This window comes from Eubalaena glacialis, chromosome 2 (genome assembly GCF_028564815.1).
Source record: "Eubalaena glacialis isolate mEubGla1 chromosome 2, mEubGla1.1.hap2.+ XY, whole genome shotgun sequence".
NCBI classification, from domain to species: Eukaryota; Metazoa; Chordata; class Mammalia; order Artiodactyla; family Balaenidae; genus Eubalaena; species Eubalaena glacialis.
Genome location: NC_083717.1, coordinates 145,927,643 through 146,071,821, shown reverse-complemented (window position 1 = coordinate 146,071,821; position 144,179 = coordinate 145,927,643). Strand labels below are relative to the sequence as shown.

General features: G+C 40.2%; 1 protein-coding gene across 12 annotated transcripts; it reads left to right on the top strand.

Moving 5' to 3' along the window:
* Positions 1-25,528: 25,528 nt before the first annotated feature.
* On the top strand, positions 25,529-128,202 carry NIN (ninein). Of its 12 annotated transcripts, XM_061180832.1 has the most exons (33): positions 25,529-25,727; positions 26,250-26,303; positions 34,782-34,985; positions 45,338-45,419; positions 55,108-55,197; positions 57,448-57,617; positions 77,849-77,888; positions 79,536-79,726; positions 83,551-83,697; positions 84,186-84,353; positions 84,845-84,981; positions 85,302-85,442; positions 85,697-85,871; positions 88,440-88,550; positions 88,926-89,015; positions 92,332-92,470; positions 94,333-94,454; positions 95,575-96,080; positions 97,003-99,147; positions 100,441-100,566; positions 100,675-100,744; positions 102,798-103,013; positions 105,789-105,902; positions 108,823-108,945; positions 111,339-111,452; positions 112,255-112,401; positions 113,666-113,845; positions 115,157-115,306; positions 116,256-116,303; positions 117,786-117,887; positions 121,915-122,115; positions 125,609-125,722; positions 127,816-128,202. In XM_061180832.1, the coding sequence occupies exons 3-33, from the start codon at positions 34,803-34,805 to the stop codon at positions 128,023-128,025; spliced, it is 6,552 nt and encodes a 2,183-aa protein (XP_061036815.1). In that variant the 5' UTR covers positions 25,529-25,727; positions 26,250-26,303; positions 34,782-34,802; the 3' UTR covers positions 128,026-128,202. The 12 variants fall into 12 exon arrangements, with proteins under 12 accessions (XP_061036815.1, XP_061036820.1, XP_061036821.1 ...); XM_061180827.1 differs by lacking the exon at positions 55,108-55,197 and having other exon boundaries at positions 25,702-25,727; XM_061180828.1 differs by lacking the exon at positions 108,823-108,945 and having other exon boundaries at positions 25,702-25,727.
* The last annotated feature ends 15,977 nt before the right edge of the window (positions 128,203-144,179 follow it).

Genomic DNA, 144,179 nt, shown 5'->3' with positions numbered 1-144,179 from the left:
TACCACTGCAATGAAAAGAATAAAATACCCAGGAATAAACCTACCTAAGGAGACAAAGGACCTGTATGCAGAGAACTATGACACTGATGAAAGGAATAAACCTACCTAAGGAGGCAAAGGACCTGTATGCAGAAAACTATGACACATACTGACCTGTATGCAGAAAACTATGACATTAAAGATGATACAAACAGATGGAGATATATACTATGTTCTTGGATTGGAAGAATCAACATTGTGAAAATGACTATACTACCCAAAGCAATCTACAGATTCAATGCAATCCCTATCAAACTACCAAAGGCATTTTTCACAGAACTAGAACAAAAAATTGCACAATTTGTATGGAAACACAAAAGACCCCGAATAGCCAAAGCAATCTTGAGAAAGAAAAATGGAGCTGGAGGAATCAGGCTCCCAGACTTCAGACTATACTACAAAGTTACAGTAATCAAGACAGTATGGTACTGGCACAAAAACAGAAATATAGATCAATGGAACAGGATAGAAAGCCCAGAGGTAAACCCACACACATATGGTCACCTTATTTTTGATAAAGGAAGCAAGAATATACAATGGAGAAAAGACAGCCTCTTCAATAAGTGGTGCTGGGAAAACCGGACAGCTACGTGTAAAAGAATGAAATTAGAACACTTCCTAACACCATACGCAAAAAGAAACTCAAAATAGATTAAAGACCTAAATGTAAGGCCAGACACTATAAAACTCTTAGAGGAAAACATAGGCAGAACACTCTATGACATAAATCAAAGCAAGATCCTTTTTGACCCACCTCCTAGACAAATGGAAATAAAAACAAAAATAAACCAATGGGACCAAATGAAACTTCAAAGCTTTTGCACAGCAAAGGAAACCATAAACAAGATGAAAAGACAACCTTCAGAATGGGAGAAAATATTTGCAAACAAAGAAACTGACAAAGGATTAATCTCCAAAATATACAAGCAGCTCATGCGGCTTAATATCAATAAAACAAACAACCCAGTCCAAAAACGGGCAGAAGGCCTTAATAGACATTTCTCCAAAGATATAGATTGCCAACAAACACATGAAAAGATGCTCAACATCACTAATCATTAGAGAAATGCAAATCAAAACTACAATGATGTATCACCTCACACTGGTCAGAATGGCCATCATCAAAAAATCTACAGACAATAAATGCAGGAGAGGGTGTGGAGAAAAGGGAACCCTCTTGCACTGTTGGTGGAAATGGAGAACTATGGGGAACAGTATGGAGGTTCCTTAAAAAACTAAAAATAGAACTACCATATGACCCAGCAATCCCACTACTGGGCATATACCCTGAGAAAACCATAATTCAAAAAGATAATATGTACCACAATGTTCATTGCAGCACTATTTACAATAGCCAGGACATGGAAGCAACCTAAGTGTCCATTGACAGATGAATGGATAAAGAAGATGTGGCAGATATATACAATGGAATATCATTCAGCCATTAAAAGGAACGAAATTGAGTTATTTGTAGTGAGGTGGATGTACCTAGAGTCTGTCATACAGAGTGAAGTAAGTCAGAAAGAGAAAAAGAAATACCGTATGCTAACACATATACATGGAATCTTAAAAAAAAAAATGGTTCTGATGAACCTAGGGGCAGGACACGAATAAAGACACAGACATAGAGAATGGACTTGAAGACCCAGGGAGGGGGAAGGGTAAGCTGGGACGAAGTAAGAGAGAGGCATTGACATACATACACTACCAAATGTAAAATAGATAGCTAGTAGGAAGCAGCTGCATAGCACAGGGAGATCAGCTCGGTGCTTTGCGACCACCTAGAGGGGTGGGATAATGAGTGTGGGAGGGAGACGCAGAGGGAGGGAATATGGGGATATACAAATGCATATAGCTGATTCACTTTGGTATACAACAGAAACTAACACAACACTGTGAAGCAATTATACTCCAACAAAGATGTTAAGAAGAAAATAAAAAAGAGAAGTGAGGTGGGGCTGGAAGACAGAGTTGCAGGAGCTGTGTTGGCAAGATGGGCAGAAGTTTCACAATGCTAAGGATCAGATCAGATTTGGGTTCTAGATAGATCTGTGCTCCTGGAAGAAGGATTGAGGAGGCCAGGCTCTGTTCGCAGTGAGGTGGCTGTTGTATTAATCTGAAGGAGAAAGAATGTCGAGGCTGGTGGAGAGGGCGGCCAAGCTGAGCTCTACTGAGGAGGTGACGCCAGGTCCACGATGGAGTGTGGAGGGGGGAGCCGAGATGCTGGGCACCCAGCTTAGGTCACTGGGTGGAGGCGGGCTCTTCTTGAGTATGCGGCACACACGGCAGGAAGAACAGGCTTGGAAGGAGAGGAGTCAGGTCTGGTGCCTGTGGGGTTCCATGTGGACACAGTTGGGTCAGTGGCAGGAGGAATGGAAAAGAGGAGGCTAGAGCCAGACATCATTTTAAAGCAGGTGTTCATCAACCAGGGTGGAACTCAGGGGTCTGTAACCTTTTATGGGAAAAACATTACACCTTTATTTTCACTTTTCTCTTACTAAAATTTATCATATTCTTCAATTATTAATGTGAGAAAATTGCTCTGGTAACATTAGCATAATCTATGGCTTTGTCCCCAATAGAAATCACAGATTTTTGCATCACATTTCAGTTATTACAGATTTCTCCGAGTACCATTAAATCTATGACTACTTTAAAATGATGGTAATTAGACCTGACACTGGAATGAGTAGTTAATACTATATTAGTGTTATTACATGTATTATTATATCAAAACTTTTCATAATTTTGGAAACTGTATTTCGAAAAAATGTCCTTTGCATTAAAATATTTTTTTCAGTTTATTTTCCATTATAGGTTATTATAAGATGTTGAATATAATTACCTGTGCTATACAGTAAATCCTTGTTGCTTATCTATTTCATGCATAGTAGTTTGTATCTGTTAATTCCATACTCCTAATTTATCCCTCCTCTCTCCCTTTCCCCTTTGGTAATGATAAGTTTGTTTTCAATGTCTGTGCGTCTGTTTTGGTTTTGTATATAGATTCATTGGTATTGTTTTTTAGATTCCACATTTAAGTGATATCATATAATATGTGTCTTTGTCTGACTTCACTAAGTATAATATTCTCTAGGTCCATGCATGTTGCTGCAAATGGCAAAATTTCACCCTTCTAAGGGTGGAATAATATTCCACTGTGTATATATACCATATTTTCTTAAGTCAGTTGTCTATTGATGGGCACTTGAGTTGTTTCTGTGTCTTGGCTATTGTAAATAGTGCTGCTATGAACATCGGGATGCAGGTATCTTTTTGAATTAGAGTTTTCATCTTTTCCGGATATGTACCCAGGAGTGGGATTGCTGGATCATATGGTAGTTCTATTTTTAGCTTCTTAAGGAACCTCCATACTATTTTCCATAGTGGTTGCACCAGTTTACATTCCACCAACAGTGCAGGAGGGTTCCCTTTTCTCCACACCCTCTCCAGCATTTATTGTTTGTAGATTTTTTGATGATAGCCATTCTGACCAGTGTGAGGTGATGCCTCATTGTAGTTTTGATTTGCATTCCTCTAATAATTAGTGATGTTGAGTATCTTTACATGTGCCTCTTAGCCATCTGTGTGTCTTCTTTGGAAAAATGTCTATTTAGGTCTTCTGCCCATTTTTTGATTGGGTTGTTTGTGTTTTCAATATTGAGTTGTATGAGCTGTTTGTATATTTTGGATATTAACCCCTTGTCAGTCACATCATTTGTAAGTATTTCTCATAGGTTGTCTTTTCATTTTGTTTCTGGTTTCCTTTGCTGTGCAAAAGCAGTTAAGTGTGAATAGGTCCCATTTGTCTATTTTTGCTTTTATTTCTTCTGATAAAAGAAAAGTAAGAGAGACTGATCTAAGAAAATATTGCTGTGATTATGTCAGGGAATGTTTTGCCCATGTTCTCGTCTAAGAGTTTTATGGTGTCGTGTCTTATATTTAGGTCTTTAAACCATTTTGAGTTTATTTTTGTATATGGTGTGAGGGAGTGTTCTAATTCCATTGAGTTACATGTAGTTGTCTAGCTTCCCCAAAACCACTTACTGAAGAAACTATCTTTTCTCCATTGTATATTCTTGCCTCCTTTGCCATAGATTAATTGATGGTAGATATATGGGTTTATTTCTGGGTTCTCTGTTCTGTTCCACTAATCTATATGTCTGTTTTTGTGCCAATACCACACTGTTTTGATTACTGTAACTTTGTATTATAGTCTGAAGTCTGGAAGGGTTATGCCTCCAGCTTTGTTTTTTTCTACACTTTGCATTTTGGTTATGCATTAAAAAACATTACTCTGAGGAGCAATCCAAAGTCTTTACCATATTGCCAAGAGGTTTAATGATGAAAAAATTTTAGGAACACCTGACTTAAAGCTAAAATAAATAATGCTTGTTAATGATCAGAGAGGAGGAGTGAGGGGGAAGGAGGAAAACAAGGAGACTCCAAGAATACCTGGCTGAGTGACTGGGTGATTGACGGTGACACCTCCCACCACAAAGAACAAGGAGGGAGGAGACGTTTGGAGAGGATGATGATGAAAGTTTTCATTTGTGAAGATGCTGGGTATGAGAAGCCCATAGTACAAGCAGTTGGAGCTGTCAGGTGGAGAGTGGGAAATATGGCTACAGAGTTCAGGAGTAACCATGGGAACAGAAATCTCATTTCAGAGTCAATGGCATAGACTCATTACAAAATAAGCAAGCATATCCCTCTCAACTACTATGATTGAATAGCCAAAAGAAGAGAAAGAACTCAACATGAAAAAAAAAAAAAGAATAAACAAGCATATCCAAGCAGAATATGTGTGAGACGGTATCTAAGGGAACTGAGGAGGGAGAGGGGGTGGCAGAAGAGAGCAAGATCAAGTGGTCAGAATGGAGGGAGGAGAACTGACTTGGGGGGCCAGGGCAGAAAGGATGCAGGAGAGAGTGGTGTCAACATTGTCAGATACAGCAAGAGGCCAAATTGGACTCAGACTATTCAGAGGCCACAGAGTCAGGCAGTGGTGACTCTACGGGACAGTTCCCCAAAGCTGCAAGGAACCAGATCTCAGAGAATTGAGGAATGAGGATGTAGGAGCCATATATATGGGCTTCTCTTTCAAGACATTTAGTTGGAGGGGGGGAATAGGGGGAGGAGTTGGGAAGCCTCTGAGAAAGAGGTAGGCAGGGAGTGGTGTGGCCAGAATCAAGGGATGACATTTTTGAGCATGTCTGTGGTCTGACAGGGAAGACCCAGTGGAGAGGAAGAGCTTGGCCATCCAAGGGTGGGGAGGTCAGTGGAGAGACAGAATCCCGAGGGGGGTGGGTGGGGTGGGGGAGGAGACCAGGGGCCACGAGGGCACAGGTGGATGGAAGGAGTAGGGCCATCTGTTCCTCTTCCATGAGAGGAGATACTGACTATAACAGAACGTACAGCTGAGTCTGGATGAGATGAGAAGAAACAAAGGCATTCCCTCATTCCTGTTTCCTCCAGACAGAAGTGGATCCACAGCTCGTGGACCTGAAATGTGTGCAGTTTGTGGGGAGGGCCTGCTTACGAAAAAGAACACAAAATTCACCAAATCAAAAGTAGGGACAAAGTAAACATTTATTTAGAATGAGAAAAGAAATCACACAAATTATACATTTTTTAAAAATAGACAAATACCACAAACCCTATAAAATTCAGAAAACAATATGGTTTATAGTTATCAACTGGCACACTTCTGCAATACTTTTTTCCCCTATATACTTGGCTATAAACTCTGATCATCTCTATGACAATACTTGTGTAATATTTCCTAAGGAGAGAGTAGAAGGATAATTCAATATTTCTTCTAATGTGGTTGGTTGAATTTGTTTTTTAATATTGACTGGTGGGATACGTAAAGCTTGCATCTTCACACACAGACTTACCTGCTGTTTGTAGTACTGCTATAGGATTCTGCTCTGCAAATTCAGGAATTATAATTCTATCTAACCGAATTCCCATTAAAAAAGAAAAAAAAAAAAAACACCTGCATAATGTATGTTTTAGCTGACTCAGGCTACTATAACAAAATACCATAGACCTAGTGGCTTAAAGAATAGACGTTTATTTCTCACAGTTCTGGAGGCTGGGAATTCTGAGATCAGGGTACTAGCATAGTTGAGTTCTGGTGAGAGGCCTCTCCCTGGTTTGCAGATGACTGCCTACTTGCTGTGTCCTGACATGGCTGAGAGAAAGAAAGCAAGCTCCCTGGTATCTTCTTATAAGGTCACTAATTCCATCATGAGGACCCCATCCTCATGACCTCATCTAGATCTAACGACCTCCCAGTGGCCCCATCTCCAAATATGATCACATTGTGGGTTAGGGCTTCAGCATATGAATTGAGGGGGGACAAGTATTCAGTTCATAACAGTGCATTACTAATTAATTAATGCCGCATTATCTAGTATGTTCCTGACAGGGAAAAACTTCTGTTTTGACTATGTCCTGAGAACCAAATCCTCTACTTATTTTATATATAAGAGGATTACAAGAACGTTCCACAGACTAACTTCTGGCTTTGTACATTTCAAACCCTGTTTCCCCCTCTATCCCCACACCCCTGCTGCCAGCCTCTAATGGGACACATTCCTATCACCATGTCCTGCTCTGCATGGATGGCACAGCGGGTGGTGGGAATCCTGGGAGCTTCTTCTACACCAGGATGACCAGCAATAACTGAGATCAATATGGAAGCGACCAAACCACATAGGTGTTCCCCACTAAACCCAAACTAATGTCTTCAACTTCCTCGACACTGGATCCCCAAATGCCGACAGCTGCTTCCAGGCTACCTGACACAAGGGGAACATATGGAAACAGACAGCATCTTAACCAATTGCTATTAAAATATCTTACTTTTGCAAACTTGACAAAAGCACCACATGAACACAGTGCTAGGGCCTCTCTCAGGGCTCAGGAAGTGACGGGCTTTCCCTTCATGGTGAACCTATTTCTGCCTCTAGTGCACGGGCTGTGAATGTGAGGGTAGGGGCAGTGGTGAGACAACTATATAAAATAAAATCATTGACAATTATTAGTGCTCACCAGGGGAAATGCTATGTGTGTATTAAGTCCTTTAATCCTCATAACAACCCTATGATGTTCGCACTATGAAATTCTTCATTTTACGGGCTGGGAAACTGAGTCACAGAGAGGTTAGGTAACTTGCTCAGGGTCACACATGTAGTGAGTGCCAGACCTCGGATTTGAACCCAGGCAGTCTGGCTCATGCTTGCACCTCGTGCACAGAGCAGCCTCTCTGCAGCACACCTCCCAGCCTGCACAACCACTCCAGGACTCTGCAGTCCCACCTGTCACTTTCTGACATAGTATAATTTTACTGATTTGCTTATTTTCTGTCCCTTGCTACTAAAGTATAGACTCTATGAGGACAGAGTTGTTTATTTTGTTCACTGCTGCATCCCCAGGCCCTAAAACACTGTTTGGCACACAGTAGCTCTGTAGTAAATATTTTGTGATCATCTTAAACTCTTTAATACTCCTCTAAACTCTTTAATCACTCTAAGAGGTGATTTGTAAAACGCAAAAGAAAACAAAAATAAGAGGAAACACAAACAAATGGGGAAATTTTGGCTCACATGAAATCCATGGGGAGAAAATGAACTTTACATATTTTGAATAAGAAGTTGGCGCCGTTCTAAGTGTCTGTAATTCATGTTATCCAGTCCTACATGTCTCAGATCAGGTAGATTATACAGGGAACCACCTAGGAATGATCAAAGAACTCCAGATGGTCTTGTGCACTCAGTTGAGGTTTGAAATCAAAATTTGTGTTACCACCTGACTGCAAAATTATGCATTATGTGATCTTCTCTTGTAATGCTCAAGGGCCAAAGAAAACAGATGGATGGGTGGATGCAAGATTGAGGATTTGTTGATTGGCTGTGCCAGCACGTCAGAGGAGTAGGGGGGTTGTGTCTGATGAGGAGAGTACCCTTAAAGTGTCCTTAAATCCAAGAGGGCTGGGGGCTGTTATACAGGCAGATTGAAGGCCGATGCCTTGGTAAGACTGAAGATGGGTGGGATGAAGGTGGAGGGGAAGGAAGGGTATAGGGTTGAGGTCAGAGTGGAATTTCAAAGTTCAAGATTTCAGAGGTGAAGCAGTTCTAGGTGATGACAAGGTCTTGTAACAGGATAGGAGATATTGATGGCAACTGAGTAGAGCTCTCAGATGAGTCATAGGACATGAGAAAATTTGATATTATGTGGGTTAGGCACTGATGCATACATTTATCATCTTGGGTGATGATTTGGAAACTGCAAAGCCAGCTTTAAATATCACATGATGTTTAAGTATCACCTTCTCCAATAGTCACCTTTTGCTTGAAAATACTTTACTTATAATAACTCTAAAATAACAATCCTCCCCAAATGAACAAACCAGGATTTTAGCATCATTTCAATTCAGTAGGTTCATAATGTTGGGGGCTGTGAGTTTTGCTTGCTGAAGGTTTGATTCTTTTTTTTCCTTAATATTTATTTATTTATTTATTTATTTATTTATTTATTTGGCTGCGCTGGGTCTTAGTTGCAGCACGCAGAATCTCCTTTGCGGCATGAGGGCTCTTTGGCTGCAGCGGGCGGGATCTAGTTCCTTGACCTGGGATGGAACCCGGGCCCCCTGCATTGGGAGGGCACCATCAGGGAAGTCCCTGAAGGTTTGATTCTGTTCAAAGAATAATTTGCAGATAAACACACACCAAAGGAGTGCCACTTTATAGCTCCAGATTAAAGTCCGTTTTGAGATGATACTGAAGAATCCATATTTTATTTGGTGCTACACACATCATAAAAGATGTTGAGTCTCCAGAAATCCACATTCTAAGGCTACAAGACACTCAGTAAACACATAAATATCATGTTAAACAATGGTAGGATGGATAAAAGCACTTAGATCTCCCAGACACCCAATCCATGAAGTGCTCCAATTACAAATATAACAGGCTGACCTTCAGAGAAACAAAATCTTTACTAAGTATTCTCTAATAGCTTTTAAAAAAGATAATAGAAGCTTGAAATTGGATGTAATGTCCAGTGAAGAGTAAGATTTCAGCTTCTTTCACTGTCATGTGCAGCTGGGGATAGGCAAAGAAACGTTCTGTTTTGTTTTGTTTTGTTTTTCAAAGTTTTTCATCCAGTACTAAGCCTGAAACATTAAAGAAGGATATCAGAAATCCCAGCTCAACCGTAGCCAGCAAGTAAATTGATTATATTCTGTTTTAAGGATATTCATAATAAAAGAATCAATCCACATGTTTAATTGAATTCACCTAAAATGGTAAGAAATCTTACTGAAGTTGTATGAAGTAGAGATTGTGCAAAAGGCATTCAACCTTGCAAACTTTCTAACCAGGGAGTAACTAAACAATTTCTCCTTTCCCCGCTTGGGAAGGTTGAGTGCCAGGCACCTGGGTAGTGTGGGAAAGTTCTAACTGAAGGAATCCATGCTCTAGATTTTACATGTGAAGTCATTTTTAGACATTTTGTAGAGCTACGGAAACAGTTTTGCCCTTTCCATTTTTCCCCTACCAAGTTTTCCATATCTTCAAGACAGATGGAGCGCATGTAACAAAACCAACCCGATGCAGAGGATGCAATCTGGGATATTAAAAATAAAATCTTTTCCAAATCTTCACAAGCTCCTTTAAAAACACTTCCAACCAAGTGTTAAAGCAGCTAACAGAGGTGTCTAAAAACGAAAAAAAGAAGAGGTTCTCCAAAGGGTTCTTTTTTCAAAACCAGTCAGCATTAATATTTACTTCTCAGAAAGAGCTCTTTACACAATCAGCAGATATGACCAAATTTAGTCATATGTGAATTGAAAATGATTATATCCCAGAGGGCTCTACATTGACAATCTTTAAATATAAAAATGTTGAATCAAATCCAGAAATAAGACAAATAGTCAAATGCAATTAATACACAAGATAATGTTAATATTATATTTTACTTTATTTATTTTTGGCTGTGTTGGGTCTTCGTTGCTATGCGCGGGCTTTCTCTATTTGCTGCGAGCAGGGGCTACTCTTCGTTGCGGTGCGCGGGCTTCTCATTGCAGTGGCTTCTCTTGTTGTGGAGCACGGGCTCTAGGTACGTGGGCTTCAGTAGTTGTGGCACGCAGCCTCAGTAGTTGTGGCTCATGGGCTCAGTAGTTGTGGCTCACGGGCTCTAGAGCACAGGCTCAGTAGTTGTGGCACATGGGCTTAGTTGCTCTGCGGCATCTGGGGTCTTCCTGGACTAGGGATCGAACCCGTGTCCCCTGCGTTGGCAGGCGAGTTCTTAACCACTGAGCCACCAGGGAAGTACCAATATTATATTTTAACAGACTCCAAATAAACATTCAGCACCATTGCATTATTCAAAGAAATCAGTAAAGAAAATATGGTTAGGTAGATTTTGACATTGTATTCTTACCATTACTAACTCTAAGCCCTTTATTATAGAAACATTGTAGCTTATATTTTACATTTTCGTAATATTTAAATTTTATATTTTCGTAATATTTAAAAATAGGAACCTATCAATTGTGGCTCCTGGATTTTTAATTTTCTATGTAAAACTAATTTATTCTGAGCCATATGTAATTTCAGATTTTCTAGCAAGAGATTATCCCCACAAAATTGTGTTGAAATGTTACTATCCCATTGCCATCATCCAAAGAATGCATCAATATTCAATTAAATGTAAATAAAATTAATCTTTCTTCTTTTTTCCACCGGGACATATAAGTAAATTGTTTGAAATGTATTACTGATGGAAATTAAATGTAAATTACGTCTTAATTTATGGAGCCTCAGTGCACTGGAAACTGATCTAGGTGCTGGGGATACAGCCATGAACGAGGCAAACAAGGCTAATAGGGGAGACTGGCAACAGCCCTATAAACAAGCAAAGGCACAAACAAGACCATTTTGGATAGTGATGAGTTTTGTGAAGGAGAGGGAATCTGCCAGTGGCATGGAGGGTGGCTGAGAGAGCATGAGGGCCAGGGGACAAGGCAGTCGGGAAATCAGAGAAGGCGATGTTTCGATCAAGACCAGAGCAGCCGAAGGAGCCAGCTGTGCAAAGAACAGGGGGGAAAGCATTGCAGGCAAAGCGAACAGCTAATGCAGGAAGGAGCTTGGTGTGTTTGTATATCAGAAATGCGGCCAGTGGGGGTGGACTGGGGCGCCAGGGGTGGTGGTGAGAGATGAGGTCCAGGTGTTAGGCAGGGCCAGATTATGGAGTCAAGATTTGGGGTTTATTCTGAGAGTGAAAAGAAGCCACAGTAATTGATCGCATTTTTTAAAAGATCACTCTGTCTCCTGTGAGGCAAATGGAAGGGCAGGGACCAGAATGGAGGCAGGGAGACCAGGTAGACTGCCAGGAGTCTGTGGGAGGCACAGCTAGATGGCCCTTAGCAGGGTGCTGGCAGTGGCCACAGTGGGGATGGTGAGAAGTGCTCAAATTTGCAATACACTTTAGAGATACAACCTAAGGGACTTTCTGGTAGTGAATTTGCAACTCCTCAAACTAAGTTCTCTCTCTTGAGCTACATTTCCAAAGCTTTTCTGATACAATTTTAGATCCCAGCCCCTTGTCCTCACCTCCCTACTCTTCTGCACATCTGTGCGCCCCTTTCAGACCTGAGAAAAATGCCCCCTCAAACCTCTTAAATCACAGTTGGTCCCAATGGCTTATCCAGCCACCCATTCCAGTGCGATGGGTACATCTCAGCTGCTGTTGTGCCTGCAGATCCCAGAAATGACTCTCCAGACAGCCTTTCCCAGGTCCTGTCACCTTACAATCCATACCTTCCAAAGGACTCCTAGAGAAATCCCCAAACAGTCATTTCACATTTTTATGTGACTCTCCACATACACAAGACTTCGGCACCCTCTGGGGATCTGTCCTAGAATGTTACAGCAGCCCCAATCACATTCAGCGGGTGGTTTTGCAGACAAGCTCAATGCTAGGGTCTGCATGCCTCAGTTACCTTGCAGGGGACAGAGCTACCAGCAGCGCCTTCTTACAGTTGAGGAAACCAGGATGTAGATGTGTTTTGCAAATTGCAAAACAACGCCCAGCTAGGATTTAAGTCAGGTGAGACTCAGCTAGGCTCTTTACCTCGTGCTTCTCTAAGAACTGCTTCTCCCAAAACAACACCCCTCCCCACCCACTCTTGGTGAAGCGTCATGGTTAGAACACTTTTAGGAGTGTTAGGAGCCAGATTGCTGGGACTAGAGCCCGAGTGTCGTTACTTTTTAGTTGCATGACCTTGGATAAGACACTTAACTTCTCTGTGCCTGTTTCCTCCTCTGTAAAGGAGAGAGAATGATAATACCTACCTCATAAGGTGAGGATTAAGTGAGTTACTATATATAAAGTGCTCAGAATGACATCTGGTTTAGAACAAGTGCTACAGAAATATGAATTATCATTGTCATCATTCTCCTGTCCCCCACTGACATGTCACCTTCACTTCATATTTGTGCCACAAAACTTCAGCTCCATGATTATCAAGCTATTACCAAAAGACTCCTAGGTAGGTGTCTAGGTAAGGGGGTTGTTAGGGGAGTGCATAGTGAGGTCATTATAAAAAAAAAACTTGACGGGCAAAGTGATGAGGCAAGTGTCAGGGAGGCTAAAGAGACACTTAATAAGTTGTGATTAATTTACTCTGAATAATGCATTGAAGTGAAGACATTTTTAAAGCATTATTCGGATTAAATGACTTCCCATTCTGAGGCTCATCTCACTAACCAGGAAGTGTGCGGAGCGGGCAGAGGGGAGCCTGCTCTTTCCAGTCTTGAATTACCTGGGGTTAAGGGCCTGCATCGCAAGCTCTTGCTTCCACTTCATTGTTTTTAGTCGCTACAATGTTTAGGATGTTTACCAGTCTAAGTAGACTGGGTTTATCTGTGGGAACAACAATAACAACACATTTCATCAGCTCAGTGATAAGGTTTATTTCTTGTTCATGCCACAAGTCTGTCACAGAAGGCCTACTTATTGTAGTCATTGAGGAACTAGGATGGCAGAGGCTCCATCTCAACATGCTTCCCTGATCATGGGGGCAGGGGAGAGGGAGCATGGCAAGCCACACACATGGCTCTTGAAAGCTTCTGCCCAGAAATGCCCCATCATGCTGCTCATATTAACTCCACAAGGAGTTAACTGAAAGTGAACAGAAAACCCATCTAAAAGTAGCTGGAACAATAAAAAGGAGAAGAATAGTGATGTTTCCTCCCATTAGCCTCATATTATTGAGAAAATGTTTCCCAGAACCCCCAGCTTACCTTGGGTCTCATTGGCCAGAATTAAATCATATGGCCGTGTCTTAGCCAGTCACTGGCAAAAAGAATTAGACCACTTCCTGGTGTGAGAAAAGGCCTATTTTCCCTTTGCCCAAACAACTCTGACTTCTATAAGAAATATGCCACTGAACATAAGAAATCAGGAAAATGTAACCTAGTTTCACCAACTAGGGTAAGCTCCTTTATTCAGAGTGTAAATAAAGAGGGCCCACAATGACCCCTCATGAAAAGCCTTCATTTGTGCTTATGTAATTATCCACAGTGGAATAACTATGGGCAAATAAAGCAAGCAAAACAGGCATTTAATAGGGAGGGATCATTTACCTAAGGGTCAGGGAAATAAGAAACTACTTTGGGTTGATATTACATCTGTCTCAAAAGAGTTGACCAAAAGAATTCCCCACTGCCTTCTTTGTGATCTCCCACCATAGCCTAAACATACCTTCTTCATCATTTCACTCACCACACGTTATTGCCTTTATCTGTGTACCTGTCTGTCTCCACCTGCAAGACTGTAAGCTCTTTGAAAGATATGGTCTGTTTCATCTATTTTTTTCCTGTGTGTGCTAAAAATAACAATGGGTTACATCAGTGGATTGCTCCCTGTGTACCAGAGCCCATTCTAAGTTCTAAATGAATTAATTCTTGTAATGTTCACAACTGTCTTGTGAGGTCTGTGCTGTTATTATCTATATTTTATAGATGAAGAAGAGACGGAGGTTAAAAAGGTTAAGTCACTTGACCAAATGTACACAACTATTAAGTGAGAGAGTTGAATTTCAGATGGAGGCAGCCTAGCTGGGTCATGCCTCACAGATGTGCTCCACAAATGGGTCAACCTAATATGCCTGAATATGCAATGTGAAGGTGAGAGAGAACAGGAGTGAAGAACAAGTGAAGTTATCTTTTATTGACATGTGGAATCTGAAATCAAGTACGATAGACCTAAATTCCCTAAGGGTAGAGATCATGAATGTTTCCCCTGCTCAGTATGGTATCTCTGACTCCTAGTAGGCCCGGCACACAGTAGGTCCTCAAGTATTCCTGGAAATGGGGGAGGGAAGAAGGGAGGGACTGAGCCAGAGAGGAAGAGAGGGAGGGAGGAAGAGAGACTGAATGAATAAACACAACTAATGTCCTCCTTCCTCTACATTTTCTACCTTCTCTTCCTCTTACTTCCATGGGTAACTTGGCTTCTGTTACCCTAACATCCTACCTAGGAGAGGAGGAAGTGTTGTTTCTAAGTATTGTGTTCTCAAAGAGAAGAGTTTAAGTGTAACATTGTTACAGAGTACTGAGGCCTCTCTGCTGCCCTAAAATTCATTTGGGTTTTGAAACAATGTATCTTGTATAGAGTAGGTTTTTCCTCAAACTGAAACATTTTTAAAGAATTTGGACTTGTGCTTTTTTTCTAATTGTGTGCTGCTTGAAATGTCAATGCAAGGCAGGGATGCCAGTTTCCACGTGGACACATTGATTTATTTTTAAAAAGTCAATGCAAGTCCATAAGCAAATGAACAGCAGTAATTAAGGGCCAGGAAATAGCCACTCTCCGTTGATGGAACTAGTACTCCAGCAGTCCCTCCACCAGCAATGTGTCACATCAGGTAATAGGCTGTGAATGCTAAATGCAGTGTTTTTCTTCTTTCAGCACCATTGTCATAGGACTCTGTTTTCATGGTCCATAGAATTTCACAGTCCATAGAAACAACCATACAAATGTAACATACCAGATCTAATCTTTAAATCATATATACTCCCCTCTCTAGTTTTAATCATCAAAGTAAAATCATACTGAAACTGAAGCATTGCACTTTTGTCACAAGTGAATTTTAAGTGTTCTTATTCCTAAAGGGTGTCCAAGTTTCTGTTGTTGATTTTCTTGTTTTGATTCTTACGTAGAGAGCTAATTTTTAAAAGTGTCTCTTTTGGTCTAACCTTGAACTGGAATTTCATGAGTCTCTGAATATCCCAAAATTTGTTTGTTCTTTATTCTCAGGTTACTTTCCGATTTCATTCAAATGTCTTTGAGTTATTAGGGATTTTTTCTGGTGTCTCCTTCAATTTTAACACATTCAAAAATGAGCTCATTGATTTCTTCCCCATCTGGCTTTTTCCTCTGTGTTCTGTCTCTTGGCTGATGGCACCGTCCTTCACCGTCTGATCCAACTCAACACTTTGGCCACTTTTGATCACTCTGATTTTCCCACCTACAGCTAGTTAGTTGACAAGTCCATTCGTCTAATCTCTAGATCCATCCTTTCCTTTTCATTCTCACACCCACTGCCCTAAGTCAGTCCCTCATCATTGTCATGTGGAATATTGACCCCCAAAGTGGTTTCCATTGTTTATCTCTTATCCCTCCAACCCATCCTTTATATTTCCATTCAATTCTTTTCTAAAAGAGAAGTGTATCATTTCTCCCCTGCTTGGAAATCTAAAATGGCTCACCCTTACCAATTTTTAAAAAGCCCAAACTCTTTAATGACATTGAAGGCTGTTCTTCAGTTACTCCCAGACTGCTTTGTCAGCTTCATCACCTTTCACTCCCCACCATTACCTTCATTATCCCTGCATGTGTATGTATTTTCCCCAGATTTACCATGACACTCCTCAATTCCATCTGCCTGGCAAAATCCAAATAACCCTTCAAGGCCTAGTTCAAATACGCCTCCTTTTATGGAAAGGTCCTTGATCACCAGGCAGAATTAATCTCTCCTTCCTGCTCTCATAGCATTTTGTTTATATCATTATGCCCTTTGTCTGAGGTCAGGTTCCCAGAAGAAGATCCTGAGAGGAGCATTTGTAAGGAAGGGTTTTTACTAAGGCAATGTTCCCAGAAGAGACTGGCAAGTGAATGAGGGAAGTAGGACAGGGAAGGAAAAGAGACAGAGCAAATGTAAGACAAGGCAAAGTCCTAGGAGTAGCTCAGCCTGATCTTGTAGGGAAAGCCTGGACATTAACTTAAGTCCTGCTCTGAGGCAAAGGGAGCTGGGCTTTTTTTATTCCCACATTGAGCAGTCACTGCTAGGAATTAAGCTCCCCAGCACTTGCTGCTCTCTAAATTTGTACATAGTACCCTAGGGTAGCCACTGAAGAAGAGCCATTGGTGCAGCCCAGTGGAAGCAAAAGCACATCAGCTGATGGAGGGGCACAGAAATGGTAACAGGGATCCCCGAACTTCTGGGAGGAGGCAGACAATGTCAGCTCTGCTCCTTAGTATAGGCTGACTTGGTTCCGTCTAAGCATCCCCAGCCCCTGGTTCCATCTAAGCATCCCCAGCCCCTGATCCCCAACCACTTGGGAGCAGAGACCCCTTCTTAGTCGTCCTTACGTCCCCACAGCATGGAGGGTATCACTTTGCACCTCGAAAGTGCTTAAATAACATTTGTTGGTTCAAATTGAATACTCCTTTCCTAGGTCTTGTGCAACATTTTGCTGCTACTAATCATACTGCTGAGATGGTTTTTTTCCCCTAGCTGGTTTTAGCTCAATAATAGAAGATATGGCTTCTGGGGTTTCAAAACCTAAGGTTCAACTTTTCACATTGCGCTTTTCTTCCTGGGGCAACAACTTGCTGAGCACATCTCTTCCTAAATTCCAAGACAGGCTGCTTGCTCTGCTCAGTCAAGGCTGCCAACTCAAGAAACATTTTTGAAAGATCACAGTCAGCCTCACTGCCAAGAGAAGAAGTTCTTGGCACAAAAAGGACCTGGTTCAATATGAGATGCCAGATGGTGATTTCAACTTCAGCTAAATTCCTGCTGAAAAAAAGTGTTTGAGCTGCAGATGAGAAAAGCTTCTATGACAAATTTCCAAGTGTTAGAAGCTTCAGAGGGAAATGGCAAGTGTTGATATACTCCCCTCCCAACCACATGCACACACACCATAGAACTACTACCTGCATCTGGTAGCTAAGATTCCTACAAAGATGCCTTTGCATTTTAAGAAGACTTTCAGCCCTGATATGATTTTTACTAATATTAAAGTATATTATCCAAATCCATTAAAATAAAATACTATTTGTTTTTGTGCAGTGTTTTTTCAAAGTATGTGTCCCTTTAGGATCTGCTGTGAGCTTTTTTGGTATCTGGAGGCAATTCTTTCCTCTCCACCAATAACTCCATTATTAAGCCAATTAATAAACAGTGTGTCTCCCCTCCCTAAATACTTTCATGTTACAAGGGATGTACGTGAAGTGTACATTGATGGTGCTCTGCCTGGATGCCCTTGGGACCCTTACTTACTGGTGCAGGAAATAGAAAGCCCAGCTCCTCTGACTCAAGTCAGGGCAAACTCTGAGGTGCAATTTATGCTCCAGAGCTCCACTCAAGATTAGGCTGAGGCTGGGACTTTGTCTGAAATTTTGCCCTCGGCCGGCTTCTTCTCTTCTGCTCTCCTTGTCTTGCTCTTCCTCCTCCCCCTCCTCCACCACCCTCCCCTACGGGTTTCTGCCGGAGCATTTCTTTAATAAAACTCATGCACACAAATCCTCATCTCAGGGTCTAGTTTTGCTGAACCAATCTAAAATTATGTACAATAGAAAAACTAAAGGCATTTTGTGCTAACAGAGAGAAGACAGTTTTTTCTGGAGCAAGGAATGTATGCATACCTCCTTTATCAATCAAGGTCTCAGAAGGAAATAGTGGATAAGCTCAAATTAGGTATTTGGAGAATAGTTAATAAAGGGACTACTTACAAAAGGGTAGGTCGGGTACAAAGAAACAAGGATAGTGCCTGCCTGGGAGCTGATAACAGGGAGTGCCATTACCAAGCCCAGGCCTGACTGGCAGAACTGATGACTGAGAGTTGTGTAGCAAAGGCTGTGCCACAGAAGCTGTGATCTTAAGGGATGCAGCCGGCCTACAGAGACCCTATAGGGGGCAGCTGGCTGAATAAATACCCCAACCTCATGCTCTTTCCACCTTCCAGTCTTTTGCCAGTGAACCTGTCAGCCGAACCTAACGGGATGCCAGGTGCAAAGGAGTCCCTTAACACAATACATTTTGGTGGCCTCTTAGGGAATTGAGCAGTAGAGAAGGGTAGAGGGGGCATCTGGAAGGACAAACAAGCCCACCTACCTATTTTCATACACACACACACACACACACACACACACACACGTTTGGCCTGTTCTTGACTTTGCTTTGTGACCAGATTCACATAAATAGGCACTCATTTTTCTCTCTGCTGATTTCCCCCCTTCCCCTCTTATCTTATTTGTACTTCAGGGGATCCAGAAATAGGCTGCATGATGTTGGGGAAGAGACCTCAATAATAAAAAATCAGACAAAATGCTTTTTTTGTTAAAGTCTGAGCATGGCATCTGGGCATCTCAGCATAGCCCCCAAACCTCATCTCCAAGATGGCTTTTTTTTTTTTGCAGATTGAAATATGACTCACAGAGCTCACTGCCATAAGATTTATCATCACTTTGACTTCAGTATTTTGGTGCAAAGAGGTCTAGATTATATCCTTAGAGAACCATGCCCATTCTGTCCAAATTGAAAACAAAATGCAAATCAAAGATTTATGTCGCTTTTGGTAATGAAGGATCTAATTGCTTTCTCATCAATCCAGATGCAAAGATGCCCTCATTATTCAGTTTACCCCCAAATGTCCTCATTATTGGAAACGATGCTCTCTTCTTGTTGGTTTCATTTTCTGTTTTGAAATGGTCATTTCCCCTGCATTCACCTTTGGCTTGGTTCCGAATATAAAGCACTGCAAAATGTGCAGAGTGGAAGACAAAACGTCACCCAGTTATTTCAAGGCTTTTGAAATTAATCATGGAAAACAACACAGCTCCTTAGGATGCCAGCAGGAGCTGATGTGGGTGGGACAGAGGATAGAGGTTGAGCAACACCCCTCCCACTCATCCCTAGAGGACAGGCACACACAGCAGTGACTGCCTTCTGGGCCTCCAGCCCTCTCTCTCTGGGTCCCCTGCAGGTGCAGATACAGCTGAGCAGAAAACACGTAGGCTGTGGGACAGGTATTAACAAATGGCCTGCAGGGTTGTCATGTCTAAGTATTAAAATAGGGTACACTGGGCTATTTTCTTCTGAAATTTTATTTTTTTAAATACTTTTGGGGGGTCCAAAGGTTTTAGAGGGTGGCTTTTAAGGTGGCTTTTAAGAATATTTAAAAACTCTGTGTTTCATTCCAAGAAGGCTGTTTGCATCACCCATGAACCTGCATGGGAGGCGAGTGCGGGTGTAGATGAGCCCAGCCCAGGGGACTGATATGTGATCTTGAGCAAAGCACCAAACTCTCCTGAACCCAGGCTCGTTGTCACAACAAGGAATTGGGTGGGATGAAGTAACAACCCTCTTCTTGTTCTAACATTACACTCCCTGAAACACGAGCCAGCAGCCATAGGCAGCTAGTCTGAGTGGAGATGAGCTGCAAAATACACACCCGATTTCAGACTCAGTACAACCACTCATGTAAATCATATCATTAATAATTTTTATATTGATTACATGTTGAAATGATAATATTTGGGGTATATTGAGTTAAATAAAATGTAAACATTCTACTTGTTTGCTTTTACTTTTACAAATGTGACTACTAGAAATTTTTGAATTGCACATGTAGCTCACTTTATATTTCTTTCAGACAGAACTGTTTATTTATTTATAGGACTATTTTAAAATATGTTTCTGGGTTCCTATTTTGCGTGTGCATCAAATTCTAGAAAACTTAAAGTAGTCTTGCTTGGGGAAAAAGTGTTACGTCATTTTCCACTCAAAAGCCTTTTTTTTTTTTTTAAAGGTAAAGATTTCATGTCATGTTGGCTAAGTGTTTAAGAGAGTGCGAGGTGAAGGAATACCAATGCTTCTTAAACTAGAACTTCATTTTCTTCTACTTTGAAGTAAGCTATAAGTGTCAGTCTTTAGGCACTTAAGTCTTTAGAACGGTAGAACATTTCCAGATTCCAGACACATGAAAAAAGATATTTCCAAAAGTGAAGACCAGCCTCCCTGTGCTGCCATGCACGCACGTGCCACATCTCTTCTCCATGTAAGGGCCAAGTATTTGGAAAGCACCTCAAAGCTCAGTCCGTGAGCTCCAAAAGGCTCATGTTCAATAACCACTTCCTGCTGTGCAATAACTGCTGGGTCAAATAAAGAACAGTGGACAGAGACAGGGCATCGGTTATACCTTCAGACGGATGATCTGGGCAGAAGTAGCAGCAGAGGGAAGCTGCAGAGGCAGTTATGAGCACAGTGGAAGCAGGGTAGGTTGTCTGCAGACAGTGAGGATACATATATCTGCATGGATCAAGTAGGGTCTTGAATGTCAGGAAGGAGATCTAGGACCTGATATGAAAGGCAATGGGCTCAATGACTTGATAAAAGCCATGTTTTCAGGAAATCACACCTCTCTTCTCTGTCATGCTATATATGTGTGTGGCTCCCAACTGGAGGACCAGACTGGAATCCAATGCCACCTCACAATGTCCCCTCACTCTCTCATGTGTGCATATTTTTGCTTCCCCAAAGGTCAGTAACACATTCCTCAAGGGCAAGGACCCAGGTTGATGTTTCTTTTGAACATCTCATGACTCCCAGGATAGTAATGGGCACAGAGTAGGTGTTTAATGCTTATGTTAAAAAAAAAAAAAAAGTGCTGAATCCCTGTTTCTTCTTCATTCATATATTTCACGAGGGAAGACGGAGAATCCTAATTCCTAAGAGAGGTCCTCCAGGGCAAAAGTGTAAATCTGTTTGCTTTCTGTCTCTTTCCCATCCCTGTTCTGTGTTTTTCTCATTTCCTGCTGGCATCTTCTTGGGTTCTTACCATAAACATTTTGTCACTGAAACTCCTAGTCTTTGACTTGCATGTCTGGAACCCAGATTTCCCCCTTCCTCCTTTCACCATTTCCTTAGGGCCTTGGGGAGAGTATGATGTCCTTTTCACCCAGACAGTCCTTGGGTTGGATTATTCCTGATAATCTGCTTTATCTACTTGGTCCTCCCTGATACAGCTCTACAGCTCACATGAACACCGTTCTGATTAGTTCAAATCACCAGAGAAATAAGAAAGACACTTATTAAAGAAGTATAGAAGGAGCTGGGAGTTACTACATAGTGATAGAAGAACTTTTTTGACTATTCTGTGATTAAGAAATAATGTATACCCAACTATGACTTTGAGGGAGAGTACACTGAGTTTGGTTAGAGCTCTAGCCTTTCTTTAACCAGAAAAAGATAACTCTGCAGATCCCAGGAAGTTCACGAAGCCTGAATTTCCCTCTCTCTGCTCGCCCCCCACCTTTTTAAAAAAATAAGTTTATTTATTTATTTATTTATTTATTTATTTTTGTCTGCGTTGGGTCTTCGTTGCTGTGCGTGGACTTTCTCTAGTTGCGGTGAGCGGGGGCTACTCTTCGTTGTGGTGCGCGGGCATCTCATTGCGGTGGCTTCTCTTGTTGGGGAGCACGGGCTCTAGGCGCATGGGCTTCAGTAGTCGTGGCTTGCGGGCTCAGTAGTTGTGGAACACAGGCTTAGTTGCTCTGCGGCATGTGGGATCTTCCCGGACCAGGGATCGAACCCGTGTGCCCTGCATTGGCAGGCGGATTCTTAACCACTGCGCTACCAGCGAAACAAAGAATAACTTTCTTGGGGCTTCCCTGGTGGCGCAGTGGTTGAGAATCTGCCTGCCAATGCAGGGGACTCGGGTTCGATCCCTGGTCTGGGAAGATCCCACATGCCGCGGAGCAACTAGGCCCGTGAGCCACAATTACTGAGCCTGCGCGTGTGGAGCCTGTGCTCCGCAACAAGAGAGGCCGTGATAGTGAGAGGCCCGCGCACCGCGATGAAGAGTGGCCCCCACTTGCCACAATTAGAGAAAGCCCCCTCGCACAGAAACGAAGACCCAACACAGCCATAAATATAAAGAAAGAAAGAAAGAAAAAACAGCAAACTTTAAAAAAAAAAAAAAGAATAACTTTCTTTTCCCTGGATTATTATTATTATTTTGTTGTTATTGTTAACTTTTTACAGCTTTTTACCAATCTAAGAAAGCCAGCCCAGTACTGAAAAATGTAGCAGAAAGCCATTCAAAAATTTCGGCTATAAACACCTTAAGGATACTGGGTCCCTGAACAAGGATTTTTTTTAAGTGAGAGCTGATATCAGAGGCAGATAAACTGCAACAGATAAGAAATGTGGCTTGTAAAGGGTATTTACATTTCTTTTCATTGTTTTCTTATATTGCATATAATGTAGTATTGGAGGTTGGCTACTATTTCTGCTGTTATCTTTATTTTTTGTTTAACAGAGAAAAGCTCAATTGATAGCTTCTAAGGTAAATTCCTGCTTTCTTCCAGTGGCTCAGTCTGGACTAAGACAAACCTTTCACCCTGTGCAACCTAAATTGCAGGCACATTGTGTCAAATTATCTGAGTTGGCAGGACTGTTCTTGCAAAGCTACACTGTGAAGTAGCCATGCTGCACACTTTCCCCTCTTTTGTAGGGAAGCTGGGAGTTATGTGTAATTTCCAGCATTAACTCCACCCCATTCACTCCCCTCATGAAAGAGTATCTTGTGTTTTTGAAATTACACAATCCCCACCAATTCTGATCTTTCTCTATAGGGAACATCTCCTGGCCCCCAAGAATCACTGCTTGAAACTAATGACAGTCTCCTCCTTAAGGATTCTTGCAGGTTAAAAAGGGATGCTTGGAGAGAGAACTTGTAGGATGAGGCTCCCATGGCAGAGACTAGCTGAAACAAGAAAAAAATCTATAACATATATAAATCTAAATATATATATTCTTTTTCATATTCTTTTCCATTATGGTTTATCACAGGATATTGAATATAGTTCCCTGTGCTATACAGTAGGATCTTGTTATTTATCCATCCTATATACACTAGTTTGCATCCGCTAATCCCAAACTCCCAACCCTTCCCTTCCCTACCCCCCTACCCCTTGGCAACCACACGTCTGTTCTCTATGTCTGTGAGCCTGTTTCCGTTTCATATATGTTCGTTTGTGTCGTATTTTAGATTCTACATATAAGTGATATCATATGGTATTTGTCTTTCTCTTTCTGACTTACTTCACTTAGTATGATAATCTCTAGGTCCATCCATGCTGCTGCAAATGGCATTATTTCATTCTGAAAAAAAAAACCTCTTCAGTCTTACCTTCTAAGACTGTTGGTTGTTTTAGTCCCCAATGAACATATTCTCTTATTTATAAGATGACACCTATGTAAGGATTCTGGTAACAGGTTAGCTATTCCCATAACAAAGAGTGTGTATGTGTGTTGTGTAATTATTACTAGACTGAACAACCACGCATAAAGTACATGAGTGTGTGTGTGCATGCTTACCCAAGATTGTTAAAAAGTGGGAGAGAGGAGCATGAATCTCTCCTTTTTCTTATTCTCCAGGTGCACTGTGCTGAAGGAATAGAATTTGGGTTCTAAAAGAAGACTGACCTGCTTGGTGCTTCCCTGGTGGCTCAGTGGTTGAGAATCCATTTGCCAATGCAGGGGACACGGGTTCGAGCCCTGATCTGGGAAGATCCCACATGCCGCGGAGCAACTAAGCCTGTGTGCCACAACTACTGAGCCTGTGCTCTAGAGCCCGTGAGCCACAACTACTGAGCCCACGTGCTGCAACTACTGAAGCCCGCGTGCCTAGAGCCCGTGCTCCACAAGAGAAGCCACCACAATGAGAAGCCTGCTTATCACAACAAAGAGTAGCCCCCGCTTGCCGCAATTAGAGAAAGCCCGTGCTTAGAGAAAGCCCGTGCGCAGCAACAACGAAGACCTGACACAGCCAAAATTAAATAAATGTATTAAAAAAATAAATAAAATAAAGTAAGACTGATCTGCTTAAAAAAAGAGCAAACACAACCCCCCAAAACTTTGAGTTAACTGTAGATTCACACTGTTATAAGAAATAATACAGAGAGATCCCTTACAGACCTTTTACCCAATTTTTCCCAATGATAACATTTTGCATAATTGTAGTACAATATCACAACCAGGAAACTGATGTCAATACAATCCTAGGGCTTTATTCAAATGACACCAGTTTTATGCTCACTCATTTTTGTGACTATATTTTGTTCTATGCAGTTGTGTCACAGATGTCATCTGCTTTTGAATCCCAGCTCTGCCAACTAGCTGTGTGGTCCTGAGGAAGCTCCTTAACTTCTCTAAGGCCCTCATTTGCAAAATGGATATAATAAAGTCTGCCTCCCAAAGGTGGTGTGAGGATTAGGTAAGATTATTCCTGTCAAGTTTCCAGCACACTGGATTCTCAATAAATGCTAGTTTCCTTCCTGTCTATCCCTTGTTCTTTCAGTAGCAAGGGAGCGTTTTCCAGTTTCCTGCTGAAATAACCAGACTTGTGTAGAAATGTGGAGATGGGGGAGTGAGAAGCGGAGACTCTGGGGGAGCCCGTGGAGTAGGGGTGGGGGGGAGGAGGCGGTAAACACCGAGCAATCATTGGCCTGAGCGGTACCGACTCCAAGGAGTATCCGTCCCGCGTGGCTAGTGACGGAGGGTTGGATGCACCCACAGAAGCCTGGATAGGGGTGGGAGCCTAAGAAGACGTGGTGGGCAGGTGCGGAAGCCAGTCTAGACCTGGTAGGAGGGACGCACTCGCTCCATGGGGTTCAGAGTCAAGTCTGGACCTCTTCAGCCTCCTGGACCCCCTCTTCTAATGACCGCCAATGGGCGCTCGAGGGCTGAGAAATCCAAGCCCGCCTGGGGGAAAAAGAGGCACCTGGATCCCCACCCTCAGTCCCACGGGCTGGAGGCGGGGACTTTTCCCCGACCCGGTGACGTTGCCGGCCGGGTGTCCTAGGCACAGAGGGGATTGTGCAGGTGCCTCTGGAAGGAAGGAGAGGCTATCCGGCAGGGGGTCGACCTCTGCTGACCTCCTCCATCTGCGCCCCGGCAAGCCCCGGAGCTTCCAAGTTCAAATCTCCGAGGCGACCGCCCCAGGGTCACAGCCAAGCCGGGACCGCACTCCTCCGTGCTCCGGCCACCAGAGGCGCAGTCCCCGTGGAAGGGGTGGAGTGAGGGGGGACTGACCCCGCGAGGGCCCGAGCGGCGCCCAGCGCTCCTCCCTCAGCGGCCCCAGCTGCGCGGGCCGCGGAGGAGGAGCCGCGCCCGGGCCGGCGTCGCCCTGGCTCCTCCTCCCCGCGCGGGCCTGGCCCTTCCTCCCCTGCGTCCAAAGCTTCGGGTGGCCGCGGCCGAGCCGGGAGTCGAGCGCGCTGGGCGCGGCCGTCCCGCTGCCACTGCCGCCGCCGCCTCCGAGCCCCGAGTGCGCCCGCGGCCATGGCCCCCGCGGCAGCGCCAGGCGCCTGAGCCCCGGGACGCGGTAAGCGCGGAGCCCGCTCCCGCGGACCCCCGCCCCGCGGCCTGGGGGTGCGCGGAGGCCTCTCGCTGCCCCCGCGCTGTGGGCGAGGCCCTGCGCGTCCTGGCGGCCCAGGCACCGGAACAGGCTGGGGCTTCCCCTGCCGGGCTGGGGCCGGACGGTGGTTGTCCCCGCGGGCCGGGAGCAGGGAGCGGCAGCGAGGAAGCGGGTGGCCTGGCGGCCAGCTCGGGCCGGGGCGCTCCAGGCTGACCAGGCGGGGAGGGGATGGTGTGCGAGGCGGAGGAGGGGTCGGTCCGGGAGAGCGGGCTGAGCGGGCGGGGGCGGGCCGGCGGGCGGGGAGGATGCGCGCCGCAGCCCCCAGGAGCCGCGCTTTTGTGAGCGCTGGCCCCTTACAAATGGAAATGACGCTCGCGCGGGTCCCCATTCGCGTCCGTTTGAAGGACGCCCGCCCTGAACCCCGGCGCCGACTGCGAAGTATTGTCCCGCTTCTGGAGCCCTAACAAAGCGTCCTCCCCCGCTTTGCAGAGCACTGGAGGCAGGCGGCCGGCTGTTCGGGCGCAACGGAGAGGCCGACAGAAGGTAAGCGAGGACGGCGAGGGCCGAGAGAGCTGCTGCCTGGGGACACAATGGGGTGTCTGGGGTTTCCGGGGGTGGCGATGGGCGGGCGGGTCGGGGGCGCATCTGCATCACGCGTTGCCGGGGACCTGGGCGGCGCGCCCGCGCTCCGGCCGCACCTCGCCTCCCGGCTTTGCAGCGCAGCCGGGTCTGGGCACCTCCGCCACCCGTGTTGTCCCCGCCCGCACTGCCAGCTGAAGGCGGCTACTGTGTGCTGGTCCAGGAGAGGACTTGAGTCCCGGGGCGGGGGTGGGGGGAGCAGAAAGGGTGGTGGTTCTGTTGCCTTGTGCCACCCAGGCACCCCTGTGACTGGGAAACTGAAGAGAAACCTGCCTGGGGAAACCCGAGGTGTTAGCCTGGGCTGTCTGAGTAGCGGAGAGCTGTTTGGACCCATTGTAGAAGGTGTCAGGGATCAAGGCACAGAGAAAGATTTTACCCAGTGCGACTACTAAGAAAGGAACAAAATGACGCTCGGCTGTTGCCTGAAACCCTTGACCGCCAGACCCACGGAATGGAAGTGTGGAGTGTCGCAGCAGAAGCTTCCAGGGTTCCAGGGGCTGGGCTTCTGCAGCTACCAAACCGGTCTCTGACAAAAGGACAAAGCTGATGGAAACAGTTTACTGCTGAAAGCTCTTTCTGTGAAGCTGAAAGAGATAGAGATAGGAAGAGGCGATTTCCCAGCCTCAGCCCTGACAAACTGGGGCTAAGTTGTTGCAAGTAAAATGGGAGCTGGAAAGATTGTCCTACCGTGCACCTTGTTTCTAGACAACTTAGCTCTTATGAGATCTTCTGCTTTCTTTACTTGACTGGGGCAGATCCCCTCCTGGTGTTGAGGAATTTCTGAGATGAGCTTGCCATAGAACTTAACTCCTGAATTTGTGAAATCAAAACGGATCGCATGGTTGTCTTTTGTGACTGAGGTGGTAGCATTTTTTAGGGTTAGAATCCTAATAAAGTCAACTGAGGCACATGGGCTAAGCTTCTGAGACCATGGAAGGTTCTCGATCCGGCTCCCTTAAATACATTAACATAAATTTATATCTGTTTACTTGTTTCCTGAGGATTGACAGTCTGCAAGGATATGTATTTTCTGTGTCAGCTTAATTCTGAGTCTTCCCTAGTGGCTAACGTATTGGTAGCTGACCTGAAATATTGGCAGGTCTTGCTGTGGAGTTGAAGAGGGATGTGGAAATTCCCAGACTGTGTGTAACAGTGACATGACAGGCTGGCTGATAAAACAGTTTGCTGTGTTCTCCTCAGCTGTTGTCAGTGTCCTTAGAGAGGTGAAGTGAACTGCTGGGGAGTTTCTTTGCAGATTTGTTTATTTTCACCTGGTCTCTGGTGATTCCTTAGAGGAAAGCATTCTGAACTGCAGTATAAAGTGTAGGGCTTACGGATGTTCCAGATGGGTTGGACATCAGCAAAGACATTGCCAAGGCAGGAAAAGGCTTTACAGGAGGCAACGGAAAGGCAGCCATCACAGGCACGGTCTTTGCAGTAAAATGTCAAGGATCAGTCATCTTAATAGACACTTACTCAGAATGGCATGGGTGTCTTTTTTCTTGTTCTTTTTTCATTTTAGATATGTGGTGACCCTTAATATCAAAAGATGTTAACTGTCCCAGAGGGGGAGAATAGGGCTCCAGTGAATTTTGAACAGCCAATCTTAATAGACAACGTTCTTATCATAAGTCAAATGTTGTTCAAATAAATTGTTTTAAGTGTCACTGCAAATGACTTTCTACACTAACATTTCACCAATCTTGGTGCTTCCATTTTATGTTGATAATGAAAATACATTTTATCAGTCTTACATTGATGAAGGGTTGGCACATTTAGCCAGATCATTTTAGAGGGATTCAAACAGCCTAAAGCTTTTTCAGAAGGTTTATTTTTATAGGTGCCAATTCATTTGTAAGCCAATAAATTATGTGGTTTGAATTCTGGCTATTGAACTTACATCTGTTGGGGAGGGTCTTGTGGAGAGATTTACTGAAGCTTGCAAAAAGATATTTTTATCCTATTCACAAATAAAATAGAATTTTTAAAAGATTATGGGAATATGCAAGTGAGCAACTTTATTTGAAATCAGGACACTTTATTGCAATTTATATCAGCAATTAACCATTTATTCAAGCTTTTAGATGCAAAAATGACAAACTATTTATGATCTAATCCTCCCTTAAAAAGCAAAGTTGGGAAAATACTGTTTATAGATATGAGAAGAGAAGTGCTTCATCTTTATACCCCAGGGAACGGTAGTCAGAGCTGCAGGCATTCTAAATTAATTTGAGTAAATATGGCTCAAGAAGTGAAAGTTGTTACAAGCTGTCTCTTTTAAGAAAGTAGCAAAAATGCAGCTCTGTTTTCTGCTTCCCTAATTTTACTTAGTAGCTGATTACAGGTTACTGAATCTACCATGTGCTAGCCTAATGATTTTATTCCTCCAGCCATCCTGAGTTAATGACTTGATTGGGTAATCCACCTAGCTATTAGGTTTAACAAAAGCTTGGGTTTGCTACATCATTCAGGATAGTAAAATACTAAAGCTTATTTATGTTTTAGAATAAATGCTAGTGGGATACCCTTAGTTAAATTAATTTTTTTTGTAGTTAGCAAAGGTTGTTATTTTCTTTCAAATTTAATATGATTTTTTTCCTGTGTGGTGGCATTTAAGCTTTTGCGTTATATTTTTACACTCTGATTTTATTCTTGCTGATACTCTTGTGCTTTTAGTATCCAGCTAGAAGTGAGGTGCTATCTGAGCAGAGAGGAGGCTATCTGACAGTAATCAGTTTGATAAGCAGCAGTTTTTGGCAGAAATATTCTATTATCAACACATAAATGGGGACAATTGCTTTTTCTATTAAGCTTTTGCTAAACTTGAACTTATTCTCGTCACTATTTCACTCTGTGCTGAAGTTAGTCCAAAATGGTAAGCCTGGAAATCTTTGCAGCAAATTAAAGTGTTTGCAAAAAAGAGAAGAAAAAGAAACATTTTATTTTGACCATTGGCATTATGAGGCTCTGACTTGCCAAACAGTGAAAGCTAAAGGCGTGAATGAAAAGCTTTGCCAAAGCAGAGTTTGTCCATGTTCATCTCTTTAGTTATAAAGTAAATTAGTCACTTGGTGGTCACTGCCTGGACTGTGGCCCCTCAACAGCTATGTCTGAACACAGATCCAAAAGCATCTATTATGATACCCGGGGAAAGCTGCTGAGCCAAGAGGGGCATCCAGACATTCCTTGTAGCTGTTCAGCTGCTAGACCATCTGGAGGGCAAATAAAAGGCCTGGGCTAGGGCTCTGGCATTGTGCTCATTTATTATTTGGTTTTTCCTTGCCAGACTTTGTCCCCTTTTCACTCCCTTTGGCCCAGAGCAGACGTCCCCTTTGGCTGGTCTGCCATTCTTGCAAGTTCCTTTCTATACCTTGGATGCTGGGAAGTTCACAAGTTCATGGATCCACTTCATGTGGGCCTTATGTTGGGGACTTCATCATCCCAGCAGCACCTCCACCTTGCTCTTTTCCGATCCCAGTTGGCACTGTGATTTCATCAGCCAGGGCTGCCAAAGGGAGCACAGTGACACCAGTCTCTGATGGACCTCCCTGTCAGGGTCTGCACATTCTGGCAGCCTTGTTTTGAGTTATTTGGGAGGAAAATACTCTGAATAGTTCTTATTATGGGCGGTTTTTGGGTGGTAATTGTTATGATTAATGGCTCTTTGCATCTGCCTCTTATTTAACCATCCCTTGTTAGAACTCCAAAATATTGCCCACACGGGCCCTTTTATTCCAAAGGAGTCGTGAAGGCTTCTGGTAATTTGATTGGGAAGGTAGATGGTGACGAGAGGCCCAGGTTTGTGGCAGGCTTTATAAAACTGGAATTGTCCTTGGCAATTTGAAAGACGATTTATCATTCAAAACCCAACTTCCTTCATCTCTAAGGAAGATTCCTGTCACTGGTGAGTGTCAGCTAGGCTCTGACTCTGGAAAGCATTGAATTGCACAGATTAGACATACTTAAGTATTTGTCGGGGGAAGTATTTTAACAATTGTCAGTTTCTGGACTATGCCCATTATTGAAGACACAGGACTCTTCATGATCATATTTATGTAAAAATGCATTTCTTCTTTGCCCTAAATCCCAAAGCTACTTTAGAAAAAAAGAGACTGCTTATTCTGTGTATCCTTAGTGTCTCATAGGCTATAATTAGTCAATAAATGAATCAAGGGATGTAGGGAGGAAGGAACCCCACCCCTCCTCCTTCCATTTTGGAGGAGTTTATGGCCACCAAGTGTTCCATGGTCATTTCTAGTTCTTGTTACTGTTCAGCTGGTTAACACATAAAAGTGGAGATAAGTGATTTGTCAATGATACCATTCCAGTGGTCCCGTTCACGTGTTCTGTGTGCATGTGTAGGACTGAGAGATAGTATAGAGTCAGACCAGAGTTCAAATCGCGGGTCCATGACCATTATTAGCGTTGTATCATTGGACAAGTAGCTGAACTTTGCCAAGCCCCAGTTTCTACATATTAAATGGGAATATGAGATCTACTTTAAAGAATTAGGAGGATTAAATGAAATCATTTATGCTAAGTACTCAGCATAGGCCAGACTTAGAGTAAATGCTCAGAAGTTTTAAAAAAAAGTGTCTTCTGAACTTCCAACTATATTTCAGCCTTTCTGCTTTTGTTTGACATTAAATTTATCAATAATCTGCCTTTGACGATTGAGGAAGCACTGAACATTACCTACTACTGTTACCATTTAGTAATATGATATTGCTTATATTTATAATATGTCCCTCGCCCATTCTTGCTTTCTGGGATATGGCATTCCACAGCTCCTGTTTTGCTTCTTGGAAGGCAGATCTATGACCTGTTGCTGTGTGTAAGTTACCCCTCTTCAGTTTACCCCCTCCTTTGCAAATCGCAGGTATTTTCTTGGTTGTTTTCTCAATTCCCCTCTTGTATCAACTTTCTCTGGGATTAGCTGCTCTTGCTTGCCATATTTAACCCTCAGAACAACCTTCCAGATAGGTATTATTATTCTCATTCTATAAACAAGGGGACTTGGGAAAGTATTTTAATACAGATTCTCCTCCAAAGTCATATCCCATAACAACAACAACAACAAAAATGCAGCTGAAAATTGAATCCACTGGCTTAATTACTAAATCATAGAATCAAACTTCAGATGGCTCTACGTGGTACAGTTTGGCAGTGGGTGCTCGCTTTCTACTTATGCTTGGATATGTCTAAGACTGAAAATGCCTTTGAAAAGGGGTTGGATGGGGAAAGTAGAGGTATGCTTGTGGAAGAAGTAGGTGTTTCAAAGTCTTCATATGCTTATTTCTGTAGCGATCATTCAGGGTAAGTTTCCTTGTAAGGAATCTCCATATCCTAAGTCAGTCCATGATGTTTACTGAGTCCCTGGAGTGAAGAACAGACTGTACTATGCATTTGGAGGAAGCTATAAAAGAAATTGAAATTGTGAACCTTGCCCTTAAAGAAATTTCTGCCAAGTGGGGAGAAAAATAATTCTTGCACATGAAATTACTGATGAACGTTTGGGGAATAATATCAGCCAGTAAAAATGCCTTCTGTGCTAGAAGAGTACTGACAACTTGTCACCATATGTAACATCTTTTGGGTGTTTCCATATGATCATTTGTTCTCCAGGGGTGGGGCTGTTTTCCCTGTTAAGTCAAAAGAATGTTTTACTAAGCACAGTTCTTGAGAAGCAGGGAGATGAAATAAAGAGATAAAAAAGGAAAATTGCTGTGAAATGAAAAAGGTTTGATTTAGTGAAAATCCAATGACCTCCCAAAGAGCAGGGCATGATAGCGTATCAGATTCAAAGCTGTGGATAAGATTGGGACTTCTCAGTACATTGTGAGACTTTTTTTTTTTTTTATATTGAAGTACAAATGAACTTATTTACAGAACAGAAATAGACTCACAGACGTAGAAAACAAACTTATGGTTACAGTTACCAATGGGCAGATAAATTAGGAGGATGGGATTAACAGATACACATTACCATTGTGAATTTTATGGTCCTCTTTCATTGGTTTAGATGGACAAATCCCCACCCCTTAAAAATAATTTTTAAAAGGGGAAGTGTTAGAATTCTTTCACTTTTGAGGTTTTTTTTTTTCGTTTTTTTTTAATGTAAAATCAAGCAGAAGCAGAATAGTCTTGCTTTTATGACGTTGGTCAGATTCCAGCCCAGGGGACTGTAGAACTCAGAGAGTGAGTCTGAGAGCTGTGGCAGCCCTGAAAATCCCAGAGCATCTTGGGGATTCTCAGCAGATCTTAGCTGATGATGAACTGGTTGGATGCTAAGTGAATCTCATTAGCTAAGCCTTGGCCCTGTCTAAATTCCTAACTTCTGAGGCTTTACTTAACACCTTGGCTTTTCATTTCTGATGCTTTGATGTTTATTTAGCACTCTCAGGTTATTTTGTAAACATTTACATGATGATTAGTTAACCCAACAGACCAACCCTGGGAAGGCAGCCAGAGCTAGCAGCACCGTAATAGAAGAACTGATAATTAGAAGAAGAGACCTTTGAGACCAGGAGCCTGGACCAGAACATTACCTCTTTGCTTTAATGAGTGGCCCAGCTGTTTGGATCTTCTGCCTTCACCTCGTTCTGCTGAAACCCTTGGGATAGTCGTTGGCTCTGTTTTAGCTTGTCATGTTTTGAACAGTTGTCTCTGAAAAGAAAGCAACCCAGCCTAGAGCAGCACTGTTGTGTTACAGAAGGCTCGCTTATTTTTAGGTCTGGCCACATTCAGCATCTTAACGTGTGTGGTTCCCGTGTTGTAATGATCTGCCCTATAACATCACCTCTAAGTCAGAGTTTTCTGACCCAGGACTTGGTTTAGTTAAAGGTGTGCTTTTAAAAGTAGAATGTTGGTTGCCAGGGACTAGGGGAGGGGAAATGGGAGTTGCTGGGCAGTGGGTATAGAGTTTCAGTCATGCAAGATGGAAAAGTTCTAGAGATCTGCTGTACAGCAGTGTGTGTGTAGTGAACAAATATGGTACTGCATACTTAAACTGTTGTTAATAGGCTGGATTCCCTGTTATGTGTTTTTTATCACAATAAAAAATTATATTGGCAAGATAGATACTTTTTTAAAAAGGTGCTGCTTTTTATAGTCAAGGGGCCGGCTCTGCGAGCCTTGTTTGAGATGGCTGAGGTCACCCTCTCAAGGGTATATGTTCTGTTTGGCTTCCATTGCATCATTGTGAAGGTGCCTTCACATGCGAAGGTTTCAGGCTTCCGTTGGAAAACCCAACACATTAAAAGTGAATTATTGTGCAAGCAAAAAAACAGATTTCATTCTTCAAGTATGAGGGAACTAGAATTTTATGATATATATTTTTAGCAAAAAAGATTCTGAGAGATATTGATGACTCTGTGTTTTCACAAATCCCATGAAATGTGGAAAAATGCAAAGTCTGGGGTTAGAGTGGATCAGAGAGATGGAAGACCTATGAACCAGGAGTACAGAGGGGAGACTGTCTAGGTAGTGGAAGGTCCTGAGATTCTGTGTGATTCACATGTGGTCTGTGGCTCCTTTGAACCTCATTGTCTGAAAGGCTGGAGTTGTGTTTTCCCCTTTCTCTAGGCAACTAAGCATTACCTAAAACTCCCTGGGGCTGAAGCGAGCTTCAGGGAATACTCTTCCTGTCACACCTCATGTAATTGCACCGGGGAAGTTAATTGAGTTGCTTTTTGAGGAACTCGTGTAAGAAGTGTTTGGTCTCATGTAAACAGGGAGTGGTTTTGTATCAGACGTATTCATCCAGTGCCTCTTTGCTGCAGCCCTCCAGTCTGACTACAATGGGGGGCAGTAGGCTGAAGGAAGAGAAAGGAAACAGCTTGGCAAGTTGCAACATCTGGCAGGTCCTCTGGAGCCCGCTGAGTTGCTGGAAGCTCTGGCCCTGGAGTCTATTGTGGCTAACAATCACTTCATTTGGAAGGACTGGATGTCAGAAGTGGCTTTTCACCTTCTCTAGGTCCTGAGAGGTCTCTTAAGACCGCTTTCAGTCTTGAGTTTGACAGACTGGCTGCCTGCCTGAGCGCCGGGCAGGAGAGCAGGGCACCTTTCTGTCCACGGGACTCCCTCGTTCTGGTAACATTACCCCACCAGGACCCGACCCTGTGGATGTGCGCCTGGTGTGAGTGCGTGTGGGAGCTCCCCTGGCCTGGACCGGGTTCTGGAGGGACCTGTGGTCTCGCTGGGAGGTGTACAGTGTTACCTCCCCTGCTGCCCCTCACAAGGTCCCGATGGACCAGCATGAGGGGCCCAGGACACACAGAGTGTTCTTCCCAAGGGGCTGGCAAGGGTAAGGGACGGCTAGTGGAGGGGCGGTGGCAGGACTCCAGTGCTGCCACCACCCAGCCTCCTCTCTGTCCCGCACAGGTGAGCGCTGTGGGCGATGGGATGGATGAGGCAGAGCAGGACCAGCATGAGGCCCGACTCAAGGAGCTGTTCGACAGTTTTGACACGACGGGCACCGGGTCCCTGGGACAGGAGGAACTCACCGACCTTTGCCACATGTTGAGCTTGGAGGAGGTGGCCCCCGTGCTGCAAGAGACGCTGCTTCAGGACAACCTCCTGGGCAGGGTAAGGCCTGGGAAGAGGCGGGGGTGGGGGTGGGGGGTGGGGGGTGGGGGGTGGGGTGAGGGGAAGTGGGTGTGGTTTCTGCCGGGGCGCTGGGGGTGGGGCAAACCGCACGTGTTGCAACTTGTTTCTAACATCCTGGAGGTGTGTGCTCTTAGCTGTTCACCTGATAAACAGAGAAAAGAAAAAGGAAAAAAAAAAAAAAAGTAATGGGTGTGACTTAGCGGCGCAGTTTGCTCCGGTGATGAGGGCCTGCTTTAATTTGTGCTCTGGAATGAAGGTGTACACTGAGCCTCTTAGATGAAAAGAGAAAAAGGTAACAAGAGGATGTTTTCCAGTGCTTTCCTTGTTCTTTGTGGATCATTTTATGGACTCCACACTCATCAAGAGAGGGGGCTGAGATTTCCATGGAAGTGAAGGAAAGGACAGTAAGAAAACTGCCATTGCCAGGAAGAGCAGCTTGCTGTTATGACTTTTGCTCCCCATAAAGCTATTTCTCGTGAGGATTGTTCCTAGGGTAAAGTATTAATTAAACCTTTCACCCAGGAAATAAGACAGGAGGGTAAGTGCAGTTTCACTGAAAACCCAGCACGACTTGCTTCCAACAGGGGTGTGTTTGTGTGCTGATACTAGCTTTTACATACGAAAACAAATAGTCATGTTCTCCCCGTAGATCAAGTCACAGACGAGTAAGAGGTGAGAAGGGGTCCTTTTTTCCCTCTTGCTGTTAGTGGGAAGGATGTCTTGACCTGATAGTGTCTTCAGTTCTCATAATTAAAATTGAGAGCATCATTTGTATGGCTTTGAGTTGAATCTTGCTGCTGGTTTTTTGCATGATGAGAAGGAAAAATGGGCAGTACTTTTTGAGCTCTGTTGCTGCCATTGCTGACACTTTGTAGACGTTCGTTTTTATCACGTGGTATAAATTGAGGAAGCAGCTGTGAAACTCAACTTTATTCCAGCGACCAAACTTCCTTTTCTTCATTTCATTTTCACTGTCTCTTAGCTGAAGCTTTGGACAGGTGACCTCAGATACAGTGCAGTGTATTGGCTCTCTGTGACGTGAGATGGACGGGAGTGGCGGTCATCCTGAAGTTAATGTACAGAGGATGATACATTAATACATTGGGGGCCTGGCACCGTGGAGGTGGCATTTAACAGGGCTCACACTTAAAGAAAGTGTGAGTTTTTGTAAAATTAGAACCATTTTTGGTAACTTTGGGGGGATTAGCTGCTTGTGAATACATGTGATCCCTAAAAAAATGCTAAAAATCTTGCTTTGAAAAGCAATAGAAATGGGAGCTTTGAGAATTAAACTACTTGCTCCTCATCATGTAAGGCACTCAAATGTTTTCTAGTTCTGCCTCAATCTCAGAGACTTCGGGGAGCCAACAGAGTAGCGTTTCTCACTGTCCTCCTTGGGGATCTCAGTCCTTTGGGTATCTGAGGAATAGTATCAAAGTGGGGATCTGTTTTCACACCTATTAAAGCCGGAGAAGACATAATACAACTTCAGGTTTCCTTGAGAGCCAGTGTAAATATGGAACCCTCTGCTGTAAACAGATTGCTCCCTGGCAGCAGATTGACAGCTTGCTCTCCAGATGCTGCGCATCTTTGCCCTCGTTTGGCAGACTAAAACAGGGGACCAGTTATCGATTGATTCGCTAATGACTTGACACTACCAGCCCGCCTTTACGTTTGCTCTTCGCCTGCGAATAATGAATACCTAAGTGGTGTATAGCCTGATATTTACTTAGTGAGCCAGTGATAAAAGTTAAATAGATGTATGCATATTGATTTCATGGGGAAGGTCCCTGGTGGTTGTCTTGAGAGCAGGGTTGGCATGAATTAATGCACTACTGTTAGATTTGCATTTTCTATGAAACTGAATTATTCTCCTCAGATGATCACATAAACTGGGCCATATGCTGTTAAGATACTCTATATGGTCTACAATTTTAAATTATAAGGAAAAAAAATTCCTTAGACTTCACTGGAGAATTCTAAGTTCTACCATCTTGATATAGTGAATAGGAATCCTGAGTTGTAAAATTATAAAATTGTAAGCTGTTTCTAATACCAGACGTCTTTCTTCTCTTTAGATGGTATTTATAGAAAAATATGTAAGAGTTAGCAGTTTGGTTTAATAAAAAAGGAGAAAGAAATAGCAGCATGACAAACCTAAATATATTCATCTATTCGTTAATTCAAAAAATATGTATTGTGTATGTCCGGTATGTCAGCATTCTAATGGTCTTACGGTATGAGTGCAACTTATGTTTATTGTAAACTAAAGTTTTCCATTAAATTGGCTTTTGGAACACATTAGTACCCATCAACCTCCTGGATGCTTGTGGTTTTAATTTTGTCTTTTATATCATAAGTATAATTTTTAAATAAAAGAAAACATCTAAGTTTTACCTCCTTTGGTATTAAGCTGAATGAATCTTTTTTGTTGAAAAAGAAACAAGGTAAAAAGCATTTTCCCCCTCAACTAAGAATATGAATATTATGTTTATTTTTTATCTTAAGATCCATCTTTCATAACTTCTTGTCCTTTTTTTTTTTTTTTTTTTTAAAGTCTAATGTTTCTTATGATGGTTGTCAAGGAAAGTAACTTAAATCGACTTGCCATTTTCATGCATTTTACTAATGGGCCATTTACCCTCAAATTAATCTGTCTGATCTTGCTTTATAACTTGAAACCATATTCCCCTGAGCATGGTGGTTACCCTATAAATGTTTGAAATGCCCAAAGATTGTGGATCACTGGTTTAAAGGAAAGAGGACATTGCTGGTAGTTGTTTCCTACTAGGTTATCAAAAGAGCTCCATTCATATCTTTGTCGTCAGTTAAGCACCTGTCAGGTGGGTCAGACCCCCAAGACAAGGGATTCCTTGAAGCACTGAGGAACTTATAGTCTGGTCAGGTAACATTCCTGGCAGGTGAATAGTACTGGGAGTAAATACTACACACATTTAAGAAAGGGAACCATGTTAGCTCACTTATTGAACCAAGTTTCCATCCAAGCAATTGATTCCAATTGTAGGTGCTTCCTGTTTATTGTGCCTTTTAAAGGAAGTGTTTCCACATGCCTCTCTATTTCCTTTATTAGAAATCAGAACCTAAAGATGATAATTCACCTTGGTTTCGTTGAAGCCTTTAGTTAGGTCCAGCTTTAGAAATACATTTTCCTTTCCTTATTGAATATACTAACTTTGAGACAAAGCTGCCCCCCCATCCCCTGAGCTTCCCTGCTCTACTCTTTAATATGAATCTAGATGCTGACATATCTCATGTTCTTGATGCTCTTTAGAATCAGAACAAGCCGCGTGGTAGCAGAACTTACCATTGGCTTCCAAAGAGTCCCGTAGGTGTGTGGACTTTGGTCATCAAAGGCACTTTGGAATTTTTTGTATTAAAATTTGATAACTGTACAAATATATAATTCCACTCAGCTTTTGCAGTTTTCATTTTCAAGTGCTTGTGTTCTTTTATAAACATCATGATTAATTGTATATGGCGATTTGCTGGTTTGTTTCCACTTCATTCAGCTTTTTAAGATTTCTTTCACTTATATACATTTTAACTGTTTGAAAAGTGAATCAGAAGTACAGCAGTACTTTCTGGTGGTGATTATTTGTACTTGTTCTCTATGTGCAAAATTACCCTTGATCATCAAACAGTGCCTATTTATAACCACCCCATGTTCATGCTCCTGTTTCATATTATTGATCTGGGCTTTTTGAATGAGTTGGAGGGAAAGGTGGGAACATGTCTCATTACATCTCTTAAATGTCTGAACCTTTGCCATCTATCTTACTGTTTAACCTGAAGCAGTGAGGGATATTTTCTAATTCCATTTTGGTCTTGTGACTCTGTGGAGTTGATTTGAACTCCTAAGGGTCTATAATTCACATTTATAGACAAAAAGACCTTCTGATTAAGAGGCTGCAAGACTTGCTTCTTTTCTTTATTAACACTTTCTTGTCAACCTCACTGCAAAATTAACTTCGGTGTTGTATACTGTGAACCTCGCAAGGTATTTAGCTTGACATAAAGCAAGGGCAAAGGTGAGGGCTGGCCTTCCAGCAGCCTGTTGGGAAGGCCTTCTACTCTCAACAAGAGGTATGAGCAAGTGCTAAATGGCTGTTCTTCTCTACCTACTTTATTTCAGTAATGACTGTCACTCTCACCAGAGAAAGTATGATCAGAAATGCTCATTAGATTTCTTCAGTATTCCATTTATACTTTTATGAGTAGCTTCTTGTTTGGATGGAGGGGACTTAAAGTTCTTCAGTGTCCAGCACAGATTTTAGACTTCAGTGTTCATCTGTATGACAGAGAAACCTAGAACCCAGAACTTGGAAAAAGTATGGTGTCTTGTCTGGGATCAGGCAACTCATTTGAAGCAGCATCAGGATGGGAACCCAGATTTCCCAGTCCCTGAGTTTGAATGCATGTCTCCACAGCCTCCTAAGACTCCACATATGCAAATATGAATCTCATTCTCCATTCCCTGCAATCCACCCCCATCCTCAGACTCCCTCCCCTACCACATGGATGCTGTATGCTATTGGAGCAGTCTTTGAATCAGACCTGGATTCAAGTACTGACTCCTGCCACTTTTTAGCCATGTATGTACATTATCTTAAATACTCTGAGCCTCAGTTTCTTCATCTCTATAATGGGAAAAATAATACCCTCCCTATAAGATTGGGATGAGGTTGACTTAGAGCATGTGTATCAAAGGCCCATCTAGGAGCCAGGAACACAGTTAACTACTGTGTCCTGTGTCTCCCTGTACACTGCCCCCCTCCATCTCTTACACACTGAGAGTGGTTTTTTGATAAATGGTGACTCCCCAGGAATGATTTTCTGAGAAAGCTCATTAGAGTAGGGAACGGATTTGCTAGCAAGTCTCTTGTGTGGCGGTGGTTTGCATCTGTTTCTATCTGTAGGCAGGGCTCCTTGGATCCATCTTGGAGTACGACGTCACACAGTCACTTTAGGTTTTACAAACCCACCTCTTAAAATGGCCTTTGCCTCTCTCCACGTTGTCTGCAGTAAATGACTACTAAGCTGCAATAACCCAAATGTTGTATTTAGAAGAAAACATTTGTAACTGTATCTTTCATTATGAAACCATGTCTCTTTGTTCTTCTGTGTCATTTCTCTTTGCATAATGCTGTCAATGTTATTTTCCTCTACATTGACCTTCTGGTGAGTCCATATTTCTATACCCATTTTAGCTAACACTTAATGTTTTGAATGTCCTTTCTTTGATTTCCCTGTGTATTAATAGCTGCAAACCTCCTAAGTGTGATGAGAGTTACGTGGGCCTTTGTCTGGTCTAATAAGCGCACTTTGTTGAACGCTGGCTTGAGCCCTCTCATCTCAGGTCTGTTTGAAGTGCTGCCTGCACACATGGGGAAACCGTATGCATCTGATCTCCATGATTGCACGAGATGATTTTATGCAATGTTAAGTTCCTCATTCTACTTCCTGTTACAGGGTTTTTTGTGTGTGGTTTGAAATAGAATTTGTTTCTTACGCTGCGCTTAAATTAGTTTTTCAGAAAGGCAAATTATGTTTCTCAAAAAGCTATGAAATTCCTATGAAATTTGGAGAGGAAAAGTGATGAGGTAAATTTCTATTAAGCGGTGGTGACACATGACAAAAAATATCAGACTTAACTAGTCTTCCTGTTAATTTAGTTTGTCATGTGTGTTTTTAGTCAGTCATGTAATTTTCCCATTGCTGCAAACTGCCCTTTGAGGCATACAAGGTATACGAATGCTTGTAAAATGAATGGCGGCAATTATTATTCAAATGAGGGGGTACCAACCAAGGTATGCATGGCTCTCGAAAGCTGGTTACCATGTGAGATTTAATCGCATTGTATACTTCTGAAGATTCCTAAATTTTAACAGAATACAATAGTAAAGCTCCGTTGGAGGAGAAAAAATGGTACTTAAAAATTACAGGGACTGAACTGAGTGAGCCCACTGATGTGCATTTCTTCACAATAGAGGGCGTTTATTCACGTTTTGGTTCTGGGTTGTGCCCTGAGGGGCTTTTCTGCCCCATCTGTATTCATGAGCATTGATGGAAAATAGTGGTCACCTGCCTCTATTAGAGAACTCTCTTGAAATGTGGAATTTACTGCTATTTAAAGCAGAGGGTCCGGGGTCTCTGCCCTCACAAGAAGGAAAATAAAGGTCAGTTTAAGACTTCAAGCTGCTCCAATTGTTTTTTGATCAGCTTGCCAGGTTTTTTGTTTTGGATTTTTAGATTCTTTTTGTGGGGGAAGAAGGGTGTCACCCAGATAAACATTGCTGGATTATGAAGAACCCCTGAGTTAATAATCACATTTAGTTTTTTGTAGATTTTTTTCCTTCTAAAATGTGGCTGATTTAATACATCCTAAGTCCATTTTGGAAACCTTTAAGCTCTGCCTGTGAATATCTTGGAGAAGTCAAATGTCACAAAACTGTCCCTCTTTTCCTCCCTGCTGGCCTACTAGGACATGCTCATTTATCAGAGGTCCCTACCAGCTTTTTTTGTCTCTCTCAAAGCATTTGCCAGGTTCTGCCTTGTGTTATAGTTACTAATCAACTTTCTTCTCTTCTTCCCCATTCCACCCTCCCACACTCTAGAATCTGGATAAACCTCTTGAGGGCAGAGGTTATATATTCTCTTGCTCTTGTGTCCTCTGAGGTCCCAGTGTCCTACTTTGTACCTGGTGACATTGTGTAAAGTTGAGGATTTGACCTGGAGCAGCAGAGGGGTTTCCCTGAGAGGTCAGACCAGGAGTGAAGAGGGCCTGGGGCAGGCAGGGTGGCTGGACTTCGAGGAGTCCATTCAGAAGGCCTCAGTTCTCCCGGTAACTCTATCACTTCAAGACAGGTGGCCTTGGGCAAGGCACATGCCTTCTCTGAGCCTCTCTCCCCTCAGTTCAAAGGAGGGATGCTTGCCCTGACCGTCTCTCATGGATGTTGTGAGATTCAACTGGCCAAATGTCCAGGAAAGAATGAGCCTACAGTAATGCGCCCAGAACTCGCATTAATATAATTTTCTAATAACTGGATCTCTTACCCCATTTAGTGGCAAACTTTAAAAAAATAAAAAAGGGGTTAACCATTGGGGATTGAGAAAATTTTATTAAAGTTTTACCCTACCAAATAGTATAATAAACATCATGAGGTTATTCTTGATCATTTAAAATCTTCTTGGTCTATCAGTTATTCTTCTGTATTATAAGAACAATACCCTCAGGATTTATTTAGCAGCATGTAGATCCTTGCCTCAATACTAAATAACCCCAGCCTATTAGGTTTTGAGTGCGTATGTGTTTTTAAAACTTTAAACTTTTTTTAAGTGTAAAAAATTATACTTTACTTTTGTTCGAGGGGGGATAGTTAATGTCTTCTCTCAATCCCAGTATGTCAGTAGCTGCTTCTTGTACTTACCTTGAAGTGTCCCTGTCTTTTAGTTGCTGTTTCTAATCTGTAGGGGGGTTGGGAAGCAGGAAAATGAAGCTGATAATAAATCATGTAGAGTGAGAAGAAATAGCTTCTGAGTCAGTTCCAGGCCATATTCTACAAGAAGAGCGAGTGGGCTTTATGACACCTTCCTCAGCTTTGGACACCACTTGTTCGCTTCCCGATTGTCTGCCATGCTCTAGATGACTGAGGCTGAGAGAGAAGCAACCTCTATGTCAGTGAGGTACATACTGTCTCAGAAGTGGGTGTGTTTGTATGAGGCCTAAGTGTCCCTTGAATCTGGTATAATAAAGTCTTAGAAGTGGGTTAGAATTAACTTCCAGGTTATAGACGTCTTTGTCATGTTTGGAGGGTGCGGGAAGTAAACTTGAGATACAGAAACCCCTGAGTGACCTGCACGGCTAATCCTCAGTGAGTTGAGCTATGTTAGGACTAAATTCCGAAGGGCTCTTTCCAATGACCTCTATCAAAACTGACACGTTGAGGAGACCCAGCAGAGACCCACAGAGTCAGATATAAAGGATGTGAAAGTCTCAAGGCAACCACATCCCTTTTGAAACAGGAGCCCTCCTTCTGTTCAACTCATTAACTGTGGCAGTGAGGGACTCTGGTTTCATTCGGGTCATGTCCACTGATACCCTAAGGGAGAGGAGAATCTCGGAGTTGGGGTCCCTAAACACAGCAGACCGGATCCATTTCTCTGATGCTGGCCAGCTGCACAGGTCCGGGGGGGAGGCAGGCTCCTGGGCCTCCTGCTGTCACCCCCGCCCTACCACTTGGCTGGTTGGGTCACTCTCATGGCCAGTTGCTTTGCTTGAGATATGGCCCCGTTTCTCTGTGAAAGTGGTGAGAACAGTCACCCCCATTACTAGTCCTGTTAGTAGTGTTAACTACCACTTGCTGACTACCTGGCAAGTCCCAGGAAGTTCTAGACACTTTACATAACTCTCATTTTATCTCCCTAAAGCCACTATGAGGGAGGCGGTAGTATAAATAACATAAAATACATGCAGTGCCCTTAGCAGTACCTGCCCGATTCCCTGTGACAGTTCCTGAGACTATGCGCTCCATGGCGGCTCTATCACCGGGGCCTAGGATAGGGCCTGCCCCATAGCAGTGGCCCAATAAATATCTGTTGAATGAATCATAAAGATGAGTTGTTAGCCATCCCATTTTTCAAGTGGAACAAACTAAGACTTGGAGAGGTTTGGTAATTGAGCCAATTCACAGTGGCTGAGCCAGAGTCAGGACCTAGACCCAGCTGCCCCAGCTTAGAGCTTTCACTCCTCACCCTTCTCCTGCCCACCCTAAGAGGAAAGCATGATTCTGGTAGGAAATAGTAGATGCCAGGGTGGGAGATGCCCCTGAGTGGGAGAGGCTTGGGTATGTGCTGTTTGTGGGCTGGCTGGTTGGGAAGATGGCCTTACCCCCGGTAACTGAAGCTGGATGCCACGGTGCCTGAAGCCCACCTCTGACTCTGGCAGAACCTAGTTCTCCTTCCTCCCCCAGGCTTTTCTGTGATTCGTCAGCTATGAAACCTAATTAGCACAGTTTATAATTCTGTAATCTTTTAGTCCTTCATTGATTGTACCACCCTGGCTCTTTAGCAGATGCCCTCCCTTCCTGAACAGACTTCCGCTCTGCCTCCATAAATATGCTGATTTTTAGTCTGTGTGATCTAAAGGAATATGATTTTAGAAAGCAGTTTCAAGTAATCAAAATGAATGTGGTAGAGAAATCACATATTCTTTGGGAGAGAGTGGTAAATTGCAAGCATATGCTATTTTATGACATATGAATCTCAGTGGATTCCTCTCCTTTGCACTGATTTGCATGAATAAGACATATGATTGGTTTCCTTCGTTGTTTAGATAACTAACAAGGTTTGCTGCTTTTCCACATTTAATTCAGAAGTGGTTTTTATCTGTCACTATATTTAATCTCCCAGGCAACGTTTTGTAATGATGTCTAAAGAGACCCATAGCAGCACAAGTTATAAATTTATCAACTTTGTAGTTACATACAGGGTTCTGTATAAATAGGCACCACGTTATTAAACTATAATTATGATGAGAAGAAATACCACCTCTCCCTTCTGTCGCATGGTGAGATCATGTAAATTTAAGTTATAGAAGAATGTACTTGACCATAAAGAAAACTATTTTATCCCTTTAACCAAAGTAATATCCCAATTCTGAGTGTTCACTTAAGTGAAACTCAGGTTCTTTCCTACTTCAGTCAAGGTAATTGTATGTTTAAGAATTCGGCAGAATGCTTCCCAAGGTTCTTTTATTCTTTGTGTTTGCTATTGATTTCTATTTGTTTATAGAATTACAGGGGCCTTGGGAGATAAATATATAACATATTCCTGCCTCAGGCAAGACTGTATTTCAAGTCATCTTCGAAAGGTAGTTTACTCTCTTCTAGAATATCTTAAGAGATGAAAGCATCTTTGGGACATTGTTACAGAGGATCATTTACTTGGAAAGTTTTTTCTAGTACCTAACCTAACATCTTTCTCTCCTGGTCTTGTTTAGAAAAATTAAAGGAGCTAAGAATTCAAAACCTATCTTTTTCTGAGTTTATAAAGAGGGTTTTGCTGTGTAGTTTTCCCCCTCAGGGTTGACTAAATATTGATATTAGTGTTGGTGACACTGGCGTGTAAAATGATCAGCCCATTTTCCCTTTAGTGCTTTAAAGAAATGAAGAAAAAAGGGAACAAAAACAGGTTATATGACTCACTTCAAGGCTGTCAGATGCTAACAAATGGTTCTGGAACCTTGTAGATGGGTTTGCTTCCTTAAGGCTGTGGAAACTATTTTGAATTTCTTTTGAATTGTTTATTTTTAGGTGCATTTTGACCAATTTAAAGAAGCATTAATACTTATCTTGTCCAGAACTCTATCAAATGAAGAACACTTTCAAGAACCAGGTAAGGACACTAACTTTTCCTCTCTTCCTTCTGCTTTAAAATTTGTCCAGGGAAGAATTTGGGGACCTTGAAGCATGTCTGTGAAAGCTTTGGGGCATCCGCTTCCCACAGATTGAGTGGTTATTTTTGGTCTTTTGACATGGTCATAAAAGCCTTGCAGCTGTTGCACACTAAGATGAGCCTTCTCTACCACAGCAGCGAATTGTGGAAGAAATCACTGGATTGTTCCTAGGAGATGTGTCAGATGCTGTGGCCAAAACTCATTCTAGGAATGAGCAGAGTGGGGCTGAATGGTACTTCCTCCCTCCTCATTTCCTGTGAACGAGGAACAGTATGAACTGGGGGGGAGTTTTGTCTGAAAGAAGAAGGTTGGCCAATGAAGAGATCATTTTATTCAGTCCCACTGAGTGGATAGCCCTCTGTTACAGACCTTATCACATTATATTATAATTGTTTTTCTATCTCCTCTCGAGTGATAGTTCCTTATGGTCCACGTTTGTTCATTGTTGTATTTTTAGTGCCTAATAGGATGTTTAGCACATAGTAAGTATCCAATGAATGTTATGAAATGAAAAACTTAATATTATACTTCACTGATTTTTTTAAAGGCACCATAGATTATAACACATCATTATTTTATATACCTCTAAAAAGAAAAATTATTCTCAATTATAATGGTAAAATGCCATTGTTTGTAAGACACATAATAATTTCAGAATATTCTAATCTAGGGGTGTGTGTGGGGAGGTTATGTCTTACAATCAACGAAATATGGTAAATATTTAAGGGGAAGTCTAAAACAGTGTTGAAATTTATATTATAATACAGTCTGGTTTTATAAAAAAAAAATCAGTGGTTATTAGGGGCTAGGATTAGAGGTTGACTATAAAGGGGCACAAGGGAATTTTGGGGGTGATGAAACTGTTTTATATCTTGATTGTGGTGGTGGCTACAGATTTTACCAGTGTTTGTAACCCATAGAGTTGCTCACTAAGAAAGAGAACACTAAAAATATAGTCCAGTTTTGAGACTGAGGAGAAATCATTGACATTTTGTCCCTATAAGGAGTCATTCAGTGTGACCTATTTAGAAGAAGCACAGGTGGGAACTCATGTCTTATCCTCACTGGTGATCTAGTTCTTCATCGTACCTTCTGAAATGCTCCAGATTTGTGTCATATGTATGCACTCTGCATTTAGCAGTGTTTTGGATTCCAGATTGAGTCTCCCCCTTTTTGCTAAGGTTATTGCCAACTCTGAGGCTTTCCAGAGCTCTCTGCAAGCCCCCAGTGAGCCTAGGAGGGAGGTTATTGCATTCTAGAGATTTTCCAGACAAAAAGTAGAATTTCTGTAGGTGACCACTGCTGGAACATAGACGTTTGTTCTTATGGGGTCTCACATTTTATTGGCAGTTTTACTTTTTTAAAGTTGTCATCTTGGGAATTCCCTGGCAGTCCAGTGATTAGGACTTGGCGCTTTCACTGCTGGGGCCCAGGTTCAATCCCTGGTCAGGGAACTAAGATCCCGCGGCCAAAAATAAATAAATAAATAAATAAAAATTTAAAATCAAGGTTGTCATCTTTTTTTTTTAAATTAATTTATTTAATTTATTTATTTTTGTCTGTGTTGGGTCTTCGTTGCTGTGTGCGGGCTTTCTCTAGTTGCAGCGAGCAGGGGCTACTCTTCGCTGCGGTGCGCAGGCTTCTCATTGCGGTGGCTTCTCTTGTTGCGGAACACGGGCTCTAGGCACACGGGCTTCAGTAGTTGTGGCACACGGGTTCAGTAGTTGTGGCTCGCGGGCTCTAGAGCACAGGCTCAGTAGTTGGGGCGCATGGGCTTAGTTGCTCCGTGGCATGTGGGATCTTCCCGGACCAGGGCTCGAACCCGTGTCCCCTGCATTGGCAGGCGGATTCTTAACCACTGCGCCACCACGGAAGCCCCAAGGTTGTCATCTTGATAACAGTAGTTATCTAGGGACCCTGACTAGAGCTATGGTGACATTACCACATCTGTTTTATTTCATATGAGCATAGGTAACATAAGCTTAAGTTCAGTGTTCTTCTGTATTCCCATAATGTGGGTTTGGGATGGGCAGTGCTGCCACTAGACCACGTGGTCCTTTTGCTGCTCTTTCTTCAAAACCTCTCCTGTCACCTGCCAGAAAAGTGTCATAATAAATGTACAGATTGATGTGACCACAAATGTGAAGGGTGCCCCATAGAGGGCTCTGAATAATGGGGAGGTAGACAATGGCTGGCTGAGCTTGGTAACAGCTCGGAAGTAAGGTTTATGAATTCAGCTCCAGGCGGTAGTTTCAGAGTGATGTATATGCCTCAATGATGTGCAGGCTGAGGCCATTATTTGGACAAATCTTCCAGGGGGACACGCAGAGGGGTTTTTATAGTTCACCGTGTGCTCCATCCTTTGGGTGGGCTGCAGCAAACCTTTGCTACAGAGCTGCCCCAAATCAGTGTAATGAAGCAGCAAAGTACTTAGAGCATTTCATCCAGCATGTGTGCAACTTCCTGATGTTTGGCCTGGCAGCATAAAATCTAGGATTGAGCCTGTGCCTTAAGAGTGTTTTATCTCATATGAGGCTGGGAGTCATTCCTTCTTTGTTCCTGAGAATCTCTGCTTTTTCTGTCTTTTGCTCATCGCTCCCTGGCCCTTCCAGTTGTTTTTGGGGATCATGCATTGCTTTCCACTCAAATGTTCTCCCACCCACTCGAATATGTGACTCCACCCCCATAGGCTGCCTGGCTTGGCTGGCGAGAGACAGACAAAGAAGGATAAGGACTCAAATGCTGTGTATCAAGAGGCCACTTGAGTTCGCCCCCTCCTTCCCCTTTATGAAAATAACTATCCCTTAAATCATAGACCATATGATTGTAGGGCTGGAGCAAATGCTGCCATTTTATCCATGAGCAAATTGAGGCTCAAAGAGGGATGTGACTTAATTGAAGTCTCACAGATTGTAGCAGGGAAGGATGCTGACGCTGTATCACCAAGGGATGGGACTCCAGGAGGCCTTGGCTTAAGGATGTTAACCCTCAGATGGATGAGCTGGGGGCAACAGTCCTCAGTCAGTGCAGCCTGGCCAGAAAGATTCTGACAAGCGGCCAGAGGCAGAAGGAAGGAGCAAATAAGAGCAAGTTTCACCTGATCATTAGTGACAGGGATGCCTGTGTCCTCAGCATTATTTGGCTGTTCAGTACTTAATTCATCTTCTACCGTAAGGGGCCAGGGCTGTTGTATTTTTGTCTTGCCTTTTCAAATCAGTGGACCTCTTGGCCTTTGAGAGAAGAGGTTACCCTTAAACTATGGAAAGTGACTGCAAAAATAGGAGGGCCATCGTGCACAGCCTTAGACATTGAGTGGGTCATGAATTGATATTTTATAACATCCAAGATTTTTGTAAGTTAAAAATATCAGATGTTGCACCTGACTATAATATAGAAAATCCAGCTTGATTAGGTAGAAAGACCCTTGAACCAGGAGTTACGAAATATTGGCCCTGCTCCTCTAATTGGGTGGCCTTATACGTCACAACCTCTGTGGTCTTCAGTTGCCTCATATGTGAAAGTAGTTGTACTGGAAAATACTTAAAATCCATTCAGCTCCAAGATTCAGTTGTGTTGTCTCCTAATATCTAAATAACATCTACATTTATGAGAAAGCTAGCTTTGTGTTTCTATAAAATTTCACCCAACATAAATTGACACTATAAGGGTCTGCTTCCTAAGGACAAATGCCCAGTATAGTTCATGCTTTCATATTCTTCTAATAAAAGGCAGTTATATATAAATAATACAAAAACCAAGCTATAATAGGATGTCAGAGGAGATGGAATTAAGTCATTATTTACGTAGTCTTGGGTTGTGCCATTTATAACGTCTCTGCGGTACAGTGTCTTTATTTTTAAAATTAGAGGGTACGAGCTAGATGATTTTCAGCATCTTTTTAACGCTGATGTGTATGATTCTAAGACTCTTAGGAGAGAGTTTTTTCCCTAAAACAACAACAGTAACAACAATAGTACACATTGAAAAGTACTGAAATTCAGATAAGGTCAGAAGAATGGGTTGGGGATGTAGAGAGTCCTTTGTAAATTCCAAACTGATTAACATCACCGATGGCATAACTCCCTCATGTCTATGTGTACAATTTAATTTTGAAATTATTTTCCTAGAATAAGAGAAGGACACCTTAATTTTTAGTTACTTATTCAGTTTGCTATGGCTTTGGATGATAGGATTTTTATAATGGAAATGTTGGCACAGGCTCTAAGCTACATGGCACCAACATGCTGTCTGGATCTGTTCTCCAGAGATTTGTCCTTGTTTGATGCATCTTACATTAGATTTGTGTTCTGTAGTAGATGTTAACATAATGCAGGAAGCTCTTTCTTTCCCTCATGTGGTTAATGTAAAATATCTCTCCTTTGTTTATTTGGTGAGGGAAAACTCAGGTTTGGAAAAACCAGATCATTAGAAAAAAAGGCACGGCAGATGATTGTTTTTTTCTTTTTTTTTTTTTTTTTTGGTAATAAACATTAGTAATTCCAGAAACTGCCCTATTTCTAGTTATTTTCCTTATATTTGGGGAAGCTATAAATATAATAAACAAATATCTCTCCACTCACTCAGCAAGGCAGGTCTCATGGCCAGACAGTGGGCTAGATCCTGGTTTGCAGTGATTGAAGATTTGTGTTTGCAGCTGTATTCAGAGTTGAACTGAACTCTGGCTGAGGACCCTGTTTTTAGGAGATATACACAGATGGCCCAACAGGCATGCTCTCGTGTCCTCTCTCTGGTTGAGTAAGGGCTTACTCCTCGGTTCCTTTGGTATGTATGAGACGCTAACAGTGAGCACCAGAAAATTTCTTCAAAAATTAAAAGTAAGGTAAAATCACTACCACTAACCACCACCACTATCAAAAGAGGGTGTGAGGACCCATTTCCTAAGGTCAGAGGGAATTGGAAACACTCACGCCCACTGGTGGTCATGTAAAATGATAAAACCATCCTAGAATTATGTAAAACAATAAGTACCGTAAAAATGCCTTTGGCCAATCAATGCCACTCTCAGATTTTATGCTATGGAAATAATTATGGATGTGCATGAGGATGTGTGTGTAAGGATAGTCATTTAAAATAGTAAAAAAAAAAACCACAAAAATAACTATATATATATATCTCAAGAATAAATATTTGACAGTGTATTTTGGTTAGGCAAATTATGATGTATCTGTGTAATCAAAGACTAAGCAACTGTTCAGCTGTCCTATAGAAGAATACTTATTGTTATGATTTTACAAGGAGTAAGAAGGCACTCTTTTAAAAATATGTGTATGTGCAAAAAAGATACTCCTGTTATTTAAAATTAAATAAATAGGGCTGGTGAGAATTTTGATAATGAAACAGTTTGCTTGGGAGTTGTGCTGATGTAAGTTTATTTCAATTCCAGTGTATGAGAAGGTTTCCAAACTGGGGACATGAAAATGGTAGTTTTCTACAGGGAGTCTTAGAGAATTGGTGTGTCCTCTCATGCCAGCCCATTGATGAAGGGAAAGGAGATGACAAGGAAGAGAAAATTAGGGCATGAATGAGATGCAGGCAGCTTCAGTTTCTGAGATGACAGACTGGATGTCGTCACTGTGTGTTCGCCAGTAATCTTACCCATGGCGACAAATGAGGTCAAGGAATCTACTGCGGGACTGGGGGCTGTGAGGCTCTCCCTGACTCTGCTCTGCTGGCTTTGAGCCACCGCTGACCCCCAGGAGTCTGGGTGGGAGGACACTATCCAGGGCAGGAGCTACCTGACAGAATAGTGCCCTTGCCCCATGGAACTCCTGTTGTTTTCCCTTCCTCCAGATGAGGAGACCAAGCCTCAGGATGTTAGGTACTTCTCACCTTGATAAGGACAGAGGGTCCAGGTCTGTTTGAATTCAGAGCCCACAGGCTCTTTCCCTGAAGCACTGCTGCCCTGGAAAGCATTCAGTCCAGCTGGGTAGGTAATTCTAACATGTAAAATGCTTTTAGAAAAATATGACCATGATCGTTATTAAATCGGGAGCTATCAACAGTGTGGGTTGCACTAAATTCATAGAAAAAAACGTTCCATGAAACTTGTGCCAAGCAGTTACTTGAAAGAAATGAGTTTTGAGTTGAGCCTTGAACGATGGGGAGGATTCAGTTAGGTGATAAGTGAATCTCTGCCTTTATCCCCCAAATGGCTCAAGATGCAGGCAGGCTTCTCCTGGGAAGAAGGTTGGGGGACAATCACATCATCATTATCAACTCGAAGAGTTTTTCTTATTGACAGACCTTCACCTGCTTTAGGGCTTAGATAGACCATCTGATCAGACCAGTCAGCCCTGGGGCTTGCCAGACCACACCCATCCACCATCCTCAGCACCCTTGCGGGGTGCTAACCTTCCCCTTGACGCTTCCTTCCAGGCAAGGCTAATCAGAGCCACCTTATTACCTTTGTGCCCAGAAGCCCCTGTGTTCCTGCAGGAAACATCACTCAGATTGGTAAGAATTGATGTGAAGACTGCTCCTAAAATTCTGTCATTGCATCCGGGGAGGACCTGAAAGCTCCAGTTGACATCTGCATCTCGTGTGAAGATTCTGGAAGAGAGGCGTGATTGGGGAGTGGGGTGCTAGTGGCTGGGAAGCAGCTGCCTTGGCAAGGGCTGTGTGCACACAAAGTGTTGGGGTGAGGAGCCTGCCTGCCGACGGTCCCTGCAGAGGCGGGGCACCCTGGAAGGCAGAAGGAATGGCCGACAGTGTCTGAAGGCTTTCCGGGTGTCTTTTTTTTATGTCGTTCATTCTCTCTTGGCTTCTCTTCTCCCCTCGCTTCCTTGGGACATCTCCCTCCCCATCCCTTCTTCTTTCCACTTCTCCAACTCACCTCCACCCTCCTCTCCTCTCCTTGGCCCCTCACTCCATTCTTCTCCTACCTGTTGGTCCCCAATCCATCAGTTTCTCCTGCTTCCCCTCCCCCATCCCCACATAGGCCTCCAGCTCTCTGCCTGTCTTCTGACCCTCACCCACTTCCCTTGCTATTGGTCTCAATCTCTCTTTCTGTCTCCTTCTCTGTTCGTCTCCCCTTTGATTCGTTTCTTCCCTTTTCTCTTATTTAGTATCAGGTGTGGGTTTGCACTCTGTGTAAGCCCTGTGCAACGGTGCGTTCAGAGTAGGCAAGGAGGTGGGAGGTGCAGTGGGGCTGGTGATGCTCATTTGCTGCGTGACTGCCTCTTCCAGGGAAGCTTCGTGGGGGGCTTGTCCTGAGGTTTACACCTGCTTCATTTTTGACTCCTTATTTTCAGAGGGGTTTCGGGAATCCCATGAGTTCAGCAGAAATGTAGTATAGAGGGCCTCAGATGATCCCCCTGTGCCCAGGTCCTTTGGAAGGGGGTGGGGTCTCTGGGAATGATTTCCCAGGTTAACGAAATGGGGCAGGAAGGGAAGTAGAAAGCAAGGGGGTCTACATGAGCAATTCCAAAACAAGAAGATCAGCACCATAAAGGCAGGGCTTTCTTCTTCATCCTGGAGGTATCCTCAGGTCAAACAGGGAAGTTTGAATCAAAAAGTGATAAAATATCCATCTTATCCCTCAACAAGTACAACAGAATGCTTTGCCCATGGCAGGTGTCTGATAAATATAAGTTAAATGAATCCACCTAATACTGGAGTGCATCTTTGAAACTCTCCTTTAACTTCCCATGTATGTGCTGAGGATGGCACCTCATCCCATGTCCCTAAGCCTTGTGTTTTTCAAGAAAAGCATTGATGGAATAAATAGTGTTTAGGTTTTTGGGTAACGATTTCAGCTTCCTCTTGGGTCCTCATTGCTTTGCCTTTGGTCATTGGAAGAACTGAGTGTTCCAAGTGGCCATCCACATCACACAGGTGGCTGGGGCAGTTCTGGGAGAGAGTGTGAACTGCCCTGCTCACTTAGAGGGGGGAAGGGAGGGAGAGGCGGAGGGACAGGTGGGTGGCTGGTTGTTTTCCCTGCCTGCAGCTGGCCTGTTCCGAGTGGTCATTCTCATTAACATTGAATTTCAATTTTTCTTTTATTGTAAGTGCAAGACCTTCTGGTCACAAGTCATACATGTGCACTGTGGTTCATCCTGATTCTGGAAAGTGAACGTTATCACACCTCTGGAGTTTCTCTTCTTGGTGCATCTCATTGTGAGCTCTCCAGGGGCTCCAGGAGTCTAAGACTCCTCTGGGCAGGCTGGGCTTGTCTGCTTTCCTTCAAAGCTCATTTGTATTTTTATGTAGTGATGCCAAATAGGGAAAATGGAAAATAGGAAAGAAGGGGAAATGGCTCAGAAGCTTGACAATCCAGGTAGAATCATAAATATACATTCAAGGAAATAAAATACTGAAAGTACAAGCAGTCCTTTATATTTTGGTTTTTTTTCCACTGGCATTTCATGTCCCTCCTTGGAGCTCATGATTGGTGCAGGTACTTACACTTATGTTAAAGGAAGCTGTATGTAAATAATTTCATTTCTTAATAAATTAAATAACCCTATATTATCTGGCATAGATAAAATTGTTCCAGGATAAACCCCTGAAATACATACATTACATCTGGATGTGCTCATAAAGTAAAGAAACTTTGCCCCAGGGCTGTGGTTTGGCAAGTCTTTGTTGGGCATGGTAAGGGAGGGGTAAGGCCTTCTTTAATTTGGGTGGGCAAGAGTGTCTTGAAATCTCCACTAAGGCCTCCTGTTTGGTGGACTGCTGCTGTGCACTTGTAAAGCCCTGCTTGAGATTCATAAGGAGAACGCTGGAGTTTTCAAAGGCTTAGCACAACAATGGCTGTTGACCGTGAATGTTCTCTCTGGATCTCCTTACTTTTAATGTCTTTCTTCCCCTTCTTATCTTGTAAATACAATGAGGCTGATGCTCTAAATAAAAGAAGGCTGTATGAGTGTGTTCAAGTCTAAAATCTAACTATTTGTAATTGGTGTGATTAGTGTAATTCTTTATTGTATGGAAGTTTTGTGAAATTTCTTACGAGGAAACTTTAATGCCCCATTTTTCCTTTGTGCTAATATCTTTATTCAAAAAGATTCTACATTTTAATAGATTTCTCTAGAAATTGACTTTGTGATGTATGTACATTCTGTGAAAGATATTAACTTCGAGTTTTAAGAATTAATTTAAAGTTCCTGGCAATGCAAAAATAAGTAAGTGTATAAATAAACAAAAACTCCACAGGATCCCTAATGTTTCACAGTCTATTATCTTTCATTGCTTAGAAAAAGAGCTATTTCAAATCTACCACTGCTCCCTACACAGCATGAAATATTTAGTAGCAAATAACTAGGGAACTATTTCATCCACAGGTGGATTTTGGATTAAATCACAGTGGGTTGTGTTTTTTTGTTTGTTTGTTTGTTTTAAGACTGTGGCTTTGCCCCACTGCTTTTTTTCCTCTGAAAAAGTGCAGCATGCGTTCAGAGTTCCTTTGCCACTTCCTTCCCCAGACCATGACTTATGTTCTCATACTGGGAAAATCCCACGTTCCATTTTCTGACGTTATACATTTTCGCTTTAATCTTTTCCAAACCCCCATCATCACTATAGGTGTATCTTGTTGTCTGCCACTAAAATTTAAGAATATGTAATAAATTAAGGATGGTTCTACATTGCCTTTTATCTGACTAGCATCTGTGGGTGTCAGCTGCCAACAAGTAGCTCGGGTGTCTGGGCCGCTCCTGAATGCTCACAAGCTGACACACTGTCTTCTGATAAAAGGTACCTTCAAATATGCATGCGACTTTCAATATAACTTTTGTGTGCTTGAACACTTCCTGTAAGAGAATCGCTTGACCTAATAAAATGACTTGGCTGGGACTTTGAAAAAGCTGGATATAAATATTGCTAGAAATTATAGAGCAAGCATAAATACTTCACTCTGAGCTTTGCTGAGCATTTTCAGGATGTTTCTGACCACAATTGTGAAACCTAAGCTTATCCCAGAGGAAGGGCATGGGAGGGGGGGAGGACAGAGTTAGTCACGCAGGATCACCAGTCCTCCCAGGGAGACTACAAAGTAATAGCTACCCCCTAACATGGTTTCAGTGGTGATAAAGGAAGGGTTTTGTTCTTTTAGTTCTTATCTAATCAATTACCCTTGTTTTGATGATCTGTGTACAGCCCTCATCTAAAAATCTACATGTCTGAGTTCAGACATACCTTGTTAAGACTGTCATGTTCAAACAGAACACATATTATGTTCTCCAGAGAGACAGTATGTCCATGTGGGTGATAAGAACTGAAATCAAAGCATTGCCAGTCTTATATTTTAATGGAATATTTTGTTCTCCTAATTCTGTTCAAGGTGCTAAAAAAAAGTGTCTCTAAGCTGACATTTCTAATGAGTGAAGTATTTTATTGCTCTAAAGCTATCATTGTAGAGAAAGGTTAGTATGTGGTGGTGGTGGTGGTGGTGGTGGTGATGATGGTGGTGATGGTGGTGGTGCTGATGGTGCTGGTGGTGATGATGGTGGTGGTGGTGCTGATGATGGTGGTGATGGTGGTGGTGATGGTGGTGGTGGTGGTGGTGGTGGTGGTGATGATGGTGGTGGTGGTGATGGTGGTGGTGGTGGTGGTGATGGTGGTGGTGGTGGTGGTGGTGGTGGTGGTGATGGTGGTGGTGGTGGTGATGGTGGTGATGTTGGTGGTGGTGATGGTGGTGTTGGTGGTGGTGATGGTGGTGATGGTGGTGGTGATGGTGGTGGTGGTGGTGATGGTGGTGGTGGTGGTGATGGTGGTGGTGGTGGTGGTGATGATGGTGTTGGTGTTGGTGGTGGTGATGATGGTGATGGTGGTGGTGGCGGTGATGGTGGTGGTGGTGGTGATGGTGGTGGTGGTGGTGGTGGTGGTGGTGCTGGTGCTGGTGGTGGTGATGGTGGTGGTGGTGGTGATGGTGGTGGTGGTGGTGGTGATGGTGTTGGTGGTGGTGGTGGTGATGGTGGTGATGTTGGTGGTGGTGATGGTGGTGGTGGTGGTGATGGTGGTGGTGGTGGTGGTGGTGATGGTGGTGGTGGTGGTGGTGATGGTGGTGGTGGTGATGGTGGTGGTGATGGTGGTGATGGTGGTGGTGGTGGTGGTGGTGGTGGTGATGGTGGTGGTGGTGATGGTGGTGGTGGTGGTGGTGGTGATGGTGGTGGTGGTGGTGATGGTGGTGGTGGTGATGGTGGTGGTGGTGGTGAAGGCTGAACCTGAGACATGTTCTACTGAATGCGGAAGTCCTTCAGGGTCAAGAGATGACTTTCCCCTTATGCACATTCCTTTTATTTTGTACAACACGAAGCTCATGAAGAGAAAAGAACATAATATATTATTTTCTTAATGCAGTTTTGCATTTGCTATTCTATTCCACAACTTTTAATTTTATAATGAGATCTTGATGACAAGTTTCATATGAGCAGTGAGCTCTCATTAATTGATTAGGATCCACTGTGTCAGTTTCTTTGTTCTGTCTTCCTGCTTGTCTGATGGATCAGAAAGTGGGATGGTTAACAAAGGACTCACTAAGGTACTAGAGGGGTGTGTTCCAGACTAATTGGTGTGAATGCTAACTTTACAGTGCTGATAAGGTGTTCTTTTTATCACCATTTTCCAACGTGTCTCTGGTAGTATGATCCCTCCCTCTCCTGTTCCCTCTGTCTGCAAAACAGAGCTTAATAAACAGAAGAACAAATATGACCGCTTGCTTTGTCCTGATCTTAATTCCCTACTTTTATACAAATCCCTCACTGCTGGCTCCTCATCTCTCCCACCATATGCTGAGATATACTGGGGGTGCTATAAATCATTTGGAATTAGAAGCTGTGCTCTGCATCTGACCTACTGGCTCATATACGCCCACGTCCACTGCAACTGGCAAACGGTGGTGGTTTATTTTGGGGCTGGTATAAGAGGCTGTGTCCGAAGGCTGTGTGTCAGATAGGGGCTGAGATTGTCATGTAATGTGGCCTCAACTCTTGTCTCCTTGCCCAGACTGCACTCTCGAAGCTCAGCCCAAATATGTTAGAGGTGGGAAGCGTTACGGACGAAGGTCCTTACCTGAGTTTCAAGGATCCGTGGAGGAATTTGCAGAGGTGACAGTGATTGAGCCACTCGATGAAGAAGCAAGGCCTTCACACATCCCAGCCAGCGACCGCAGTGAGGTAAGAAATTGGACAGGCACATCCTTCTGGATCACAGGTGTGGATACCCATGGATAGCCACATCACAGTGGTGCAGAGACAGGAGAACTGAGGGGTTTATGGCTTTTCTCAGCCATTTTTTCAACTACTTGCTAATCTTATTACTTGCCTTTTGGATATATGTGACTACTTTTTCTATTGTTTATATGTTGCATCTCTGTTTCAACTTTTGGAGAGCTGACCTTTCTGTGCATGCTTTATGTTTATACATTTTTGAATTCAGTTATTTTTATACTGTCTGAGGTCTGCCACTTCTAGCTCTTCTTGGGAATATCTCTCTCCTCCACAGCACTGTTATTTTTAGTTATGTAAAAAAGCTAACCAACTCCTTCCCCCCAAACTATAAGACAGCCGCCGTGACAGGTAAGAAATGAAAGCAGTGTGTTTAGGCATTTCAGGAGCCAGCATCTTACCTTTTGTGGTGGGGTAAAGCAGCTTTGCAGCTTCATCCTTGTACCAGTGCTCAGCAGTTACCAGGGTTCTTAGTGGTTCTGTCCCACCTGGCATGTCCCAGCAGTCAGAGATTACCCTGCCTCCCTCATCTCCCTTCTTTCCATTTGACACGGTGCTATAATCTACCAATAAAGGAGAAGCAGTGACATTTTCTTGTTTCTTTCTTTGCGGCTCATTTACCAGCATACCATTTATAGAACATGATTGAAAGTGCCATGCTGAGCAAGCTCTAAATATTTCTTGTAAATCCCAGCTTAGACTGGGGATGCAGATATTTCAGATGCTCATATAAGCTGGGAAAGAGACAAAGTGCCTCAAGTTTCTTAAAGTAGTCTGTAGATCGTAGGTTGATGGGGGGGATGAGTGTTTGTTGCTGTCTCAAGTCCGTATTCAGCTTGGTGAAATCTACAAGAGGCTTGCTCCAATAATGTCAGCAGTCAGACATCTGGCATCTTCACAAACCCAAAGGTACCCACAAACCCGATAAACTCAAAGGTAACTGGAAAGAGCTCAGGTATTGAGCAAAAATGAAAACAACAAGTACGGCAATTTAGAAGACACGTGACTGGTCTGCTGATCAGATCACCTTTTTTTAAAATCAAGTGATACCTATGCTCACAATAGAAGTGAAGGAGCACCGGCAGAAATGTGAGCGAGAAGAGAGGAAGAAAAGCAGCTAGAGGGGATGAGGGAGATAGAAACCACAAAAATGGTGTGCGTAGTGCGGGTGAGAAGTGACAGCTGAAAACAGAAAGACCATGAGAAGCAAGAAGGAAAACATCGCCTAGAACATCACAGCACTGGGGACCAGTGGGTCTGGGGTAGAGGCTACTTCCCATCTTGGTTTAGTCAGTTTTAGACCCTTTCTTGGGTCCCTTTGAGAATTTAGATAGGGCCCTTTCCCCAGTAAAACACATAGACTCACATGCACAAAAGTGTTATATGTACTATTTCAGGGAGGCAAGTAATTTGCATACTTCAGTTATTGCAGTGTTCATAATATCTTGCTATCAGGAAGGGTATCATTTTATAACATTAAATCTGTTTCATAACCCTAAATAGTGTGGAATGTATCTGAGACATGTCTCTGTGAAAAAATGGTTAAAATAGGTCTCAACACTTTACGGGGGAAGCTTTTCTTATATAGAAAACACCTTTAAGTCTAGTATCTCCTTTCTCCAACTATTTTCAATACCTGAGGCACTGTTACTTGGTGCTAACAAATTAGATGGTTGCTTGTTTTTTTGAGAAGAGAGTTTCTAGTTACCACCTGGGGGTACTCAGAAATGTTCTTGGGCAGAGCTGATTTTGCTGCTGGCAGGATATTTCTTATATCCTTATTTAATCTTATTTACTGATTTCCAGGGAGATTTACTGTTTAAAAAGTGAGGCTTTGGTTTTATGTCTAAATAAAATGAAGGGTTGAGGCCTGAGTCTGGGCAAAATCTTGCTGCTTTTGTCTTAGTGAAAGGGTATGTTGGGAGAATCATTTCACCCCCAATGAACTTCAGCTTCCCTAACTCCTCCAGAAACCTCTTAGGTGTGACCTTTTGACACTATACATAGAAGCTTTAGTGTAAGGACCCACCATCAATAGAGAGCAAATAGAGTGCTGTAGAGAGTCATTTATCTCTGTGTCTGCTCTCCCCAAGGACTCTACTGACTTGACTTTGAGAGTCTGTTATATCCTAACCAGAAAGCCTATAGTAGAATCAGATAACACGTTTTTACGTCCCCCCTTTTTTTTAATTGCTGAAAGCGGATTCAAACCAAAGTTCATCCAGCTGCTTTCTTGCCTAAAAATGAAGTGTTTTGCTAGCTGAATGGAGCCTGTCAGTTTTCAAGTTGATTCATCACTTTACTAAGTTAATAGAATCATGTGTGATGTTTTTGATGGCCCTCTGGGCAGTAAGAAGGGCCAGCCCCAGCTTCATGCAGTAACCATGGCCATGGGTCACATGCGCCGCCCTCACGGGCTGTGGCATAGTTTCTTCAGCGTCGGTCTTGTTGCATCCTGTTGTGTCAGGATAGCGCTCCTGTCTCCTGGCCAGTTTCTGCAGTAGCCTCGGCAGTTGAGGGCCACTCAGCTGGCCAACACAGTTCACGCTCTGGGCAGCATGGCCTTGCTCTGGAAACCCTCCTCCCTTCTACAGAAGCTGTCCAGGGCTCAGCGGAGTGCCAGGTCATCTTCCCTGTTCTAGAGTGGCCCTCAGGTGGGGAAGATGAGGAGAGCAAGATTCTCAATGAACTGTGGGATTGATTTATTCTTAACTTACAAGGAGTTCAGAACCTGTCAGGAGTTCTTTATTGTACTTCTGGCTTTTTTTCTCCCTTTTGGTTGCTTCAGGCCCATTTGTCTCCTGCCTGTGGGTGTTAAGAATTTCTTCCTTGGGTGTGTTTGTTATCAGGGACTCATACCTCATCTCAGTGCTGCTGGGCAGTACTGAAGGTGGGAGGGGGCTGGGTCTCCCGTGACATGAATATTTCATGAGGAGTAGTGAGATGGGGAGCTGGAGACAACCCTTCTTGGGTTGATTGTGGGTTTCTTTTGACTCCTGGGTTCTGGCTTAGGGGTTCCTGGCTTGCCCTGAGACTGCAGTTTCTCCTGTCCTCAGACAGGCCTCATTTTTCCTGAAGACCAAAGGACCTGAATCTGTTGTCAGAAGTTCTGTGGAGGAGAAGTCTGGCTGTTGCTACCCAACAAGAGACTAATTTCAGCCCTAAGATGAATCAAGTAATTATCTCATTTATCTGAGGACTTGGGAGGGGTGCAATGCAATGGAATGGTGTCACAAGCCACCTATAAAAGCTGTCCTCAGGGTGGCTCGCTTCCTTCTAGGAACTCATCCTGTAGGGATATGTGAGCAGACAGTCATCTGAAGGGATAAAAGAGTAATCCCTTCCCTGCTTCCCTCTGGGGTTGTTCAAGAGTTGGGGAATTGCTAAGAGTGGACATTTCATTCCTAGGCTCCTGGGCTAGTGGTTCACAGTGTTCTTTATGCATCCTTGTTTGGAAGGCCTTCTGCCACATGTACGACAAATTTTTATTTATTTATTTATTTATTTATTTATTTTTTATTTTGGGCTGTGTTGGGCCTTTGTTGCTGTGCACGGGCTTTCTCTAGTTGCGGCAAGCAGGGGCTACTCTTCGTTGTGGTGCACGGGCTTCTCATTGCGGTGGCTTCTCGTTGCGGAGCGCAGGCTCTAGGCTCGCGGGCTTCAGTAGTTGTGGCACGCGGGCTCAGTAGTTGTGGCTCGCGAACTCTAGAGCGCAGGCTCAGTAGTTGTGGCACACGGGCTTAGTTGCTTCGCAGCATGTGGGATCTTCCCGGACCAGGGCTCGAACCCGTGTCCCTGCATTGGCAGGCAGATTCTTAGCCACTGTGCCACCAGGGAAGCCCATGTACAACAAATTTATAGGTAATTCTCAGTAGTCATGATTCTCTGTAGTCTACTTTTAACTCCACCTTTTCCCTCTCATCCAAGAAAACAGAAATGCAGGCAAGTAAGAGTGATGCTATTGTAGAGATTGCTTTCAAGCACCTAAATTTTTTAACGTAAGTTTCATGTGAAGATCCAGGCTTCTTTAGTTACAGCAATTTGGAACTCCCCCCATGACCATTCATGGTGCACCATTGTGATGCCTTGGGTGAGAACCCATGTTGTGACTCCGGGATCACAAGTGCTTCACACTTTGGCCTCATCCCCTGAATAGAATATGTAAGTCTTAACCTTGTTATGAGGTTGTGTTCGACTTTTGTTTCAGTCCACATGTTAAAGCCCTAACATAAATTGTAAACATTTTAATCATCTCCACCCTTCCCTCCCCCCAGCTTTATTCAGGCAATTTGATTCTTTCCTGATGAAACAGGAAATATCTAACCTAACTATTAAGTGTGTCTCCCCAACCAAGTTTACTTTACAAGGCCATAAAGCCTTTGCACAGGGAAAGACCACTGTAATCTTGCTAAATTTTCAGCACTAAAATGTGTATTTCAGAATTTCATTTAGAAACCCTGAAGCAAAATGTGCTAGTTCACAAGTGACAGGTGGGTTCCACTGTCCAGCTGAAATGTGCATTCACCTTCCAATTTAGTGTGTTTACCTGGCAAATGGATCCCTTGGGAGTCTGACCTCTCATCTGGGGTGGTATTGAAAGGAAAGTGGTGATTTTTCTGTTTGTGGGATCATTTTCACTCAAGGCAATTCAGTTGGACATTCTATTCTGAATTAATCCAGACTAACAAAGGGCACATTCTTGAGTTTTTAGATTCTGAAGAGTATATATTCCTGCCCCCCATATATGCATATATGCAGTGGCTACTGAACTGACCTTGAATTTTATAAGGGTTTCTTCTAAGGGTAGCTGGAAGTTGGGGAGAAAAACAAAACTAATTCTTGGTTTTATTCTGTATTACTCAGACATGGTAGGAAAGGTTGACAATTAATACAATTGGGGCAGGGCCACTTTGCTTTCTGCCCTTGTTCAAAACAGGGGACACCTTGTTAACTGTTTTCCTCCACAGGGAGTAAATTGGGTCTAGTAAGATTCTTATCAAGAGCCAGAGGCTTTATTTAAACAATGATTTCTTCAACTGTAGACAATAGTAGTGTAAGCCAAAACCGTGCAGTTTAAATGAGGACCTGAGAGAAAAGTTAAAGCCAGTTGCTTCATTAAGCGGAGAATGGACAAGCAAATCAAGCCCTTGTGTCGGACTGTGAGGGTAGGAGGATGAGTGGTCGTTATTTAAAAACAAAAACAGAAACACAAAGAACCCCCAAACTGATTTTACTACCCTCCATAAAATCAATCTTCTTCCAGAAGTGCGAAACTGACTTGTGTCCCCCTTATGTTCATTTTCATATATGCATAACTTTGCGGTTGAACTTCATAAATTATTCATTTACATTGTATAGAGTAAATATTTAATTCTGGAGCAAACTTCTTAATGACTGAGAGAAGTTTTTCTAAGAGCTTTTGTAGTTGAAATGCACCTATTTTCCAATTACTCGCCCGTTACATTTTTTGTTCTAGTCTTTGACAAAGTAAGCAATTTCATTACTGATGCCATTCGTTTCCATCAAATAATATGACATCATCAGGATAGGTTTTTTATTAATGGAATTCCAGTGTTTCCCTTTATATTTCTTGAGTATTATTAGATCATCTCCGGCTATTCTCAGAGATGAAACACTCATTCAAGATGCAACTATAAATCACTTGAAAGTGATATAAAGAAGCCCCTTCAAAGCTAATAAGATGTTTTCATTCTAACACAGATTCAGCTTTCAGACTTTCAGGCTTTGCTGTTCTGGTAAGTCCTCCTGACTTGATCCCAGAGGAAATTCCCTTGGAGTCTAGCCCTCATTCTCACCTCCTTGCAGGTCAACAATTTCTAATATTTACTTTCTAACTAGAAAATAAAATAGACAACACATCAAAAATTAACAAGTTAATTTTAATGATAATAGTAACATTTTCCAACTATACCATTAAGTATTTTTCAAATAGGAGAGCAGTATTCACTATCTGTTGAGAGCAGCTCTGATAAGCAGGATACCACAAGCAGATGTATGAAAGAATCCCTTTCCTTTAAGGACTTTAAAATCCAGTGAAACAAAACCAGTCCCCAACCTTGGTAGAAGAGGCTTAAGGCTCGGATTCCTTTAAATTCAGCATTTCTTCACACTGGCAGTACTGAAGGCTGTTTGGCACTGTAGCAGGACTCATCTAAATGTGTGTGCATTTAAAAATCATACATTAATTCTTGTTATCCCCAACACTTACTTGTAGCTTTTAACTGCTTTTAAAGATAAAGGAACTGATTTGCATTCTAGTCATGACAGCCCTGCAACTGAGCAGCTTGTCCCTTGGTTCAGAATAGAAAGATTGGGAGCGGGGCTGTCAGGCCCCCTTTCATCGCCCCTTTGCCTTCCTTCAGATGCGGGAGAGGTGGAGATGAAGTCCTAAGAAGCGTGTCCCTGCAGGAACAGTAGCCAGCCTTGCTGGGTGCACTTAGCTTCCAGTACCTGCCCAGAGCACGGGCTTTATCAGTATTTAGGATTGTTAGTTAAATATGCGATAGATGCTGTGTTTTTAGAAGTCCTAAGGTTTCCATCATAAGTATCTCCTAACTGATCCTGTTTTTCTGCAGAGACTTCTGTGCTTACTTAAGTGTGCTGCTCTTGTAAAATGGACACTACGGCTCAGTGTGCTGGGGGAGCTTTGTTGCTTTTATAAATTTCTTTTCTCTTCTCTCTGGGCTTGCAAGACTTTCCCTTTTCCAAAAAAAAAAAAATGTGCTTAAGGCTGCTGAGATCAGTTCAGCAACCTCTGCTGGGAAAGAATAGCCCCGTGTGTGCCCCCCGTAATCGCTTTAATTAGCCGAACATTCTGAGGGGCACAGAGGTCTGCGCCGGAGCAGATGGCTGGTGGGTCTGCGGCTGGGCCCTTGTGGGCAGGGGCTGCACCAGACCCGCAGGCTGCAGATGCTGGCCCGGCCTCGAGGCTGGAAGCCCCGGGATCCAAGAGGCTCGGGCCATCTGTTCCGCCGTCCAGCGAAGCAGGTGTCCCTCCAAAGAAAGCATTCCTGAAAGCAGCGCAGCCCACAGGTGCAGGGCACCCTCGTCCAGCTGTAGGGCAGCCCGAGAGCTGACCACAGTGGCCAGCGTGACTGAGACGCACAGCCCACGGCGGGGGGGTGTGGGACTCCCTTTGTCTGCCTACCTGGCGGTGCAGGGCGCTTCTTTCTGCAGCAGCCATTTTAGGACCGGGCAACCTCTGACCGTCTCCCCTCTGTCTGCTCTCACGGGGCCTGTTGGCCAGCACACATGGCATGGTGGGCCCTGCCAGATGTGGCCACCCAGGGGACACTGTCCACCGCGCGGAGGGCCCCGGGGGAGGCCCTGCTCCTACGTTGAATCAAAAGTTGATTGCTTCAACACAACTAACACACTCAAAGCTGGAGTTTCTAGAGTTTCTTCTGGGTTTGTTCTTAAAGCTGACACTGGTCTGTCTGCTGTTTCTTTCCTCTGCCCTTGTCCTAGTGTTGAACACCCAGGTAGTAGGAATAATAATTATAAAATTTATTTGCTTAACAGACAGCACTTAATTTGCAGCAGGCACTGTTTCAAGTGCTTTCCAAATACTAGCACACTCTCGTAGGTAGGTATTATTCACTTACCCCTGAGGAAACTGAGGCACACAGGGATTAAGTAACTTGCCCAAGCTTGCACAGTCAGTAAGTGAAGAGTCCGGCTCTGGAGTCTAAACCCTTAACCACTTCATTGTTCTGGCTGAAATAATAACAAGAACTAACATTTCCTAAGAGCCAGGCATATGCCTCCGTGTCCCTATCAGGTGGGTCACTCCCACTTTGCAGATGAAGTAAGGTATCGAGGGGTCACACAAAGTGGCAGGGCCAGACTTAACCCCGGCAGTCTCCCCCGGCTACCATTTTGCCTCCAGAGTCAGGAATTGCTGAATGATTTTTAAAAATTTATTAATATCCATTCTTTCTCCAGTGAGAGGCTACATAAGATTTCAAAGGAAGAAGTTGAAAATCCTTTTTGATGAATAGTACGGAGAACACATCCCAGCAATTGCCACCCCCTTCCTCTCCCACTTTTCCAGAGATGTTCGTGATTACCTCCCTTCCAGTACTCATGGCTGATCTGTGTCTAGAGGCCACCTGCCAGGCTTTCACTGTGCTGGGTAAACCGTCAGCAATTAAAAGACCTTGTTCCAGAGTGATGCCTCCTTTTATTGGTGGTGTTCCAGTAGCTGAATGATCAAATCCCCCCCAACCTTCTAACCTGCCTTCCCTTCCCTCTCCCCCTGCTTTTTAATTGGAACTACTGGCCCCAGGCAGTGAGAATGAAAATAAAAGAGCTGTGAGTGAATTGAAACTGCTCCCACCCACCCCCCACCCCACCAAAAAAGCAATTTAATAACAAATATTCAGCCACCCATGTGCTTACCTCTTCTTAAAGGAATAGGCCCTTGGGGTAGACGGGGAAGAAGCATAGCAAAACATTTGGGTGGCAAACTCAATCTCCAGTTAAAGTGGTCTTGGAATGAAAATGTAGCCCTTAGCATAAGCTTGCTTCTCCTTCTAGCAGGGCTGGTCTTAGCTGGATCTAGGCTTCTTACACAGGGCCATGGAGAAATGCTTGGGAAATCGTTACCCTTGGAGATGTTAAAATAAGTTATCCCTTACCTTGCCACTACTTGCCCTAAGAGTTCATGTGAAATCACTTAAGCTGCTGTACCTGACGCCATTGGGTTAGGCTGTCTGAAGAATGCCTCTTTGGATGGCTGTGGTCACAGCCCCCAAGGCAGGTCTCAGACGAGTGTCCTTGATCTTCCCACACTCTGCTAACTTTAGGAGGCATTGGCACAGAGCAGCTTTCACCCTCCTGAAAGTGCCTGGACCTCCCACCAAGCATGGTCTCTCCATCACAGGTCACAGTACAGGAGGGCGTGGCTGACTAGCAGAGTGGTGCATACCAAGGGGACAGAAGTTTCCCTTTCTCCCCACCCCCAGGTCACAGGGGATTCATTTAGTGAGAATTCAGGGGCAGGCTGGCAAAAGAAATAGTGAAGTTGTACCTATTTATATGGTATAAACAACATTTATAACAGTAAAGGAAATAAAATGGTTTCCCATATTCCCTCAACCAAGTGTATATATATATATTTATTGTCTCTGTTTCCTTCCAGTCTTTGTCTAATTGTATGAATGTTTTCTTCCAATGGTAATCATAGTGTTGATGACATTTTTGTTGTGGTCTTTCATTTAACATTTCATGTTTTTCATGCTCCTACATTGTTTTATAATTATACTTTTATCGACTACATTATGATGTATCATTATACTTTATGCCCCATTGTTGAATATTTAAATTGTTTTCAGTACTTTACTTTTACAAAAAGTGCTAAATGTACATATTTACATATATACTTTTTTTCTTTCTTTGATTTTATTGCCATCAGAAATCATATGAAACTGGATCAAACAGCATTAACATTTTCATGACTTTTGATACATAAAGCCATTTTCTTTACTAAAAGGGTAATATCCATTTACATTGTTACCAGTAACATAAACAGGCCTATTTTAACTCATAACCTTGTTGGTAATAGGAGTTATATTCTTAAATACTTTGCTAATTTAATGGGAACAAAAAGATTCCTTGGTTTTAATTTATACTTCTTTGATTGCTGTTGAAATGAACCTTTCCCCATATCTGTTTAATTGTGTTGCCTCTTATGTGAATTGTCTGTTTGTATTCTTTGCGTATCTGCTGGAGACTTGGCACTTTTCTTACAAATTTATATAAATAACTGGTACTCCCCAGGGTCACTCAAATTAATGCTTTAAGTTTGAACATGGTAATGAAAAAAACCTGCAAATATAAACTTAATATATACTACATAAACATGTGTCCAAGAAAAATAATATCAAATTTTATAGTGCTTATTAGGTGCCAGGCACAATTCTAAGCATTTTACCCAGTTCTGTGAAATATGTACTACTTTATTCCCATTTTATAGATGGAGAAACTGAGGCAAAAGAGGTTAAGAAACTTATCCAAGCTTAACCCAGTAAGTAAGCCAGGATTCAGAGCCAGGCAGTCTGGCTTCCACCCTCGATCTCTTACTAGTTAGAGGTGAGAATCAGGGCAAGAGGGCAGCCGGGAAGAGTGGATCAGATAAGGCACCCAGTTGCATAGACTCATGAGATGTTGGAAACAGTATATTGGAGCCTCTTGCTCCTTTGAACTAATTAATTGCTCACTAGTTTCAAATGAATCAAGAAGTAAGTGAGCAAATGTAAGAAATAAACTTTTCTGTAGCAAGATACATACCTTGTTGCTTTCTTACCAAGGATTTTTTGAAGGTATGTGTTTGCATTTTTCCAGCTGTGTATCCCAGCAGGGGCTTATACAGTGATACATATTCTTCTGTCATTTCTCATGTCAGCTTGTGCTGTTAAAAATCATCCCCTACTAGTAATTTGGTAGGTTTTATTTTGAAGGTTCTTAGATAATAGAAACCTAATTTTTTTGTTTTTTTTTTTATTTTATTTTTTTTAATTGAAGTATAGTTGACTTACAGTGCTGTGCCGATCTCTGCTGTACAGCAAAGTGACTCAGTTATGCACATACATTCTTTTTTTTAATATTCTTTTCCATTATGGTTTATCACAGGATATTAAATATAGTTCCCTGTGTTATACAGTAGGACCTTGTTGTTTATCCATCCTATATATAATAATTTACAACTGCTAATCCCAAACTCCCAGTCCTTCCCTCCCCCTTTTTTATGGCTGAGTAGTATTCCATTGTATGTATGTACCACATCTTCTTTATCCATTCATCTGTCAATGGACATTTTGGTTGTTTTCATGTTTTGGCTATTGTGAATAGTGCTGCCATGAACATAAGGGTGCATGTACCTTTTTTTTTTTTTTTTTTTTTTTATTTATTTTATTTATGGCTGTGTTGGGTCTTCGTTTCTGTGCGAGGGCTTTCTCTAGTTGTGGCAAGCGGGGGCCACTCTTCATCGCGGTGCGCGGGCCTCTCACTATCGCGGCCTCTCTTGTTGCGGAGCACAGGCTCCAGACGCGCAGGCTCAGTAATTGTGGCTCACGGGCCCAGTTGCTCCGCGGCATGTGGGATCTTCCCAGACGAGGGCTCGAACCCGTGTCCCCTGCATTGGCAGGCAGATTCTCAACCACTGCACCACCAGGGAAGCCCGCATGTACCTTTTTGAATTATAGTTTTGTCTGGGTATATGCCCAGGAGTGGGATTGCTGGATCATATAGTAATTCTATTTTTAGTTTTCTGAGGAACCTCCACACTGTTTTCCATAGTGGCTGCACCAGCTTACATTCCCACCAATAGTGTAGGAGCGTTCTCTTTTCTCCACACTCTCTCTAGCATTTGTTATGTGTAGACTTTTTAATGATTGCCATTCTGACTGGTGTGAGGTGGTCATTGTAGTTTTGATTTCCATTTCTCTAATAATTAGTGATGGTGTGCATCTTTTCATGTGTCTACTGGCCATCTGCATTTCTTCTTTGGAGAAATGTCTATTAAGGTCTTCGGCCCATTTTTCAATTGGGTTGTTTTTCTGTTGTTGAGTTGTATGAGCTGTTTGTATATCTTGGAGATTAAGCCCTTGTCTGTTGCATCATTTGCAAATATTTTCTCTCATTCCATAGGTTGTCTTTTCATTTTTGTTTTCGTTGCTGTTGTTGTTGTTGTTGTTTTTATGGTTTCCTTTGCTGTGCAAAAGCCTGTACGTTTGATTAGGTCCCATTTGTTTATTTTTGTTTTCATTTCTATTGCCCTGGGAGACTGACCTAAGAAAACATTGGTACAATTTATGTCAGAGAATATTTTGCCTATGCTCTCTTCTAGGAGTTTTATGGTGTCATGTTTTATGTTTAACTCTTTAAGCCATTTTCAGTTTATTTTTGTGGATGGTTTGAGGGTGTGTTCTAACTTCATTGATTTACATGTAGCTGTCCAACTTTCCCAACACCACTATTTTATTTGTGTTAGGTGGACTGAATGGATTTCATTTTAGGGTGTTTCCAACTTATATACTGAATACTGAATTTTCACCATTTTGGGTGCCAAAGTAGTACGAGCATTTCAGTCATTTGCTCTGTTGGGTGAGGAAATAAATGTGGAGGGACAGACAGGCAGGATGCTTTTATTAGTGGGGATTTATTGACTTAAAACTTCAAAAATAAAAACAGGAGGGTACCTTCAAGATGGTGGAGGAGTAAGACATGGAGATCACCTTCCTTCCCACAAATACATCAAAAATACATCTACACATGGAACAACTCCTACAGAACACCTACTGAATGCTGGCAGAAGACCTCAGACTTCCCCAAAGGCAGGAAACTCCCCATGTACCTGGCCAAGTGGCTGACAGGGTCTTGGTGCTCCAGCTGGGTGTCAGGCCTGAGCCTCTGAGGTGGGAGAGCCGAGTTCAGGACATTGGTCCACCAGAGACCTCCCAGCTCCATGTAATATCAATCGGCGAAAGCTCTCACAGAGATCTCCATCTCAATGCTAAGACCCAGCTCCACACAACAACCAGCAAGCTACAGTGCTGGACACCCTATGCCAAACAATAGCAAGACAGGAACACAACCCCACCCATTAGCAGAGAGGCTGCCTAAAATCATAATAAATTCACAGACACCCCAAAACACACCACCGGAGGCAGTCCTTCCCACCAGAAAGACAAGATCCAGCATCATCCACCAGAACACAGGCATCAGTCCCCTCCACCAGAAAGCCTACACAACCCACTGAACCAACCTTACCCACTGGGGCAGACACCAAAAACAACAGGAACTACGAACCTGCAGCCTGTGAAAAGGAGACCCCAAACACAGTAAGTTAAGCAAAATGAGAAGACAGAGAAATACACACCAGATGAAGGAGCAGGGTAAGAACCCACCAGACCAAACAAATGAAGAGGAAATAGGTAGCCTACCTGAAAAAGAATTCAGAGTAATAATAGTAAAGATGATCCAAAATCTTGGAAATAGAATGGACAAAATACAAGAAACGTTTAACAAGGACCTAGAAGAACTAAAGAGCAAACAAACAATGATGAACACCACAATAAATGAAATTTAAAATTCTCTAGGAGGACTCAATAGCAGAATAACTAAGGCAGAAGAACGCATAAGTGACCTAGAAGATAAAACAGTGGAAATAACTACCACAGAGCAGAATAAAGAAAAAAGAATGAAAAGAACTGAGGACAGTCTCAGAGACCTCTGGGACAACCTTAAACGCACCAACATTCGAATTATAGGGGTCCCAGAAGAAGAAGAGAAAAGAAAAGGGACTGAGAAAATATTTGAAGAGATTATAGTTGAAAACTTCCCTAATATGGGAAAGGAAATAGCCAATCAAGTCCAGGAAGCACAAAGAATCCCATACAGGATAAATCCAAGGATAAACACGCCAAGACACATATTAATCAAACTATCAAACTATCAAAAATTAAATACAAAGGAAAAATATTAAAAGCAGCAAGGGAAAAGCAACAAATAACATACAAAGGAATCCCCATAAGGTTAACAGCTGATCTTTCAGCAGAAGCTCTGCAAGCCAGAAAGGAGTGGCAGGACATATTTAAAGTGATGAAACGGAAAAATCTACAACCAAGATTACTCTACCCAGCAAGGATCTCACGCAGATTCGATGGAGAAATTAAAACCTTTACAGACAAGCAAAAGCTAAGAGAACTCAGCACCACGAAACCAGCTTTAGAACAAATGCTAAAGGAACTTCTCTAGGCAGGAAACACAAGAGAAGGAAAACACCTACAATAACAAACCCAAAACATTTAAGAAAATGGTAATAGGAACATACATATCAATAACTACCTTAAATGTAAATGGATTAAATGCTCCAACCAAAAGACATAGACTGGCTGAATGGATACAAAAACAAGACCCGTATATATGCTGTCTACAAGAAACCCACTTCAGACCTAGGGACACATACAGACTGAAAGTGAGGGGATGGAAAAAGATATCCCATGCAAATGGAAATCAAGAGAAAGCTGGTGTAGCAATTCTCGTATCAGACAAAATAGACTTTAAAATAAAGACTATTACAGGAGACAAAGAAGGACACTACATAATGACCAAGGGATCAATCCAAGAAGAAGATATAACAATTGTAAATATTTATGCACCCAACATAGGAGCACCGCAATTTATAAGGCAAATGCTTACAGCCATAAAAGGGGAAATCGACAGTAACACAATCATAGTAGGGGACTTTAACACCCCACTTTCACCAATGGACAGATCATCCAAAATGAAAATAAATAAGGAAACACAAGCTTTAAATGACACATTAAACGAGATGGACTTAATTGATATTTATAGGACATTCCATCCAAAAACAACAGAATACACTTTCTTCTCAAGTGGTCATGGAACATTCTCCAGGATAGACCATATCTTGGGTCACAAATCAAGCCTTGGTAAATTTAAGAAAATTGAAATCGTATGAAGTATCTTTTCCAACCACAACGCTATGAGACTAGATATCAATTATGGGGAAAAAACTGTAAAAAATACAAACACATGGAAGCTAAACAATACACTACTAAATAACCAAGAGATCACTGAAGAAATCAAAGAGGAAATCAACAATACCTAGAAACAAATGACAATGAAAACACGACAACCCAAAACCTATGGGATGCAGCAAAAGCAGTTCTAAGAGGGAAGTTTATAGCAATACAATCCTACCTCAAGAAATAAGAAACATCTCAAATGAACAACCTAACTTTAAACCTAAAGCAATTAGAGAAAGAAGAACAAAAAAACCCCCAAAGTTAGCAGAAGGAAAGAAATCATAAAGATCACATCAGAAATAAATGAAAAGGAAACAAAAAAACAATAGCAAAGATCAATAAAACTAAAAGCTAGTTCTTTAAGAAGATAAACAAAATTGATAAACCATTAGCCAGACTCATAAAGAAAAAAGGGAGAAGACTCAAACGAATAGAATTAGAAATGAAAAAGGAGAAGTAACACCTGACACTGCAGAAATACAAAGGATCATGAGAGATTACTACAAGCAACTGTATGCCAATAAAATAGACAACCTGGAAGAAATGGACAAATTCTTAGAAAAGCACAACCTTCCGAGACTGAACCAGGAAGAAATACAAAATATAAACAGACCAATCACAAGTGCTGAAATTGAAACTGTGATTAAAAATCTTCCAACAAACAAAAGTCCAGGACCAGATGGCTTCACAGGCAAATTCTATCAAACATTTAGAGACGAGCTAACACCTATCCTTCTCAAACTCTTCCAAAATATAGCAGAGGACTCATTCTACGAGGCCACCATCACCCTGATACCAAAACCAGACAAAGATGTCACAAAGAAAGAAAACTACAGGCCAATATCTTTGATGAACATAGATGCAAAAATCCTCAACAAAATACTAGCAAACAGAATCCAACAGCACATTAAAATGATCATACACCATGATCAAGTGGGGTTTATCCCAGGAATGCAAGGATTCTTCAATATATGCAAATCAATCAATGTGATACACCATATTAACAAACTGAAGGAGAAAAACCATATGATCATCTCAGTAGATGCAGAAAAAGCTTTTGACAAAATTCAACACCCATTTATGATAAAAACCCTCCAGAAAGTAGGCATAGAGGGAACTTACCTCAGCATAATAAAGGCCATATATGACAAACCCACAGCCAACATTGTTCTCAATGGTGAAAAACTGAAACCATTTCCTCTAAGATCAGGAACAAGACAAGGTTGCCCACTCTCACCACTATTATTCAACATAGTTCTGGAAGTCCTAGCCACGGCAATCAGAGAAGAAAAAGAAATAAAAGGAATCCAAATTGGAAAAGAAGAAGTACAACTGTCACTGTTTGCAGATGACATGATACTATACATAGAGAATCCTAAAGATGCTACCAGAAAACTACTAGAGCTAATCAATGAGGCTGGTAGAGTTGCAGGATACAAAATTAATGCACAGAAATCTCTTGCATTCCTATACACTAGTGATGAAAAATCTGAAAGAGAAATTAAGGAAACACTCCCATTTACCACTGCAACAAACAGAATAAAATACCTAGGAATAAACCTACCTAAGGAGACAAAAGACCTGTATGCACAAAACTATAAGACACCGATGAAAGAAATTAAAGATGATACAAACAGATGGAGAGATATACCGTGTGCTTGGATTGGAAGAATCAACATTGTGAAAATGACTATACTACCCAAAGCATTCTACAGATTCAGTGCAATCCCTATCAAACTACCAATGGCATTTTTCACAGAACTAGAACAAAAAATTGCACAATTTGTATGGAAACAGAAACGACCTCGAATAGCCAAAGCAATCTTGAGAAAGAAAAACAGAGCTGGAGGAGTCAGGCTCCCTGACTTCAGACTGTACTACAAAGCTACAGTAATCAAGACAGTATGGTACTGGCAAAAAAAACCCAGAAATATAGATCAGTGGAACAGGATGGAAAGCCCAGAGATAAACCCACACACGTATGGTCACCTTATCTTTGATAAAGGAGGCAAGAATATACAATGGAGAAAAGACAGCCTGTTCAATAAGTGGTGCTGGGAAAACTGGACAGCTACATGTGAAAGAATGAAATTAGAACACTCCCTAACACCATACACAAAAAATAAACTCAAAATGGATTAAAGACCTAAATGTAAGGCCAGACACTATCAAACTCTTAAAGGAAAACATAGGCAGAACACTCTATGACATAAATCACATCATGATCCTTTTTGACCCACCTCCTAGAGAAATGGAAATAAAAACAAAAATAAACAAATGGGACCTAATGAAACTTAAAAGCTTTTGCACAGCAAAGGAAACCATAAACAAGATGAAAAGACAACCCTCAGAATGGGAGAAAATATTTGCAAGTGAAGCAACTGACAAAGGATTAATATCCCAAATATACAAGCAGCTCATGCAGCTCAATATCAAAAAAACAAACAACCTAATCCGAAAATGGGCAGAAGACCTAAACAGACATTTCTCCAAAGAAGATATACAGATTGCCAACAAACACATGAAAGGATGGTCAACATCACTAATCATTAGAGAAATGCAAATCAAAACTACAATGAGATATCACCTCACACCGTTCAGAATGGCTATCATCAAAAAATCTACAAACAGTAAATGCTGGAGAGGGTGTGGAGAAAAGGGAACCCTCTTGCACTGTTGGTGGGAATGTAAATTGATACAGCCACTATGGAGAACAATATGGAGGTTCCTTAAGAAACTAAAAGTAGAACTACCATATGACCCAGCAATCCCACTATTGGGCATATACCCTGAGAAAACCATAATTCAAAAAGTCATGTACCACAATGTTCACTGCAGCTCTATTTACAATAGCCAGGATATGGAAGCAACCTAAGTGTGCATCGACAGATGAATGGATAAAGAAGATGTGGCACATATATACAATGGAATATTACTCACCCATAAAAAGAAACGAAATTGAGTTATTTGTAGTGAGGTGGAAGGACCTAGAGTTTGTCATACAGAGTGAAGTGAGTCAGAAAGAGAAAAACAAATACTGTATGCTAACATGTATATATGGAATCTAAAAAATAAATGGTTCTGAAGAACCTAGGGGCAGAACAGGAATAAAGATGCAGATGTAGAGAATGGAGTTGAGGATACGGGGAGGGAGAAGGGTAAGCTGGGACGAAGTGAGAGAATAGCATTGACATATATACACTACCAAATGTAAAATAGATGGCTAGTGGGAAGCAGCCACATAGCACAGGGAGATCAGCTCGGTGCTTTGTGACCACCTCGAGGGGTGGGATAGGGAGGATGGGAGGGAGGCTCAAGAGGGAGGAGATATGGGGATATATGTATACATATAGCTGATTCACTTTGTTATACAGCAGAAACTAACACACCATTGTAAAGCAATTATACTCCAATAAAGATGTTAAAAAATAAAAATAAAAAAAGTAAAAACAGGGCTTCCCTGGTGGCGCAGTGGTTAAGAATCCTCCTGCCAATGCAGGGGACATGGGTTCGAGCCCTGGTCTGGGAAGATCCCACATGCCGCGGAGCAACTAGGCCCGTGAGCCACAACTATTGAGCCTGCGCGTCTGGAGCCTGTGCGCCAGAACAAGAGAGGCCGCGATAGTGAGAGGCCCGCGCACCGCGATGAAGAGTGGCCCCCGCTTGCCGCAACTGCAAAAAGCCCTCGCACAGAAACGAAGACCCAACACAGCCAAAAATAAATAAATAAAATAAAGAATTACCAAAAAAAAAGTAAAAACAATTGAATTCTGCCCAGAAACAATAGTAAGAAAATCTAGAGCGCTATTTCCTCCATTGCTCCCTCCCCACCCTCACACCTCATCCATCCATCAGGGTTGAGATATGTCTTTATGTGGAAATGTAGCCTGGTAAAATTGTAATCACAAACAAGTAAAAAATCACACTGTGCTCCAATTCACCTTCCATAGATATACCATGTATATTAGTGACTTTCAGTTGTAATCTGAATGAGTTGTAGTGAGCTTATATATTTTGAATTATAGCCTTTTTAATGTCTCTCTGTGGCAAGAATAACTTATCTCAGCACTGTCAGTTTGGGGTTTCAGCTTAGTGTGGCAAATTTTGGTGAACTCTTTGAATTGGTGCTATCTTCAGTATCTTTCTGAGTGAAATACGGAACTGTGAAATCCTGGTAGATAGTTGTCCTTCAGTTAAGAGGAGAGCAACAAAATAGATGTGCCTAGGTTGCCTGAAAGAACTTCAACTCATATCAACTTGAACAAGCTACTGAAATATTTAACCTAAGAATTTTAGGTTGCACACTGTCTGCCATGAGGAATCTAGGCTCTGGAGATGGGAGTTAATTAGGCTTATTTTCCTGTTGAGTTCATTACAGGATCTAAGAAATCAGTTCACCTTGTACAGTTCAGCCACCATGGAGAGTAGGCTGGTTATTGGTTATCAAAGGCAGCTTCATTCATAAAGCTGGATCTTTGCTGAGACAGCAGCAGGTTTTAAAAGGGGGATACACCTTTTCTCAACAGAGTTTCCTGCCTGAGATGGTTGTAGAACCTACCAACAGGAGTGATTAGGAAGCTTACTGATGAGGCCGGAGACCACTGTGGACCTACTCGTTGCCAATGGTTGGAAGCAGATCTGTGCATGCTTGCCTGTGGAGCATGGGCTGGATTTTGGTTCTGACTTGTGCCCTGGGCTGGGTGCTTTTGTGCAGTACACAAACTACAACTGTATGCTGTGACTTGGAAAAGACCCAGTAGTAACACAGCACGATAAGGGGACAAAATGATCTAGTTCAGATCAATTTCACTGCTTTTAATGTAGTAATTTACTGGTAACGTACATTTTATTTAACTTGAGCTTTCTAGCCTACCTGCTTTGGGTTGCATCTCTATCTCCTCACTGTGCCAGAAACGCACCAGGCTCACTCATTCTGGTCTCCACACGTCGGCAAATAGTAACTGCTCCTTTCTTTCCACCTGGCTGTCTCCAGCTTATCCCTCAGGTCTAAGTTAGACCTTGCTTCTTGCAGGAAGTCTACCCTGAACTCACAAGGCTGAAGGATACCCCAGTTAGGTACCCCTTCTTGAACTCCCCCATAATAGCACTTACTACACTACAATATTGTACTGTTTTCTTGTCTGCATGTCTTTGTCAGCATATAAACTTCTTGAGCAAGAAATATGCTTCTCCTGTTCATCGTTGTATTCCAAAGATGTAGCATAATACCTCACACCCATTAAACATTTATTGAAGAACAAATTCATAAATGCATGCGTACAAACTCCTGTTAGTTGATGGATTCTGAATATTTGCTTCAGCCTGATTTTATTGGTTGTGATAGGTTTTGCTGTTGAGTAAGTGATGTCACCTCACAAGTGTGAAAGGCAAATCCTTGGTGCGATGCTGCAGAAGGCTGTGGCGTGTTTCTTAGGAGTCTCCTCTTAATTGGCTTGTTGACTGAGGAGAGCCAACCTGGATGAATGCACTGAAGGGTCCCAAATCATGTGACTCACTCAGATGATGATTTCAGAGCCAGAGAGTGACCGGGTCTTGGAAGAACAGAATTAGTTCTAAAACACACTAATCTTCTCTTGCCTCCTCTAGCACTGGAAGACGCAGCGCAGCGAGGAGTACGAAGCAGAAGGTAGGAATTGAGTGTGCGTGGGGCCTGCCTGGGAAGGAGGGGCTGCCATTCACAGGGCGCTCTCCACACCCCCTTCATGCATCCCTTGCCTTCTTACTAACAACCTTGCCTGCTGGAGGCCAACTAAGAAATAACCTGAAGAACAACAGTAACAAAAAATTAATTCCCAGTTGATAGCTCATAGTTTTAAATCCTTGCATTTAGCATCATGCAAGATGTGGCAACTAAGATGTAGAATGTCACTTATGGGTTAATTACTCTCTTACATAGACTTTCACATGAATCTATGAACAATCCAAAACTAAATAGTTACCTATTAAAATGTATCCCTTGACAGGGCTTCCCTGGTGGCGCAGTGGTTAAGAATCCGCCTGCCAGTGCAGGGGACACGGGTTCGAGCCCTGGTCCGGGAAGATCCCACATGCCGCGGAGCAACTAAGCCCGGGCGCCATGACTACTGAGCCTGCGCTCTAGAGCCCGTGCTCCGCAACAAGAGAAGCCACTGCAGTGAGAAGCCTGCGCACCACAACCAAGAGTAGACCCCGCTCGCCGCAACTAGAGAAAGCCCGCGGGCAGCAACGAAGACCCAACGCAGCCAAAAATAAATAAATAAATTTATATTTTAAAAAATGTATCCCTTGACAAATTTCAGATGTATTTAAGATGAATCAAAACACGTTGATCTTCTGGCCAGCAGATGGCACTGTGGTTCAGCTGACGGAACCTCAGCCCACTTCACAGCCTACCCTGGATTAACTGTACTTAAGTGTAATTACACGTTCTCTAGGTCTCCAGCCTGTAAAGACACAGCGGTGACGGGCTTAATGTCTTTGATAAATAGTAGGGGTAGCACTAAATGCTCTTCTCAACTCTCTAAGGTTCTTCCAGGCACACACAATCTTGCCAGTAATTAGCTCATGTTTAAGTAATGACTTTACAGACTCTCTAATATGGAAGTAAATTTTAACTAGAAGTGAGAACTTTTAATAGAGGATAAATAAATTTTTATTTTTAAATAAGTAGTTTGATCCTTAAATCTTCAAATAGAACTTATCCTTAATATACCAATAATTAATAACTTGCCCTGGCAAACATTTATTCTTTCAAGTTGGATTGCTTATAGCGCAGAATATTCGTATGTGTAAAGATTTGGAAACAGGCTAATCTTGACTTTTATAATCATTTTATGATATTTATCATGAAATTATTTCCTTCTCAGTAAAAGCAGAGCTTAGACTAGAAAGAAAGTGGAGATAATAAAGTCTGGTAGCTATAGCTGAGGTAGGGCATATAAAGCTCCTTCGAATGGCTCTCAACCAGCCTTCTCTTCCGATCACACCAAAGCCTAAGCCTGTGCATATTTTCCTTTGCAATAAAATAAGCCTAGAACCTTGGCATTACTGCACAGTAGATGGTATTTCTTACATAGGTATGACTGCCAATGAACAAAAAAGTGTCTGTTGGCCCTAGTTGCAGCCTAAGAACCAATGGTTCCACTTCATTTGAACTTCAGGATCAAATCAACTCAACATCAAATCAACATCTGTAGTCTCTTTCTTATAGCATTTATTTTCAAAAAGCACATTTTTCTTTGAGAATAGGCTTTCAGTTCCTTTAGGGACAACACACTGTATGCTTTTATTTTAGGCCAGTTAAGATTTTGGAACCCAGATGATCTGAATGCCTCACAAAGTGGGCCTTCCCCTCCCCAAGACTGGATAGAAGAGAAACTGCAGGAGGTTTGTGAAGATTTGGGGATCACCCGTGATGGTCACCTAAACCGAAAGAAGCTGATCTCCATCTGTGAGCAGTATGGTTTGCAGAATGTCGATGGTGAGGTAAGCCTTGCATCATATTTTTATTCAGGAATAGTAATCATGATAAAAGCTAAACTGGCCACAGGCTAGGAATAGCCATATTTTGGTTTCCTGCAGCATGTTACAGAGACTCCATTCTCTTTTTTTTTCCTGGAAAGTCAGCCATGAAGATCCTGTCTCTGAGGACCTCATGTTGTATTGTGGAAAAGAAAAACTGACAATAGCTGACACTTACTGAACCCGTACTGTGTGCCCCTCACTGTGCTAAGCACATTACCCCACATTACTATCAGACACCAGTTCAGTGTAGCATGATGTCAGTCTATTTGTAGATGTGGCATTCACAGAGCAAAATGTGGGAAAGGTGTAGAGGAAGGACGAAGAGGGGAGTTCAGGAGATTTGAGTTGGGGGAATATTTTGAAGACCAGGCTGATAAGTTTAGTTTTTTGGAGAGAAGATCTCAATATCACCCCTGGGTTCTTAAGCAGATTAAGTAATAATACATAGGAAAAACTTACTTGCTGAGGGTGGTCTGAACTTCTTTTATGGGGTATAGTGGTGTAAAGAGAGCCTTAGATTAGGAGACCAGCCAGGAGCCATCACAATAATCTGGTCATGAGGAGAGGGAAAAGGGTAGGTTGGTGGTTTTGAAAATGTACAACAGAAGAGTCCTGAAGGAGCCCCCAAAAGACTCTTGCTCGGTAAAATTCTGAACTTTACGTTTTCTAAAAAATTAAGAGGGGTGGCAGGACTGGGTGCATGAACAGCCATGAAACATAAGAATGTAATTAATTCCAAGATATGTCTTTCAAAGAGCTGAACATAAGGATTGGAGGGACTTAGAGGTTAGGGCTATAGTTGTAGCTTTGGGAAACTTTGATTATAATGATATTTGAAACCATGTTATCTGCTTGCTCAGAGGATAAGTGGTATTATTTTCCTAAACCAGAAAGAGGTTTATTATCAAAAACTTCCAAGTAGTGTAGCTTGCAGAAAAGTTCTTTCCCCCCCTTCTCCCTTGTGTATGTGACCATTTAATACCCTCTGACTACATTTTAATGGCTCAGTCGTCATTTATTTTTCAGTGATGGCTGTTGAGTCATAAAATTAAATTCATCCTCCTAAATTATAAACCAGTGCAGTATGCAGAACCTTGGGTTGTTCTGCCAAGAAATATTGCACAAACTTGGATTATTTATCTAAGAACAAATCTTGGAATAAACTTAGCCATTTGTGGGGAGTTGCATTTTCTTCTGTGGTGGAGATCCCAGAACCCAGGAAAAGAAGCAGCACATTAATTTTCTTTGATGTGAGGATGAGTAAAGGATTGCTAATTGAATGTAGCTTTTACTTAGTGTTTTTCCTCCCCACCAAAATCATGAAACACTATAGTACTTTGTATTACTAGCTCTAGACCACAGCGGAGCTGAAAGTTCAAGATGATCTCATCAGCATACAACTTGGAATCCTAGAATTTTACAACTGAAAGCAATTTTAGATTTAGTCACCCCTCATTTTATAGATAAAGAAAGAGATCACTGATGCCTGTTGCCATCATCATGAAGGGAAACTAGATTCACTGTCTTAAGGCTAAAACTAGTGCCCTGCTTTCCAGAAGCAAGGACGACTGTAGGGCAGGGATGGCAAACTATCACCCTAGCTGCCAAATATGACCCAAGGGCTATGTCGCCTACCCAATGTTTAAAAATTGAACTTTTTGCTATACTTTTTAAAATCAGAAGATTTTTCTAAAAATCAGAAGATTTGGCTCCATTTTGCTGGCAGTGAGAAGCAGCTAGCCCCTTTGGACAGGGCATGCACTCGTGTTCCGTTCACTGGTTTAAAAGGCACTACTTCCTAATGTCTCAAGACCATCCTGCCTCATTTATTTACATCACCTTCCTGGCCCCTCAGGGTATTTGTGATCCCTATTCTAGTGCATTATTTCCCAACTTACACGTTGGGAAATCAACCATCCAAAGGCCTGGCTGGTGATGGGGAGTAAGAATGTCCTCAGGGTTCTAGATTCAGCTCCTGCACAGACTGCAGGGGGTGCCCTAGTTGCCCACTGACTTGTATTCTTGTCAGCCCAGCCCTGCCCATCCACCCTCTTCTGAATCCACACCCCTTTATTCACTACTTGTCCACTCCCCCATGTACAATAACTGCCGGGATTCACTTACTCCACCACTTCACATGGATCAGGTGATGGCTGTTTAGGCAGTCAGGAAGCTGTGCATTGATTTGGCCAAGGTCACAGGGCCAACCCACGTGGAGCTAAGGTTAGAGCCAAAATATGCTGGTTCACTTCAGTCAGCACACTTGGATTTTACTGTGACTTCTGGCTTGACAGTCCTGAAAGCCTAGTCCTCTAAGAAATGTTCTTTTGGTTGATAAGAACGAGACGGAGAAGCTAAGGGAGCTTGGCAACCTCAGAATTTTGCCCCAAATACCTTTCCATCTGTTTCATCATATGCTTCTCTATTAGGAGCTGTTGCTTCTTCCAAAGATTTACACTCTTTAGAATGATTTTCTTGTTTCAGAGTCCTCTCCAGAGGAAGTGGTATAAAAACAAGAATAGAGACAGATGTTTCCTATTGGATATGAATTGGGAAAAAAAAGCATTGGATAAAAGAAATGCCTCAGGCACTTAGATGAAGGATAAAATCAACAATTATGAGATGACAGGAGTCCTAGCAATAGTCCAGACTTAACGAAATGAATATTGAAAATTTGAGGATTTGTTACAAAGAGGCCTTTGTTAGAATGGACCCAGGTGTAGGCTCAAATGCAACAAGAGTAAGTTTGTTGCTTGTTCTATTCCTTGCTACTCAGCAAACTGGGCATCACCTTGTTAGAAATGCAGAATCTTAGGCCCCACCCCCAGATTTAACTATATCAGAGTCTGCATTTTAACAGGAGCCTCTGGTGATTTCTGTTTTGTACACTGGGGGCATGTCCTATAGAAAAATTTTAGCCCCCCAAATAAAGAGGAAGCTGACTGTGAGGATGGAGGTCTTTGCCTTCCCTCCCTGTTTTGCGGTATCCATGATTCATGCTGCTTATTCCCTTTTCCATTCCTCTGTTGAGCTAGGGAACAAACCATCTCCTAGGCAAGCCTCTAGAAGGGACTGTATGTGATTACCGTCACAGGGTGCAAAGCAGTCAGGCAAAATTCCCTTCTCTTTACATCTCTTGGAACCCTTCTATTGCATACACATGAAATCCTTCCTATCCAATCCTCATTTCTCCTGTGCTAAAGCATTAAAAGAAATAAAGACCCCAAACACGCAGTGCTGTTCCAAGTAATGTTCTAAATCCCAAGTCATGGGTTTCAGACCCAAACTATTAGATCATTGCCATCTGTCCCAGACCCAATTCTGCCGTGCTAACGTACCAATTTCCGAAATTCAATATAAGCAAAATATCATGTGGAGTCACCATAATATAACGGCTTAATGAATGTCTAACTATTTTCTGTTGTTACAACACTGGGAAGCTATAGCTTTATATTTTTAAGTAATTCTTTAATTCGCAAGAATAACGTGTAGTAACATTAAAGATTACCTGTTCTAACAGTATGAGCAAAAGAGAAAACAGTTAAATGCTAAATTGCATAAAATTATGAAGATGTTGAAAATGAATTTTATTTAGTTTATGTGAGGGGGAAGGACATATTACTAGAAAGGAAAAAAATTCAGTCAAGTGAGAATAAAGGGACATGTTATATTTCTGGAGTCCTGGGATCAAGAGTGGTGCCAATTTCTGTTGGCTGGAAGTATACTTTGGGCCTTGTGGGTTTTTTTGAGTGAAATAGTTAAAATATATGGTTACCCTTTTCTAGATGCTTGAAGAAGTCTTCCATAATCTTGATCCTGATGGTACGATGAGTGTAGAAGATTTTTTCTACGGCTTGTTCAAAAATGGAAAATCCCTTACCCCATCAGCATCTACCCCATATAGACAATTGAAAAGGCACCTCTCCATGCAGGTAAGAAATAAATAGGAAGTGGTTTCTTTGTGAGTAGAAGTTAAAATCCATTTGAATAATTTCTAATGAATTAATCTGCTGTCTGAAGAAAAATACTGAGGAGAAAGAGAGGCAAAAGAAGAGTAGTAAAGAAAGACTGAACCATTGGGGAAGGAAAAGTTGGGTTTGAGAAATGACCATAAATTACAGTAGGAAGACCACTAATTATGCCCCTTCGTGTTAGCTGTAGGTCAGAAGAAACCTGGTCTTAAGTAGAGACACATTTCATCTATATGAAGGAACTCTCGGCCAGGTCAACTGTTGATAAGCTTTGCATTCTAGGCTGACTTAGGAAAGGGAGATCAAAGGGGCTGCGTGACTTTTTATCCTAGCAGTATAAATTAGAGAGACATGCCTTCCGCTCCTTGTGGTCAGGACTGACCAGTTTTGGTCTTGACCAACACCATGTTGCAATGCCTGAGCTTGCTCAAGTCTCTTTCTTCTTGCAGTCTTTCGATGAGAGTGGACGACGGACCACAACCCCATCTGCGATGACAAGTACCATTGGCTTTCGGGTCTTCTCCTGCCTGGATGATGGGATGGGCTATGCATCAGTGGAGAGAATACTTGACACCTGGCATGAAGAGGGCATTGAGAACAGCCAGGAGATCCTGAAGGTGTGGCAGCTAAAATGAGAGAAAAATGACGAATTGGGGCAGGGTTGAAAAATTCCATTTTTTTGAAACTGTGATTTGATTCGATTTCTCCTTAATGATTCTTCTATTCACAAGATCTCAGACGTAAGAGGTAACTTTTCCTACCCACTTCAACCAGGATTATTGATAACTTCTTTCCATGTTTTTAACCCCTAAATTATTGATAAGAAATTTCTTAGCTGATCTCTGGTTGGTAAAGATTAGAGTTTTACCGTCGTGTTTATTTACAGTGCCAGATAGCATTTTTTTAAAACATGCAAATAATCACGTTATGTTTTTCTTAGAGCTTAGTTATGCTGTGGATTGAATATTGTTCCTAAGCAATCACTAAAGAAATGTAAGCATCCAACCTGTAGACTGTAAATTCAGTTCTGTGAGTTTGTATAACCTTCACATTTTCTGCTTTCACAGGATAGAACTTGTGATTGTCTTGAACTTGTTCTGATTTCTAGGCCTTGGATTTCAGCCTTGATGGAAATGTTAATTTGACAGAACTGACGCTGGCTCTTGAAAATGAACTTTTGGTTACCAAGAACAGCATTCACCAGGCAGCTCTGGCCAGCTTTAAGGCTGAGATCCGGCATTTGCTGTGAGTTAAGCAGAAGGTTCACCTGCTCTATTCCCTTTCCTACTTGTTGAGCAAGTCATTCAGATGCCTGTGGCGTACATTCTTCCATCCTGTACGCAGATGTGGCTAATCTCCTATCATCTCACTTCTGTGAAAATGAGGTAGAGCTTAGATTTGCATGTAGTCTTTTGAAGAGGGCTGTGGAATGTCTGTGTGTTTTTGAAGGGTTTTGGTTGTCTTGGTTTTGTTTTTGTATTGAAGCAAGCCAGATGAGAGCTTTTTGGGGTCTACTTGTTGCTTAGAAACAGTTTCCCTCATACTTGGTTTCTTTCTGATTCTAGGGAGCAAGTTGATCAAGTGGTCAGAGAAAAAGAGAAGCTACGGTCAGATCTGGAAAAAGCTGAGAAGCTCAAGTCTCTAATGGCCTCAGAGGTGGACGATCACCACGCAGCCATAGAGCGGCGGAATGAGTACAACCTCAGGTACGACTGGCTGGGCCAGGACCCTCCTTTCCCACCACCCTGGCCCAGGGCAGTGGGGCTCAGCCTGCCTGCCCGCTTGGCCACACCTGGCGGGAGTGACTTAGGTGTGGCCAAGCCTCAAGGAAAGCAGGATTCACTAGACACTTTGTCAAGGAGCTTCCCATCTCTGTGACTCTGTGTTTCCATTTTTGGTGGATCCACGTAGGGACCTCTGAGGGATTTGATGGCAGCTTGTCAGTCTTTCCTCCTCACAGGAAACTGGATGAAGAGTACAAGGAACGAATAGCAGCCTTAAAGAATGAGCTTCGAAAGGAGAGAGAACAGATCCTACAACAGGTGGGCAAGCAGCGTTTGGAACTTGAGCAGGAAATTGAAAAGGCAAAAACAGAAGAGAATTACACCCGGGACCGCCTTGCCCTCTCTTTAAAGGTAATTATCCTGTTGGTTGTATAGTCTGTGTCCCTGCTGGGAGTACACATGGAAAACCACAGCTCTGTAAGAGGACAGGTCTACACGGGGCTCATAAGTCTGCCCAGCTGGGTCATGACCAGACATGGTAGAGCCCCCACTGGGAGCTAGATTTCAGGGGTGTCTAGGCTTCTGGTTTGCCAACAGCATATCTTGTTCTTACCCCCTGAAGTTGCACTGGGTCCTCAGGGCTGTTTGGCTCCTGGTTGATGGTCTCTTCCTTCCTTGCACTTCCCCTTCCTCATTCTTAGCAGATGACTTTCTTTCCTGCCACACAGAGGCCATCAGCTTTGTTTCTTTGCTTCCAAATGTACCTTTTCCCTTATACATCCTCCTCTCCTTCCCTGTGCCTCAGTAGAGGAAGTGATCCTTCTCTTTATTGGACTCTGACACCAGATAATATGGTACAGTGTTATCTAGAGATAAAGGGTGGGCGGGGTAGGGGGGTCTGGCCTCAAGACTGCCTGGTTCCAATCTGGATACCACTACTTACAGAAAACCTTGATCAAGTTACTCAGACCTGTTTCCTAATGCACAGAAGAGGCACCATCGTAATACCTACCCCATAGCATTGATATGGAGATTAAATGTGTTGCTACATATACAGTATCTAGAAGGTAATAAGTACCTATGGAATATTCACTACTGTTGAAGTTATAAAAGGTTCCTGAAACTCCACACATCAAAAACTGAGCTAATTCTCACTCCCTAACCATCAAACTGCTTCCTCTCTGGAATTTTCTCCCTAATCTACATCACCACCTGTGCTGAAAGTCATAGAAGCTAAAGTCCTCGGTCATCCTTGATTATCAGTTTCTGAGTCCCGTTGATGCTCTGAAATGCTTCTCAGATTTATCCCATCTCTCCATTTCCACAGCCTCTGAATAGGTTCACAATTCATCACGATTTCTCAGCTGACCTATGTGCATCCTTTTTTCCATCTATCCAACCTCCATATTGTCACCAGAGTTACCTTACTTAAGAACACTTAAAATCATGCTGTTCCCTCTGTAAAAGTGCAACATGGCAGCACTGAAGGGCCCTGAAAGGGGGCTTGTCCTCATGCCTTTCTAACCTCAGATCCTGCCAGCAACCCCCAGGGCCAAGCCCTCAACCCTGCTACACCTGCTATCAGCTGTCTCAGTTCCTCAATAAGCTTTTAGGCTCCTTCACTGCTTTCTCCAACACTGCAGGCCAAACTACTTTTTCATTCCCATTACACTTTTTTTTTTTCTTGCCAGAAGATAGCATATTTTCTATCACATCATAGATAATTGTATCCATATCTGCCTCCCCTGCCACGGTCCCGATTGTGTGTTCCCTGTGGTCAGCAACAGAAGCTGATTTGTCAGTTTCCAGAGCACCAACACAGGCCCGATACACAGAAATTGCTCCTGATTGTTTTAACATCTAAATTTAGACACACTTTGGAAGATTAGAGTTGTAGAACTGGCATTTTGGGGGAAGGTAGTATTTTTTAAAAACACTTCAAGCACATTCTTTTTCACTCCATGTTACTGTGTGAGGGTGCGAACAAGAATGTATTTAAAATATATTGGCTCTATATTCTTTTGGCAAAATATACTTTGAAAATAATGTTCTTCCAGTTATCCTTTAGCATTGGAATAGAAAATATGTCAAATGGCACATCCATGTGGTTTTATTTTTTTGACAAATGTGGGTGGAAATCTTACAAGTGTTTTATATACAGAAAAACCCCACCTTTTGTGGACTTTGGTTGATATGTTATTTTACTATAATAATTAAAAATACAAATTATGAAAAACCTGTGTGTATAGCTTTTACATCTTTAAACCAAAATAAAATTGTAAATTAAATATAACATATCTATATCATCATTAAATGAAAATTGTTAGAGCTATCCTACTTTTTATAGGTTTTCTGAGCTCTCTTTTGTTGTCAGATGAACAAGGTATTCTGCAACCAGTCTTTCATCTGACAGTTTATTGAGAATGTTTTTCACGTCATTAAATTTTCTACTGCAATGCTGTCGAATAGAAATACAATGCAAGCCATAGATGTAATTTCAAATTTTCAAACAGGCACATTAAAAGGTAAAAAGAAACAGGTGAATTTAATTTTAAATCATTTTTATTTAATGTAATATCTCCAAAACAGTATCTTTTTGACTTGTAATTCATCTACAAAAATTATTACTGAGTTTTTTGCATTTTTGTTCTAACTCTTCAAAATCTGGTGAATATTTTATATTCACAGCACATCTCAGTTTGTACTATATACATTTCAAGTGCTCAATAGTTACCTGTGACTGCTTGTGGCCACTGTTGGGCAGCATGGTTCTGTAGGATCAAGAAAAAGAGGAGGCATGCTTGGAGGTTATAAGATAGATATCAGTTTTTTAATATTTACTTTTTCTGCTCCAATGTACTGAAACTTTCAAGATGAACACATTTTCTCAATCTAGAGCATTGATTTATGCATGCTATAAAATGGTACAACAGTTTATTTCTTAATCTGTGCCCACTTAATGTCCCCAAATTTCTTCAGGAAAATGGTCGTCTAGAAAACGAGCTTCTGGAAAATGCAGAGAAGTTGGCAGAGTATGAGAATCTGACAAACAAACTTCAGCGAAATTTGGAAAATGTTTTGGCAGAAAAGGTAAGTCTGTTTAAATTTGATTTCCTGATATGTAGCCCCAAAGTGTAGTTCACTCAAAAGAGCAGAAGCTATGCCACCAAGAAAATTTCTATTATGGAATTATTTATGTGACTAAAGGAAGCTGTCATTTTTGCAAGGATTTAATTTACATGAGGGAAACATGGCGTGGCACTGGGAAACAATCTCTGCTTTGACTGAACACTTCACTCTAGAATCTTCTCCCCATCATCTAATTGATGGTGTTTCTGCTTAAATGTCACATTCCTTTCATACTCCAGACACTGGGTGAACACCAGAAACTTGGGCCTTTCGTACATTATAGGTCAAAGAAGGACACTTGGAAAAAATGACAACTTTGCCCTTTTCATTTTCTAGTTTGGTGACCTTGATCCCAGCAGTGCTGAATTCTTTTTGCAAGAAGAAAGGCTGACACAGATGAGAAATGAATACGAGCAGCAGTGCAGGGTGAGTGACTGAAGAGAACTTAGAGGAGGGGTGCCTGGGTTCAAATACCGCTTCACCGTTTACTAGCTGTGTGACCATGAGCACATCACTTAATCCGCAGGTGTTTCAATTCCTCACCTATAAGACAGCAGAAATAAGAGTACCCACCAGATAAGGCTGTTGTGGAGAGTCAATGAGTAAATATACGTAAAGTGCTTAGAACAGAGCCTGAGACACAGAAAGCACTTAACCTAAGTGCTAGTTGTTAATGTTATTGTTTAGTATCCTGAAATACGAGAGAATCATGCAAACTGCATTTGTCTGCTTTATCTGGGTCGGAAATTGCTAGTAATTAGAGGAAAATAAAGTTTTATTCTAAGAGAAGGAAAATGTGGTCATGTTGACGTGCTTATTCCAAAACTAGTCTTTCCTGAGCGATCAACGCAGGCTGATATAATTTGCTTTTGTTCTGTGGGGTTTTTTCCTGAATACAGTCCTTACTTTATTTACAAAATGCAAATGGAGCAGAAACCACTCAAGTCTTTAAGTAGTAAGTCATTACAAATTCCTACCAGAGGACATAAAAACATCCTTATAAATAATAGGAATCTTTGATTTTTTAAAAAAGTAACTCTCCTAAGCTCAGGAATTTGGGGCTGTTTTTTCCTTAAGCCACAGACACTTGTTTATTTTAACAAGGTAAGCATAACTGAGTTCTAACTGCTTTAGATGAACATTGTACTTGAGCAAAAATGAAGAAAACAATCACCTCCTTATGAGGTTGCTCATAGCCTGCCTTCTCAGGAAATATACATGCACACTTTGAGAAAAGAAATGAAACATTTATGCCACTCTTATAAATAAGTTACGGCTCTTGACTCTAATCAAGTAGAGGTGTTTTCTCCTACGCTTTTAGTTATTTCATCAGTAAAATCTGTCAGCTCTACCTCCAAAAATTCCCCAAATTTGTCTACTTATTTTTTTAAACAGCTTTTCATAGCCATACAATTCACCCATTTAAGGTATATAATTCAGTCTCTTTTAGTATAGTCACAGAATTGTGCAACCATTACCATAATAAATTTTAGAACATTTTCATCACCCAAAAGGAAACTACCACTCCACCTAGCTGTAATCTCTCCCATGACCCCCAGCCCTAGACAACTAATAATCTACTTGCTGTCTCTTTGGTTTTGCCTCTTCTTTACATTTCCTATAAATGGAATTATACAATATGTCATCCTTTGTGACTGGCTTCCTTCATTTGGCATAACGTTTTCAAGGTTCATCCATACTGTAGCATGTATCAGTACTTCATTTCTTTCCATTGCCGAATATTCCATTATATAGCTATACCACATTTTATTTATCCACTCATTAGTTGATGGACATTGGGTTATCTTGAATATTGTGAATAATGCTGCTGTGAACACTTGTGTGCAAGTTTTGTTTTGTTTTGTTTTGTTTTGTTTTTTTTAAACAGAAACAGACTCACAGACTTAGAGAACAAACTTATGGTTACCAGCAGGGAAGGGTGGGAAGGAGGGATAGAGTGGGAGTTTGGGATTGACATGTACACACTGGTTTATTTATTTATTTATTTTGGCTGCTTTGTTGCTGTGCGCGGGCTTTCTCTAGTTGTGGTGAGTGGGGGCTACTCTTCATTGCAGTGCGTGGGCTTCTCATTGAGGTGGCTTTTCTTGTTGCGGAGCATGGGCTCCAGGCACACGGGCTTCACTAGCTGCAGCACACGGGCTCAGTAGTTGCGGCACACAGGCCCTAGAGCATGCGGGCTTCAGTAGTTGCGGTGCATGGGCTCCGTATTTGCGGCATGTGGGCTCAGTAGTTGCAGCGTGAGGGCTCTAGGGTGCGTGGGCTTCAGTAGTTGTGGCATGTGGGCTCAGTAGTTGTGGCGCATGGGCTCTAGAGCGCAGGCTCAGTAGTTGTGCACGGGCTTAGTTGCTCCGTGGCATGTGGGATCTTCCCAGACCAGGGGTCGAACCCGTGTCCCCTGCATTGGCAGGTGAATTCTTAACCACTGTGCCACCAGGGAAGTCCTGTGTGCAAGTTTTTGTGTGGACACATGCTTTCATTTCTCTTGGGTATGTACCTAGGAGCGGAATTGGTGGGTCATATGATCACTGTATGTTTAACCTTTTGAGGAAGTGCCAAATTTTTTCCAAGATGTTTGCACCATTTTACATTCCCATCAGTATGAGAGTTGCAACTTCTCCACATCCTTGCCAACAGTTGTTATTATATGTCTTTTTTTTTTTTTAATATCTTTATTGGAGTACAATTGCTTTACAGTGTTGTATTAGTTTCTGCTGTACCACAAACAAAGTGAATCAGCTGTATGTATACATATGCAATCCCACCACTGGGCATATACCCTGAGAAAACCATAATTCAAAAAGAGTCATGTACCACAATGTTGATTGCAGCACTATTTACAATAGCCAGGACATGGAAGCAACCTAAATGTCCATTGACAGATGAATGGATAAAGAAGATGTGGCACATATATACAATGGAATATTACTCAGCCATAGAAAGGAACGAAATTGAGTTATTTGTAGTGAGGTGGATGGACCTAGAGTCTGTCATACAGAGTGAAGTAAGTCAGACAGAGAAAAACAAATATTGTATGCTAACGCACATACATGGAATCTAAAAAAATGGTACTGATGAACCTAGTGGCAGGGCAGGAAAAAAGACACAGATGTAGAAAACGGACTTGAGGACACGTGGGGGAGGGTAAGCTGGGACGAAGTGAGAGAGTAGCATTGACATATATACACTACCAAATGTAAAATGGTGGCTAGTGGGAAGCTGTTGCATAGCACAGGGAGATCAGCTTGATGCTTTGTGAGGACCTAGAGGGGTGGGATAGGGAGGGAGGCTCACGAGGGAGGGGATATGGGGATATATGTATGTCTTTTTTATTTTAGCCATCCTAGTGGGTATTAAGTGGTATCTCATTGTGAGTTTGATTTGCATTTCCCTGATGGCTAATAACATTGAGTATCTTTTCATTTGCTTATCTTCTTTGGAGAAATGTCTCTTCAGATCCTTTGCTGAATATTTAAATGTGTTATTTGTCTTTTTATTATTAAGTTGTAATAGTTTTTTATATATTCTACAATCAAGTCCCTTATCAGATATATAATTTACAAAAACTTTTCTCCCATTCTGTGGGTTGTGTTTCTACTTTCTTGTTGGTATCCTTTGAAGCACAAGTTTTTAATTTTGATGATATACAGTTTATTTATTTTTCCTTTTGTTGCTTGTGTTTTCGACATCACATCTAAGATTTGTATTGGTTTTTAAACTCCAGCTATTACAAGACCAAGTAGATGAACTCCAGTCTGAGCTGGAAGAATATCGTGCACAAGGCAAAGTGTTCAGACTTCCCTTGAAGAACTCACCATCAGAAGAACTTGATATGAACAGTGGTTGTGTCGAGCCTGACCAGGGTAAGCCATTCAGACACCATCTTTTCAGAGTCTCTGCCTTTGACTTTTGTTTTTAAAACCATGGTTGAATGTAGAATTGCAAAATGTTGGCAATCCCACCCCCCACCCAAAAAAAGACTTTGGCAGTGCTATTTTCTTGAGCTGTTTCACTTGTGGTCTGTTTTTTCATTTGTCCTTGAAGTCTTTATGAGAATATTTCCATGTGATTTTTATATGCATCAACAAAGAAATGGAAAAATAAAACCACAAGGATATTTGCTTCGTTTAAAAAAAAAAAAAAACTGGCCACAAGTCTGAGAATCCAGGCCTTGGGAGTGTTAGAATTCAGTCACTGAGTTATTGCTGAATCCTCCCTTTCTAAAAGAGTGCCTAACTTGTATGACAGTGTTTTGGAGAGTGAGCCAGCCAGAAACCACAAAATTTGATTTCCTTATGCTGGCTATGCTAAATGTCTGCAAAACAACAAATAAGATAAATAAACCTTGGTTGCCTGTGCCTTTGAGGAGGATTTTGAGTAGCAAGGTTGGAAGGCAGAGTCATTTGGGAACCCTCCTACATTCATTATCAGGTCTTTTCCTCCCTCCTGGCATCCTGCCCCTTTCCTCCAGTGTGTTGAATTTCAGTTTCAGAAAGGGTTTATAATAAATTCTTCATCATAAATAGTTTTCCCCACTGCTCCTTGGAACAGGAGTACAGGTTCTTACAAGGGTTGTTTATTCTTCTTACCTATTTATTCTAGAATAAATAAGGGATTGGGGAGGGGACAGGGACAGGCTTGAACACCTTTCCTCTGATTCTAAGTCTGTACTCTGTAGCCTTACTGTGGTATAAGAATGGAGCCCAACTCATACGATGTATCTCAGAAGTTTTTCTGGGCTTTTCCATAGATGACCAAGGGCTGGGAGTTCTCCTCATGGGTACATGAGGCTGTGTCATCTTGGGGTGGTTTACACCCCAGGTATCACTTCTCAGTTGGGGATATGCCATGATAGATGAAGAGAAAGCCCAAAGCAAGACTGTCAATTCCAGATGCTAGACTTATGCTCTTTCTTGCATCTGCCTGTGTATCTCCACATGAAAAGCTATTTTGAGTCCCCTGCCTTAAGAGATTTCTACGTAGTATTAGATGTAATCATTTTGTCTTTGTACTAGCTCAGCCCTCAGCTTATGCTTCACATTTCAGTGTCCTTCTCAGTCATCATCATGGGCAGTTGCAGAGGTGAACTCATATGAATGAGTTGAGAATTTTCTATCGAATCTGCCTATATCCAGGTTCCTAACCTATGCCCTATTCTTTAAAAAATTTTAGCTGATAATTTAAGGTAAGGCTCTATCTGCACTACAGGAAATTAGTATTACAATACTGAATCTTCTGTAATGTTGAGGGGTGGGTTGGATATCTTGACCCATGAAGTTAACACCTCAAAGCATAGCAAGTATGCTGGCCGTTCATTCTCCTGCCACATTGCCCCTCTGCTAATTTGTCACTCAGTATTCATTGGATGGAAAGAAGGCTGGTTGGTTTGACCGAACTACCTCACTCTGCAGGATTTTCATTAGGAGGAGGTCACCTTTAAGCAACAATTTCCACATCTACTCCCACCTGCTATTCTACTGGATTCTATTAAGGTTTGGTACATTGCCTGTACATGAAAGAATCTGTTCACCTTCATTTTTTCTTGTTTTCCCTAATACTTAAAAACAAGAGACTTCTCTTGGCTTCTGTTGTTTCCTAGTAGATCTCATCTGTAGTAATTTAAGCTAAAAATTATTCCTCAATTAAACTGGATATCCTTCCTTAGATGCCAGTTGTGTTATTGAAAGAACCTGCTGCAGGGTCAACAGATCCCATGTGTTTTCAGGGCTTGGTTCTGAAGAATGCAATCCATTGAATATGAGCATCGAGGCGGAGCTGGTCATCGAACAGATGAAAGAACAACATCACAGGGACTTGTGTTGCCTGAGACTGGAGCTTGAAGATAAAGTAAGACCTTCTTATCATTCCTGTTCTCTGATTTCTTTGAGCTCTGACAAGCTTTTGCATGTAGGACATTCTCAATTCTTTTTTCTCAAAGAGCAGCACTTTCTATACATTTCCTCTTGTGTCCTGTTGGCTACCAGGAACGCACTACCTCAGCATGGTTTCACAGGCCAAGGGTGAGGCCTTTTCCTCATAGGAGAGAGTTTCTTAAAAATGTAGTATCTTCAGTCCTAGCAAGCATGGAACTCGCAGACCATTACATTATTTCCAACTCATTGAAAAACATCTTAATAAAACCAAAAAGCCCTTCGATATAGCATTACTTCCTAAATTAGGTACAAATTCTGAATCTTGGCCTTCAAAACCCTTTACCGTGTTGCTTTAGGTTATATTTCCAGTCTTCTCTTTTACCATTCCTTTGAGTTACCTTATCCTCCAGCCAAACTAGGTAGTTTGCTGCTCTTCATCAAACTGTCCTCTTTTGCTCATGCTATTACATGCTGTGTTACTGTTTCTTTCTACCTCTTGAAAGTCTACTTAACCTTCAGAGTTTATATCAAATGCTACCTCTTACATTCCTGAATTCTCCCAACCAAATGTGATTTTCCCCTCCTTTGAATCCCAGGTTACATTGTAACTATTTTTCCTATACCTTTTATATGTTTTATTCTGACTTGTAGTATACTTTTTTGTATTTGTCATGAGCATGTCTAGAGTGGTTTTTCCTTAATGACAGGGGCTATGTCTTACCCAACTTTGTGTCCCCATGAGGCCTGCGGGGTACCTGACAGGTGTTAAACGAATACTTAAATTTAATTAACTATGTTAAGGCCCTAAGTTTGCAGTTGGAGAGGATGCCCGTGGAGACAAATGGTATCTTTGTGAAGGTCTAGTCCGTTTTAATAGTTTTTCAGAAACTAATAAAATTCAACCAAGTTAAAAAGGTAATCAAACCATGCCTGTCTTAAAAATATCTTATTTAATGTGTTTTTGAATTGTTACTTTAAAACAAAAAATGGGAAAACTGAGGAATGTCTTGTAGGAGAAAAGTAATTACTGCCCCATCACCTTTGCATGGCCTTGAGTTGAATAACATTGTGGTGGTTTTACTTTCTGGCTTTAGGTGCATCATTATGAAGAGCAGCTAGATGAAACCAAGGTTGCCTGTAAAATGGAGCAGGAGAACGTGAAGCAAAAGTATGAGAATGAAGTGCACATCTTGGAAGAACAAATAAGTGACCTTAAAAATGAAATTGCAGAACTTCAGGGCCAGACAGTGGTACTCAAGGAGGTACAACACACAGCTATCTGCAGACATGAGGAGGAGAAAAAACAACTGGAAATGAAGTGGGATGAGGAAAAGGCTCACCTGCAGGAGGAGCTGAGGCTGGAGCATGAGATGGAGCTAAAGGCTAGGCTGGAGCAGGCAGAGGAAAGCTTTAATGGAGAGAGGGAAAAACTCATTCAAAATGGTGCCTGGACAGAAGAGAAGGTGAGAAGCTTGACTCAGGAACTAGAACAAGTTCACCAGGAGCAGCTGAAAAGCCTGGTGGAGAAGCACACTCTTGAGAAAGAGGAATTGCAAAAAGAGCTCTTGGAAAAACACCAAAGGGAACTACATGAGGGAAGGTAAGAAAATGGGGGAAATGGAGGCACCTGGGGCACCATTCCTCGGGGGCACCAGAAATCCCAGTCAATTAAGGAGACTCTGAAAAATCAGAAGACATAATAGCCCACTGACTGACTAGATTCTGTTTTAGTTTTTCAACTTGTTTTGCCATTGTTTAGATATAAGCCTACCTTGGGGTATTGAAACTTTTTTTTAGAAAGAGGAAAGTATTTTTTTGTATCAGGCATGTACTTTTTAAGGTTCCAGATGAGGCTAAGATGATCACAAATGTGATTTCTTCCTAGTTCAGTCTTGCTGTTTTCTGAGAAAGGCCATTTATAAGCTAGATTCTGGGCAAAGTTACATTTCCTTCCAGAGTTATGAAACACCATTTTGTGCTTACTTTCCTCACGTGAAATCTCAGGTACTTTTCAGGGCTTTGGTGCTTCATACTTTAACCCGGTGCTACTTTATTAAATAAAAAGCAAAACATAATGAATTTGTTAATATGTGTGGTTTATATGACTATTATTCACCAATGTCTACTTAATTAAAATGGAAGAATTTTATGTATTTCCCAAATTAGGGTTTAGGCTAATATGCATTTGAACATTTAATGTGAAATATCAGCCTAAGTTTTTGGCTAAAAATCCATAAACAAATACGTCTGGGCGTATACCAAAGAATTTGGTTTCTAAATTTTCTTCTAAATGCAGAGAGAGGTAAGTAAGTCTTTTAAATTAATTATGGCTGCCAGCATTGGCTCTCAGAAATGAGATCCCTTCTCAGTATAAATGAATCACATAGGAATAAGTGAAGACTGTTTTTAGAAAATATTTAAATTGTTTGCTTGGCTGCTTCTTCTATGCACGGGAAAATGTTTTTTGTTTGCTTCTGGAGTTGATGGCAGTTTCAGTAATGCTGTATGTTGACCACATTTAGGGAAAAAATGGAAACTGAGTGTAATAGAAGAACCTCTCAGATAGAAGCCCAGTTTCAGGCTGACTGTCAGAAAGTCGCTGAGAGATGTGAAAATGCTCTGCGAAGTCTGGAGGGGCACTACCGTCGAGAGCTGAAGGAGGTCCTGGAACAACAGCACGAGGAGAGATCCCAGTGGGAGTTTGAGAAGGACGAGCTCACCCAGGAGTGTGCAGAAGCCCAGGAGCAGCTTAAAGAGACTCTCCAGAGAGAGAAAGCGACTTCTCTGGTCCTGACCCAGGAGAGAGAGATGCTGGAGAAAACATACAAAGAACATTTGAATAGCATGGTTGTTGAGAGAGAGCAGCTACTCAAAGACCTGGAAGATCTAAGAACTGTGTCAGAAAGTCAGCAAAGTCTGCTGTCCAGCCAGATACTTGAGCTGAAGAGCAGTCATGAAAAAGAACTGAAGGACCGTGAGCAGGTCCTGTGCCAGGCAGGCGCCTCGGAGCAGCTGGCCAGCCAGAGGCTTGAAAGTCTAGAAAGGGAACGTGATCAGGAGAGGCAGGAAATGATGTCCAAGCTTCTGGCCATGGAGAGTGTCTACAAAGCGACCTGTGAGAAAGCAGATCGAGAGAGGGCTGAGATGAGCACAGAAATCTCCAGGCTTCAGGATAAAATTAAGGAAATGGAGCAGGTGGCATCTCCTCCCTCCAGGCTTCAGAATGGCTGCCAGGCAATGGGAAGGGAGGAGGTGGAAGGAAGTGGGGCCATGTCCCTGCTCCAGCAAGGAGAGCAGCTGTTGGAAGAGAACGGAGATGTCCTCTTAAGCCTGCAAAGAGCTCATGAACGAGCAGTGAAGGAAAATGTGAAAATGGCAACTGAAATTTCTAGGTTGCAACAGAGGCTGCACAAATTAGAGCCAGAGTCAGTAATGTCTTCTTGTTTAGATGAGCCAACTACTGGGTTTTTTGGAAATTCCGTGGAACAAACAGAGCCATTTTTACTGCCAAACCGAATGAAACAAGTAGAAGGTGGAACCATGCAGCACGTCCTAAGTGATCTGCAAGGTGATGAGGTCCGGGATCTGGAAAGTACGGGGACAAGCTCTGGTCAGAGACAGGAGGTCAGAATAGAGGAGTCTGAAGCATCAATAGAGAGTTTTTCTGAGCTTGAAAATAGTGAGGAGACCAGGACTGAAACCTGGGACCTAAAGAATCAGATTGGCCAGCTTCAGGAACAACTAATGATCTTACGTGCAGACTGTGATCGAGCTTCTGAAAAGAAACAGGACTTACTTTTTGATGTTTCTGTGCTAAAAAAGAAATTAAAGATGCTTGAAAGAATCCCTGAGGCTTCTGCCAAGTATAAATTGTTATATGAAGATGCTAGTAGAGAAAATGAGTGTCTTCAGGAAGAGCTGAGAGTGATGGAGACGCGCTACGATGAAGCACTAGAAAATAACAAAGAACTCACTTCAGAAATGTTCCGATTACAGGATGAGCTAAAGAAAGTTGAAGAAGTGACTGAAACATTCCTTAGCCTGGAAAAGAGTTATGACGAGGTCAAAAGAGAAAATGAGGAACTGCATGTTCTGGTTTTGAGACTTCAAGGCAAGATCGAGAAGCTGCAAGAAAGAGCAGTGCTGCAGTATGACTGCTTCTCCTTATGGGAAGCCCATTTAGGTAACCTGGAAGTCGGACCTGATGAAAAGGTCCTTGAACTAAATCAGACACTGGAAGAGTGTGTACCAAAGGTTATGAATGTACACCATATTATAGAAGAACATTGTCAAGAAAACCAGTACCTAGAGCAGGAGAATACACAGCTCTTAGAAAAAGTAAAAGCACATGAAATTGCCTGGCTACATGGACCACTCCAGACACATCAAGAAAAGCCTGGAGTACAGAACCAAGTAATACTGGAGGAAAACACTGCTCTCCTCAGCCTTCAGGACAGACATTTTCAGCGCCAGGCCACAATCACAGAGTTAGAACGGGAGAAAAAGAAGCTGCAGGAGCTGACTAGAAAGTTGAGGGAAAGAGTCACTGCTTTAGTTAAGCAAAAAGATGTACCTTCTCAAGGAGAAAAGGAGGAAGAGCTGAAGGCAATGATGCATGACTTGCAAATCACGTGCAGTGAGATGCAGCAAAAAGTTGAGCTTCTGAGGTAATGTATGCACCTTCTACACTTCACGGAATCCCACAGAGCACCTCACCAAATCTAACTTCACTGCTTGCTGTGCCTAGAGAAACTAACCTGTTAGTCTTCAAGAAGAGAGCAGTGCTTTAGACTTCCTTCTGCTTCTGTGTCGTATTAACAAGTAGAATAACCCTGCCTAGGAGGCACTCCTTCCTCTATAGGAAATAAATGTCGTTCATTTAGGGTGTGAAAGTTCATGATGGAGAGTGTTAGTTGTTTAACCATGTGCATCATCAATGTATGTCAAGTCTTTAACTCTTTTGTAGCACTTCATTTGGATGGATAGTTTTGGTGGGTTGTTTTTGGCTAAATGTTGGTTATTTTCCTCATTTTGATGAAACAAGTTATATGAGAATGAATGCCTTTCGTGTATCATTAACTCACTTGGTAGATAAGAACTCTCTTCTTACACTAATATAGGAAAGGTGTTGTGTCTCATGGCTTATAGTTTTTCACTTATATCACTTGAAGTGCAGGCTGATATTCTGTAAACATTGGAAATTTATCTTAGAACATAATTTTTTGAGGAGCTATCAGATTCTAATAAACGTGCTTGAAGAACAAAGACAAAAATGATACTAATTTGAACCACTGCTCGCTCAACTTTATAAAATATGATTGCAATAGCCTTCTAACAAATTTGGTTCAAAAAAAACTTGTAAAATATTACATCATGTCTGAAATATCTTAATGATATGAAAAAACAAAATAATTATGGGTGTAGTTTTTCCTCATTTTACCTCAGACCATATTTAGTTCTAAAAATCATAATGAGATGAAAGAAATCACAAAGTAAACATTAGTGTACATATTTTGACATGGCCCTTTCATTTATGTAGTGAATTTTCTTTCTCTAGGTACCCTGGGGTTTAAAACTGAAGCTCATACAGCTTAGTAATATGGCTTTTGTCTTTTAGGAGCAGGCAGGACTTCAGACTGAAATAAATAATTTGCTCAAAGCATATGCTTGCCACTGAGAATGTCAGCAACCAGGATGGGCATTGAGTCTCCTTTCTGTCTCCATGCTCAAGTGTTTTAGTCACACTTCCCTAATGTCTTTTAGTGAAATTCTTGCTTCCCAAAAGAAATGAGTCAATATGTCGTAGCTTGATTTCCAAGCACCAAGAGACTACTAATTTAGGCTTTTCTTTTTAACTGGCATGGAATACGTGTTTAATTGGAAGTTACTATAAAGTATTTTCCAAAGATGCCAGATGACTGCCTTGTTACAACTATTTTTTTAAAATCTCTGTACTTCAGATATGAATCTGAGAAGCTTCAAGAGGAAAATTCTATTTTGAGAAATGAAATTACTACTTTAAATGAAGAAGACAGCATTTCTAACCTGAAATTAGGGAAATTAAATGGATCTCAGGAAGAAATGTGGTAAGACATATATTTAAATGTTCTTAAGGCATTTCTGTGAGGACTAAAACTATTTTACTTCAACTGTTAAAGCCTAACTCTTAAGTTATATTTTCATTGCCCCTTTAGGCAAAAAATAGAAACCGTAAAACAGGAAAAAGCTGCAGTTCAGAAGATGGTTGAAAATTTAAAGAAACAGGTAAGGAGAGAATATTTCCCAATGTTTCCTGATTCTAAAATTTTCATTTTTTAAATTTGAAATTTACAGCACATGCTACTGGAAACGTAGCTAATAATGGTAAGGTTGTAAATCCTGAGTTTCAAAATGGAAACTCACCTCATGCTAATTCTAAACTAGGTTTCTATTTTTTGTGAATATAATAATGTATATATTATTTCTAGACTCTGGTGCTAAATACTAGCTTTATAATCAGTGGGAGTGGGGAGGTGATAACCTCTAAAACTGAACCTGTGAAATACTAGCTCTATGCTGCCTGTGGTTTTTTGTTTTGTTTTGTTTTTAATTAGATTCAGTTGTGCTCTTTGTAGCAGATGGCTTTTTAAAAAAAATATTTATTTATTTATTTTGGCTGCACCAGGTCTTAGTTGCAGCACACAGGATCTTTGTTGCAGCATGCCGACTCCTTAGTTGCAGCATGCATGCAGTATCTAGTTCCCCAACCAGGGATCGAACCAGGGCCGCCTGCATTGGGAGTGCACAATCTTATCCCCTGGACCACCAGGGAGGTCCCCACATGTGGTTTCGATTCATGTTAGCTCCTTCCTCTTTCCTCACCACAATTAAAAGCAGAAAGTTAAGAACAGCATTTTACAGATATAGAATACTAGTTAATCCGTGTATATTTTCACAGAATATGATTTATTTAGATAGCTTGTGCCGTTCAATGCCCAATTTGTATAATCTCAACAATATGCAATTGTGTGGGGAAAAGCCATTTGAGAATCTATCTGAAACAGTCAAAAGACAAGGACATCCTGGGAAAAGACTATTTTCAGCGCTTGAAATAGACAAGGTGTTAACATCCAAAATATATTCTGTACTCTTACAAACAAATTGCAAAATGCAGTAGAAAAGTGAATAATTTATATGATTGGTCAAGTCAGAAAAATAGAAGAGAACATATAAAAAGAGGGTTAGCCTCATTAGTAATTAGGGAAGGGCAAATTAAATGAGTTTCTTTTTTTCACCTGTCAGATTAGCAAAAATTAAAGATTGATCTTGTCTAGTATTAAAAAGGGAATGAGGAAATGAATATACTCATACATTGTTGATAGGACTATAAGTTGGTAGTCTGTGAGGAAGACATTGTGGGGATATCGATCAAAACAGTAATATATATGCACACTTTCTAACCCAGCAGCCCTACTTCCAAAAATAAGATCCTAAATACAAAATGCTACCATGTATAAATGAATTTTCCAAAAGATTGTTTTGTTTCTTCATAATTAAAAGAAAAAATGATAATAAACCTATATGTCTATCAGTGTGGGAATGGATAAATGCAGTATGGAATGTCTTGATACATGGAATACCCTATAGCAGGGTTCCCAACCCCCGGGCCGCAGACCACTACCGGTCCGCAGCCTGTTAGGAACCGGGCCACACAGCAGGAGGTGAGCGGCGGTCGAGAGTGAAGCTTCATCTGCTGCCCCCCATCGCTCCCCATCACTCACATTACCGCCTGAACCATCCCCCTCCCCCCACCCCACCCACCCCCCACCCCTCCCCAGCCCAGGTCCGTGGAAAAATTGTCTTCCATGAAACCGGTCCCTGGTGCCAAAAAGGTTGGCGACCGCTGCCCTATAGCCACTAAAAATGTAGCATGTGGTGGTTTCTGAATGCACCGATTTGGAAAGATAAGAGTCTGTAAGATATTATAAGTAGAAAAAGCAGACTACCCGAACATCTGAAATAATGCAAATTTTTGTTCTAAAGAAGGAAAAAAACTACACATATATAGGTCTGTATATGCATAGAAAACAATCTGTAGGCATACGTACCCAGCTGTGAACAGTGGCTACCCCTGTGGAGTGGGATTGGACAGTGTCTGTCACTTCTTCATACACTTCTGAACTGATTGACTTTGTAATAATGAGTATGTATTTTTTCTGCTATTAAATGTGTGTGTGTGTGTATAACTTTACATAGAGAGGGTAAAACAATTAGTCTCTAAATATATTTTTAGCAGAAGTAGGATAACTAGTTTTTAAGACATTTCAATTTTAATTAGATTTCAGAATTAAAAACCAAAAACCAACAGTTGGATTTGGAAAATATGGAGCTTAGCCAAAAGAATTCTCAAAATCAGAAAGAACTGCAAGAAGTTAATCAACGTCTGGCAGAGATGCTAAGTCAGAAGGATAAAGAGCCAGGACACAGTACATGTGAGGAATGGGAACAAGAGAAGTCTAATCTAAAAGAAGAACTGGAACACTGTAAAGTGCAGGTATGGTCTACAGCCACTCTACAGCCTTTCTGGAGGAAATCCCAGTAAATAAAAGAAATGCTTGTATTTAATTTTTTATACATAAAGTCCTAATTATTAAAACAGTGTGGTGTTCGCACATGAATAGACAGATAAGTGGAAGAGAAAGTCTAGAATTAGACCCAAATAGATATGGAAACTTAGTATATAACAAAGGTAGCTTCTCAAATCACTGGGGTAAAGATGGACTTTTTAATAAGTGGTGCCTAGATAACTGGGTAGACAATTGAAAATAAAATTAGATCCATATCTTATACCATACATAAGGGTAAATTCCAATTGGATTAGGAGTCTAAATATAAAAGGTAAAACATACAAGTACTAGTAGAAACTGGGCAAATTCATCTTTAGGTTTGGTGTAGAGAAAGGCTATGTAACTATGACTCATAAACTAGAGGCAAAAAATGACCTGATTAAATTTTTTAAATTTTTGCATGACCAAGAAAATACCATAAACAAAGTCAAAAGACAACTCACAAACTGGGAGAAAATATTTGCATCATATACCACCAAGAGTGGAGCTAATATCCCTACTATGTAAAGAACTCTTAAAAGTCAAAGGGCTTAGGAGCAAAATCTGATAGCCAAATGGTAAAAATACATGAACAAAAATTCACACACACAGAAAAGAGATAAAAATGGCCCTCAGACCCTGAAAAAATGTTCAAAATTATTCAGAATTAGAGAAATGCAAATAACACTGATATCTCATTTCTCACCTATGAGATTGGCAACAATTTAAAAATATAACAACATATTGTTGGCAAGGGTTTGGGAAAACAGGCACTTTCATACATTGCTGGTGGAATATAAACTGATATTGTATTTCTGGAAGGAAATTTGGCAAATCTAACAAAATTACATATGTACTTACCTTTTGTCCTAGCAATCTGACTTCTAGGAATTTACCCTAAAGATATTCCTCTAAAAATATGAAAATTCACCGCAAAGGGTTGGTTATTCATTGCAGCATTGTTTGTAACTGCAAAATATTGGAAACAACCTAGATGCCCATACATCGGAGAGTTGTTGGATAAATGTGATGGGTATAGCCACACATGGAGTAGTATTATACAGCTATAAAAAAAGAAAAAGAAAGAAAGAATGGACAAATGAGAAAGATCTCTTGGTGTGAAATGATTTCCAGGACATACTGTTAGGTGAAAAAAGAAGAGCTCAAAAGAGTATCTAAGATAGTATGTCTCCGTCCATGTAAGAAAGAAGGGGATATTAGACAATACACATGTATTTGTGTAAAAGAAATACAGAAATTTATGTAAAAGAAATATGGGAATGATAAACCAGATAACTAAAGAGATGGTTACCTATAGAGGGCGAGTGGGGAAGGGATGGAAGAGAGGAATGGGAATGTGATAGAAGGAATGAGGAAGGGAGTGACACTTCTGAGAACATTTTCACATAGCTCTGACGCTTAGGACCATAGTAATGTTTTACATACTCTTCGCATACCCCCTCAAATAAACACACAATTAAAACCAATCCAAAAAACAAAGATGGGGGGTACTAAAATGGAACACAAACACTAACAAATGAACCTAACTGTATTGTAAATGCATAACATAGCTACAATGTGGAAGAAAATAAGTAATTTAGAAATTAGTATCTTGACTGTATCCAGTAGGGTTAAGACAAAAAGAAGTGTACATAAAGGCAATAATAATCTAGTCAGTAAATGTGTTTCTCATGGGGGTGTATGTTAGTAATTCTGGAACTACTCTGTGTATACTAGAATTGAACAAATAAGTAAACATATTGTAGATAATAAGAACTGCGTTTCTCATTTTTGGAAAAGGAAGTTGCAAGTGGGGAAACTGAGAAGGCTAAAATGAACCCTCTGATATTGGATTGGAGTTTGAGGTATTAGTATAAACTCATATTTCTTAATATATAGACAGATAGATCGATACAGAGGTGTAGATGTGTGTATATGGATCGAGTACCCAGATCTTGGTTTCTAAATGCTATTCTCGTATAAGAGGAGCCCAGGCTACTTGGAAAAATGATTGTTCCCAAGGCTGGGGCAGGGTCAATTCAAGATGAGCCTGGAACATCTCATGGTGTCAGAAAGAAAAAGGTGCCCCCCAAAAGATGGGGCATGTCAAAAGGACAGGGCACAACCTGAAGAAGCTCCTAATGGCCAAAGCTGGAATAATTTGATCAACAAAATAAAGCATAGCATAAAATAAGTATAATTATAAAATGCAAAATAAAATAAATATCTATAGGTCCATACTGTTATAAAAAAATTGAATACATAAATAACGGGGGGAGAAATAACAGCTCTTCCTTACAAGAGAATTCCAATTAATAAATGTAGGAAGAAAGAAGGAAATAGAAAGTCTTCATTAGGCAAACACCAGAGTAGTAATTGTTGTAGATAAAATCCACTGATAGACACTAAAATCAATAAGCAAAAGCTTAAGGAAAAACACTATTTGCATGGTCTCAAAGCATCTCCCCCCAGAGAAAGATAGTAACTTTACAGTGAAGAAATCTTCAAAAATGAACTTAGAAATCATGTTCATGCCATTTTAGTGGAAAGTCTATTAAAAGATAGTTTTGGTTAGTTCCATTGAGTATAAGGACAAATGATATTAAACAGTGTGTCATTGAATTTGTACTAGTGTTTCCTTAATGCTGCCTTTTGTGAACTTCCTAAGTTTCCCCAGGCTAAATGAATATGTGTATTATATGACTTTTTAAATTTTTTCTTAGTCTTCCACTTTAGTGTCTTCTCTGGAGGCAGAACTTTCTGAAGTTAAACTACAAATTCATATTGTGGAACAGGAAAACCTCCTTCTCAAAGATGAACTGGAGAAAATGAAACAAGTAAGATCGTGTGTTGCTTAGGTGGGGACAGGGGGTATGGGGGGGCTCATAGAATAATATGCACCTGATGATCTCACTTTTCTAGCCACCAAATGTCCTTTCTACTGAGTTCTGTTAACTGGCTTATTACTTAGTAAAGTTGAGGGCTTGCAGTACAAGTCTATTTATAAGGGCTCCTATTGCTAATTCTCTAAATGTTGTTCTAGTTATGTAACTTACATGTTGTAGACTGACATTCTGTTACTATAAATGAACCATAACCACTTCAGTTTAAGAAATTTGTTGCTCTACCTTCTCCCGGCCAGGTGTCAAATAATATAAATTTGTCTAAAAAGATGGTGACTTTCTTACTCATAACTTTAATAACTATTCACCCAGATTTGTGAGGCACAGGTGAAGCTGGTCGCTCATCATCCCTTTTTCTTATAGTGAGTTTGAGGCATCTATCTTGGGCAGAAGAGTAGATTCTAGAACATTATCAGGGATGCAGTCTCACCTATGAATTTGGCTTTAAGAAGCACATTTCAAAGTTTCAAACAAAGACCTAATTTTAAGTATAAAAGAGGGTTCACCTTAATATATTCTGAACGTTGTCCAATTTTATTCTTTATTCTGAATTTTTCAATGAGCACATGAATCCCTCAGTTTGAGCAATCCTGATTTATACTAGGAGAATTTAGTTTTTCCATTTTATTTATTTGCTTCACCAAAGGATTACTTTAATATTATGATATCCTTAGATTATAAAATTCTCTTACACCTATTCAGCCTATGAGCATAAAAGTGTCCTTCTCTGAATGCTGAGTCTGTACCATTGAGTGTGTTATGTTCATGTTGATTCCTAATTGACACCTGTAAGTCTTGATTTCCTAATAGGATTATAAGACTCTCAGGGAATTTGTATCTCTTACACTGCCTAATACAGTACTGGTACCCGATAGGTGCTTTATAAGAACCTTTTCAAGTCAGATGCTGCTATGCAAAGTTTATCTGTTCTGCCATAGCAGAAGCTGTCTGTCCATATAAACATTCCAGAAGTTAAAAGGCTCTTCTGTGGTATATAAGTATTCCAGAGCTGTTATTACTAAATTCATCCTAATTAACTTGGGCATACTTTTCTCCTTTATCATTTTCTGTCTGTTGTTCAACCTTTCAGATGATAATGGTGTATTCCAAATCCATAGCATGGGAAATGTATGCTTTGTGATTTTGCCAAGCTAGGGATCGGAAGAAAAGGAGCCGAGTTGGGAGTAAAATAGTATGATGAGGACATCATTTGGCACATTTTTATTGCATTTTTTTTGAAGCATTGATATAAATAGTGAGATGGAAAAACAGTGAGCCCTTTTGCTTTTGGTGGGCAGTTGTTCAAGGCACCTGGACTCTTGGATCACAAGAGTTAAGATGGTGTCAGCGCATTGTTGCTTCCATACAGCTTGGACCTAGAAAGCCTGTGCTGCTCTGTATGACATAATAATTTCTTGTTCACAAAACATTTTTATTTGTATTATCTGTTGCACTGAAAAGAAACACAAATAGTATCAGCAGTAGTCACATACCAGTCTGTAGACACCCAAAATGATACCAGGCTTTGTGAGGGTCTGGGGATGGGGTAGTGAGCAAAGGAAAAAAGGCCTTTGTTAACCAATGCCCAGGTTCTTTACACTTTCCTTCATCCTTCTGACTTGTTTAGATTTGTAAATTATGCTGGATTTGTTGCCAGTTGAAGACAAGATTCAATCCTTAAAGTCTATTTTGTCATACTATTCCTAAAGCTAAATGTAATAGAACTTCAGGTAAAAAGTTGAAAGATGGCCATAAAATCATAATGACAATAAATAATTGAAAATTGAAAGCCAAGTGAAGTAGAGGGAAATTGAAAACATATGAACTATGGGAAGGGTTAAGAAGTGTAAGAAACAATCAGTCTCCTTAAAGCAGTGGTTGTGGGGAGGTGGAAATTGCTCCCCCACCCCAAGACATTTAGCAATGTCTGGGGACATTTTGGGTTTTCACACCCAGTGTATGGGGAGGCAGGCTGTGCTACTGGAATCTAACAGGTAACACCAGAGATGCTGCTAACCATCCTACAGTGCATAGGACAGTCTCCCACAGCAAGGAATTACCTGCCCCAAAATGTCAGTAGTGCTAAGGTTGATGATGAAAAGGAACAAAAAGTTTTCGGTTTGTCTTGATGCCATAAAGTGCAGAGGAAGAAGCCAGTGTGTCCATACCAGCAACCTTTTTCTTAGCAAGTCAATTTAGGCATCTTCCAAAGGGAAGGGTATGCAGAACGAGCTGAAAAACACTGCTTGATTTATCTTTAAACTTGCCCTTGGGACTTCCCTGGTGGTCCAGCGGTTAAAGACTTCGTGCTCCCAATGCAGGGGGCCCGGGTTCGATCCCTGGTCAGGGAACTAGATCCTACATGCTGCAGCTAAGACCCAGCACAGCCAAATAAATAAATAAATATTTAAAAAAAAAAAACAACTTCCCCTTTTGTTGGTTGATACATTGTACTTGGTTGATGCCAATTCCATAGTCTTGATTGAAAAAGATTTTTTTCTAGTTAAAAAGGCATGGGGAAAATGTTTTGTGCTATATCTACACAAGTTAAATTGATCACAGAATGGCAGTATGTTATTTATTTTATCCTGAAGGTAAAACAGAAAGCTAGGACCATTACTTAATGTCTGGTTGATTTTGTCTAAGCAGACATTTCGGCAGTCAGTTGGAGAATAGAGAGAAGCCAGCAGGGAACGTTTTGTTAAAGTTAATTATAGTCCCCTAGAGTTTATATGTCCTCGGAAATATCTACAGATAGGGAAACAGCAGCAGCCATGAAAATGTCCTGTTTATAAATACATCTTTTTAAATACAACCATGAGACGTGATGGGTGGGCTTGTTTATCTCTTACAGCTGCACAGATGTCCCAATCTCTCTGACTTCCAGCAAAAAATTTCTAGTATTCTAAGCCACAATGAAAAACTGCTGAAAGAAAAGGAAGCTCTAAGTGAAGAATTAAATAGCTGTGTTGATAAGGTAGTAAAAATAAGACATTTTTACCATCATTGGACAGTGTGTACCATAATGAGCATTTCTCTAATGCCAGTGGCACGTGGGGGGCTACATGTTAGCCTAAAAGTCTCCTAGAACAGCGTTTTGTGACCTTAGAGCTCCTGAAGCCATGATTTTTTTTTTCTTTTATTGAAGTATAGTTGATTTACAATATTGTGTTAGTTTCAGGTGCATAGCAGAGTGATTCAGTTATACGTGTATGTGTGTGTGTGTACTTCTTTTTTTCCATTCTTTTCCATTATAGATTATTACAAGATATGGAATATAATTCCCTGTGCTATACAGTAAATCCTTGTTTATTTTAGATATGGTAATGTATATCTGTTAATCCCATACTCCTAATTTATCCCTCCCTCCTCCTCCTCTTTTGGTAACCATAAGTGTGTTTTCTATGTCTGTGAGTCTGTTTCTGTTTTGTAAATAGTTCATTTGTACCATTTGTTAGATTCCAGATATAAGGGATATCATGTAATATTTGTCTTTCTCTAACTGACTTCACTTAATATGATAATCTCTAGGTCCACATTATTTCATTCTTTTTTATGGCTGAGTAATATTCCACTGTGTGTATGTATCTTCTTTATCCATTCATCTGTCAGTGAACACTTAGGTTCCTTCCATGTCTTGGCTGTTGTAAATCGTGCCGCTATTAACATTGGGGTGCATATATCTTTTTTAATTAGAGTTTTTGTCTCTTCTGGATATATGCCCAGAAGTGGGATTGCAGGATCATATGGTAACTCTATTTTTAGTTTTTTAAGGAACCTCCATACTGTTCTCCATAGTGTCTGCACCAATTTACATTCTCACCACAATGAAGGAGGGTTCCCTTTTCTCCACACCCTCTCCAGCATTTATTATTTGTAGACTTTTTGATGATGGCCATTCTGACTGGTATGAGGTGATACCTCACTGTAGTTTTGACTTGCATTTCTCTAATTATTAACAATATTGAGCATCTTTTCATGTGCCTGTTGGCCATCTGTATGTCTTCTTTGAAGAAATGTCTGTTTAGGTTTTCTGCCCATTTTTTGATTTGGTTGTTTGGTGTTTTTGTTTTTTTGTTCTGTTTTGATATTTAGTTATATGAGTTGTTTGTATATTTTGAAAATTAATCCCTTGTTGGTCACATCGTTTCTGCACGTTTTCTCCCAGTCTTCAAGTTGTCCTTTTGTTTTGTTGATGGTTTCCCTTGCTGTGCAAAAGCTTTTAAGTTTAATTAGGTCCCATTTGTTTATTTTTGCTTTTATTTCTTTTGCCTTGGGAGACTGACCTAAGAAAATATTGCTGCGATTTATGTCAGAGAATGTTTTGCCTATGTTCTCTTCTAGGAGTTTTATGCTGTCATGTCTTATATATACGTCTTTAAGCCATTTTGAGTTTATTTTTGTGTATGGTGTGAGGGAGTATTCTAACTTCATTGTTTTACATGTAGCTGTCCAGCTTTCCCAATGCTGCTTATTGAAAGAGACTCTCTTTTCTCCATTATATATTCTTGCCTCCTTTGTCCAAGATTAAATGACTGTAGGTGTGTGGGTTTATTTCTGGACTCTCTATTCTGTTCCATTGATCCGTATGTCTGTTTTTGTGCCATTACCATACTGTTTTCATTACTATAGCTTTGTAGTATTGTCTGAAGTCTGGAAGGGTTATGTCTCTAGCTTTGTTCATTTTTCTCAAGGTTGCTTTGGCAATTTTGGGTCTTTTGTGGTTCTATATAAATTTTAGGATTATTTGTTCCAGTTCTGTGAAAAATGTCATTCGATAGGGATCACATTAAATCTGTAGATTGCTGAAGCCATGATTTTAACAGGAGTCTAGATTAGTTGTTTAATAAATATATTATTAAGTACGGTAATATAAATTTTGTCTTATTTTAATAAGTAACTATGTTACTTAATATATATTATTTAAATAGATCACTATTCTACTTATATATAATATAAATAATATAAATATGTATTTAATAATCTGAAATCCATTACATAGACACTTTTTTTTTCTACTGTATTTTCCCTAGCAAATCCAAAAACACTGCCTTTGTGCCACCTGCCTTAATAGGCATTCCATATTTTCCTATTATGGCACACTCTTGGGATTTCTAATTGCCTTCCAGCCCACCATGTCTCACCCAAAAACATGAGGCAATGAGAAGGAAAAATTGAAATCCCCAAAGAGAAGAGACTCCTCAAAATTAAAGGTACAAAGGGAGTCAAGGAAATGTCTCTCTTTTACCTTGTCTTGATCCCCTATGTAGAGAGATGGTACTTGATCTTTTCAGTATAAGTGAAGGCATGTGAAATGAGGCTAGACATGTTTGTAGAAATGCTGTTACCTCTTTTCTTTTCCTGAATCAGTTGGCAAAATCAAGTCTTTTAGAGCACAGAATTGCTACTATGAAGCAAGAACAGAAGTCTTGGGAACACCAGAGCGAAAGCTTAAAATCACAGCTAGTGGCTTCACAGGAAAAGGTATGTGGACAATTCTTATTTCATCTGCACAGTTAATATTTTCCTATATCTCCCAGCAGAACTCCAAGTGGAAAGAATGTTCCAGGTGGATGTGGTCTAAGAGAGCTCAGAATGATTCAATTTAACTAATATTTGACACGTTACAGTATAGTAAAATAATTTGAACAATGTTTCTCCCAAAGTTCATTATGAAATAATCATAAGATTATCTCATCATTATGAGATTACTTATTTATGAAAGCTTTAGAATAGTGTGTAAAAATGACTGCTTATTTCTAATTTAGAATTAGGATTTCTAAGGCAGGTTCATGCCCTATTATAGTTAAAGCTCTCTATTAACATTCTGTTTACCAATTTAAATTTTTTAAAATTGAAATATATATGAGCTGTTAGCATGGAGTAGGGTTCTACAAAGATATGTTTTTATTTTCATCTAAGAGGTCCTTTACAAACCAACATCACAGTCTAAAACATAATTTCTACAAAGTTCAGTAAAATCATCTGTCGTGATGCCAGTTGGTATTCCTTGGTTCTGTAAGATATCATTTGGTAATATACCAGATGACTATACCAGCAATACCTTGCTCTGGGCATAGTTCATTATTGTCCTAAATATAACTTAACATCCTGTAAAGATACATAATATCCTAGATTTTCACTGAACAACTGAAAAGACCTGGATATAGTAAGTAGAAGCAGAAGGGACCTTGGAGTTCTCTTGTCTTAGCTCATTCATACATGGACATGCTATAGGTGAGACCATGAGGATTTGTCACAGTGTATGACTGTTCTCATGATGCAGGTTCAGAATTTAGAAGACACCCTGCAGAATGTAAACCTGCAAATGTCCCGAATTAAATCTGATCTACGAGTGACTCAGCAGGAAAAGGAGGCTTTAAAACAAGAAGTGATGTCTCTACACAAGCAACTTCAGAATGCTGGTGACAAGGTAATTTCTTTTCTTCTTTATTGAGATATAACTTTATACAGTAAAGTGCATAAATTTTAAGTCTATAACTTGATTGTTTTTACACACATATATGTATGCATACGTAAATATACACAGTTATAGGTAAAATATATATGTATGTTTGTCTTTGTGTAACCACCACCTAGCTCAAAATAAAGAACATTTCCAGCACCCAGGAGGCTCTCTTGTGTCCCCTTCAGTTGATAACCCCAAGGGAACCACTTCTCTACCTTCTGCCACCATAGGTTAGGGATGCTTGTTTATGAACCTCACGTAAATGGAACCATAGTGACAAGGTAATTGTGCAAGTCAGAAGACCATGGCTGAGTTGTTTTGTAGTAATAAAACAAAAACATTTTGATGTTGTAGAAAGTAAGTCTCATTTTAATATATCACAATGCTGTTTCATCTGTGTGCAAATAAATTAAGAACAATGTATGTATGTCAGTCTTGGGTAGATGTTAAGACTTTGTCCTACCATAAAAGTAGGCACTAAATTCAGCTACTTTATCTCTTGGTGATACTTTTTTTTAAACTGTGGTTTTTTTAAAAAACATAATAGTTGCTTCCATTTTTAAAAAATTACTTCTGGGCTGAAAATTTTTTCAAAATGAGATTGTACCTTTTTTTTTTTTTTCCTTTTCATGTTTTGGCTTAAAAGGCAAAACATGAAAAAGAAAAAACCCTAACCCTAACCATTTTTTTAACCTTTAAAAAAAATTTTTTTAAAGCATTTTTCAGGATCCAAAAAAATCACCGTGGTAGCTTAAAGCATATTCCTGAGTTCAGGCCTCAATTATATGGATGATATGTGCTTTGGATTCTAAAAAAGGATATGATGCATATGTGAAAATGAAAGTAGAGTTTAGCATGTGAAATCTTTCAAGTTAGCAGTGCATTTCAGAGTTCTCTGTGTTCTCTGTTAACCAAAAGAATAGTTATTTGGGTTCAAAGCATAACTTCATAAGAATGAGGTAATTTTCAAGGTCCCCAATCTCTATGCGCTTGGGTCCTATATGGAACTGGGACTTGCCCTACAATCATCTTTGCTATTAGATTTGACGGGACTATTTTGCCAAAGGCCATTTTAAACAGAGAGTTTCCAAACCTTTTTTTTTTAAATCAAAACTCAGGAATATTGTTTTACTTATATCTAGGTATACATGTGATCACTCTCATTAGAAGATGCTCAAAAAAGAAATCAGCTTGTTTTTAAGGCTTAACTCTACAATTCTCTCTTAAGAACTGGGCCCCAGAAATAGGCACCCATCCATCAGGATTCCATAACCAACAGCAAAGGCTGTCCTGGGACAAGTTGGATCACCTGATGAATGAGGAACAACAGCTGCTTTGGCAAGAGAATGAGAGACTCCAAACCGTGGTACAGAACACCAAAGCGGAACTCATACACTCCCGGGAGAAGGTAACTTGAAAAGTTGTACATGGTGGAATATGTTTGTAAATGAATGTTTGATACGACTGCAGTGATTCTAGGGTATGGATTTGAGTATTCTGGTGTGGCAGACTTATTTTAAGAATGTATAATTTATCATTTACCTGCAATATGATTTTATCATGCTATGTTTATATTTTTCATTTTGTATAAGCAGTTCTATATTAAAATCTGTGATTTTATGAATGGAAATTATGTTAACCATATATTCCTCATTCAAATAGGCTAGCCGCCAAGACTGGGAGTACAAAAATGGCAAAACTAAACTCAATTCTTGTTGGTCTAACTTCTTGTAAGAGAAAAGGTGCCGCTTTCTAAAGACTCAGCATTTCAAGGCTAGAATTGTCTTTTATTTTAATTTTTTATTTTTGGCTGTGTTGGGTCTTCGTTTCTGTGCGAGGGCTTTCTCTAGTTGTGGCAAGTGGGGGCCACTCTTCATCGCGGTGCGCGGGCCTCTCATTATCGCGGCCTCTCTTGTTGCGGAGCACAGGCTCCAGACACGCAGGCTCAGTAGTTATGGCTCACGGGCCTAGTTGCTCCGCGGCATGTGGGATCTTCCCAGACCAGGGCTCGAACCCGTGTCCCCTACATTGGCAGGCAGATTGTCAACCATTGCGCCACCAGGGAAGCCCTAGAATGGTCTTTAAAGATCATCTTTTTCATCACTGAGCTGATGTTTAAATTCTTTACCGCTGCTAAGTAGTTGACCAATTATGTTTAACCTATGCTTAAATACCTCTTTTGAGGAGGAACTCTCTTAGGAGTCACAGATATTCATTTAGAACACCTACCCCGTGCCAGAAACTCTGCTATCACTGAAGTTGCAGTGTTGAACAGACTAAACATGGTCGCTCTCCTCGTGGAACTTAGCTGATGTAAATGCATTGTTTCAGGTGTGAACAGTCCAATACAAAGTCAGTGGGACTGTCACCCCCTTCACTCCTAAAAGGTATGCTCATGTCAGAGCAAAGGTGCCTACAGACTGTGTTTTTTTGGCAGCCACATCACACTCTTGACTCCCAGTTGTTTGGCTGAGCCAGAAGTCCCTTCGTCCTTCTCTGATCCTCAGTGTTGCATCAGACTAAAAATAGATTTACCTAGAAAGGATCTTTTGAAATCCAAAAAAGTAAGCTTCACGAATTGGCAGACTTGACTGGAAAAAGTTTTCTTAATACAACAAAACCCAAGAACTGAATACAAACTTTCCTTATGTTCGCTTTTTGTTTTTCCTGGCTGGGTGGTTATATTAGCATTTCTTCCTCTTATACTGGTTCTTGTTAGGTCCGTCAACTGGAATCCAACCTTCTTCCTCCTAAGCACCAAAAACATCTAAACTCATCAGGTACTGTGAAGCCCACAGAGCAGGAAAAGTTGAGCTTAAAGAGAGAGTGTGAACAGTTTCAAAAGGAACGATCTCCTACTAATAGGAAGGTGAGTTTTTGAGAGTTAATACCAAGTGGCTATGTTCTGACTATGATGCATCCCTAAGTGTATGTTTCTTCCCCTGCATGCTTCCAGGAAATGATTACAATGGCATATTTTGGTTCTTCCTTATATCTATGCTTTTGTAATCCTGTCAAAACAGTATCATAGTTCTTTTTGATTGAGTGATCGCTAAAAAGGAGCAATTAAAGTTTTTATAAAGATGGTTAATTATCTTCATTAGTATCATAAGCTTCTATAAGTTAGTAAAACATATATAGCCTGAATATTAGGAACATCTTAATATGGTCTGTATTAGTTAACTATTGCTATGTAATAAAACAACAAACATTTATTGTCTCAGTTTCTGTGGGTCAGGGACTTGGAAGCAACTTAACTGAGTGGTTTTGGCTTAGGGTCTTTCCTGAGACTGCAGTCCAGATATCAGCTGAGGCTGCATTTATCTGAAGGCTTCACTGGTACTAGAGAATCCATTCCATATTTATTCATACAACTGTTAGGAGGAGGCTTCTGTTCTTTGCTGGCTGATTGCCAGAGGCTCAGCTCCTCACCACCTGGGCCTTTTCTCAGGATGTGGCAATGAGTGATACGAGAGAGAGAGGTCCCAAAAGACCACGATGGAAGCTGTAGTATGTTTTATTTGCTAATCCCAGAAGTCACACACCATCATTTCTGCTCTATTCTATTGGTCACACAGACTAATCCTGGTATAGTGGGGAGGGGACAAGGCAAGGGTTTGAATACCAGAAGATAGGGATCACTGGGGACCCTCTTGGAGGCTGGCTACTACGTGGTTAAACCTCTGTAGCATGACTCAGTTTGTTTTCTATTCTTGGTTCCGTGAAGTTAGAGTTCTAGGCCAGTGTTACTGTGGGAGTTCTTGTTGTTACTTGTTTTCCTTTCTTTTTCTGAACTAAACTCAGAGTTTTCACTACAGGCACACCTTGGAGATACTCTGGGTTCAGTTCCAGACCACCACAATAAAGTGAGTCACACGAATTTTTTGGTTTCCCAGTGCCTATAAAATTGTTTCCACTATACTGTAGTCTATTAAGTGTGCAATAGCATTATGTCTAAAAAAAAATGTACATATTTTAATTTAAAAATATTTATTGCTAAAAAATGCTAATAACCATCATCTTCAGCAAGTTGTAGTAGTAACATTGAAGATCACTAATCACAGATCACCATAACAAATGTAATAATAAAAAAGTTTGAAATATTGTGAGAATTATGAAAATGTGACACAGAGACACAAAGTGAGCAAATGCTATTGGAAAAATGGCACCAATAGACTTGCTTGACACAGGGTTACCACAGAGCTTCAGTTTGTAAAAAACTCCGTATCTGAGAAGCGCAATAAAAGTGAAGTGCAATAAAACAAGCTATGCCTGTATTACCTTTCTCTTCTGAAAATTATGGTTTGTTTAAAAATCTGGAAAGAATGATGAACAGTCATTTCCTTTTGTTATAAATATTTCAAAAAAATTTTTTTAAGTTTGTGAAAGTTATGACCATTGGCAGTAAAGAGACTGGTTGTGCTCTAAAGCTGAAATGTCATTTAAGTTTAGGTACATTCAATTAAACTTTTCAGAAAGACATTGGGTTTCACCTAGCTGCTCACCAAAGGAAAAGTCTAATGATAGGTTTTAAAATAACAGTGAATTTAAATGTACTTGGAAAGATTACACTTAATTCCATTTAACAATTCTTGCTACCCTCCTCTGTTCTTTTTGATAGAAACAAAAATCAGCACTCTAGAATAGTGTCATATGTTTTCTACTTAGCAATATTCTGAATCCCAGTGTCCTCTAGCTCATTAGAGTCTCATAAGATTCTGTAATAAAGAGAATTCCAAAAAAGGATACTCATAAAATCTTCAAATTTCTTCTTTAAAATTGAGAAAGGAGAAATCAGGTTTATGTATTCTCAGTTTTAAACCTTTAAACTTTGCCTTAAGACATGTTTTTCCCTACTACAGATCCATAGTAGAGGATCATGAAATCAATCTAGTTAAATTCCAGCATTTTAAATTATTAAACTATACTAGAAAATATCAGAGTGCGTGGCTCATGGTAAAGATAATTTCATGAAAGTTTTCTCTTAGTGATATATACTTATAACTGATTACGCATATATATATTTATATTTATATACACACACACATGTGGGTGTGGGTGTTTGTACTGGGTTGCAAGAGAAAATGTGCTTCTTACAGTGAGTGGCATTGAAGTTTGAAAGCTACCTGCCTTAGGAATCTGTTCTATGTGAGGAGTGGTGATTAAAACTAGACTACCTAAATATAATCAGTGCACTGAATTATATTGTTTGTTGTTTTCCCTTGATGAATGAACTCAGTTTTCTTCCAAGAGTTGAGATTTGTGACTAGCGTAAATTCGTCAAAATAAAGTAGAGCAACTCAACTGTTTTGTTTTTGTTTTTAAGGGAGTTTTTTGTTTTTTAACAGGTTAGTCAGATGAATTCCCTTGAACGAGAATTAGAAACAATTCATTTGGAAAATGAAGGCCTGAAAAAGAAACAAGTAAAACTGGATGAGCAGCTAATGGAGGTAAGTTTTTAAGCAAATGGCCTTAGCTATGAAGAATATTTTAATCCATGAATGAGCCATTTGTTGAGAGAGACTAGCATAGCATTAAATTCCTATTATGAAAACAGTGAAAATCTAAGTACATTGCCAAGCTGGATTCTTTGGTCTGTCTTACCAAGTTTGATAGATATTTTTGCTAATTACACAGCCATAGGAATATATACTGCTTCACAGAGGAAGGAATAATGTTGACTATCCTAAAATGCAAGGACCTATACCTCATCAAATTCAAGTGGCAGGACTCTGTTCAGTACTGACCAAGAGGCTCAGAGCTCTCTCGCCATTGCTGTGGTTTTAACAGTTGCCTGATACCTCCCACAGTGTAGTGTTTTATAGATGTGATTGCTCTGTAACAACCTGTTCAGTTGGGAAATGCATGCAGGGAATTTAAGAGCATTAGCATTTAGAGGCTTAATTTTCAAGTGTTGCTCTTGTTCATTACTATATTTGTAACTCAGCACTGCCTTGGGAGAGGTACATCTGATAAATATAAAAGTGGATTTGTAAAACCTGTCAGCTTGGACATTGAGTTTCCAGTCTAATAGATTGCTTTCTGAATACCAAGTACAATTATAGGATGTAAAACAACTTATGTAAAATCCTCCTTAATAAGTAAAAACTTCATTGAGATACTTTGCTTTGGGTAATGAAAATACTAATTAATCCAACATTTAATGATCTGTAAAATTTATATAAGGCATAGAGGCATGGGTAGAAAATGTCTTTTTGTGCTCTTAAAAAGTACTATGTATACAAATATTTTTAAGCCAGAATTATAGGAAGGAAGAGAGATATGTAAATATTTTCTTTCATGAAGCTGGATACATGCAAAGATAAGTTTCAATAGATGCTCGGTTTTTAGATATGAAATATGGGCAAGCTTATCACATTAACATTTAAATGACCGCTAAGGTTTCTGTTAATTTTATGTTCTCTGATTTATCCACTAATAGGGAGATTAGTGAAACTATAAAGAGTGAAATCCAAACCATTTTTTATTTCTCTGACAGCGTATAATAACGTATTTAAAACCTTGGGCTGCGGGCTGTGTTTAGATGTAGATATGCTTTTCTGATGAAATAATTATATACTCTAATGAATAAGATATCTGAAGCTAAGCGTGACATGTCTGGTACCTGACTGAAAAGTAACAGGGTATACTTAATCACTGTCAGATTCTCTCCAAATGCTCTGCCAACAGGCCAGTTCTTCTCCCACCGTTCTCTCTGGCCTCAGAAGCCCCCTTCTCTCCCAATCCTACTTTACATGATTAATCATCATAAGCAATTTCCCCTCATTACTTTTCTCCCTGATCTAGTAGTAAATATTTGCTAATGGACAAGGGAAATTGAGTGTTCTTGGCAGTGGAGCTGGAAAAAGAAAAAGCATGAATTTTTAATTGGAACACTGAAAAGAACATCTCATACACTATTCTAATTAAAGTTTCATTAGAAATAAGACTGAGCTGTGAATTCTGTACAGACATATAAATTCGATTCTTCAGCAGCTTTATTAAATGTAATTCACACACTACACAGTTCATCCATTTAAAGTGTCTAATTCAGTGGTTTGGGTATATTACATTATTTTAAAAATTGTGCTAGGTATATATATAGAGAGAGATATAAATGGTTAAAATGACAAATTTTGTTAAGTGGCATTCAGTGGCATTAATTACTTTCACAATGTTCTACAACCATCACCACTACTTCCAAAACTTTTTCATCACCCCAGACAGGAACTCTAACCATTCACCAATAACGCTCCATTCCACCTTCCCACCGGCCCTGTAAATTGGATTTTTATTGATGTTATGATATCTATAGATTAGGCCAAATTTGAGGATGAACAGTGGTTTCACACCATTTTTTGTGCCCACCTGACCTGAGGGATAGGTACATGCCTCTCACTCTGGCATGGATTCTCATCGGGTTTGGGGGAGAGGCAGTAAGCAGGCAGGGAGATGTTCCTACATCAGAATCTTTGGGATCAAGGAATTTAGGGAAAGCTTTCTAGGTGATTCAATCTGATGTATGCACCCCCTTGGGGGAAGGGGTTTCTCCTCATCCCTATATGCCAGTTTGAAAGTCACTGATGTAATATAATACATAGCCCTACCCCAGGGTAATTGAAGATCCCAAATCACTAGAGAAGAAAATGGAAGAATCTGCCTCCCACTCCAGGGTTTTTTTCAACTATATGAGGCAGTGTTCTATAAGCAATTCATTTTGATCACCCAAAAACAGGGTTATAGACTATTAGCAATTCTTAAAGTCTGTTGTGTACCTCTTAGCCAACAGTTCAGACACTTGAACAAAAATGTTTTATAGTTTATATTCTGCATCTCCACATGGCAAGGTATTTAACATCAGGTCCATTCCATAGTGGACTTGAAATCTTCTGAATTATTATATTGGGATGGGTGGAGGTAAAGGTAGCAAGCTCGTAAACCAACCAAATTGCAATAGATGTGGAAGTGGCTGCAGAATTAGAGCTGTGAGACATTTTAATATCTGTAAAATTTATATACAGAGAAATGTAAATGTTGGTTCTTTATAAGTTCCTACTGACTAGAGCACATATGGTCAGGTATATAATATACTCAATTTGTACTGTTCTATCTCTTTATAACTCATATTTTCCTCCTCTTTTTATAACTCCTTAATTCTCTTTTGTTTTTGTTTTATCTGTGGCTAACCTGTACCTAGAACTCTGTGGTTGGAACTAGCAGAGAAGGGTGCAGTTCTCTGCCTGAGATAGTGTGTGAAGGTAGAACATTCTTTCAATGAATTTCATGGCATGGAGACATCTCATTAAACTCCTTGTTCATGTAATCATTTCTACTACTATGACAGTTAATAAATACTTAAGGTAAGAGCCAATATTCATTTTCATTTTGCTTTAATTTTGGAATATATCTGTTTACATTTACATCAGGATTTTCCTTAGTATTTAAAGACGTGTGTGAAGAAAATCATCCCACTGATATAAAATCAGGGGATCATAATTCTCCATATTCTTTATTCTTAAAAATAAAGTGGTGGGTTTTCTAAATCTATAACTAGAAATATTTCAAAATGGGTAACCCCCCACCTCAGAAATTTAGATTTAAGGAAATGGATAGTGGCTCTGAAGTTTCATGATAACATTTAATTATAGATGTGTCTTAGAGGGCCTTTCCCCCTTCTCACATGCCTGGGGGTGCTTCTTCTTGAGTTTAGTACTTGGTCGTATTTGTTGCATGTCTTCCATTGAGCTCTGTGTCTGCTGACTGTGTTGACAGATGTGAAGTGGCATGCTTCACTAGCCAAATGCAGTGCCTTCTCCTTTCCCTCGCCCCAACTTTGGCATGCAATACACATACCATTTCCTCATTGTCTTGAATAAATACTTTCATTCCATGTACTTCAATTCCCAGATGTTCTGGGGTATCACCTTATGCCCCAGAATTGCCTGTCTGATAAACTAAGATAGGTTAAAATAATTTGAGATGCAAGATGAGAGTCTTCAAAACAAATTGCTAACTTGGAAAAAATTTAATCATTGAACATTCGCTCTTAAGAATCTTTATGAATGGTAAGTGGCAAAACTCTAAAGCATAACCTCTTTCTCCCCTTTGCCTATTCCAACCCTGTTTTGTTTTGTTTTTAAAGAGGGATAATTAAATGTTCTAGCGTAAGAAGAAAAAAGGAGAATTCAGACATATGTACATCACGTACCTCATGTCTTAGAGTCACTTAAGAATGAGGAAGTACAGTTTAAGTCTAAAACTTTTAAGGCCTGCTTATTCATTAAATGTATTATCTCCTAAGCAAAATGATTCTTTATTCTTACTCAGGATCATGTGCTGCCTGTTTGCAAGTTACCAGTGAGTCTGAGAGGCCATTAATGAATTCATAGACTTCATTACTCTCTGCTTGCCACTTTCAAGGGCAACTCTCTGATTGAAGGCACTGCAGCTGACCAGGGCTTTGCCCTTATCCTCTAGATGCAGCACCTGAGGTCCACTGTGATGCTTAGCCCATCCCCTCATGCTTGGGATCTGCAGCTGCTCCAGCAGCAAGCCTGTCCAATGGTTCCCAGGGAGCAATTTCTGCAGCTTCAATACCAGCTGCTACAGCCAGAAAGGATAAACCAGTGCCTGCAGGAGGAACTTGAAAACAGGACTTCTGAAATCAACACACCACAGGTATGAGGATCTTTTTCTAATAGTAAACTCAGATCACCTAATTTAATTTTACCTGCTTATTTGAAAGTTATACCAGTTCACATGTGGGGATGAAGAACCTAAATCTTTTGTCAGACAGTTACACCTTACCTGAATTACAAATCCACTGAACTGCAGTGCTGTTTTGGTTTTGGTTTTTGCAGTGCTGCTTTTGAGCTCTCAGCTTCTAAGCTAGGTAATTAAGTGTTCTGGGTCTCCTTTGCACATTTGTAATCGATGATGAAGTCTCAGGATCACTTGAGCATATTGCACAATTGACCTAACATTCTTGTCTAATGCCAAAGATATTACAGAATTCAAGTGCAACTCTAGGATATGTATTACTAACAAAGCATCCTGGGTTTTCTTGTACCAGAGGAGTATAGCCTGCTGAGTTCCATGGAATTCACAAATGGGGACTTTTCTCAACTAATAAAGTAGAGTGTGTCATCAGTGACTCTTTTAGTTGACATAGTTCACTTATTTTTTTAATGATCTAGTTTGAAAAACTCTATTTTTAAGAAAATAAAGATCTTCTTCCCCTTCTCTTTGAATTAGCATTATCCCAGCTCACTACCAGACACAATCTTATATTACCTAAGTTTTCAAATAGTTATTTCTCTTTAGTGCTTCATTCATGATTCTCCTCTTTCAGAAGTCTCTTGACTCCTTGGTCTTGCCCATTTATTCAGAATTAGGAATAAAATTAAAAATACTCCTTAGTTTGTAGAATTCTAAATTAGTTTGTTCTAGTTTGGATGCTCTTCTTCTGTTTTCAAATACCTTGCTTTTCAGTTGACGTTTGACAAGGAATTTCCCACCTCTCTTTCTGTAATCCCCTCACCACGGCTTTGCAAAGTCACATTAGCACCATAATTATACATTGGAGCAACTTGGTTTTCTTCTCCTACTAGTATATATCTATGCTTTTGCATGATGTACTTCTGTCATCTATTCTTTCTAACAAAGGCTTAAAATCCATGTTTTTGGAAGCTTCCTACATTCAATTTCCAAATACTAAAATTTAATTCCAGAATTAAAATTGTGATGGTGGGTGTTGGACAGATGCTTCAACTCTTCATTATAGAAATGAATTATAAAACTTGACCTCAGTTTTTAATGGACATTTTAAACCAAATGATTAGACTAAGATCCTACTCATTGCTCTCTCATATACACTATTTTCAAAACATGCTCTTCCCAACCCACCCACCAATGTTTAATCCTTTTACTTCAATTATTTGAGGATTAGATAGACAAAATTTGTTAAGACTTTTGTACTTAAAAAAAAAAAAAAAAGAATTCCTCCAGATGGCAAGGTGGACTGCTTATTGCTCTCACTAGAATGCCATGGCAGGCTCTCCTGTTTCTGGTAACTAAGCTGACACTAATTTTAAGAATACAGAATGCTATTAGAATCTGCACGTTGTCTCTGTGTGTGGAGTGATGTGATTTCTTCTGCCTTGTGTTGCTTCGCTTGCATATGTAGTATTGATGTTTGCTTTTAAAATTGTTTGCATTATAAATGTGTGAATTTAGACTCCCCCTAAAAACAATCTTGACATCAGGGTGAAGTGTACCACTTGCCTTCTTTCTCTAGGCCTTGCTACCGGAGCAGCGAGCAGTGCATGCAGATTCCTACAGAAGGATTGGGCACCTGTGAACACTGGGCTGTTATTGATGGCATTTCTTACCATGGCAGATACTCAAATGCACACACCCACACACACCACACAAACAGAGACATAAGCTGAGAAATGTTTTGGAATCAAGTGCTCTTTTAAGTTTATTAATTATTATTATTATTGTTGTTAAGCCTTTGCAGTATTATGTTTCCTATTTATGTAGAAATGACAGATTTTGTGAATCAAATTCACAAATTTCAGCTTGTTACACATAATTATTTATACGATTTAAAGAGTGTGGACTTGAGATTCTTGAAAGGATGTATTCTATATATTTTCTCATTCCATATGTTGTAACTATTTTTAACAAAAGGTACTACTTTTATATGTGACATTTGAAGAAAATCAGGGTTATTTATACTGTTTTATATAAGATGTATAATACTTTTTTGACAGGAAAAAGGAAGTTTTTGATGAAATAAAATAAATTTTAAATATATGACTGCTTTTGTTTTTCCTCTTTCCCCAGTCTTTTGCCATGCCCCGTGGTCTTTGAATTAATTATCTGGGGGTTTTTTTGGTTTGTTTAGCTTTTTTTTTTTTTTTTTCTTTTAAGGCAAGTGGAAATCTGGCATTTTCCATTTATGTTTGAACTTTAAAAAGCCATTATAACTTAAAATATAGGATTTTAGATGTTCTTAAGACCTGGTTTCTTGAAATTTCTGCATTAGTCTTTTGCCTACTACAATTTTTCTCTTCAAATTAGTCTCATGGCGTAGTTGTTTCTTTCTTTTATGCTTGAATAAATGCTATTATTTAATATCCAAACAAATGTTGGCTTTCAACTCACATTTGGTCATTCTTTTTGTGCTTTTTAAAGGACACCTTTTTGGAATATTTTTAAGGACAGGTTATGCCATCAGCCACTAATACCTGAGTCTTGCTTAAACATTTGAAGAACCTTTTAAAATCTGAAATTCTTTATGTGAAAATTTTGGTGGACTGGGAGAAAGGGCTGTCAGTTGCACTCTAAATCTTGTTCCAGGTCCCTCTGCGCTCCAAAACCCACACACTCCTTAATCCATCACTCTTGTATGAGGAGAGAAGGCTTCTCCTTCTCTCCTCATACAAGAGTGATGGATTAAGGAGTTGTGTGGGTTTTGAAAAAGCAGTCCTTTTTCTGCCCTATTGTTTTGTCTAGGAGTTTTTTATGGGGAGATTTTCAATTTTAAATCTGTTCTAATGATAAACCCATCCTCCAATTCAGATATGTGCTTCACATTGACAAGTCAAATTAGGAAACCAATAACCAGAATAACTAGCAGGAAGAGGCTATTAGAAACACTAACAAACACCCTCACAGTAATCAGCCATTTCAAAGGAAAAACAGACACATATTGCAAGCTAATTGGAAATGTTAGGTGATCCTGAATAAACTCAGTTTTTGATTATTTTGTTGTTGAGAGGCCCACAGTATTGCAAAGACCCAAATCACAGATGAAAGGTTGAGAACCATCTTTTAATTTACTTTGGATACCTATTTTACTATAATAAGTACACACAGATCTTAAGTTATGGGTTTTAAGAATTTTGCTTTATCTCAGGGGAAGATGGTAACACAGGTAAGATTCTTTTTTTGTCTTTGATTCTTTCTCTAATAGGGTTACTTTTCTAACATGTGCAACCCATGCAGTGTTCAGAGCTCCCATTTCATCAGAAATCCACCCTTCCTGTTCAAAGACAAACATTTGCTGTCCTTTCTCTAGGCATTTTATGGGGAAAAGTAACTATTAGTGCTTTTGTGTGGCATGATTTTCAAATGATAATACAATTTTTTTTCTTTCCTTCAGGGAAACCAGGAACACCTGGTAACTGTCATGGAGGAGCGAATGATGGAAGTTGAACAAAAATTGAAACTGGTGAAAAGGCTTCTTCAGGAGAAAGTGAATCAGCTCAAAGAACAAGTGAGCCTCCCAGGTCATCTCTACCCACCCACCTCACATTCAACTTTAACTCCAGTTTTACATTCCTCTATTGCTATTAACTTGTTAACTTTTGTTGTCTAATAAAAGCAAATTCTATTATAAATGTTTAGAAGAATTTAGGAGTCACTCTTTCCCATACCACTTCAAAAATATGAATTCTGTATTCTACATTGTTTTTTTCCAAAGTTCTTTTGAGTCATATGTTTGTCTACAATTTAAAAAATGTATATTTGCTAGCAGTGACTCTCATGGACCTAAAGCATTTCTAATGAGGTTCAATTCAAATTGAATTTTTATAGATTTTTTTTTCCCCAGAGAGGAAATATTCCTATTTAAATAAAAAGAAATTTTATATTGGTAAAAAATTGGGGGATAATAAGTGTAACTTTAGCTTTCCTGTTTGCAACAGCTATGACAGCCTCAAAAACAACCTTATGGCTATAGCCAGACCCCAAAAGGTTGTGTTTTGAATTAGAATCTGGACTCTCGAATTCAGGACCACTAAGTAGCCTGATCCTTTTTTCCTGCTGGTGGCAGGTGTGGCCTCAGTGCTTAGAAATTATTTGTGCATCCACTGAAGAGACATACAAGAAGGACTACTTTCTAGGAAAGTTTTATAACTTCTCTGGAATCTGAGATTGAGACAACCTGTGGCGGGAGTGGGAAGGTGGAAATTGCCCAACCTGGTTTTTCAGATATATAAAATCCAAGAAGAATAATTCCAAGGGAAAGTCTTAATGCAGAGGTAGACAGGAACTTTCCTTAGCCCTGTATCTTAATACACAGAATGGAGAGAAAGAGAAAGTCCTGTATTTACATTTATTGATTCAATCCTTTAATCATTTATTCAACACATAGTTACTACATGCCAGGTTCTGTTCTAAGCACTAGAAATACAGCAATGAACAAAACAAAATCCTGCCTATATGGAGTGTAGTTCACTTACTACAGCTACTAGTGTAGTTCACAGTACTAAGCATTTGGCCAGATAGCAGTTTCAAAAATAAAGAAAATGGGTAACATGGGGTGTGGTCATCTACAAACACTGGCATTAACCGTTCATCCTGTCCTGGGAGAAGAAAAAGACATGAGAGATAGGGAAGAGCAGACAGTAGAGGGTCTTAGTGCTAAGCCACAGAGTCTGAATTTCATTCTGTAGTAGATAAGAGTCATCAAAGTGTTTTTTAATGGCAGGAAAGGAGGAAAGGTTGTATAAAAAGAGTTCGATAGAAAGTATGTTAGTATTATGTTAAACTTGCCAGTCACTTAGGTTCTGGGCTTCAGTGTGATAGTCTTTATCATTGCCCTTTGAAATGCTATTATTTAAATTAATTAGCCACTCCTTAGTTTTCTTTATTCCCTTAAACCTTGATACTTGTAGATGCCCTGCCTGAAACTGGGTGTAAAATGAGGAGTTAAAGGTATAATGAGGGAAAGGAGATTATAAGATATTAACTAACAGGAGCAATAATAAAATTATCCTAAGGCTGCTGACAAGTTTTCCCACCCTAACCAAGACTATATATTCTAACCATAAAGATTAGAATATCTCTTCTAGACAAGGTTTTATACAAAGAGGAAGAGTTAAGGAAAAGTAACTGCCAAATCTTATCTCTTTATTTTAAAATTTGGCTCATGTATTATAACAATCAGTAGGTTGTATGTGGTTATGAATGGGAAACTCAGGCACCTATTGTTAATAACAGTTAAACACAGTTCACACCCTCAGAAATTTAAGTTATAAAAGTATTTTGATATTTTTAGAGAATGAATAAAGAAATAATACCTAATTTATTAGGTTGAAAAATACCTTCATTTTTGAGCCCTCAAATATCAATTTGTTCTTTTTATTAGTGACTTCTACAAACATATTAGGAAAAAAACAGCCTGGAATAAGTGGATTTGCTCTACTTGTATCCCTGGTGCCAGGTCTGATGTTAAAGCTGTATTGTAAAATGAAATAATATAATTGATAGAAGCCATTTGCCTTTATAAACAACTGTCCTATGTCAGACCTTAAATTTAAAAGAATTACAGAAATGGAGTCAAGATGTTTCTGGTTCTGTTTCTAGCTCTGCAAGAATACTAAAGCAGATGAGATGGTGAAGGATTTGTATGTGGAAAATGCCCAGTTGTTGAAAGCTCTGGAAATAACTGAACAGCGACAAAAAACAGCAGAGAAGAAAAATTACCTCCTAGAGGAGAAGATTGCCAGCCTCAGTAATATAGTCAGGAATCTGACACCAGCACCATTGACTTCTACACCTCCCTTAAGGTCATAGCCAAGCCAAAGGATAAACACTCATAGTTGTGCACTTTACTGAAATGGATGGAGCATTTCAGTATGTTCTCTCAGTCGTTGTTTTTTGTGGGGTTTTTTTGGTTTTTTTTTTTTAAACTTTAATCGCTTAAAGTTAAGCCTAACGTAAAACTTCCAGCAACAGAATTAAAATCTCCATTCATTGTAATTAGTTTTTCTAAATAGACTGTAATGGAAGTTGCAAACAAATACATATTTCACTGTTTGAATTATTCCCAAGCTTCAAATTTTTAAAAATATTCTAATAGCCACCAAGAAGGTGATAGGAAAACAACTCAAGAATCTTAAAACCCCAGTTTTGAATGAGTTTTTGAAAATTACTATTATGTATAAGTTTATATGTAAATTGCAGATATTTAAAAGTTGAGAAATTATTAGCTGGCTGTTTTGATCTTTATTTTATAACCAAATGTATGTCTTCTCATACATTTACATATGAAAAAGTCATTCCGTTTCTAATAGTTCTGGTTTTTTGAATTAATTGTTAGACTTTCTGTTTGGTAAGAGAAGCTGGTCTTAATAACCACTGAGGTCAGAAATGCCAGAGTCCATAGAACTCTACCTTCTAACACCTATGACAGTATTACCACTCTTTATGTATTACAGATATAAAACTCATTTACTCAACTGCACTGTTAACTAATGTTAAAACTTTACCTTCTTTAAACAGTCTTTTTCTTTTTTTTTTCCTTCTTAGAAGTTTCATTTGGAAGCTTGTCTTCTAAGAAATGGATAAAGCCACATTCTTAAAGCATTTGAACTATAGGGTAAGCACTGAACAAACTGCTTTGGAGTAAACAGCTACTCCTAGAAGAGAGAGAAGCAAACCATGTGGGTTTTTCTCTCTCTAAAGTCTTGGATTTCATGAACTTATATTTGGGGTTGCCTCAAGAACTCAGGGAACAATATTTTAAGACGTCTTCCTGAAATACTGTAGGGCCTCTTTAAGAATTTGAAATGTATAAACCATGTGACCTTATTTATTTGTCATATATTTAGAGCCATAGTGGGATTTTTATTTCTACATTTTTAGTGAATTTAATTTTCTGGAAAAAGGCCTTGATTTTAGAGTTAAAAACCTCTTCTAACATATGGAAGAGTTATTGTTTGCTTGTTTGTTTAATATAGGTCAAAATTTCCATGCTTCCTATTTCTCTGCACCTCAAATCTGATCATAAGAATTTCTTACTGTGATAAGCATTCTCATGCCATCTGAGGTAAAGGAGTGCCAAATAGGATTTTTCCATTCAGTCTCAAGACTAGAACATTATAGAACAGTAAACTTTTTGAATAACTTTTTTCCCCAGGTAAAATCTCTGCTTCTAGCCTACTTCAGCCAGGAGTTGGTTGGTAAAGAACTTACTATGTGTGGGACACAAACAGAGCTCATCACAGCCACCTATTTGTTTTTGTGGAAGAGTAGTTAGATCAGAAAAATTCACTTTGATATATTCCAGGAAAGCCAAGCCCATCAATTTATAAGAGGTATCACAGCAAAACCAAACACTGCCTTATGGGCAGGAACAAAAGATGAAGCAAACTGCTTAAGAAGCCACATCAGAAACTCAATATCAACAAAATAATTTGCATTAAGGAACTTTAGAGTTCCTTGGGCCTAACCGTATACTATTAGTCCTACCTGCCAACACAGGAGTCCTTGCTACAAGAGCCCTGACAAGGCAAGGTCATTTGTGGGACTGGGAGTTCACGGTTCAGAAGCAGACCTTTTCACTTTTGAACAGCTCTATTATCAGAAATTCCTGATTTTCCCCTGGAAAAGAATTAATTTTAATCCCTCCCTATAATTATACTTCAAAACATTTGATATCTGCTGTCATGCCTCCCCTAATCATTTTTCTCCAGTGCAAACATTACTAGTAAACTCAACTACTTGTATGGCATTGACTTTAACACTTAAAACTGTGGATAGGCCTAGGTTAAGGTCATAAATAAACTAAGCACCTGTGGTGTATTTATGTGATATGCTTTAAGTTATTCAAGGTTTTTGCCATCAGAACTGAACACCAAGCATATTTCTCAAATAGATGGCTTACCATATGATCACATATGTTGTATTTTTTATCTTTATTTTTTACATTATGAAAAGTATAGGTTAATTTGTTTCTTATAAATCTGTATGTGTATATAAAGTGTTGTACAATGAATGTAAATATGACTTCTGGAAAATTTTAGACTACATTTAGAATCCCTTTATCTAAAATCAAAATGCTGCTCTAATGAAAGTTAATTTAACTAACACCTCGGTGCTTACTTCTTGCTTCACTGCACTCATAAAATTGGAAAAAAGATCAATACAAGAAATATATAGTTACCTTAAATTATATATTTGTGCAGCAGATTATTTTTGTAGACTAGAGTGGGAATTTAACTGGCAATTTATAATATAGCTTACAGCTTTTAAAAGGCCTTTTAAAGAGATTAAATGTAAACTATTAAATGTTTAGATTTTGCTTTCAGACTTTATAATAGAACTCTTTACAGTCACCTTATATATCTTATAGGCATTTAACTCCTCATTTATTAAAAGTACTGGTTGTTAAATTCTCTTGATTTCTTAAGAACAGTTATTTAAATTAGTCTTAGGAGATAGGATCTTCATTTCAAGGAAAGAGAATCAAGTTTGCCTTTGTGATAATGTTACCCTTAGAAAAGGAAAGTGTGGATAAAAAACCTACATTGTTCTATTTTGCTTTCTTCTGCTTTTTAGAAGCCTGAGCTATTAAGTTCAAATTTGTGAAGGGAGAGAAGTAGAAGAGGAGGGGTAGAACCAATCACAGTATTTATTTTTCTAAAACTTAATAAACCCAGATTTTTAAAAACTATTTTAAATGTGAATTCTTCCCAGAAGCTTCAAATGCATTGTTTATATATTTAACCTTAAACATAAGTAGATCACAGTCATAGGTTTTCAAGGTTTATGAGGAGTTCTTACAGGTCTAGTATTTCGATAATGTACCAATACCCAGGGCAGGTATTATGATGAGGAACTTTTGTTTTTTTAAGAATGAATAAGACTTTATGGTGGACTTTAACGTGTGAAAATGAATTTTTTATTTTTGTGATTTCTTTTTTTCTGAGTAAAGGAAAAGAGAAATGTGTTGCTATTGTCAGCATCTTAAAGGTAGTCTGACTCAAGGCAAGGCTAAGTGCTTCGTGATAGTATTAAGCAAGTCTTGTTTTGAACGGATTACCTAATGACTCACTAGAATGATATAAATTATACAAGTATTGCCAAAACTAAGTCAAAACCTAATAACCAAAGCATTCCTTATTTAAAACTTATTCACTATATCATGTTTGGACCTATTCGAACATCTCAGCCCTGTAAAACAGTTTTGGTTTTATGACATATGGATAGTGGTTTAATAATAAATCCAAGTTAGCTTTTTGTTTCTCAGCTTTTTTTGAATGATATACATTAAATCTATTCTTATTGGAAGACATTATCACAGCATGATTGAAGGGAACATTGGTTTTATAAAGGAAAACCCGAGTTCATCAATAGCCATCACTAGGATTCTTTTCATATAAAGATTAATGCTTATGTGTTTCTATCGACTTTGTATATTTCATCTTAGCCATTCTATCCTATAAAGATTTTACCATGAGCTTAAAATGTAAATAAATAATTTTGCGAACATGGCTCTTTTTTTCTATACACCTTGAACTTTTATAAACAGTTTCAGTATGTTTATCATTGGTTTTTAGAGTGAAAGCATCAAAACATTGCACTAAACATATTTTATAAATGCAAAATCTCTGGAGCATTCACTCCAGACCTACTGAATTAGAGTCTACATTAAAAAAAAAAAATCCCCAAATTATTTGTATGTGATTTAGAGCACTGGGACTCCATTTCTGTCACAGAATTGATGACTTTCACACCAGCCAGTTTGAGATCCCTGTACCCTGTGGTGGTTCATAATTTACTTCTAAAATCCTGACAAACTCAGGTGAGGCCCTGCTTGGGATTTTGGGTGCTTCAGAGGTGGCTTTATTTCACTTTGCCATATTTATGGGTGACTCAGACTTTTTTAGTTGAGCTACTTGTAAATGATGAGATATATGCAACTATTGGTATAAAAGTTAACCTAAAAGCACATTAAGTTAATATGCTGAGTACTGAAATTTAGAATGGAAATATTGGCCAAACTAGACCTATCTCACAAGGCTTGTTTTATTTGCAAAGCTTTTATACCAATCTCACACTGCCTTTATGAGGCAATAACTAATATTAACCCCATTTTACAGATGAGAAAACTGAAACTTAGCAAAGTTATGACTTACTCAAGGCCACACAGCCAGCTAAGTAGGGGACTCAGGACTCAGCAGGTTTGTCTGTATTAATATGTTGCAACAGGTATCCATTTCTCTTTCTGGCAAACAACATTTAATTGGTACGATTGAATACTTACCTTGTGCACTGCACTCTAAAGAAAAATATAAAAAATTCTTGGTTTTCTGTTTACAGACTTGGGTAGAGTAGTAAGATTTATGCACAAGAAAAAATTAGAAAAAATTACATCGATACAGAAGACAATCAAGTTTTATTGATGGACTCAGTGCTATAGGCACTAAGATATGGAATATTAGTGCCCTCAGGTATTTTAATACAGGAAATGGGGAAAGTTCTTAACCTAGCATTAAGTATAATTCTGCACTTATTTGAGATTAGTGTAACCTGTTTGTTTTGTAGTCTCTTTTATTCATTTTGCATTGAAAAAGTCTTATTTTTCTAATATATACCTGATATACATTTTCCCATAATAATGGTCAAATTTTGTCCAAAAGATCAGAATTTTGACCTAATGCAAAATGTCTATAATCTGTAAAGTTAAATTTAATATAGTTAATATAAGTCACAAAATTGTTTATTCTTTGTTTGGTTTTGCCTCATTTGCAATCAGGAAAAATGGCTAATTTTGACAAATGGACATGTTAAAAAAATTAAAACTTCAAAAAAGGAACTATAAACTGAATCAGTGAAATGCTATAAATTAAAGAGTAGGTAACAATGTAAAAATAGAGCTGGAAACTCTTAGGTTAAAATAATATTTAATTCTGAGAAATGATTACATGACATGTGCTTTACTAGTTAAGGCAAAGTAAACAACTCTGAACAGTCCGTATGGCCCAGATGAGCATTTACCAGTCATTTTTCTTTCCTGTTTGAGTATCTGTCTTTAAGATCTTAAGCAATAAATAAGCATTAGAATATGGATGGTAGATTAGAAAACAGTATTGTATCAATGTTGATTTACTTAAGTCTATAAGTACTGTGTTTATGTAAGAGTATATTCTAAGGAAATACACACTGAAGTATTTAGGGATATGTAACTAATGTATGCAAATTATTCTCAAATGATTCATAACAAAATTACAGAAAGATATAAACAAATCAATGAAGCAAAATGTTTTTAAAACTAGGTAATGGGTATGCAAGCATTATTTGCATTATTCTTGCAATCTTAAGTTTGAAATTATTTCTAAATAAAACATTTAAAATGTTATAGATAGAAATTTACTAAGTGTGGTACTAGGCACTTAACTTTACCTTCCTTACCCTCATAGCAATTCTGAAGAGTAGACGGTATTTCAACGGTACAGAAGAGGAAACTGACTAGAAACCATTTATGGCAGCCTATCCGCATGCCTGTGGCCTATTATGAAAAGTTCAGCATAATCAGACATTTTTCCTATTTCCCTGGGCATGTAGAAAATGGGGAAACAGAGGAAACTGAGGCAGTTGGCAGAAGAGGTAAATGCCAAAAGGAAGCGTTAAGGGGGTGCATAAGGAACAGGAGGGGCTGTTAAGCAAATGAATCCCACACACACATGCAAATGACAGTCATGAGGCAACAGCTAAAGGTCCAGTGGGGGCTCAGGATATCTCTAGTATACACTGCCCCCTCCTCTATCTCTACACCTGATAGCACACAAGTATTTTTCTTGAGGTAAGAGAGACACTTTATCCATGTCTTTTACTCTGTTGCTACCTTAGAAAGAATTTGACAAAGAAACAAACCTGTTCTGACTAGTCTACGTAAAAGGGGATTAACTATAAGGAATTATATTTGGTTCATGGAACCAAAGGGCAGGAAATACAGACTTCATGAGGCATTAAAACAAAGACCTTTGGTGCTCTTCCCTACTCTCCCCCTCCTTTTCTATCTCTACTTCTCATCACTTGGTCTCATGTTTTTCATTCTCTGCACCTGTTTGTTGAGGCTGGCGGGGTGGGGGGGTGGAGTTGTTGTTTGTTTTTCCTGCTTTATCTCACTTTCTTGTTTAAGTGCCAAATGGAGTCCAACAATTACTTCCAAGTCACAATTCCAAATTCTCAAGAATCTGATTGACCACGCATAGTCTTTCCATAATCCAATCAACTATGTCCAGCAAGGGTCATGGTCTTGGGGTACAAGCTGCAGAGGCCACCACATCACCGAGAATACTGTCACAGATAAGGGGTTGGAGCAGTTAGTGAGGGAAATTTGGACTCAAGATGTGTAGACAGTAGATAAAAATGGCTTTAAAAGGTAGGATCTCAAAGAAAGATTTTCCTGTTTACTCACATTTTTATGGAAGTGTACTGTCTATTCAAAGAGAAACACCATTTTAAAATGCTGCCTGGTGACAAATGTCACTATTACTCCTGTTATCCTATCTTTTGTCCTTGTCCCCTGCCCATACTCCTTTGTCCTGATTCCTACATATTCTCTAGATATCACATATAGAGCTTCATCAAGGTGTCCATCCAAGTCACAGTGGGTATAATAAATACCACCCATCATATCCTACTTAAGTGGCATAATCCTGCAGTAACTTATTTCAAATATTGTCAGAGAAGGCAAAAGTTAGAGGTCTTTTGAAAAATATAATTAAAGGAGATTTAAATTTTGTATTAAGACCATGAATAAAAGAAATTCTATTGAACTTTTTCAAGATACCTTCCCTTACTCTTGAAGAATGGGGTAGGAGCCCCTCCTATGTGCTCACATGAGCACCCTGCACATTCCCAGGTAGAGGAGATGCCACTGTGTGTAACTGCCTACTGACTTGTCTGATCTCCATTAGACTCATCTTTTAAGACAATGATTGCCGTCTTATCACCATGCTATTCCCAGTTCCCAACTCAATGCCGAAAACAAAACTGGTGGTCAATATTCGTTATACAGATGGAAGAGTATGTACATTTCTATTTTGAGTTTGTCATCCTGTAGTGGCACTCACAGGAGAGTATGTATGCTAATTGTTTTATACATATAATTTAATAATGTTCTCAGTCTTTATTATTTTTTAAAAGATCAAAAATTTTTTAATGTATTAGCAAGCAATTGAAGAAATTTTTCCAAGTAATTTAAGGAAAAATCATCTTTCAGTGTGATAAAAGTTAAGTGCTATATTCTAGCAGTTGAAAGAGTATATATCCCTTTTGGGCCCATAAATCACAATCTAATAACTCTGACAATAAGTAGTACAAGCTCATGATATTTACTCAGATTAGTGGTTTGTAACAACTGCAACAAATTAAATATGACATTTTCTAAAGAAAGAGAACAAAATTCTTGTGGCTCTCTTTTTGGTAGCAGTGCTTGGCTTACGTTATCTCATATAATATTGTGATGTTTAGTTTTTGCTATTCAATACATTCCAACGTTATCATTTTTTCTGATGGAAGCAAAAACTTGAAAGTTGGTTTATTTTCTGATTTCAGGAAGTGGGGTGAGCCTCTGCCTCTAGGTTTGTGCCTAGATGTGATTCAGATGTCTTCCTACAACAAATTTTCACCCACCTGCTTAAATCTAATAATCCCATGGTACAAGAAGACTAAGTCACTTCCCATCTGCTCCTTATTTCTATTTTCCTGCTCATTATACATGTAGTTAAATTGAAGATAAGGCAAGGACCAGAGCCACTTCAGAACAATCCATTAAAATTTTCTCCCAAAATGATAAGTAACTTTGCATCTTCCTAAATTCAAAGATGATACATATTTTGAAAGAGTATTCAGGCATTTAAAAAGAGCACTATAAAAAAGGTAAAGATTACCCAAAATCCTACCACCCAGTGATAGCCGCTATCAATATTTTGGTGAACTCTCTTCCAGACATAATTTTATGCTTACAGACACACATACACACATTCACACTTACACAATTTTATATAAATGATAGCATACACATATATGTGTATACATGTTTATAGACATGTACATATGGTTTCTTCCACAATGGTTTTCCTCCCCCTCCCTCTATGTAAAGAATGCCACATTATTTCCCTTAACTAGTATAAATCTGGCTTCAAGCTCCTCATTCTGATATCAGTGATTGGTCATAATTGAATGGTCCTTCTCCTCTTTAAGTTTGTACAGAAGTCCCATCTCCTGACCTTTAGGCTACTGCCCTCCTTTACCCCATTTATTGAAGAGTTTAGCACCTGGGTCACTGTCTTCTCAAAAAATATTCCTATCATTATCCTTGGTGACTTCAATTTGCACATAAATGACAAGAGCAGACGAAGTAAAGAGTTTAGGCAGCAAATAAGTTGGGCTGTGAAAGGGAGGAGGGAGAGTAGGTGGTAGAGAGAGATACAGCCTAGAGAAAAGACTGTTGTTTTTCAGATAGGAGATGCTTGAGTTTAAATGCTGTGAGAAGATGCCAGTGGAAAAGGAGGGAATAACAGAAACAATGGTCATGATAAAGAGAAAATCGGATGTTCTTGGATTGGAAGAATAAACATTGTGAGGATGACTCTGCTGCCCAAAGCGGTCTACAGATTCAATGCAATCCCTATCAAACTACCACTGGCATTTTTCACAGAACTAGAACGAAAAATTTCACAATTTGTATGGAAACACAAAAGACCCCGAATAGCCAAAGCAATCTTGAGAACGAAAAATGGAGCTGGAGGAATCAGGCTCCCTGACTTCAGACTATATTACAAAGCTACAGTAATCAAGACAGTTTGGTACTGGCACAAAAACAGAAATATAGATCAATGGAACAGGATAGAAAGCCCAGAGATAAGCCCACGCACATATGGTCACCTTATCTTTGATAAAGGAGGCAAGCATATACAGTGGAGAAAAGACAGCCTCTTCAATAAGTGGTGCTGGGAAAATTGGACAGGTACATGTAAAAGTATGAAATTAGAACACTCCCTAACACCATACACAAAAATAAACTCAAAATGGATTAAAGACCTAAGTGTAAGGCCAGACACTATCAAACTCTTAGAGGAAAACATAGGCAGAACACTGTATGACATAAGTCACAGCAAGATCCTTTTTGACCCAGGTCCTAGAGAAATGGAAATAAAAACACAAATAAACAAATGGGACCTAATGAAACTTAAAAGCTTTTGCACAGCAAAGGAAACCATAAACAAGACCAAAAGACAACCCTCAGAATGGGAGAAAATATTTGCAAATGAAGCAACGGACAAAGGATTAATCTCCAAGATTTACAAGCAGCTCATGCAGCTCAATAACAAAAAAACAAACAACCCAATCCAAAAATGGGCAGAAGACCTAAATAGACATTTCTCCAAAGAAGAGATACAGATTGCCAACAGACACATGAAAGAATGCTCAACATCATTAATCATTAGAGAAATGCAAATCAAAACTACAATGAGGTATCATCTCACACCGGTCAGAATGGCCATCATCAAAAAATCTAGAAACAATAAATGCTGGAGAGGGTGTGGAGAAAAGGGAACCCTCTTTCACTGTTGGTGGGAATGTAAATTGATACAGCCACTATGGAGAACAGTATGGAGGTTCCTTAAAAAACTAAAAATAGAACTACCATATGACCCAGCAATCCCACTACTGGGCATATACCCTGAGAAAACCATAATTCAGAAAGAGTCATGTACCAAAATATTCATTGCAGCTCTGTTTACAATAGCCAGGACATGGAAGCAACCTAGGTGTCCATCATCGGATGAATGGATAAAGAAGATGTGGCACATATATACAATGGAATATTACTCAGCCATAAAAAGAAATGAAATGGAGGTGTTTGTAATGAGGTGGATGGAGTTAGAGTCTGTCATACAGAGTGAAGTAAGTCAGAAAGAGAAAAACAAATACAGTATGCTAACACATATATATGGAATCTAAGGAAAAAAAAAAAAAAAAAAGAGGTCATGAAGAACCTAGTGGCAAGATGGGAATAAAGACACAGACCTACTAGAGAATGGACTTGAGGATATGGGGAGGGGGAGGGGTGAGATGTGACAGGGTGAGAGAGTGTCATGGACATATATACACTACCAAATGTAAAATAGATAACTAGTGGGAAGCAGCCGCATAGCACAGGGAGATCAGCTCGGTGCTTTGTGACCACCTAGAGGGGTGGGATAGGGAGGGTGGGAGGGAGGGAGATGCAAGAGGGAAGAGATATGGCAACATATGTATATGTGTAACTGATTCACTTTGTTGTAAAGCAGAAGCTAGCACACCATTGTAAAGCAATTATACTTCAATAAAGATGTTTAAAAAAAAATAAAATAAAATAAAATAAAATGATTTCATTTTCATTATCAAAAAAAAAAAAAAAAAAAAAAAAAAAAAGAGAAAATCGGGGATGTGTCCAGGGTAGAGGTTTAATTAGGAGCATGGAATCTAAGCTAGGTAAAGAGGGCAGTGAGGACAGGAGTTGGATATGGGTAAGTGGTTGATATACAGAGGGCCAACTGTAAAGGAGGTGAGCATCTATAGATTTTGGTATCTGAGCAGGGGTGAGGGAGTGTCCTAGAACAAATATCCCATGGAAACCGAGAGATGACTGTATGCTGAGAAGTGATAGAGCCAGTGTTTTGGAGTAAAGACATTTTGAAGTGAGGGTGCTAAAGTAGATGAGTTTGAAAGGTAAAAAGTGATGTATAAAAGACTTCTGAGGTGGTCTACATAATGGTGGTAAAGTGGGTAGAGGAAAAGATCAGGAGAAATGAGATCAAGGATCTGAAAGGCCAAGATTTGGGACTGCTTTCTTGTCAGATGCCTGTCCACATTATTTCACCAAATCTGCTTGCCAATGTCACCATGAATCTTAAAGTTACCCTACTCCAACCTGTACTCCACACAGCCTCAAAAAGTAGTCCTAAAATAAAATTGCATGTCACACTAATGTTTAAAATCTTTCAGTGGCTCCCCATGTCCTCAAGTTCAATCTCTGTTCTTTAATATGACTTAGGTCAGATCATCCAGACAGAAAATCAATAAGAAAATACAGGCCTTAAATGACACATTAGACCAGATGGACTTAATTGATATTTATAGAGCATTCCATCCAAAAGCATCAGAATACTATTTTTTTCAAGTGCATGTGGAACATTCTTCAGGACTGATCACACACTGGGCCAAAAAGTGAGCCTCAGTAAATTTAAGAAAATTGAAATCATATCAAGCATCCTTTCTGATCACAATGCTATGAGATTAGAAATTAAGTACAAAGAAAAAACTGTAAAAACACACACACACACACACACGGAGGCTAAGCAATATACTACTAAACAACCAATGGATCACTGAAGAAATCAAAGAGTAAATTTAAAAAATACCTAGAGACATATGAAAACAAAAGCACAACAATCCAAAACCTATGGGATGCAGCAAAAGCAGTTCTAAGAGGGAAGTTTATATCAATACAAGCTTACCTTAGGAAACAAGAAAAATCTCAAACAACCTAACCTTACACCTAAAGCAACTAGAGAAAGAAGAACAAACAAAACCCAAAATTAGTAGAAGGAAAGAAATAATAAAGATTAGACCAGAAATAAATGAAATAGAGATAAAGAAAACAATAGAAAAGATCAATGAAACTAAAGGCTGGTTCTTTGAAAAGATAAACAAAATTGATAAACCTTTAGCCAAACTCATCAAGAAAAAAAAGGGAGAGGGCTCAAATCAATAAAATTAGAAATGAAAAAGAAGTTACAATGGACACCAAAGAAATACAAAGGATCATAAGAGACTATTACAAGCAACTATATGCCCAAAACTTGGACAACCAGGAAGAAATGGACAAATTCTTAGAAAGGTACAATCTCCCAGGACTGAACCAGGAAGAAATAGAAAATATAAACAGACCAATCTCAAGTACTAAAAATGAAACTGTGATTTAAAAAACCCCAACAAACAAAAGTCCAGGACCAGATGGCTTCACAGGTGAATTCTAGCAAACATTTAAAGAAGACTTAACACCTATCCTTCTGAAACTATTTCAAAAAATTGCAGAGGAAGGAATACTCCCAAACTCATTCTGTGAGGCCACCATCACCTGGACACCAAAACCAGACAGATACCACAAAAAAAAGAAAATCACAGGCCAATATCACTGGTGAACATAGACACAAAAATCCTCAACAAAATACTACCAAACCAAATCCAACAAAACAATAAATGATCATACACCACGATCAAGTGGGGTTTATCCCAGGGATGCAAGGATTTTTCAGTATCCACAAATCAATAAATGTGATACACCACATTAACAAATTGAAGAATAAAAACCATATGATCATCTCAATAGATCCAGAAAAAGCTTTTGACAAAATTCAACACCCTTTTATGATAAAAACTCTCCAGAAGGTGGGCATAGAGGGAACATACCTCAGCATAGTAAAGGCCAAATATGACAAACCTACAGCTAACATCATACTCAATGGTTAAAAGCTGAAAGCATTTCCTCCAAGATCAGGAACAAGACAAGGATGTCCACTCTCGCCACTTTTATTCAACATAGTTTTGGAAGTCCTAGCCACGGCAATCAGAGAAGAAAAAGAAATAAAAGGAATCCAAATTGGAAAAGAAGATGTAAAACTGTCACTGTTTGCAGATGACATGATACTATACATAGAAAATCCTAAAGATGCTACCAGAAAAGTACTAGAGCCCATCAATGAATTGGGTAAAGTTGCAGGATACAAAATTAATACACAGAAGTCAGCTGCATTTCTATACACTAGCAATGAAAGATTAGAAACAGAAATTAAAGAAACAATTCCATTTACCATCGCATCAAAAAAAATAAAATACCTAGCAATAAACCTACCTAAGGAGGCAAAAGATCTGTACTATAACTATAGAAAACTATAAGAGGCTGACGAAAGAAATCAAAGATGACACAAACAGTTGGAAAGATATACCATGTTCTTGGATTGGAAGGATAAATATTGTCAAAATGACTATACCGCCCAAGGCAATCTACAAGTTTAATGCAATCCCTATCAAACTGCCAATGGCATTTTGCAGAGAACTAGAACGAAAAATTTTAAAATTTGTATGGAGACACAAAAGACCCCGAATAGCCAAAGAACTCTTGAGAAAGAAAAACGGAGCTGGAGGAATCAGGCTCCCTGACTTCAGACTACACTACAAAGTTACAGTAATCAAAACACTATGGTACTGGCACAAAAATTGAAATATAGATCAATGGAACAGGATAGAAAGCCCAGAAATAAACCCATGCACCTATGGTCAATTAACCTATGACAAAGGAGGCAAGAATATACAATGGAGAAGAGACAGTCTCTTCAATAAATGATGCTGGAAAAACTGGAGAGCTTCATGTAAAACAATGAAATTAGAACATTCTCTAATACCATACACAAAAATAAACTCAAAATGGATTAAAGACCTAAATGTAAGATCGGATACTACAAAACTCTTAGAGGAAAACATAGGCAGAACATTCTTTAGCATAAATCGCAGCAATATCTTTTTTGATCTGTCTCCTAGAGTAATGGAAATAAAAACAAAAATAAACAAATAGGACCTAGTTAAACTCAAAAGCTTTTGCACAGCAAAGGAAACCATAAACAAAACGAAAAGACACACCACAGAACAGGAGAAAATATTTGCAAACTATGTGACCGATGAGGGATTAATCTCCAAAATTCACAAACACCTCATGCAGCTCAATATCAAAAAACAAACAAATAACCCAATCAAAAAATGGGCAGAAGACCCAAACAGACATTTCTCCAAAGAAGACATACAAATGGCCAAGAGGCACATGAAAAGATGCTCAACATCGCTAATTATTAGAGAAATGCACATCAAAATTACAATGAGATATCACTTCGCACCAATCAGAATGGCCATCATTAAAAAGTCTACAAACAAAAAATGCTGGAGAGGGTGTGGAGAAAAATGGAACCCTCCTACACTGTTGGTGGGAATGTAAATTGGTACAGCCACCATGGAGAACAGTATGGAGTTTCCTTAAAAAACTAAAAATAGAGTTATCATATGATCCAGCAATCCCACTCCTGGGCAGAGCCAGGATGTGAATCGAAGCAGACTGATCCTGGAGCCCTGGAGACTTAACTGAAAATAGAGGCACAGCCAGGTGACCCGGCACATGCCTTCCCCTCTGGTCCTCAGTTTTCCCATCATCCTTTTTTTTGGCCACACCTTGCGGCATGTGGAACTTCATTGACCAGGGATTGAACCCACGTCCCCTGCAGTGGAAGCTCAGATTCTTAACCACTGGAACACCAGGGAAGCCCTCCCCGCTTCTGGGCCTATATTCGGACAAAGCCATGGTTTGAAAGGATACATGAACCCCAGTGTTCACTGAAGCACTGCTTACAATATCCAAGACACAAAAGCAACCTAAATGTACACTGACAGAAGAATGGATAAAGAAGATATGGTACAGGAAATTCCCTGGCAGTCCAGTGGTTAGGACTCCATGCTCTCACTGCCAAGGGCCCAGGTTCAATCCCTTAGTTCAATCAGGAAACTAAGATCCCACAAGCCGTGATTTGTGGCCAAAAAGAAGATGACGAAGAAGAAGAAGGAGAAGGAGAAGGAGAAGAAGACATGGTACATATATACAATGGAATATTACTCAGACATTAAAAAGAATGAGATAATGCCATTTGCAACAACATGGATGGACCTAGAGATTGTCATACTGAGTGAAGTAAGTCAAACAAAGACAAATGTCATATGATATTGTTTATATGTGGAATCTTAAAAAAAATGATAAGAATGAAATATTTACAAGACAGAAACAGACTCACAGATTTAGAAAACAAACTTATGTTTACCAAAGGTAGGGGGAAAGGGAAAGGTAGAGGGGAGGATACATTGGGAGCTTGGGACTGACATATACACACTACTATATTTAAAATAGATAACCAACAAGAACCTACTGTATAGCACAGGGAACTCTGCCTAATATACTGTAATAACCTAAATGGGAAAAGAATTTGAAAAAGAATAGATATATGTATATGTATAACTGAATCACTTTGCTGTACACCTGAAACTAACACAACATTGTAAATCAACTATACTCCAATATAAAATTTAAAAAATTTTAAAGATAAAAGAAAAGACAGAGTGGCAGATAGGACTGAAAAAACAAGAGCATACAATATGTTGCCTAAAGGAGACCCACTTTAGGTCAAAGGACACACATAGATTGAAAGTGAGGGAATGGAAAAAGATATTTCATGCAAACAGAAATGACAAGAAAGCGGGCGTTGCAATACTCATATCAGACAAAACAGACTTTAAAACAAAGGCCATAAAGAAAGATAAAGAAGGACACTCTATAATGATAAAAGGATCAATACAAGAAGAGGATTTTACACTCATCAACATATATGCACCTAATACAGAAGCACCCAAACACATAAAATACTAACAGATGTAAAGGGAGAAATTGACAGGAATACAATAATAGTAGGAGACTTTAACACCCCACTCACATCAATGGACAGATCATCTAGACAGAAAATTGATAAGGCAACAGAGATCCTAAATGATAAAATAGAACAGTTAGACTTAATTGATATTTTCAGGACATTACATCCAAGAAAAGCAGAATACACATTCCTTTCAAGTGCACATAGAACATTTTCTAGGATTGACCACATACTAGGACAAAAAAACAAGCGTCAAATAATTTAAGAGTATAGAAGTTATCTCAAGCACCTCTTCTGACTACAACAGCATGAAACTAGAAACCAGCCACAGAAAAAGAAATGAGAAAAAAATGATTATATGGAGACTGAACAACATGCTACTAAAAAACCAATAAGCCAACAATGAAATCAAACAGGAAATTTAAA

What these genes read in the sequence shown, in the direction of transcription:
- NIN (XM_061180832.1), top strand. Translation starts at nt 34,803, where the DNA reads ATGGATGAGGCAGAGCAGGACCAGCATGAGGCCCGACTCAAGGAGCTG. An exon ending in TTCCAGACCACCACAATAAA is followed by an intron (nt 116,304 to 117,785) that starts GTGAGTCACACG and finishes GTTTTTTAACAG; the next exon opens with GTTAGTCAGATGAATTCCCT. An exon ending in TGAATCAGCTCAAAGAACAA is followed by an intron (nt 125,723 to 127,815) that starts GTGAGCCTCCCA and finishes TTCTGTTTCTAG; the next exon opens with CTCTGCAAGAATACTAAAGC.